This window comes from Schistocerca gregaria, chromosome 6 (assembly GCF_023897955.1).
Source record: "Schistocerca gregaria isolate iqSchGreg1 chromosome 6, iqSchGreg1.2, whole genome shotgun sequence".
Classification (NCBI taxonomy): domain Eukaryota; kingdom Metazoa; phylum Arthropoda; class Insecta; order Orthoptera; family Acrididae; genus Schistocerca; species Schistocerca gregaria.
Window position 1 is genome coordinate 533,939,976 of NC_064925.1, and position 144,179 is coordinate 534,084,154.

General features: G+C 41.4%; 3 protein-coding genes across 3 annotated transcripts; 1 reads left to right on the forward strand and 2 right to left on the reverse strand.

Moving 5' to 3' along the window:
• Positions 1–4,007: 4,007 nt before the first annotated feature.
• LOC126278492 (uncharacterized) lies at positions 4,008–36,517 on the reverse strand. Its single transcript, XM_049978652.1, has 6 exons — positions 36,415–36,517; positions 22,100–22,368; positions 9,259–9,324; positions 9,084–9,176; positions 4,394–4,473; positions 4,008–4,236 (listed from the first exon to the last, which is right to left on the reverse strand). Exons 2-5 carry the CDS (start codon positions 22,355–22,357, stop codon positions 4,459–4,461), a joined length of 432 nt encoding a protein of 143 aa, XP_049834609.1. The 5' UTR covers positions 22,358–22,368; positions 36,415–36,517; the 3' UTR covers positions 4,008–4,236; positions 4,394–4,458.
• A 35,066-nt stretch (positions 36,518–71,583) lies between these two features.
• LOC126278583 (uncharacterized) lies at positions 71,584–85,037 on the reverse strand. Its single transcript, XM_049978794.1, has 5 exons — positions 84,861–85,037; positions 80,997–81,250; positions 72,637–72,702; positions 72,448–72,540; positions 71,584–71,788 (listed from the first exon to the last, which is right to left on the reverse strand). Exons 2-5 carry the CDS (start codon positions 81,234–81,236, stop codon positions 71,774–71,776), a joined length of 414 nt encoding a protein of 137 aa, XP_049834751.1. The 5' UTR covers positions 81,237–81,250; positions 84,861–85,037; the 3' UTR covers positions 71,584–71,773.
• A 14,213-nt stretch (positions 85,038–99,250) lies between these two features.
• On the forward strand, positions 99,251–107,077 carry LOC126278366 (uncharacterized). Its single transcript, XM_049978434.1, has 5 exons — positions 99,251–99,332; positions 100,903–101,301; positions 104,772–104,837; positions 104,926–105,018; positions 106,947–107,077. Exons 2-5 carry the CDS (start codon positions 100,912–100,914, stop codon positions 106,959–106,961), a joined length of 564 nt encoding a protein of 187 aa, XP_049834391.1. The 5' UTR covers positions 99,251–99,332; positions 100,903–100,911; the 3' UTR covers positions 106,962–107,077.
• Positions 107,078–144,179: the final 37,102 nt, after the last annotated feature.

Consider the following 144,179-nt stretch of genomic DNA (forward strand, 5'->3'; position numbering starts at 1 on the left):
GGAGAGGCGTGGAATCGAGAATGACTGCGCCATAGCTGACCGTTTAGGCGGCGGGTGTGAAGATCCGCCTACGGTCGCCGGCGGCGGCTGCAGGCGATGATTGCTGAGGGGTTTCCCGTGACTCTGGGAGTCCGTTTTAATGACGGGGTGGCGGCAGCGGTGGCCCCAGCTCAGGCGAGGTGAGGCGAGGGGCGCCGCGACTTGGCAAATATGACTTCTGCGTAATGAATTCAATTACCGACCCGGCCACCCTGTTTAGCAAAACTGCAGCGCGCCCACTCAGTACTTCCTCTCTCTCCACTCCCCCACCACCCTCAATGGACGTGCGTCCCTCTCTCGATTTGCCTCTCTCTCTACAATGGCAGCAGGAGTGATCGCGCCCTCTGCTCTAACTTACCACCTCACCTTTTCAACTGATTATGAACCATTTGTGAACTGAAACACAGTAATTTCCGATGGGTTATACCACAGTCACGAGATGTTTTGTAGAATTTTTCTCATATTAATCGTTGCCCTGTGCCTGGTTTTTGCCGAAATTGCACCGAGCGAGATGGCTCTGCGCACTGTGGGACCTATCGTGTGAGGTTATCAGTCCCCTAGAACGTAGAACTACTTAAACCTAACTAACCTAAGGACATCACACACATCCATGCCCCGAGGCAGGATTCGAACCTGCGACCGTAGCGGTGGCGTGGTTCCGAACTGAAGCGCCTAGAACTACTCGGTCACAGCGGCCGGCAGTGGTTAGCACACTGGACTCGACTTCTGGAGCACATCGGTCAGTCCCGCGTCCGGCCTTCCTGATTTAGGTTTTCAGTGATTTCCCTAAACCGCCTCAGGCAAATGGGGATGGTTCCTTTGAAAGGGCACAGCCGACTTCCTTCCCTAAGCCGATGAGGCCGATGACCTCGCAGATTGGTCTCCTCCGGCAAAACAACCTACAAATCAATCTGCCGGCCTGCCTAAATCTTGGGAACAGGAAAATATTCTTCAGCCAAGATCGCTTACCGTTTTTGTCTCATATCACAATGAACGGTTTCGAAAGTCTTGCTATCACCATCGTATCTACGATGCACCAAAGTAAAGCCATTAGAAAGAGAATTTATCACTATGTACAACCGCCCACATCAGTGATAAGCAATGCATCAACATTAATTTACATACCTACAGAAAATTCTTATTAACGTGTATACATACCACAAATACAATTAAAACACATTCCTCTCATAGAAATGACCACCACATAGCTTTGTCAATCACGTAAACATTAACGTGTGAAATATTAATTGAACCATTTACGTGCCCAGGAGCTGAGGTGAACAAAATATGAAGTGCAGTCGCGGCTCATGCACATTTAAGGAAACACTTACCTTACTTGGGAAACATGGAACGGTGTTGTAGTGCGGGCCGACCTCTGGTCTGTGAGGACATATACTGCGTTTGCGTCATACACGCTACGGTGTACAGACCATGGTATACTGTATTATGCTTATGTGGGTTGTACCAGTTCACAATAGAGCTAGCAGTATCTGGGTAAGTTACTATCTATGTGGGCGTCAAATACTCGGTGCTTCATGTGCCACATTTGGATCCCACGTTGAAATGATTCTCCAGTGCAGTTTTTGAAGATTGTCAGTTAATCATTCTCCATCGTATCTCTGCAGCCGCGCGGGATTAGCCGTGCGGTCTCGGGCCCTGCAGTCATTGAACGTGCGGCTGGTCCCGGCGGAGGTTCGAGTCCTCCCTCGGGCATGGGTGTGTGTGTTTGTCCTTAGGATAATTTAGGTTAAGTAGTGTGTAAGCTTAGGGACTGATGACTTTAGCAGTTAAGTCCCATAAGATTTCAGACACATTTGAACATTTTTGTATTTCTGTAAGAATGTCAAGTAGCGATGTGCACGCATACGAAAAATGCTGACCGTTCAAGTAACGGGCACACGTCTGGTGCAATGAATACATTATATGCTCTTGTTTATGTGCTTGACAAGCCAACGTGGTGTCGTCTCCTATGACAGGAGGGTGTCCCCATTTTATTGGTGGCGTACATGCTTATTAATTTTCCGAACGTATATACACTTTACTTATTTGCTGCATATCACTAATATGTGAGTTTGTGCACAGTGATATAGTCTCTTTGTAATGCCTTTACTTTTGGTACATTGTAGCTACGGTGATGAAGGCAAGAATCTGTTGAATTCAGTCATCGTGAAATAAATTAAAAGTACTAACCAATTTAGGCTAATCTGTTTAAGAAGGGATCATAGCCCTAAAGTTATGGATTGCGCTCAGGTACCGGAAATTTACGATTGTGGGTAAATTGAATGTAGCCCTTCCTGGATATTCCTTCATATGCTGCTCTAGATTTATTTACACTTTTCAGTAAAAGCTGGTTCATTCACGACAATCTATCTATCACAAAGAGAGTAAGTAATGGTTTTTATGTGCATTCGCGTAAAATCAGCAAACGTACCACGTCATCTTAGCAAATTTAGTGAAGGTACAGACCGCATTATAAGCCTGCACCCATATACATTGCCGGGTAGAAAAGACTTGTATCCAAATATCTTTTGACATCGAAAATCATGATCAACAAAAGCGAACAAATTAATCAGGGTCACGTGTAGGTAGCCAGAAGTAACCAATTAACAATTCCTTCCTTCATTCAAGTACGAAGATCAAAATTAGACATTTAGAGGCAAACTAGGAGGCGAATCTAAATGGACAGTTGATATATTTCATTGTTTCTATTGCCACACATGTCTTTATAAAAATTAACAATAATTCATTGTACATCGTAGCAAGTGGTACGTTAAAAGACACAATTTTTAGTAACCAGTAATACACTAATCAACGCTTGAGTTAACAGAAACCATATTTTGCAAAGGCTACAATTCTACAATTATGTGTATACGCATGAATTTAGCATGTGCGGTGTCAATGAAATTTTTTTACTGAAGCAAAATAAGCTCTGAGAGATCACTGATAAGGGCAAAAAAAGTCTGATACAGTTACGGTATATACGTAGATCTAAGAAACATTAGCACAAGATGGGAAGTGGAAGAGGAGACTATTAAGCGCAGAAAATGAGTTATAGCTAATGCTTAATGCTAGTCCTTGTATTACATGTCGAGGTGATAGTGAGAAATTAAGAACTGAAAGAAGAAACACGCTGAGGGATCCTATATCACAAAAAATATTCTCAGCAGTCCTAGAGGAAGTTTTCAGATCTCTGAAGTGGAAAATAGGTGAGGAATGCATGTTAATGGGAATCGTAGGAATATGGAGCTTTTTGATGAAAAGCAAAACATCTGTTCTTAGGGCTCACGTCTAGTGTAACAATACTAAGGGTATATCGTTGCAAAGGAAGTTATTTTAAGCCAGTTTAGCTTATTAAATTGCCACGAATAAACTTTACTCCAAATTTCAACTATTTAAATTACAACATTCATTATTTTTACTTAATTGTTGAAAAGATAATTTATGTAAGACAATGTATGAAGTAAGTTACTCTTGGTTCTGATATACGAACAACGAATTAGTGTTTGCGCACCTTAATTACAGGGAAAATAAGGAATATGCGTTCTCATATCGCATCTTTCGCTGTAGTGCTAGAGGTACATGACATATCGAAACTTGTTATGCAAATAACTTAATTTTCTTATGAATTAGAGTAAAGTACTCTAAAAAATTTTAATTTTGCTGCCGACGTTTGGACAGATCTCCGCAGAATGCTTTTTGGTTTCCCTCCTGCTTTACAGATATGTCTAAACCATCGGAAACATTCAATCATAAATTATTTAAACTACTAATCTCTTCTCTGCGTATTCCATCGTTCATTCTGTTGCAAGCTATCATGTTTTCTTAAAATTCTTCAACACAGTGAGCTATCAAGAATTCTGGTACAGTTCAGAGTTTGCTGAAAGACTTGTAACTAGCAAAACGTTACTGAGAGAAGACTGTTTGGAAACGCATTTATCACTGGAATCCTAATTTGATGAAGAACAGTGTTAAATCTAAAGAAATTTGATTTATTTTGTTTTGTCTTATTACCAAGGCTTAAATTCATGCTTCATACATTTCATAAATACTTGCCGCCACTGTACCGATATATTATGGTGTTTGATTTATAACAACTTTTATTTCTGTTCATGGTAATCTGTAGGACCTCTCATTTTTTTCATAACGTCATGTATAAAAATCACTTGTAAAATTCGTAAATGTCCGTCCTATAAGTACCTGAAAATAATGACCAAACATTTACAAAAAGACGTCAACAAAATAAAGGCTCGTGCAGAGGATCCAAGATCCTATTTATGTCTACTTTATAGGCAAATAGTTGAACAATGTAAATACTATATCAATTACAGCTGTATGGTATCTTAAGCCGACTTACGCTCGATAAATTCTGCAGTAAGTATATCCTGTTAGTTTCGCTTCCATACCATACCGTCAGAACCGCTACCAGATCAAAGCCTGTAAGAAATAAGATTGAAAATATAAGGCTGTAGAAAAATCATCAGTGGTATTGACAGTTTGGTTATTTTTAATAGTTTCAGTTACCTAATGGCAAAGAATTGTCTAGTTTGATGCTTCAAGAATTTGCTGTAAATGAAAGTAACTATACTCTTTTACCTCAAAAGAGCTGTACTTTGTCCGACTATGTCTGCCAAATTTAGAATCCATTTCCTACATAAGCGTTTCAAAGAGATCTAAAGCAATTTTGATTTATGAACAAAATACCACTGTAAATATCAGTAACTCAAATTTTCTCTTCGTTTTGATACCCCTCTAGTGTGTCATAATAAATACCGAAGCGTGTGCAGCGTCCATAGGCCTGGACAGTAAATGTTAAGTGGTTTTCTTAAAATTGCAAGGGATATATATAGTCATCCGTAAGTTATAAAACGATTTCTCCTAAATATTTAAACATCAGACCGGTTGGAAGGAATGGAGTATGTACACAGCACAAAACAGATCTTAACGATAGAACAAAGCGGAAAATGGCGAATAGTAAAAAAGACGAATAACTTGTTGTTTACATATGAAAACTGGGAAGTACCTAAGAGTAGAAGTAAAAGAATTATCCTATCTAGGAGGTAGGGTTACACAGGACTGCAAAATCAAGCAAGATACCAAGGCTCGCTCGGAAAGATGAAGAAAGCTTTCTTCAGTAAAAAGAGCTCCACTGGTGTCAAGTGCATATGCGTACTAGAAAGAAGTTTCTGATAGTGTAGGTATTGATCAAAGCATTTTATGGAAGCGGAATGAAACCGATCGGAAATTAGGAGGAGAGTAAAATAGAAGCATTTGAAATATACTGCTGTCTAAATGTGGTCTAAATTAAGAGGATGTACAAAAAATTTGATTTATTTATCTCATTAGTCCAAAAAGTTTCGAAATAGGACTGATAAAAAGTAGAGAAAGTTTAAGATGGTGTTTTTTATGCTTCAGCTATTCTACGTAGTTTCACTCCAGTTGACAACAACGCGCAGAACGTTCATAAAATCATGGGGAACTACCAGAAAGGTTCTTGTTTAGGGTGTTGTTCAACACGCTCGTCACTGTGTCTTGAGTGCAGTGAAAGCTTCCACCCTTCGTGTTAACCTCTGCACTTTCTTCTTTTGTGGTAGGTTTCGTATTTGTAACAGAAGTCCCGTCACCCGTGATGATTTTTCCCAGAAGAGCACTGACCACGTTGACTTCCGCTTATTTTTTATTCGATGACTTGTACTATGAACAGAGGGATGGAGTAGCGACGTGCAGTCCGTTGTGACCTCTATTGCCAATTCTCTTTATGGCAGATTTCGAGGAAGGAGATTCAAATGGTTCAAGTGGCTCTGAGCACTATGGGACTTAACATCTCAGGTCATCAGTTCCCTAGAACGTAGAACTACTGAAACCAAACTAACCTAAGGACAGCACACACATCCATACCCGAGGCAGGATTCGAACCAGCGACCGTAGCAGTCGCGCGGTTCCTGACGGAAGTGCCTAGAACCGCTCGGTCATCGCGGCCGGCTGAGGAAGAAGGCTTGGAGTCAGTGGCATTGATGAGTGTCTATTTTTTACAGATATGTATACGCCACTTTTGTTCTTTCAGCTCGTGGCACTCAGAGTCAGACGGCTTTATAGAGCATGTATGCTTACTCTATCTGAATATCTATGTCAGTATGGATGTGGGAAAGGATGACTGTCTTCCCTTCCGTAATGTGTTGGTAAGGACAGAGGCTGATGTACGTTGGGTCATGCCGTGTATGGGAAGCTGTCTCACACCGATTAGTTTCTTCAGGCTGATATACAGGGTGAGTCACTAAATGTTGCCACCTTGAATACCTCCGAACGTATGATGGTAGCTGGAAAGTTTGTGGACAAAAGTTGCATGGGACAACGGAGGCCATAATACAATATTGGTGTTTTGTTACTAGGTGGTTTCGCTTCAAAGATATGAAACTCAATCCATGATAAGAAAATTTCCGCGCTGCATTGATACCAATGGTCATCGCTTCCAACACTCTCTGTAAATTGCCATTCAAGCCACCTTATTGGCCTTCGTTGACCATCAAAGACCTTACTGTTACGCATCAATGGATTCGTCTCGATAACCGCTATCAGAGAATAATTACCAAACTGTAGCATCCCATAAAAAAGTTGACCTTCATATCTCTGACGCGACCCGACCTAGCAACAAAAAACTAAGGTCATCTTATGGCCCCCGTTGTCCCATGCAACATTTGTGCCACAAACTTCTCAACTACTGTCATACTTTCGGATTTATTCTAGGTGTCAACAGTTAGTGACTCACCCTGTATATTCTAAGAGTCGTCAGGCGTTTTTCGTCGTGTATTTCCTTGTGGATGGACTGGTCTCAAACAAATAATGCTTGTTCGTCTCATGTTTCAGGCGACTCCTACTGTTAACAAACGTTCAAATGTGTGTGAAATCTTATGGGACTTAACTGCTAAGGTCATCAGTCCCTAAGCTTAAACATGACTTAACCTAAATTATCCTAAGGGCAAACACACAAACCCATGCCCGTGGGAGGACTCGAACCTCCGCCAGGACAAGCCCCTACTGTCAACAGAAAGTGTCGGTTCGTTCCTCTTTACAATCAAAATGACTTTTAAACCGAGCTTCTACATTCACATTAGATAAACCGAGCCATTATTACTCTAAGGCGTTATTAGTTTTATCTGTGTGTAAAACATGTAGAGCAACCACTACTCCACCAGCGACTGAGTAGCGCTGATGCTTGGAGGTAGCGGGCAGCGTTGGGCAATGCAGTCGCTCCTTGAGTACTGGTTACACACGCTGGTTTACTGCCCCTGTTGATACATATCGATAAACCACATGTCACACTAGGCTAATTTGGGACCATTCTGTCAAGCGGGGAAGTAAATTTCCCCTTTAACCTACACATAGCCACAGGTTCGATAACGTGCATTGTAAAAAGACAAAAAAAGATTGAGAAAAACATCTGTTAAAACGTAACGTACATTTAGATGACAAATACATTTCAGAAATTCATGAATAAAGCTTTTTTCTTTTATGTTTCTTATCCACTTAATTTCCTTATTTTATAGTAGTGTTTAGTAATAAAGATTCATTGTCATATTCCTGGTGATAAACATTGATTAGACTAAAATACGATTTGCTTTGATTATTCCTGTTCCATAATGTTGTGACGCCATTTCCGGCCGACTGAAAAATACCTCTTTCAGTACTCACAAAAACAAGTTGCTGTTACAGCTGTTTTCTGCTGTCGCTTATATCTGACGTATGTGAAAAACTTAAAATACTGTGTTAAAAAAATTCTGGACGTTTATGTGCTAAAAAGATCACTTAGTTGGTAGTGGGAAGCATACCGCCGTTTTCTGCTGACTCTGGAGTCGGCATGAAACGTGTGGCATGCGGTATTTGCTTGGTCCAACTCCAACTACACACTCCAAAAATGAAACTCTAAATTTCTGTCGAAACACCAAAGGAAATGGGCAAAACAACTCGTAGGAGAGACACCATGTATACAAGGAGTTTCTCTTATCCTGAGGCAACTAAATATCTCTAAAACGACTCATCGTACGAAAAAATTGTTCAACGGAGAAAGTTATACTAGTAAAAGGGACATCTGTCTGCGTTGCTACTGGCTGTATTGCAACCATCCCTCCTTCATGGGAGAATGACAATTTCGTATAATCAGATGGGAACCCCCACTTCTATTGCATATTCGCTTACCACGCCAAAAAATGCGTACTTATTAGTCCAACCAATGTTTTCCATTTGTGGTACATGACGCTGTAATCGAAAAGGATCAAGTTTGCCGGTTTTTGCAATCAAGAACTGACGCAGTTGACTGTCCATTTACTTTACGATATACAGTACATTTTTTTATATTAATTTTGAGTGAAATACACACAACACAAGTGTAGTACTGTAGAATATTACACCACTGTTTTGTGATTTTCATTCATAATCTATAAAATATTCTACCAAGAACTGAAGGAATAGTCAATCAATGCTGTTAATATTAATGTTCAAACGTTAGTTGAGCGTTGCAAATTTGATAATATATGTTCTTCAAGTAATACACATATCAAACGTTAAAGGACACACAGAAGGAATTTTTAAAAAAAGTTAAAATTTTGGAGGAAGAAACTAATCTTTTAAAGAAGACCTTAATTTTGCCACAAACATTGAAGGATTTGTAGGATCAGTTGAACGGAATGAATTAGATAAGGAAATAAGACACCATAAGCAGTAGATGAGTTTTGTTATGTAGACTGTCAAATGACTGCCGATGGCAACCTTAAATAGAATATACATGTAAACTTGGGGATAGTAGATCATGCACCTCTAAAGCCTGCACGTCAATGCCAAGGTTTGGTTATGGTAAGCAGGTGATGCCCAGATGAGGAAATTTAGACAAAATAGACAGGCAATGTCAGGTACATCAAACATTCCTTTAGACAGAACACAACAACAACAAGAAAAAGTTTGATGTACTAAAGAAATTAAAAAAAATAATGAACGGAATGTAAGACACAAACTAGCTCCTTACTAGAGTTGTTCTAAGTAACACAGTCACTTACGTTCTCCAGCGAAGATAGGACGCAGCTGAATACGCCTGTGAGTAAAAGCCCCGTTAATTCCAGAATGCGATTGTACTGGGGTTCGTTTGAGACCTGAAGAACAATCAATAATTGAAATAATCTAAATCTGTAATTCAATGTTTTCAGTAATACTTTAAATGATCTACCCACTTACCTTCTCCAGCAGAACTACGAGTCCAGAAATAATCTCTTCCAGATTCACCTCCAGCACGTTTTGAAGCTGCAGACAAGATAATGACTCAACGTTATACAATATTTTAAGCACCAATCAGCTGTGAAACATGAGGCCTTTGTAATATTATCTCATCAAGTCACTTTATTACTTACTTGCATTAAGAGAATATGTTTAAAGATGTTTCTTTCGTCTTTTGTGTGGGAATAGACATGTTGCAAGTTATAAACATTGAAAAAATTGACGTATACGATCCTACAGACCTACGAAACAGATGCATGTGTAAGGATTAAAATTAAGCAGATGTATGTCCAAAGTAAACCAGGTGGCGCTTCTGTTAGTCGGCAGGCTCATTTTCCCCATTGTTTAAGCAAATATTTTTCCATTTCGTTTTAGCAATGTGCACAGGAAGACCGCCCACTACATACTGTTCATCACATGTTAAATGCGACGCCCAGAGTGTGTTGCAAGTGTTTATTTACTTATAATTACAAACAAAGTAATCTTTAATTTAGATTTTTACGCACAGACCGGTATAACTGTCAATATACACTTTAAACATGAATTTTAGTTAATTCCCGAAAAATCGTAAGAAATGTTGTGACACTTAGTAGAGACTTTCATGTCTAATAAGTTGCTTCCTTACATACAAATTGCGTTAACTTTAAAAAAATTAATACCTTTGTTCGAAATCAAACTTTTTAGTCAGAGCTGAAACCAATCTGCGGTAACGGAACAAAATGTGTAGCTTCACAGGTTACATAGTATAGTTATCCATAGAAGTTAGTTCGATTTGTAATTTAATATCCTATTATTTTACTATCATCTGTTTCCCTTGTTATAAAAAGAGGTACAACGAGGTTGGAACTTTTTCTGATACCATTTGTGTAATCTGAGCCTCAAAAGTTAAATAAAATTTTCGATTCGGGCACTATTTTCAATACTTCCGCTGAGCTAATATGATCATTCTAGGAAAGATAATGGTTGCAGTGTAGATATGAATCAAAATCTCTCTACTGTACTTTTAAACCATTTTATAATTTTCTTGACAATAATTATGCTCTTTTAGGTAATGTGATTGTATCATCAATAATATCCCTGTGACTTAAGCTGTCATTAGCAAGAGTAACTGAAAACGTAAATAGAATACCTCTTACATATTCTGAGACTATATACAATTTATGGACATAATTCTAATTGATTCCCAAATCAGATATTCGATTTTATTGCCAACTCATGTGCAGATATGAAATCAGATCAAAAATTTAATAATGATGAAGAAAGGACTAAAGTTCAAGAGAATCGTCGGAAGGAATCAGTGTGGAGGGAAGTGGGATGCTGAAGCACTGAGTGATGATGAGAAGCGCTCGAGGTTCTCGATGTAGGATATAGAGCTGCGATAACGAATACTAGAGTAAGGAGTTCAGTCGAAGAGGAGTGGACATCTCTAAGAAATGCAATCACAGATGTTGAACAGAGAAACATACGTACAATGAAGGTAACTGCAAAGAAACCTTCGATAACAGTTGAAATGCTTCAAAACATCGACGGCAGATGGAAGTACATACATTTTCGTGGAGTGACAGGAACGTAGTAATTTAAATCCGTTAGGAATAAAGTAAAGAGCCTGTGCAGGGTAGCCAAGGCGAAATGGCAACAGGAAAAATGTGAAGAAATCGCAAAAAAATAAAAAAAATCGTCGGAGGGTGGGGGGGGGGGGGGGGCTGATGCTGCCTACAGAACAGTCAAAGCATTCTTCGGTGAAGTTGAAAGCGAAGGTGGTAACATTAGGACCTCAGTGGAAAATCCGCTGTTAATCGCAGGAGAAAGAGCGGATAGATGGAAAGACTACACTCAAGGTCTCTATGATGACTATACATCTAAGAAGAAACTGGAGTGTGGATGAATAGTTGATCCAGTATTACAGAACAGAATTTAAAAGAGCACGGCTCGAGATAAAATAAGGCAGAAGGAATAGATAACATTCTCTCAGAATTTTTAGAATAATTTGGGGAAGTGGCAACGAGACGACTATTCAAGCTGGTGTGTAGAATCAATGAGGTCGGCGCGGTACTATAAGACTTCGGAAAAATATCATCCACACATTAGCGAATGTAGCAATGGTAGGTATAGGGGAAAACTATCACATAATCAGCTTATCAGCTAATGCATCAAGGAATAATATCCAGAAGAATGGAAAAGAAAACTGAAGATCTGTTAGATCACTTTAAAAAAGGTAAAGTAACCAGAAAGAGAGCTTTCTCTCGATAACTGGAAAATCAAGACACGCTCGTAGAATTCGTCGACGCAGATAAGGCGTTGAACAATGTACAATGTTGCAAATTGTTCGAAATTCCTAAAAATAGTAGTAAGCTACAGGGAAAGGATGGTAAAAAACAGTATGTAAGGAAACCGCGACTAGAAGACAATGAATTAAATGCTGGGATTAAGAGGGTTATAAGACAGGGATGCAACGTTTCGCCTCTACTAGTCAATCTATGCATCGAAGAACCAAAGACAGAGATAAAAGAAATGTTCAAGTGTGGAATGAAACCTCAGGGTAAGATTCGCTAATGGCATTGCTATTCTGACCGAAAATAAAAATTTACAGAGTTTGTAGAAAGGAGCGAACAGTCTAACTGGTACAGAATACGGATTGGCAGTAAATCGGGAAAGTAGAAGGGTAATGAGAAGTAGCAGATGTGGGAATAGCGAGGAAATTAACATCAAAAGTTGATCACGAAGAAGAAGAAGTTACGGAATTCTGCTGACTTGGAAGCAAAATTACCAATAGCGGACGAAGAGGGCATTCCTGGCCAAGAGAAATCTACTAGTATGAAACATAGGTTTCAACTTGAGGAAGAAACTTCTGAGAGTGTCAGTATGGATCACAGTATTGTATTGTAGTGAAGCATGGACGGTAGGAAAACTGGACCTGAAGAGAATCTAAGCGATTGACATTCGGTGCTAAAGAAAAATGATGAAAATTAGGTGGACTGATAACATAAAAAGTGAGGAGATTCTCATCAGAATCGGTGAAAACAGGAAAATTTGGAAAAAAACAATGTCTGCCAGTATTGAAACGGGAAGTGGAAGAAGGAAAAGAATAAGAAGTAGAAGAATTTACTGTGACATCCGTTGGTGAGTAAATTTTAATGTAATTATATGAGTCAACTGCAGACTAGACTCATGAAATTGAAGTGTGACATTTTGCTCGGCAAATAAGCTATTAATTATTTTTTGCATGGATTTTCGTTAAGATTTCTATGCGTTCCAGAAACGAGAGTGAGATAGGATGACAGCATTTGTGTTACGACATCAGGGTGCTAGTGGGAACCGTAGAGGGTAAAATAGAGGAAGGCTGGGATTTGAATACATGCAACATGTAGTAGAGGGCATAAGATGCAAGTGCTGCTGTGGGATGAAGAGGTTAACGCAGGAGAGGAATCGACGACAGGCCGCATCAATCCAGTGAAAAGTCTGATACTCAAAGCAGATATGATAGCACAACATGCAGGCGTGTTACCTACCCACTAGGCTACGGCAAAACTACATACAGGGTGTTTCAAAAATGACCGGTATATTTGAAACGGCAATAAAAACTAAACGAGCAGCGATAGAAATACACCGTTTGTTGCAATATGCTTGGGACAACAGTACATTTTCAGGCGGACAAACTTTCGAAATTACAGTAGTTAAAATTTTCAACAACAGCTGGCGCTGCAAGTGATGTGAAAGATATAGAAGACAACGCAGTCTGTGGGTGCGCCATTCTGTACGTCGTCTTTCTGCTGTAAGCGTGTGCTGTTCACAACGTGCAAGTGTGCTGTGGACAACATGGTTTATTCCTTAGAACAGAGGCTTTTTCTGGTGTTGGAATTCCACCGCCTAGAACACAGTGTTGTTGCAACAAGACGACATTTTCAACGGAGTTTTAATGTAACCAAAGGACCGAAAAGCGATACAATAAAGGATCTGTTTGAAAAATTTCAACGGACTGGGAACGTGACGGATGAACGTGCTGGAAAGGTAGGGCGACCGCGTACGGCAACCACAGAGGGCAATGCGCAGCTAGTGCAGCAGGTGATCCGACAGCGGCCTCGGGTTTCCGTTCGCCGTGTTGCAGCTGCGGTCCAAATGACGCCAACTTCCATGCATAGTCTTAAGCGCCAGAGTTTACACCTCTATCCATACAAAATTCAAACGTGGCAACCCCTCAGCACCGCTACCATTGCTGCACGAGAGACATTCGCTAACGATATAGTGCACAGGATTGATGACGGCGATATGCATGTGGGCAGCATTTGGTTTACTGACGAAGCTTATTTTCACCTGGACGGCTTCGTCAATAAAACAGAACTGGCGCATATGGGGAATCGAAAAGCCCCATGTTGCAGTCCCATCGGCCCTGCATCCTCAGAAACTACTGGTCTGGGCCGCCATTTCTTCCATAGGAATCATTGGCCAATTTTTCAGATCCGAAACGATTACTGCATCACGCTATCTGGACATTCTTCGTGAATTTGTGGCGGTACAAACTGCCTTATACGACACTGCGAACACCTCGTGCTTTATGCAAGATGGTGCCCGGCCACATCGCACGCATGACGTCTTTAATTTCCTGAATGAATATTTCGATGATCGTGTGATTGCTTTGGGCTATCCGAAACATACAGGAGGCGGCGTGGATTGGCGTCCCTATTCGCCAGACATGAACCCCTGTGACTTCTTTCTGTGGGGACACTTGAAAGACCAGGTGTACCGCCAGAATCCAGAAACAATTGAACAGCTGAAGCAGTACATCTCATCTGCATGTGAAGCCATTCCGCCAGACACGTTGTCAAAGGTTTCGGGTAATTTCATTCAGAGACTACGCCATATTATTGCTACGCATGGTGGATACGTGGAAAATATCGTACTATAGAGTTTCCCAGACCGCAGCGCCATCTGTTGTTGACAATTGTAACTACTGTAATTTCGAAAGTTTGTCTGCCTGAAAATGTACTGTTGTCCCAAGCATATTGCAACAAACGGTGTATTTCTATCGCTGCTCGTTTAGTTTTTGTTGCCGTTTCAAATATACCGGCCATTTTTGAAACACCCTGTATGCAGCTGCTCATTACGGATCAGCGGGTCGTCCATCGACCTCGTAAATTATGTTTATAATTTAGGTCACAGTAAAGGTAAATATCATGCTCTGTAACAAGGACACTCGTTATTCGTCTCAGTACGTGACCTCTCTGTTCAGTAGTTTCGCCAACGTTGGTACCTATTAAGATGTCCAGTAAGCCCAATGGTGACTACTTCTGAAAACTGATAAAACTGAAGTGATCCTACAACGCTTTGCTTATGAAGTATGGTGCTCGGGAAGAACACAGTATACTGAAGTGGTTGGTATCTCTTTCTACGTGATCCTAAACGTATAGTCCTACTAAAATCTCTTTTACAAGTGAGTTCTCAGGGAGTTCCACCGATTTGTCACATCATCACTACCAAGCTGGTCCTAACCGCCAGCTGCCTCACAGTAAACAGCTGGTCGTTGTGACCGAGCGGTTCTAGGCGCTTCAGTCTGGAACCGCGCTGCTGCTATGGTCGCAGGTTCGACTCCTGCCTCGGGCATGGATGTGTGTGGTGTCCTTAGGTTAGCTACGTTTAAGTAGTTCTAAGTCTAGGGGACTCATGACGTCAGATGCTAAGTCCTATATGGCTTAGAGTCATTTGTACCATTTTAACCATCACAGCAAACATACCCGTGCACTGACATGATGATTGCCTTGGATTTGGAGGGGTTGATATGAAGGAACCAATGGTTACACGAAGTGGTGAACTGGACAGGGTGCTTTTGGAAGGTACATTGGGACCAATGAATTGTAAGATAGAGATCCAGGAATGTGGTGTCATCAGCAAGAGGGGGACAGGTGGGGGTGGCTTGGGCAAATTTATATTGTACAGGAGAAAGGCAATCATCATAGGCCACACCACCCACTTCTTCAGTCTACATGAGTTCAGCCATTTTTGGTCATCCCTTACAGCTCACCCCTACTCTGAGATACTTTGGCCTCACACTTGACTATCACCTTGTGTGGACCCCTCGTCTCTTCACCATCCAGCAGAAAGACCATTCCCGCCTCTGCCTCCGAAACTCCTGTCTAGCCGAACATGGAGATTGCATCCTTCCACCATCCTCCACACCTACAAATTGCTCATCCATCCTATCCTCTATTATACCACCGTTGTCTGGATCTCTGCCCCCCTGCTTTTATAGGGCCATCCAAATCCTAGAACGCCATTTGCTCCACCTTGCCTTCCATATCCGCCTTCTTTCCCCCACACCTATATTTCATCCACTTCACCCACGTCCTCCTTTTCCTCCAACATATCCACATCTTTTTCGTTGTGCACAGGCTTGATCCCCCCCACTACCTGGTTTGCTTCTTCCTCTCCACCACCCGTTCATTGCCATGCCCCATATCGCTGTCCCCTCCATCTCTCCAACTCCACATCTTCCATCTCCTTCATCATGGAAATTTCAAGCACCTACCCCTCCTGGATGATAAACTTCGCTGTGACATTTACCCTTCTTGCGAACTGCAGCCTGGCCTTGTTCCCCTATTTTCCTCTACCCTCCTTCTCCCAGAGCGGATATTCCTCCTTCACCCCTCAGTTTCTGCACTCCCTCCTCGAAAGTTTCCCTCCCATGTTCCTTCCTCCCCAGCCCTCTTTTGCGCGCCCCCCACTCATCCCCACATCTCACCCCCCTTTCTTTCCTTCTGCCTCGTCTCAATCCCCTGGCAGACCCTCTCAGTGTGTTCATTGACATCGGTGTGCTACATGAGTGTTATGTTTGGTGCTGTCTCCTGTGACGTCAAAAGCTGTGATTTTAATTGTGTGCTGGACTCGTACGTAGTTTTACTATTAGTGATAGTTATTTGCTACGCCGCCCATTGCTACTTTTATGCTCCAGCGATACTTTCTTTTAATAGTCACAGTCTAGGGTTTTTTGTGTGTAGTTTTTAGCTTTTCATCACCATTTTAAACCCCCCCCCCCTTCTTTACCTTACGTTCCATTATTTTTCCTCTTTTATATGTCTGTTGAGCCTTATTTCCTCCTTTCGTTTATTTTTAAAATGTCTCCGTGTCCTATACTTATTGTCTTTCTTTCGGCTGAAGAGCAGCGCCTATGCTGCTGCCAGCGCGCCTCTATGGGACATTGAAATACAACAAAGAAAAAAAATCATTAAGGCAATTACAACGTAGCCAGACAAGAGAGGAAGTCTGCTCCGGCTGTAGCGTAAAGGTATCTCGTAACCTGCTCAAGGGCCTGTTGTTATTCTGTCGGGCTCACTTGACGAGATTGTACAAAACTGTGATGTCATACAGACCGTAACTTTAGAGTTAATCTGTTCCAATGTTTTCCATTTAAGGAGAGCGAGGACTTAGTCAACTAGCAGAGAACGTGCTTAATCTTCTCTTCAATTGAGTGAACCAGTTCATTAGTAACCACAGACGGTCGTCCACTTCGTTCTTCATCGTGCACTTGATCACATCCTTCATTGCACAGTTTGACCCATCTTCTAACCACTGAATAAATCATAGTATTTTGTCCGCAAACCTCGCAGATTTTCCGATGAATTTCCTTCGGTTTAACTTTCTTAGCATTTTGAAAACGAATCCCAGATCAGATTTCACACACGGTGGCATTGTCAAGTACGCCTGACATTATATAGAAGCACTACAAAGGACACGCCGGGGGCAGCGATCTGAAAATGGCGTAGATGTCTTTCCTTGACTCAGAGTAACTGCCGCCCTTGCTCGGAACTGCAATCGTAGCGCTGCCGCGGCTAGAAATAGAAACGGAACTTACTTGTGGACGACCCTCTTAACATTGTGCTTATTAGACGCCCAGTTTCACTACCATACACCAGTCCACATTTGCACCCGATTGTATAAACTCTGGTGGCATGAAACTTGTCATTGTATCTCTCGTACGGCCAAAAACGTCTTTTATATTGTTGTTGCTACGAAAAACCAGCTTAATACCTCCCTGGTGGAGAATTTTGACCACACGTTCAGTAATCCCTCTTACGTATAGTAGCAGGACCGTGTTCTGTGCTTCGTTCTGCATTTCGTTATCGCCCTCCTTTGGCGCCATAGTTTTATGTATCATCATGAAGGTAGGAGACGAGATCCTGCCCTAAGTACAGCTGTGAGACCGGGGGTGAATAGTGCTTCGGTAGCTCAGATGGTAGAGCACTTGCCCACGAAATGCAAAGGTCCCGAGTTGGAGTCTCGGTCGGGCACACCGTTTTAATCTGCCCGGAAGTTTCATATCAGCGCATACTCCGCGGCAAAGTGAAAATCTCATTCTGGACGCTGAAGCATATTTACAGTAAAAGAACTCTGTGATATGAAAAGAAGCAGAAAGATGGTTTGGAGAATATAGAATGGCTATGAATGAGGAGGAAACATTGAGTAAGAGTTAACTATAGAAACATAAGAAAAAAGTCATAAGCTAATTACATTGAATTATAGTGGGTTACAGTGTCTGACAATCAGCTTGCACAGATTTCGATGTGTTTTGTTGCTTAATTTAAGCAGGATAAATCTTGTTGAACCACAGTAAAAAAGTCTGCACAAACACAGTTATGTGTTACGAATGCCTAGGTATTGATATAACATTCATATAATAGGATTAATCTGTACTGAAAAGCTGATAATACGCGAGGATCAAGAGTGTTGTTGTTGTTGTTGTGGTCTTCAGTCCTGAGACTGGTTTGATGCAGCTCTCAATGCTACTCTATCCTGTGCAAGATTCTTCATGTCCCAGTACCTACTGCAATCTACATCCTTCTGAATCTGCTTAGTGTATTCATCTCTTGGTCTACCTCACGATTTTTACCCTCCACGCTGCCCTCCAATGCTAAATTTGTGATCCCTAGATGCCTCAGGACATGTCCTTCCAACCGATCCCTCCTTCTAATCAAGTTGTGCCACAAACTTCTCCCCAATCCTATTCAGTACCTCCTCATTAGTTACGTGATCTACCCATCTAATCTTCAACATTCTTCTGTAGTACCACATTTCGAAAGCTTTTATTCTCTTCTTGTCCAAACTATTTATTGTCCATGTTTCACTTCCATATATGGCTACACTCCATACAAATACTTTGAGAAACGACTTCCTAATACTTAAAACTATACTCGATGTTAACAAATTTCTCTTCTTCAGAAACGTTTTCCTTGCCATTGCCAGTCTACATTTTATGTCCTCTCTACTTCGACTATCATCAGTTATTTTGCTCCCCAAATAGCATAACTCCTTTACTACTTTAAGTGTCTCATTTCCTAATCTAATTCCCTCGGCATCACCCGACTTAATTCGGCTACATTCCATTATCCTTGTTTTGCTTTTGTTGGTGTTCATCTTATATCCTCCTTTCAAGACACTGTCCATTGCGTTCAAGTGCTCTTCCAAGTCCTTTGCTGTCTCTGGCAGAATTACAATGTCATCGGCGAACCTCAAAATTTTTATATCTTCTCCCTGGATTTTAATACCTACTCCAAATTTTTCTTTTGTTTCCTTTAGTGCTTGCTCAATATACGGATTGAATAACACCGGGGAGAGGCTACAACCCTGTCTCACTCCCTTCCCAACCACTGCTTCCCTTTCGTGCCCCTCGACTCTTATAACTGCTACCTGGTTTCTGTACAAATTATAAATAGCCTTTCGCTCCCTGTATTTTACCCCTGCCACCTTCAGAATTTGGAAGAGAGTATTCCAGTCAACATTTTCAAAAGCTTTCTCTATGTCTACAAATGCTAGTAACGTAGGTTTGCCTTTCCTTACTCTAGCTTCTAAGATAAGTCGTAAGGTCAGTATTGCCTCACGTGTTCCAACATTTTTATGGAATCTAAAATGATCTTCCACGAGGTCGGCTTCTACCAGTTTTTCCATTCGTCTGTAAATAATTCGCGTTAGTATTTTGCAGCCGTGACTTATTAAACTGATTTTTCGGTAATTTTCACATCTGTCAACACCTGCTTTCTTTGGGATTGGAATTATTATATTCTTCTTGAAGTCTAAGGGTATTTCGCCTGTTTCGTAGATCTTGCTCACCCGAGGCTATCAGTAGTTCTAATGGAATGTTGTCTACACCCGGAGCCTTCTTTCGACTCAGGTCTTTCAGTGCTCTGTCAAACTCTTCACGCAGTATAGTATCTCCCATTTCATCTTCATCTACATCCTCTTCCATTTCCATAATATTGTCCTCAAGTTCATCGCCCTTGTATAGACCCTCTAAATACTCCTTCCACCTTTCTGCTTTCCCCTCTTTGCTTAGAACTGGTTTTCCATATGAGCTGTTGATATTCAAGGGGGAACAATAGAATTAGGAGACTAAGAGAGAAGCGCTCGGATTAAAAAGAGTGTAAGACAGAATTGCAATCTTTCGCCCCTATTGTTTAGTCGATAAATCGAAGAAGCAACGACGGAAATGAAAGAATCAAGAGTGCAATAAAAATTCAGGGTTGATGAATTACAGACTTTGTTGAATGAAATAAACAGTCCAATGAGTATAAGAATATGGGTTGAGAGTAAACCGAAAAAGCCAAAACATTGAGATGTAGCAGAAATGATGGAGGGCATAAAAAGGAGACTAGCGCATCCAAAGAGCGCATTCCTCGTCAGCAGAAGTGTACTGGTATCAAATATAGGAGTTTATTTGAGGAACAAATTTATGAGAATGCATTGTATGGTAGTGATTCTTGAACTGTAGGAAAATCGTAAAAGCAGAGAATGAAGATGTTGTGTTGTGGTGCTGTAAAAGAATGTTGAAAAACAGGTGGACTGATATGCACTGAGGAATTTCTCCTTAGAATCAGCGAAGGAAGGAACCTACAGAAAACTCTTACAACATGAAGGCACAGGACGATAGGACACACGTTATGGTGGTTAGGGGCTAGAGGGAACCATAGAGGGTAAATAAACTCATGAAGCAGACAGGAATTTGAATATATTCAATAACTAACTGAGGAGCCTGTGTGCAACTGTAATTCGGGGATTCAGAGATTAGAAAACGAGTGGAATTCGTTCCATCAACCCAGTCAAAATACGGGTGACCCGCCCGACCCCTCCTTACCTAAAGAAAAACAGAAAAAGAGAAACGTTACCTGTATCAACAGATTAATGTGTCGTAGACAGTAGTTTTCTTCAGGCTTCCGTCACTGGTAAAATAATTTAAAAAATAATGCAACTGACGACTGAAGTTTAGTTTGATGAAGATAGTCACGTTGCTGCCCTGGCTATCAAACTGTCCTGTTTTAAAGTCTTGGAACGCATATGGGACGGTAACATGCGTCACCTCTTCCTACACTAACTAACGGCACGTAATTTTTTGAATCTGTGTGATTTGTGTGTCCACGTCACATGCAACATACCTCTTGAAACCTACCAATGATTTGTCGACTCCATGCGACACTAAATCGATATTTTGAAGCGATCCAAAGATAGGAAAACGCAGTATTTAGCAGGTGGTCATAATGTTTTGCCTCACTGGTCCAGTATTGTAAGTTGCGTATTTCAATGAACAAAAGGATCAAAATATGAATTATTGTTATTTGTAGAATGCAAACTTGTCAGTTGTGTGATTTACCTGCGGCAGTAGATAAAATTCCCTGTCTGTCACAATTTTCTCTAATCGTAATGACGACATTTCCTATCGTTAATCCCACAATGTTAGCCATTTTGATGTGCACAACTACTATGACAGAGAATAATGTACCACTCCCATTTCACTTATATCTCGCCACATGGCTCTTACTGTCCGCGTTAAAATGACTGAAGATGTAGGAGCATTATTAATAAACGAAATTATGGTTTTAATATGTTTTTGTAACGAAATGTTGAAGTTCTGTACAGCTTACAGGCCCAAAAGGTAAACTATTATGTACGACTTTCTTGCCCATGTTTCACAACATCTCCCTTAATCCTACGTGTTTAGTTCCCGCACCATTTTGTAGTGTTGTGTATCCAATACATTATGCTTTGATGCAAAACGAAGTGTCTGCAACTACCAAAGATGTTAAGTGCCGCTTGAAAATGTGTACAGAGAATGTAATACACAAAAAGAAGCTAAGTGATTATATGGAATATTAACGGTGTAGTGTCTCTCTTTTGTTATGGATTAAATACTTTGCTTCTCAACACCCCACTTTCATAAAGGGGTTCTCTATATTATGCAGAGGATTTTCCAGTTGTTACAGATAATTTCTGAGCTTTTTTGAACGGAGATTTATTTACCTTCACTGGATAAAATGTGTGACTATTAGGTTTTCGATTAACTACTCCGGTAGTACCCATGGATGGTGGCAAAGCAAAAAACTACTGATCTTTCAGTAGTGGCTGTTCAGCATCAGATTGTGGTGATGGTTGCTTGATTACGGACATTTCATCGTCTTTATCCTGAGAAAAACTTTTACACATCTACGTCATATTCGTGTTTGTTTTCTTACCTGCTCTCCGAAAAGTGGAATCTTCTTTCTCTAATTTCAAGCATTTATGATGTTCCGTGTGTCTGGAGCATACAGATCTGGTATGTGGGACAGGATCCAGAAATTTAGGTGGAGACCGCTAGACACTATGAACTATGAACCCGCAGTGAACTGTCCGATCAACAAATACGCCAGGCGAAACTGCAGAATCATTTAGGGGAAGTATATGTTCTTACGTAACTATTTCATTATTTCTCTATGAACTATAGTCAAGTCGAGGAAAAAATAATTCCTAAGTCAGCTAACTATAGCTGTAAAACTAATTTTCCACTTACTATGATGATGGAGATGTAGAAAATGTGCAGCGTAAGACAGAGGGCAACTTCCAGGTTTCCGATCAAGTCTTCCAGCAGGAGGAACATGGCTAGCAAGATGGGGTTGATCAGTGCGCTGTGCGGCCCACAGGAGACGCACTGCAGGTGTTTGCTGTAGTCTTGTGCAGCAGCTGCAGCAGTTGGTGGGCCCACTAGGGTCAGGGCGGCAACCACGAGCAAACAGGCAGAGGCAGAGAGGGTCAACATGCTGGCGGCCATGGTCTCAGTGCCTAGAGGCAAACAAGTACATACTCCAGAGAGAAGCGTCGCAGCAGTAACCAAAGTTACAGGGCTACAAATATCATCGTCAGCGAATTGGACATCAAGTGCTGCATAAAGGTTTTCTCCAGATTTTCCCACGCTTGACGGTTAAGCTGTACACATTCACGTTGCTCTTGCATGTTTGCTAAACCATCACTCTCCCTGTTTTTAGATCGTCCTCTCTATCATTCTTTTAATCCGAAATTTAACCTCCTTAGTAAATCTACAATCCATTCATATGTGTCGACGACAATCACTTCGTCATTAATACGGTCGTACTTACTTTTTTCAACTCATCCTAATCAATTTCTTTGATTTCCTGACTTTCCCAGTAATTTCCCCCACTTAAGTAATGGCTCCACACCCTGCCCCCTCCTTCTTTCGAACAAGCACCCTATCGTGTACTACCACTAAATTGCAGCATTCACCTTTATAATAGACAAACATTGGAGCTAATTTGTAAAACCAATACCTTATGTCATTGATGGTGTGACAATAACTTGCTCGATCTAAGTAAATACTGATGTATTATTTTTCTCGTATGTTTTCAAATGTATGTATTTCTTTACTGAAGGTAATAAAGTGTTGCATTTTTTTATAGTTGAAACAAGTCTTTCTCCTGCGGCATTGTTCAGCTTTGCATTCGATACATGTATTGCACAGATCTCCTCCTACCCCCCCCCCCCCCCCCATACGTGAGTCGACTTCCTCCTCCCCCAGTCTGTGTGTCCATCTCACCTTCCCACCCATTTGTTTCCTCCACCTCGTCCCTGCTCTTTCCGTCTCCTTCTTGCCGCCCCCCTCTTTTTTAATTTTCTCCACTTGTTCCCTTGACTATATCTTCCTCTCCTTCCATCTTCAATATTTATTTTCCACCTGCTCTCTACGAGCATCTCTACTTTCCCACGACCCTTTTACACCATCCGCCTACCTCCTGAATCAATGTCTCCTACATCTCTCATTATACATATGTCTCCACCCCTCCATGAACATCTATTCCTCCCCCTCTCTCTATCTGTCCCCTCTTTGCCCCACTCTGTGTCCATCCACAACTTCCCCTCTCTTTGTCCCTTGCCACCTCTCGCTACACACCTCGTCCTCCTCTCAACTTCTCCTGCTGCCCTCTACTATCAATCATCACCTTCCCCTACCCTCACACATCTCCTCCTCTCACTTGCACTGTCCCTCCCTTCATCCCCCCTCATTCATTGCCAATTCCCTCCTGACCCCTCTTTCCCTAAACGTCCCCTCCTTCTCTGTATGTAGCTCCTTCTCCCCTTAGCTCTGCTCATTTCCACCATCTATGTCAATCTCCTTCCCTACTATATTACCATCCCCTCAATCTACAACCTTCCTCTATACATAACGTTCTCATGTCTCTGTGTCCACTTCCTCCTCAACATATGTCCACCTACTCGTCACCAGTTGCTCCCCATCTCTAACGCCTCCTGCAGACATGTCAAACACTTGCTAGCCATGCCCATCTGCATATGGATACTACACATAACAGGACAATGAAGAACACTGAAATTACTTCCACAACTGGAAAATTGGTTTTCACCCCTGACACGTAGGCTGCCCCACAAAGGCAGAAAGATAAGGAAGGTCGCTACTGCTTCAACACAACACAGCTGATGTGGTGAGCAGCCTTCATGCCTGGGGCTGGAAAACTGTTTATTGGCCCTGACATATAGGATATAAAAAAAATTAAAAACTTTAAAAAATGGTTCTAATGGCTCTGAGCACTATGGGACTTAACATGTATGATCATCAGTCCCCTAGAACTTAGAACTACTTAAACCTAACTAACCTAAGGACATCACACAATACCCAGCCATCACGAGGCAGAGAAAATCCCTGACCCCGCCGGGAATCGAACCCGGTTACCCGGGCGTGGGAAGCGAGAGTCTATTTGAACCAAAGAAGAGCAACGTTCAGTGATCCGTTTTTCAACGGAGTGTCTATGAATGGACTGAAAAATTCCGAAATGGTCGCACAAGTATTACGCACGATAAAGGAGCCGGACGAACGTTTACCTAAACAAATGAAGAAACCATTGAGCGTTCACGTGAAATGGTTCTCTTAGACAGACGATTAACTATCGACGACGTCGCACATCGTTTGCAAATTAGTCACGGTTGTGCCTACGAAATCATCCGCAACGGCCTTGGTTTCTTAATGTTTGTACAAGATGGGTCCCAAAACAACTCGCACAGTTGCATAAACGAACGCGCTAGAACGCCTGCAAAAAACATTTAGATCGCTATGGTAACAAAGGGGAATACTTCTTAGACAGGATCATTACTGGTGACGAAACATGGATCCATCATTACGAGCCAGAGAGTAAACGACAGAGTATTGAATGGAAACATCTAAATTTGCTGTGCATGAAAACGTTCAAGACCCAACCGTCAACAGGAAAACTGATGTATGGTTTTTTGGCACGCACAAGGTCCAGTAATGGAACGTTATGGGGAAAGGGGCACAACAATGAACATTGCACGTTACAGTGAGATGCTTACTAAAGCCTGCAGTTTGAAGCAAATTCCGAGGAATGCCATCAAAAGGTGTTGTGTTGTTGCACGAGAATGCCCGTCCGCATACCGCTGCCGACACTGCTGAAACTATCCAGAAACTCAAATTTGAAGTACTGGATCGTACTGAACACAGTCCCGATCCTGCCCCTACTAACTATCACTTATTTGGTCCACTCAAACAGGCATTAAGGGGCCGTCGATTTGCCTCGGACGAAGCACTGAAAGAAGCAGTGCATTTCTGGCTCGCAGCACAACTGAGAAACTTCTTATATGAGGGCATTAGTACGCTTGTACATCGATGGACCAAGTGCGATGAAACGCAAGGAGACCATGTCGAAAATTATGTTCTTGTAAATTTCCTATTTGATTACAATAAAATTTTATAACTATATATATAAATAATTTCACTGATTCTTGAGTAGGGAATTGAAAGTTAAAACTGTGGCACTTAAGAAACAAGAGCTGAAGGGAAATCACTCTATGTATGGGAGATGATGTTGCACGAAAGGGATAGGTCTGAGGGCACTAAATTAGCATGCCACGAGAACTTAAAAGAGTCATTAACTAGCTATTGAAGTGTGAACGTCCTGTAGCGGAAAGAGAAGCAACCTCTAAAAGGATGTTTGATGGAAGTACTTCTGGATATTGGAACATATCGTAATATGGAATGCTCTGAGATTTTAATAAATTCCTATGGAGAGCGAGGAGCATGTAATATTTCGTAGGACTATCATCACAGCATATCATCAATTCAACACTTCCAGGCTGTATACAGATTACTAAGAATTATTAAGACTTGTGTCAGTGCTGGAATCAGTCACTTCATTGCAGTGCGAAAATACGTTTGTAAAATTCAGGTGTTATGTATTATAAGAACATCACTTGCCTAAGCCACATAACCTGTGGTAAGGTCCGATTCCTGACACTTAGAATTTCTGACTACCCGAAAATGAGCTGTTATTTGGGTTTTTGGTAATATGAATAATTTAAATGTTCATGGACATGTGTGAAGTCATTAAATCAGTGTACACGATACTGTAGTTCGTAAACTATTCAACATGATCTATAAAATTGCTGAAGATAGTAGGTTTAAATCCTCACACTGGCCAGAAATTGCTTTTCTTTAAATTAATAATACAAAATTTAAGATACGTGTTACGCATTTATATGTATGAAATCTGCTACTAAAAGGGCCGGCCGAAGTGGCCGTGCGGTTCTAGGCACTTCAGTCCGGAACCGCGTGACCGCTACGGTCGCAGGTTCCAATCCTGCCTCGGGCATGGGTGTGTGTGATGTCCTTAGGTTAGTTAGGTTTAAGTAGTTCTAAGTTCTAGGGGACTTATGACCATAGCAGTTGAGTCCCATAGTGCTCAGAGCCATTTTTTTTTTTTTTTTGCTACTAAAAGTGTCATTGAATGGTACTATAGTCCTAGTGAACCGATATTTTAGAATAGTTTCGATCAATGACTGATTAATTTTCATAAACGAGGTATTTCATTTATTAAACTGGTCAGTTACTAAACGTTACGGTATGCAACGTTTTATTACTTTGTTCATGCTTAACAGTAGGGAACTTTATAGAGGTTCGGATTGATGATGCTAGCATCTTCTCACCTAATTCGAACATAAGAGATTATTATTTATTTCTGATGTCTTTGACTGGTGTTTCTAACATCTTCTCGCCTAATTCTAGTATAAGAAACTATTTTATATTTCTGAATTCTGAACAAAAAAAGTCATTGGCAATTACTCTGAAATTATTTGTCTGATCTCGGCAGGTGATCGCAGTTCGTTTATCCAGTTACGTACTATACCTATTGCTCAACGAACTATGGTTCGAATCTCATTTACAAATTGATTCTCCCCTTTTAATACAATGCTGTGTTTGGAAACCAAGTCAACAGTCCAATTTTTTTTAATGCTTTATATGCACGAGCACGATCGGCTAACCCTTGGAAGAGAGGTGACACTTATTCATTTGCATTAAGTAAAAGAGGTTTTGTAAGTTCCCACATCTGCCTGTAGCGTAGCATATGTGAACTCTTTCGAAGATTTCTGCATGAGCAGAACAATCTTGCTAATCGCCTTCTAGGGACCTCCGAAATATGCCTCACAACACAAACTTTGACAAGTAGGGTACAAAACTTGCCTCCTGCATCTGACGGGCTGCCGTCCGACTTGCCGACTTTGTCATTTCACAGCGAATCCGTCAAATTAATCAGCATTTAAATTTTTAAGTCGATCATTTCATACAGGTGAATTGAGGCATTTTCATTGACTTCGTCGTGCTAAAGCTTATTGCACATTCTGTAAAGTGTGCTTCCTGCCCCTTGGGAAACAACCGCTGGAAAAATTGCACGTACGTGAGCTACTACAGCAGGCTTCCACCGCAGCACATCTAGCATCATGAAATTGTATCCACAAATTTCGAAATTAAATTGATTTCACCTGACTTATTAATTTGTGCAGTACCAGGACTCGAAACCGGATGTCATGCTTAACATCCGCAGTCGAATAGTAACTTCGCTTTTCGAGCACGCTTTCAGGACCGACGCGAACTTCCGTACGTCACACTTGTCCATGTCCCCTAATGCCGGCACATACATTATGTGACTCTCGCCAGAGACGGATATTCGATGTGATCGTCGTTTTAATCCTTCGAGGCATGAAGTTCTTATTCCCTCATTGTACAATTTCGATATTAACAACCCACGTTACACTATATTCCTTCAGACATGCATTGCATTTAGGAGGATTAGGTACAGACTGGTCCCGCATCTTCATGCTGGGGAAAGTCTCCTTCCTACAGACACCGGAAACTGGCTGGAGCATGCACAGTAGCTGCAGAACGAACACTCACGAAAAAGTAAGCTATATGTATTAGAGTTAACAAAAGTGTTAATATTATCAAGGAAGAAAGATACATCACAGAATGAAGAAGGTTTCCCCAGACACATAGTAGCCCTTCGAAGTCGATAATGATTCTTAAGAAAAAACAGTTACGTGAAATCTTCCAAGGTTCTTAACACAGCCTTAAACATTACCTAGTACTGAAACTTAAAGCCTTCTGGGTGTCGTACCATGTCATTGCACAATGTACTTGAAATGTAAACAACAAAATCGACGTTTCGACCGGTTTTTGAAGGGTTTTTCAGGGCAAGACTGCTTTTTGCAGGAGGGAACGTACCTATAACTATGTCAGGCAGTCAGTGTCAATACACAATGTATTTGAAACGCTATTGGACCTACAATGTAACGAAAATGAAAGCTAAGGGAGGAGGCGATTCATGGACTAACTGGGTTGTCATAGACTGGCGACAAACTAAAGTCAGCGCTTTGCTTCTGATGGACATGTTTCCTTCCTCTTGTGATCAGAAAATGCACTGACAGTTCCTCTACAGCCGTTTAGGCTGAAGCATCCAGTGCGCGGTGAGAGTTTTGCCCCTCAATCGCTCATGACCCGTTGGACTAGGACACAGAGCACCCAGGATGCCGAAGGTTTGTAACCATTATCGCTGTTGATGTTGCCAGACCGATTCGTATTTTGAGTCCGCTCGTCCACTACTGTTTCGCCAGAAACGGGCCTCCTCGCAGTAGGTTGTCCATAGTCACGATGAGATTCCGCTATCGTTAGTTCATTGTGCTGTGCTAATCGCAAATAGCATTAACGCTCTGCTGTTCATTTGCTGGACGTCCTCCCTCTCTCGTCTATGTTGTTGTGTACGACTTCGTACACAACTCTAAATAGAGGTGAGCTGCAGAGTGTTGCAGCAGCTGTCTTCATAGGAAAGCTGGTCAGCAGATAACAACGTATGAAGACTCATTACAAATACTGCAGCAAGAATTATAGTTAAGCTCATACAATGGCAACCAGGATGACACTAGCTGTGCTGAGCACGAACGATGGTGTCATAGCGATGAGGCTCCAAGTGAAAGTAAGTTGAGAGGCTGCCATCTGTTGTCCTATACGTTGGCGGCAGTGGGCCGCAGCAGGCAAGCATCAATGGGGCCGCCAGATCCAACGTGACTGCTGTCGACGTCTAAAGGAAACTTGTAATTTCGTTACCAACTGTAGAACACCAGTGAGGTGATATCAATACGTTATCCCACATACACAAGCAGCTCCACACTCTAATCGTAGTTCATATTTCCCTGCCATATTGAATTTGTTCACTTGATGGAACCGATCATGTTGTGGGTCCTGTCACTACTGTGGAAAATCGGTTTGAGACCACGCCAGCGGTGAAGGTTGCCTAGCCATTTATATATGGTATGCGAACTAGGAGAAGCTTATCTTCCTTGCTTTTTCCTCTTCCTTTATTCCGGTTGTCTTCGTCTTCCTGTCTTACAATGTTCTTGTTATAATCATTGGCTCCCTCAGTTGTCCTTTGATGTTATTAGTAAGCTTATCCGGTTAGTAAGAGCTGCGAGTGGTACAGAACAGTATACTTCCGAGCTCTGCGTGCAGGTACCAATTAGTGTGGATTGGTTTTCAGTACACTTTCTGTCCCAGTCTACCGCCGGCTGATCTATATACATGACCCAACAAAAATGGTAAAATACTATTGCTTTTGGTTTAGTTCGTGAACTGAATATTCTCATGAAGGCTCTTTAAGTGCTGAACAACGTTTCCCATCTCCGCTTCCCCGTGTGCTCAAATGACGAATGTGTCGTTTATATAGGAGGAAGCGGAGTGGGGAAATCTCCAAGAGCATTTAAACAGCCTGCATGAGAATATACGGTTCACGCACAGAAACAATTAGATGCAGACAGGAAATGGATTGACACATTATTCAAAACGTAATGACATTCAAATATCTTGATACTGAACTGTCCAGAAGTGTAAATCTCAAGACGGATGGTAGAAAGCAAGCAGCAAAAGCAAATGAAGTGGCCGAGCATTTAAGTGGTAGCACTTGGACAAAGAAAACTCATAGGAAATGATGCAAAGTCAAAAATATATAAAAGAATACGGTGACCAGTTACGGCATACACAGCTCTGATAAAACATAAAAATCAGAAACTGGAAGACTTTTTGAAACCACAGATATGGATATTCTATAAAGTATTGGAGGGGAGACACGAAGAGACAGAAAAATGAAAGTTTAGTTAAGAATGTAAAGTGGAATACACTAATGAGTGGATAGATACGAGAAGCAGGATGGGAGATTTCAAAAAGGGCTACAAATAAATCACCAGCTGGTAAAATAAATGTTCGATGTCCAAGGAAAAGATGGAGTGGCAGTATCAAGGTATACTGAGGGGCACTGAAGGAAAGAAGGTTTAGCCTAGGCAAAAATAATAATAAGAAAAAGAAGAAAATGAATAAAGGCGCTAGATGCTTTGACAAATTTGGACATGGAGATTTATAGAACCACCGACGGTAGTCTTGGACACAAAATCTTATGAAAGACAACCCACACGAATCAGTACCAGCACGTAGAGAGCCACCATCACCCAGCTCAGGAAAAGTCTGTTCCCCATACACTCACTGCCCTGGCCTACCGGCTATGTGATACTAATATCGTCAAAGAAGACCTGAGGGAACTACACCTGACATTTAGCGCTAAAGGTAAGGATAACAACGTTATAACACAGGCAGCCAAGGACAAACGAAATAGTGGCAGAGCGGTTCTAGGCGCTACACTGTCGAACAGCGCTACCGCTACGGTCGCATGTTCGAATCCTGCCTCGGACATGGATGTGTGTGCTGTCCTTAGGTTAGTTAGGTTTAAGTAGTTCTAAGTTCTAGGGTACTGATGACCTCAGAAGTCCCATAGGGCCTGGAGCCATTTTTGAACAAACGAAATAAGAGCAAAAGGCCAGGAAGAAACAGATTATGCTAGTGCACTTCCTGTACGTAAAGGGCGTCAGGGAACGGCTAGGCAACGTCCTCCGCGGGGTGGAGGGGGGGGGGGGGGGTGGAGGGGGGGTGGAGGGGGGGGGGGTTAAACCGATTTTCCACAGCAGCCACACAATCCACGACATGGTGGGTTCCACCAAGGCCGCAGTGAACAAATTTACCTCTGCACGAGTATCTGAACTACGATGTGAGTTTGTTCCAGGTAGCCCGTGTGCTAGCGAAAGAGTCGTGGACGCGGTAACGCAAAATTTGAGAGGCGATTGAAATTATTAAGCAGCCTAACAACATCAAAAAAGAGGGTAGCTACAAATTTCCGACGTTCTGGCTGTTGGCTATCTCTGTCCATCAGACCGCGACCGGTCGAGGGGCAATCTAATCAAACAACTATAGAGGAAGTGCACACCGTAGAGGAAATGTGCCGGCCAGAAGCCAAGTGCAGATTTTTTGACTCTCGCCAGTCGTTAACAAGCTGGACAGTCCTTCTTACTCTCCCCATTTCGTTATGACTAGCCTATTATAATTTAAAGGCAGTGAAGTTTCACAAATATGACGCAGTCACACCGATTATCTGCAGTAAAGAGAGGTACTTTTCCTACTGTGAAAACCAGTCTTCCCCTGATGAGCGCCATAGTAATACGGTCGAAAGTTCTGTTTTATAATTTATAATTAAAGTACGTTAAACAGTAACGGGGTACAATACCCAGAAGAATTTTAATCATAGTGACACGGGCCGCTGAAACCTACCTAGTTACGACTTTACCTAGTAATTAAGGTTAGCATCGCTCGTGAAAAACACAGAATCCCCTTTTGTCGCAGAATAATCTGGGAACAGTGGATGAAGGGCAATAGGAAGATTCCACATTCCTGGATTGCCGGAAAGCGCAGTTGACGCAGTTTCCCAATGCGCACTGTTAACGAAGGTCCGAGTGTAGGGAATAGGTTTCCTGACATGTGAGTGTCTCGAAGACTTCTTAAGTAACGCAACGGCGTCGTCCTCGACGGCGAGTCTTCATTAGAGACAAGAATATCTTCAGGAGCGAGCCGTTCCTCAAATAAATGTGGTGGCACCACTCTTTTTCTCTACATATATAACTTATCTGACGGATAAGAGGAGCAACAATCCAGGACGGCTTTCTGATGAGGCTGTAGTATATGCAAAAGTGTCGTCGATGAGTGACTGTTGAGGGACACAGGATGACTAAAGACTTCTGTCTGATGTGATGACTGGTCGCTTGATCTAATCTACGCTTAACGTTGTAAAGCAATATGAAAAATAAGATCACGTAATTTCGGTAGTAGTGAAGGCGAATGGTTGACTGTTGTTTATTGGGGGAATTCTTTGCAAACGTGTAGGTCATCTATAAACGAAATGACCTATAGATTCTTCAGTACTGCTCGAGTTGGTGACATTCCCACCAACTCGGATTAAGAAAAGAGATCGAAGATATTCACCAATATGATGCTAGATTTGTTGCCGCTTAATCGGATAAACACCTCAGTATTACAGACATGTTTCGTGAACTCTGTTGGGACTATCTGAAGAAACGACGGCGTTCTTATCGCGAAACCGAGCTAACAAAACGTAGAGAACCTACAACCGCAGGTGGATGCAGAATGACTGTACTGCCGCCAACGTAGATCTTGCGTACAGGATGCGAAGAAAAGATAGGGGAATTTAGGGTTCGTAAGGAGGGATAAAGACAGGCGTTTCTCCTCTCTCCACTGGCGAATGTAAACGAAAGGGAAAGACTTAATAGTCGTACAAGCACCTTAGTCCGTGCACCGTATGGTGGCTTGTGGAGTAGATGCTTCATAATGTAGATGCTCAATAATGTAGATGCTTCATAAAGTGAAACACTCTGTTAAGTAATTGTATGACGCAGTGCCGGAGTCAAGAATAACTGGCTGACTTTCTGACATGTCACTGCCTAAAGTAGTTCCCCGGCGGGGCACCAGACACAACCACCCCGTCAACCTCCCTCTGTTGCAGAACTGAGCCGCATCGTTTGTTATACAGATTCCTGTACCGCCCACATACGTATTAACTTGGAGCAAAGCTGTTGGCTGACCTTATGACTGGTCATTACAGAGCATTACAGACCTTCTAATTCTAGCATACTTGGAGGTCCTCAGATTCATTATTGTTCATTGTGGCGAGATGTGACATATCGAGTGTGGTCGAGTGGTTGTAACCACTTATTAGTGGCTCTTCAAACTGCGGGCCTCTTCTGTGTGTGTGATAGGGCCGATGGAAATTCGAGAGTCAGCGGGATGCTTCAGGAAGGTATAGGTGAAGAAGAAATGGTTCAAATGGCTCTGAGCACTATGGGACTTAACATCTGTGGTCATCAGTCCCCTCCAACGTACAACTACTTAAACCTAACTAACCTAAGGACATCACACACATCCATGCCCGAGGCAGGATTCGAACCTACGACCGTAGCAGTCGCGCGGTTCCCGACTGAGCGTCCAGAACCGCTAGACCACCACGGCCGGCTTATAGGTGAGGAGGTGGCCTTGTGGCGAACATGGAATTTCCTAGGAACAACGCTAGGAACAAGATTTTTGGTCAGGGGGATACAGGGTCATAAATAAAAAGTCAAATAGGGGTAATGCAGGAGTAGGTTTAATAATGAATAAAAAAAGAGGATTGCGGGTAAGCAACTACAAACAGCATAGTGAACGCGTTATTGTGGCCAAGACAGACACGACGCCGACGCCTACTACAGTAATATAAGTTTATATGGCAACTAGCTCTGCAGATGACGAAGAAATTGAAGAAATGTATGACGAAATAAAAGAAATTATTCAGATAGTGTTGGGAGAAGAAAATTTAATAGTCATGGGTAACTAGAATTCGGTAGTAGGTGAAGGAAGAGAAGGAAACGTAGTAGGTGAATATGGATTGGGGCTACGAAATGAAAGAGAAAGCCACCTGCTAGTATTTTGTACTGAGCATAACTTAATCATAGCTAACACTTGGTTCAAGAATCACAAAAGAAGGTTGTATACATGGAAGCACCCTATAGATACTAATAGGTATCAGATAGATTATATAAGGGTAAGGCAGAGATTTGGGAACCAGGTATTAAATTGTAAGACATTTCCAGGGGCAGATGTGGACTCTGACCACAATCTATTGGTTATGAACTGTAGATTAAAACTGAAGAAACTGCGTAAAGGTGGGAATTTAAGGAGATGGGATCTGGATAAATTGACTAAACCAGAGGTTGTACAGAGTTTCAGGGAGAGTGTAAGGGAACAAATGGCAGGAACGAGGGAAAGAAATACAGTAGAAGAAGAATGAGTAGCTTTGAGGGATGAAGTAGTGAAGGAAGCAGAAGATCAAGTAGGTAAAAAGACGAGGGCTAGTAAATATCCTTGGGTAACAGAATAAATATTGAATTTAATTGATTGAAGAAGAAAATATAAAAATACAGTAAATGAAGCAGGCAAAAGGGAATACAAACGTCTCCAAAAATTAGATCGAAAAGCAGTTCAAAATGACTAAGCAGGGATGGCTAGAGCATAAATGTAAGGATTTAGAGGCTAATCTCACTAGGGGTAAGAGGGATACTGCCTACACGAAAATTAAAGAGACCTTTGACGAAAAGAGAACCACTTGTATGAATATTAAGAGCTCAAACTGAAACCCAGTTCTAAGCAAAGAAAGGGAAGCACTAAGGTGGAAGGAGTATATAGAGGGTCTATACAAAGGCGATGTACTTGAGGACAATATTATGGGAATGGAAGAGGATGTAGATGAAGATGAAATGGGAGATATGATACTGCGTGAAGAGTTTGACAGAGCACTGAAAGACCTGAGTCCAAATAAGGCCCCCAGAGTAGACAACATTCCATTAGAACTACTGACAGCCTTGGGAGAGCCAGTCCTGACAAAACTCTACCATCTGGTAAGCAAGATGTACGAGACAGGCGAAATACCCTCAGACTTCAAGAAGACTATAACAATTTCAATCCCATAGAAAGCAGATGTTGACACACGTGAAAATTACCGAACTATCAGTTTAATCAATCACAGCTGCAAATTACTAAAGCGAATTCTTTACAGACGAATGGAAAAACTGGTAGAAGCCGACCTCGGGGAAGATCAGTTTGGATTCCGTAGAAATGTTGGGACACGTGAGGCAATACTGACCCTACGTCGTATCTTAGAAGTTAGATTAAGGAAAGGCAAACCTACGTTTCTAGCATTTGTAGACTCAGAGAAAGCTTTTGACAATGTTGACTGGAATACGCTCTTTCAAATTCTAAAGGTGGCAGGGGTAAAATACAGGGAGCGAAAGGCTATTTACAATTTGTACAGAAACCAGATGGCAGTTATATGAGTCGAGGGATATGAAAGTGAAGCAGTGGTTGGGAAGGGAGTGAGACAGGGTTGTAGCCTCTCCCCTATGTTATTCAATCTGTATATTAAGCAAGCAGTGAAGGAAACAAAAGAAAAGTTCGGAGTAGGTATTAAAATCCATGGAGATAACATAAAATCTTTGAGGTTCACCGATGACATTGTAATTCTGTCAGAGACAGCAAAGGACTTGGAAGAGCAGTTAAATGGAATGGATAGAGTCTTGAAAGAAGGGTATAAGAAGAACATCAACAAAAGCAAAACGAGGTAATGGAATGTAGTCGAATTAAGTCGGGTGATGCCGAGGGAATTAGATTAGGAAATGAGACACTTAAAGTAATAAAGGAGTTTTGCTATTTGAGGAGCAAAATAACTTATGATAGTCGAAGTAGAGAGGATATAAAATGTAGACTGGCAATGGCAAGGGAAGCGTTTCTGAAGAAGAGAAATTTGTTAACATCGAGTATAGATTTAAGTGTCAGAAAGTGGTTTCTGAAAGTATTTGTACGGAGTGTAGCCATGTATGGAAGTGAAACATGGACGATAAATAGTTTAGACAAGAAGAGAATACAAGCATTAGAAATGTGGTGCTACAGTAGAATGCTGCAGATTAGATGGGTAGATCACTTAACTAATGAGGAGGTGTTGAATAGGATTGGGGAGAAGAGAAGTTTGTGGCACAACTTGCCTAGAAGAAGGGATCGGTTGGTAGGACATGTTCTGAGGCATCAAGGGATCATCAATTTAGTATTGGAGGGCAGTGTGGAGGGTAAAAATCATAGAGGGAGACCAAGAGATGAATACAGTAAGCAGATTCAGAAGGATGTAGGTTGCAGTAGGTAGTGGGAGATGAAGAAGCCTGCACAGGATAGAGTAGCGTGGAGAGCTGCATCAAACCAGTCTCAGGACTGAAGACCACAACAACAACAACATTTTGTTGTGCAGTGATACGGTACAACATATAATCATCCCGTCACCGCCCGCGGACGCCTCGCAGTTAAAAAATTTTCAAAGACATTCAACACAAAATTTACTATCTAACTTCCGATGTCCGTCTACTTCGTGAGTACCAGCCTTCTCTCTAAAACACTATTGACATGCTATTGACTTAGATGACAATTTTTTAAGTGTTGAGTTAACAGCTTTAGTTTACGAGATAGGTGGAACACTTAAAAGACTGACTACAAACAAAATGTTTTACGTAGATTTCAAGCTTCCCGATACTGAGGTGGTAACAATGGGTACTTACTGCTGATTCTCTCACTCGCTCATCGCCCTTCTCTGGACTCAGGTCGTGGGTCCCTAAAAAATGTATCTTCCAGTTCAGCAGGCCACGCTGTGTACCTGAAAGTACGTGACGGTATCGTAGGGCCCTCTCTCCTCCACTGGTTTACTTTGTTGTCACGTTCAAGATTATTTCTCGTTCCTTAGTCACGTATAAGTTAGAAGCGTAATCTCACTACTCCGTGGAGCAAATCTTTTAAAAGTAGATACAGTGCAAAATGTCACAGGCAGACTGACTGCTCGTATTATGTAAGTCTATGTCTTGCCACTAATGTTAAACATTTTGATACAGTAATGCAGTTTATTAAAATTAACGAAAATTTGTACAAAACTTTCACTGGCTGGATCACAAATTACGCTAGACAAATAGACAAATGAAACTTGATGACTAGTATCGGTTGTGTATACTAATCTTCTTCATATAGTTCAAATAGTAAGTGTAGTTGAATCTGCATTAAACATTATCAAGAGCGAATATTGTGAAAAAACATGCATTCGTATTAAAAATACAACCAGAGTAATGCAATGTAATGAACCAAGTTCTCGAGACGTAGTAACAGAGAGTGGGGCGGGGAAGTTGAATAAGTATTACTGCATGACTTATCCCTTATGTGCATCTGTTAAACAGGTAATACAGTGAGAAATATTTATCCAACACTAACAAGAATTTAAAGCTGTTCCGTTGCATAAATCTTTCTCACTATATCACCTGTTTTACAGATGCAACTTCTCCTTTGTTTTCTTTTTTTTAGTCATCGGTCTTCTGACTGAATTGATACGGCCCGCCTGTGCCAGCCTCTTCATGTAGGTCCTCAATTGTTTGCTGGATGTATCCCAGTCTCTGTCTTCCTCTACAGTTTTAACCTCTATAGCTCCCTCTAGTGGCATGTAAGTACGAAAGTTATTCCCTGATGTCGTAACAGATATCATGATGTCTCTTCTCTCTGTCAGTGTCTTCCACATACTTCACCGAGGAGGTGGCGCAGTGGTGAATAAAATGTGTGAATCGGGCTTCTCGTCGGGCAAACCGTTCGCCGTGTGTAAGTCTTTCGATATGACGCCACTTCGGCGACTTGGGCATCGTTGTGGATGAAATGATGATGATTAGGTCAACACAACACCCAGTCCCTGAGCGGAGAAAGTCTCTGACCCAGCCAGGAATTGAACCCGGGCCCTTCAGATTGACGCTCTGACCACTCAGCTACTGGGGACGGACGGTTAACACACGGGACTCGCATTCTGAAGGACGACAGTTCAAACCCGCATCCGGCCACCTGATGTAGGTTTTCCGTGATTTCCCTAAGTCGCTTCAGGCAAATACCGCAATGATTCCATTGAAAGGGCACGCCTGATTTCCTTCCCCGCCCTACCTTAATCCGACGGGACCGATAACTTCCATTTTTTGTCCCCTCCCCCAAATCAACCAATCAATCACATATGTCTTTCCTCTCCCATTCTTCGCAGAACCTGTTCATTCCTTGCCAGATCAATCCACCTAATTTTCAACACTCGTCTCTAGCATCTCAAATGCTTCTATTCTCTTCCATTCCGGTTTCCCACATATTTCACTACCATACAATGCTGTGCTCCAAACCTATGTTCTCAGAAATTTCTTTCTCAAATTAGGGTTCAAATGGTACAAATGGCTCTGAGCACTATGGGACTTAACATCTGAGGTCATCAGTCCCCTTAGACTTAGAACTACTTAAACCTAACTAACCTAAGGACACCACACACATACATGCCCGAGACAGGATTCGAACCTGCGACCGTAGCAGCACCAAGGTTACGGACTGAAGAGCCTAGAACCACTCGGCCACAACGGCCGGCAATTAAGGCCTATGTTTGATATTAGTAGACTTCTCTAGGCCAGAAACGCAGCTTTTTGCCAGTGCTAGTCAGATTCTTATGTCCTCCATGCTCCGTCATTGGCTATTTTGCTGCCTAGGTAGCAGAATCCCTTAACTTCATCTACTTCGTCACCATCAGTCCTGATACCGACTTTCCTGCTGTTCTCGTTTCTGCTACTTTTAATTACTTCCATCTTTCTTCGGTTTACTTTGAATCCATATTCTGTATTCGTTAGACTGCTCACTCCACTCAGCAGGTCATGTAGTTCCTCTTCACTCTCATTCAGGACAACAATGTCAACATCAAATCGTATCACTGATATCCTTTCACCTTTCTTTTTATATCCATCATTGGTTCTTAGATGTACAGACTGAACAGTAGCGGAGGAAGATTACATACATGTCTTACACCCTTTGTAATCCGAGAACTTCATTCTTGGTCGTCTGCTCTTATTATTCCCTCTTGACTCTTGTACATCTTGTATATTACCCGTCTCTCCCTATAGCTGACCTCTACTTTTCTCAGAATTTAGAACATCTTGCGCCTCTTTACTTTGTCGAATGCATTGTGAAGTCGACACATCCCATTAACGTGTCTTAATTTTTCTTTAGTCTTGCTTCCGTTATCAACCGCAACGTCAGAATTTTCTTTGTGGTGACCCTACCTTTCCTAAAGCCAAACTGATAGTCTTTTCCAACATTCTGTGTTTTATTCTCGTCATAGACTTGGATGCATGGGCTGTTAAATTGATTGTGTGATAGCTCTCGCACTTATCAGCTCTTGTAGTCTTCAGAATTGTGTGGACGATATTTTTCGTAAAGTCACATCCTGTGTCGCCAGACTCATACATTCTACACACCAACGTGTATAGTCTTTTTTTGCCATGTCCCTCTATAATTTTAGAAATGCTGATGGAATGTTATTTATCGTTTTTACCTTATTTGATTTTATCTTCCCCAATGATCTCTTAAATTCTGATTCTAATACTGGATCCCCTACTTCTTCTAAATCGACTGCTGTTTCTTCTTCTGTCACATCAGACAAATCTTCCCCTACATAGAGGCCTACAAGGTACTCTTTCAACTTATCCGCTCTTTCCTCTGCATTTAACAGTGGAATTCCCGCAGCAAATCGTTCAAATTGCTCTAAGCACTATAAGACTTAACACCTGAGGTTATCAGTCCCCTAAGCGTAGAACTACTTAAACCTAACTAACCTAAGGACATCACACACATCCATGCCCGAGGCAGGATTCGAATCTGCGACCGTTGCAGCAGCGCGGTTCCGGACTGAAGCGCCTAGAACCGCTCGACCACAACGGCCGGCTTCCCGTAGCACTCTTAATGTTACCATCGTTGCTTTTAATTTCACTGACTTTCCTAGATGCTGAGTCAGTCATTCCGACAGTCATTTCTTCCTCGATTTCTTCATATTTTACATGCAATCATTTCGTATTGGCTTCCCCGCACTTCCTCGGCAACTTGTATTTCTGAATTCCTGAAATTCCGTGAACAGTTTATATTTCCTTCTTTCATTGATCAGCTGAAGTATTTCTTCTGTTACCACAAGTTTGTTTGCGTAACCATCATCCGCAGCAAGCGCAGAGATACTTGTTTTGTAAATAAAACCGACTTTTCTTGCTACACCGTAATTTACTTTTCGCAGAAGCGTTTCGCCTTTTGCTTGTGCTAAAGCATCTTCCGTGGAATCTATTTCGATACAGTTTTGTTACTTCCCGGTTATCAAACATTTCACATAGTTTCTTTTTGTGTAAATAACTAATTTCTTACACTTTTCTGTGATTTGCGTTTCCTCTCATCACAGAAAACTTATTTACATAAAAAACATTATGTGAATTGTTTAATAACCGGGATGTAACAAAACTGTATCGAAATAGCTTCCAAGGAAGATGCCTTAGCACAAGAAAAAGGCTAAACGCGTCTGGGAAAAGTAAATTAAGTTGCTGCAAGAAAATGCCGTTTTATTTGCAAGACAATTATTTCTTCGGTTATCCAAGCTCTTTTCGCAGTTACCTTTTTTGTACCAATATTTTCTTTCCAGCTTCTGTGATTTCCCTTTGTAGATGTGTCCATTCCTCTTGAACTGCACTGCCTAATGAACTATTACTTATTGCTGTATCTGTAGCCCAAGAGAACATCAAGCGTATCTCGTCATTCCTTAGTTTTGCTGTATCCCCCTTCTTTGCGTACTGCTCTTCCTGACTATTCTCATAAAGTTAAGTCTGCTTTTCAACACTAGTACATTGCGATCTGGGTCTATATCTGATCCTTGGTACACCTTACAATTTAGTATCTGATTTTACAATCCACTATCTGATTTCGGAATCTGCGTCTGACGGTGACGTATCACCACCAAGTGTACCTCCTCCTCTTGTAGTTCTTTACAAATGCATGTAATAGATTACCTAAAATTGCGTGAATTATACATTATCCACCACCCCCCCCCCCCCTCTGGTTTTTACCTTCGTGATTATGGATTGCGATCAGACTCGCCACTTATGATGCTTTCAACGTCAGTATTTTTTTTGGTTGTTTTCTAATCCGAATGCATGTTTTTTTAACGATGTTCCACTATTCATAATGGTGGGCTTCACAATAACACGACCGAAGGAAATAATTATTGAAATTAAAGCAAAACTGACCACTTCAATATTTGCATCAGCCTACGTGTGGTTATTACGGTAATTTCTCTTACCACTCTTTGTAACTGTGCTTCGTGGAAATCCTAATATGACTTGATGGTCTTGTAGTCTAAATATTTACGCATCCTGTAAATTATGTGGAAAAAGCAGTTGCTGTTGGAGAATTAACTACATGAGATCGAGGATTATGCTTTCAACAGTTCCAGCACTTCGATCTCATGTTCCAGGATCATGCTCTGCTCATCTCAGTAATCACTCATCCATTTCCTGAGTGTGAACAATGCGAGGTCCTTGTTTAGAATGTCAGAAAATCGCTGGAGCAAACTGTTGACATTTATTCTGATAAAACGCTACGTTGTAGGTGTCATCTCTATTGATACACCGACGTAAACGTCGAAATGGCTACTACCTGCTGTAATTAGGAAATTGTGGCTCCTGCATTAATGAATTGAAAATTGTTCCCTGTGTATGAAATTTGACACGTGAATGAACAAGGTGATCTGACTGCAGTTGATGAAATATGAGATGGAAAGCACACTTACCTGAGTGGAAAAAGTTAAGGGACATTTAATATAAATTAAAAGAAGGTAATTATCAAGCAAGAGCTTCAACCGTCTTAAAACGACCTATCAATCTAAATGCGTGTCTCCACGTATGAATGACTCGTCCTCTGCAGATATAATTGCACTTTGCACGTCATAATATGTATAGAAAAGAAATAACTGAAACGTAAAGACTCAACGTATTCATTGCTGAAGTAGGTCCCCTGAAGTCATTTACAATTAGCATTTGCTTTATTTGGTTGAAAACCTGTACTACTATTTCTGTATAAAGTTAAGATGATGCTTAACGTTGTTTCCAAAACCTCAGTTGTTTCTGACCGATTTATCTGAATTTTGTACACGATGCTGTAAGTAAAATTTGGGCGGACAAATGTTATACACATTTTCAGTACCTACAATATATAAATATGTTCACCTACATCTACATCTACATCCATACTCCGCAAGATACCTGACGGTGTGTGGCGGAGGGTAACTTGAGTACCTCTATCGGTTCTCCATTCTGTTCCAGTCATAGATTGTTCGTGGAAAGAAGGATTGTCGTTATGCCTCTGTGTTGCCTCTAATCTCTCTGATTTTATCCTCATGGCCTCTTCGCGAGATATACGTAGGAGGGAGCAATATACTGCTTGACTCATCGGTAAAGGTATGTTCTCGAAACTTTAACAAAAGCCTGTACCGAGCTACTGAGCGTCTCTCATGCAGAGTCTTCCACTGGAGTTTATCTATGACCTCCGTAACGGTTTCGCGATAATTAAAAGATCCTGAAACGAAGTCTGCTGCTCTCCGTTGGATCTTCTCTATCTCTTCTATCAACTCTATCTGGTACGGATCCCACACTGCTGAGCAGTATTCAAGCAGTGGTCGAACAAGCGTACTGTAACCTACTTCCTTTGTTTTCGGATTGCATTTTCTTAGGATTCTTCTTATGAATCTCAGTCTGGCATCTGCTTTACCGACGATCAACTTTATACCATCATTCCATTTTAAGTCACTCCTAAATCGTACTCTCAGATAATTTATGGAATTAACTGCTTCCAGTTGCTGACCTAATATATTGTAGCTAAATGATAAAGGCTCTTTCTTTCGCTGCACATTACACTTGTCTACATTGAGATTCAATTGCCATTCCCTGCACCATGCGTCAATTCCAAGCAGATCCTCCTGCATTTCAGTACAATTTTCCATTGTTACAACCTCTCGATATACCACAGCATCATCCGCAAAAAACCTCAGTGAATTTCCGTTGTCATCCACAAGGTCATTTATGTATATTGTGAATAGCAACGGTCCTACGAGACTCCCATGCGGCACACCTAAAATCACTCTTACTTTGGAAGACTTCTTTCCATGCTGCGCTCTGTTATCTAGGACCTCTTCAATCCCATCACACAATTTGTCTGATAGTCCATATGCTCTTACTTTGTTCATTAAACGACTGGTTTTGCTTAAGTCAAGTCAAGTCTAATAGGGAAATGGTTTTAGCAAACAGCGCGAAAAGTTCTTGACCGATTACTTCAAATATGTAGACACTACTCTAACAAACGTTCAGACCGAAACATTGTAGCAGAAATCTCGAGAAGTCTTTCAGCTATTTACTACGAGTTTTTACACGGTACTGTAGCGACCCTTCAGACCGATACGGTTACGTAATTTCTTTAAACGTCGCTGTGAAGGTTTTCCATTAAATTCAACTTTGAGGAGGATAATGATGTGCTGTTCTCTATAAGTGTGCGATATTACTGCCTTTCTCACATCAATTTTAACTACGAAACCATTAGAGAAATTGTTTCTGCCTCATACGTTATTTCCTTTTCTTCTCTTTCAATTTTCGGTTTAGTTTTATCGATCCTACTTATTGTGTCATCTACCAAAGCTTAAAATTTTTCTTGAAGATCTGGTTTCTGGTCTACTCACAACGTGACGAAAAAAAGATATATTTTTTCCATATATTATCTGCAATGAGTTCCAGTTCGCTGTATACAATTTCATTTGGTACTACTTGTCATTGCTCATTATTTTGTATTTCTTCTTTACATATTCCATCTGTTCTTCTCCCTACTTTTGGGATTTCTTGTTTCTGTTTGTCTGGGTGATTTCGAAAAGTGTTTCATAACCGTATGTCACTTACGGTTGAACCTTCGTTAACTACTGTTTTAATTTAGTTTTGCTCGATAGACATTTTTATTGTATGTATACCATATTCATTTTTGAGTTTTTCTCATTTTGTTAGTTGGTTCTTGCCACCCAGGTTTCTTGTCCTTGTTGTATGCTATAATTACTCACAATTATTTAAATTGTTTCATCATTTTTAGTTGACTGTTATTTATTGTTACGAGATTGAGTACAAGTGGATCTGTAACCATTATCCTAGCCTTTCCTACTGATACAGGAGTCCTGTTTTTGTGCCATACTTTGTGGGCTTGTTATTTGATTTCTGGCTTTCTGAAACGTATTAGATAGTATCGCTAAGTCATTTGTGAATCCCAAGCAATTTAAAATTAATTGATCTTTCTTCGTTCCAGTTCTTATGTTTTTAGGCTTTTCCTCATACCATTCACCCACCGTGTCTCTATAAAACAGTTGAAAAGGATGTGTCTTAAACAAGTTTTGATCGTAAATGGCTAAGATATTTAACCTCTGAACTTTAGTTTTGGTGTCTGTTACAGTTAAGTGTAACATTTTTATTAATTTTGGATGGAGACCGAAAGTCCTAAGAATCTTGACCATTGAAGACCTGTGGATGCAATCATAAGATTTTTTAAAGTCTATGAAAGTTATGACTTGTTATTTTATTCCTTATGACAAACAGTCTTAAACAAAAATTGTATATACAACACTCCGCTGTTTGGTTTTCTTCCTCGCTGTCGGTTTTAATAGAAAACAGAAAAGATGTATTTGTGGCTTATCAGCTTATGATTGGACTACCACTACGGAATCTCAAGTGTCTAAAACTCGGTAATCCTACCAAATCGTAGATTAGCGAAAATCCTGCCAGTCAAGCTACAATCCTTACAAATATAGTAGGGGAGGTTCCTCTAAAATCCTGTACACCGGTGATCCTAACAAGTTTACAGTTTCTTTTGAGAGATTTCAGTTGCGAATTAAGGTTTTGTATCCAGTAATAATAAACAAGGCTCAAGGTCAGAAGAAGGGTGGAAGATGAAACTGGCAAATGTGGGGTGGGAACTGAGGACCAAGGAATTGGGGAGAGAGAGAGTACATCAGGACAAAAGAGAGACAAGATGGAGGAGGAGATGGAGCAACAGGGGAGGCAGGAGATGGAAAGAGAGAGGTGGGAGGAGGAGAAAGGTAAATAGGAGGAGATGGAGAAAGAGGGGAGATAGGGGGAGATGAGCAGAAATATTCAGAGGAAGGAGATTAGGACGTAAACTCTGTTCGCATACTTATTTCGCTATTTTGAAGCGTTGCCGAATTCACTAGTTGCTTATAAAAGAAAAGAATGCAATGTCTCCTGAAGGCAGTTTATTTTATGAACAAAGCATAAATGAGCACATGTCTCAATGAGCTTGAGAATTCTTAGGATTTAAAAATAACTCAATGAAAAAATAACTCGTGAGAGATTTGAAATTAACTTTAGTTGTTCAAATGGTTCAAATGTCTCTGAGCACTATGCGATTTAACTTCTGAGAACATCAGTCGCCTAGAACATAGAACTAATTAAACCTGACTAACCTAAGGACATTACACACATCCATGCCCGAAGCAGGATTCGAAACTGCGACCGTAGCGGTCATTCGGTTCCAGACTGTAGCGCCTAGAACCCCACGTCCACTCCGGCCTGCCTTCAGTTGTTATTTAGAAAACAGGCACGAAAATTGTGAACAGCAGGTGCATTTCTCCTGTAATGGACCATATGGATCTACAACTCCACACATTCACAAAAAGCAGAAAAAGTATCCCTTACACTTCAGCATTCTCAAAATACCATTTGTAGAGTGGAAAATAACGTGAAAAACGGCGTATATCCTGGGATGACTACCTGAAAAAGCGATTTGATCCTTTCAGTGGTTTGTCAAACTCTTCACGTAGTACCGCATCTGCCTTCTCATCTTCACCTACGTCCTCTTCCATTTCCATAATATTGCCCTCAAGTCTCTCTCCCTCGTATATACCCTCTATATACTCCTTCTACCTTTCTGCTTTCCATTCTTTGCTTAGGACTGATTTTCCATCTGTGCTCTTGATACTCATAGAGATGGTTCTCTTTTCCCCAAAGGTTTCTCCAGTTTTCCTGTAGGCAGCATCTTTTCTGCCCCTAGTGATATGTGCTTCTACATCCTGACATTCGTCCTCTAGCAATATCTGCTTAGCCATTTTGCACTTTCTGTCGATGTCATTTTAAATTTCTGTATTCGCTTTCACCTGCTTCATTGACTGTATTTTCATAATTTCTCCTTTAGTCAATTAAATTCAATATCTCTTGTGTTACCCAAGGATTTCTACTAGCCCTCGTATTTTTACCTACTTCATCCTCTGCTGCCTTCACTATTTCATCTCTCTATGCTACCCGTTCTTCCTCTACTGAATTCCTTTCCCTTGTTCTCGTCAATTGTTCCCTAATGCTTCCTCAGCAACTCTCTACAACCTCTGGTCCTTTCAGTCTATCCAGGGACCATCTCATTTAAATTCCTGATTTAATCTGCAGTTCATAACCAATCACTTACAATTAAAATCTGGTTCCTAAACCTATGTCCTACCATTATATTATCAACCTGAAAACTTGCGGTGCCTCCAGGTCTCCTATAAGTATGCTACCTTCTTTCATGGTCCTTACACCAAGTGTTAGCGATGTTTAAGTAATGCTCTGCGCACAATTCTACCAGGCGGCTTCCTCTGTCATTCCTTTCCAGTCCATATTCACCTCCTATCTTACCTCCTCTTTCGTACTACAGAATTCCAGTCCCCCCATGATTATTAAACTTTCGTCCGCCTTACATATCTGAATAATTTCTTGTACCTCATCATGCATTTCGTCAGATTCCTCGTCATTGGCGGAACTAGTTGGCTCAAAAATGGTTCAAATGGCTCTAAGGACTGTGGGACTTAACATCGGAGGTCATGAGTCCCATAGACCTAGAACTACTCTAACTAACCTAAGGACATCACACATCCATGCCCGAGGTAGGATTCCAACCTGCGGCAGTAGCAGCTGCGCGTTCCCGGACTGAAGCGCCTAGAACCGCTTGCCTACAGCGGCCGACAACTAGTTGGCATACAAACTTGTACTGCTGTGGAGGGTGTGTACTTCGTGTCTGTCTCGGCTACAATAATACGTTCACTATGCTATTCATAGTAGTTTATCCGCGTTCCTATTTTTTATTTATTATGAAATCTACACCTGCATTGCCCCTACTTGATTTTGTACTTATAACCCTGTATTCACCGGACCGGAAGTCCTGTATCTCCTGCCACCGAACGTCACTAAATTCCACTATATCTAACCTTAACCTATTCATTTCCCTTTTTAAATTTTCTGACCTACATCCCCGATTATGTGATCTGCCATTCCACGCTGCGATCCATAGAAGGCCAGTTTTCTTTCTACTGATAACGACGTCCTGCTGAGTATTCCTGGCCCGTAGATCCAAATGAGGGCTACTTTACCTCCGGAATATTTTACTCAGATTTAACCACACAGTAGAGCAGCATGCCTTCAGGGAAAATTACGACTGTAGTTTCCACTTGGTTTCAGCCGTTCGCAGTATCAGCACAGCAAGGATATTTTCGTTGATGTTCCAAGGGGAGATCAGTCAATCATCCAGACTCTTGTCCCTGGAAGTATTGCAGAGGCTCCTACCTGTTTTCAGAAAGCACACGATTGTTGCCCTCTCAACAAATACCCCTCCGTTGTGGTTGCAACTACTGTGCGTCTGTCTGTATCATTGTAGCGCACAAGCCTCCCCACCAACGGCAAGGTCAATGGTTCATGTCTTCTGTTTGCTGAAAACTCTTCAATCAAATGACATTGCTGGTCTGAGACTCCGTACCCTTTTATTTTGTACAGGGGTGTCAGTACAGAAGAGTACCGAATACCTTGCTAAAGGCGAAGTACGCGCCTTCTACATTGTTGTCGGTAACTACTGCTTTCCCGGTCTCGTGGATGAACAGGGCGAACTCAGTTTCACACGATCCTTGTTTCCGGACCCAGTATTGTTCCCTAAAAAGGAGGTTTTCAGTCACCAGAAATATCATAACGCTAATGACGTGTGGTGTTTTACGATCACTTGGAACGCTTCTCTACGTCAGTGACGTACGGTACAAATACTCGATGTAGAATCGTGTTGGTATCACATCAGGTCCAGTGACCTTTCCTCTGCCGAGTGATTTCAGTGCTTCCTCACCACGTGGTCATTTATTTCGAGAAATCTTATTTTATTATTCGTGCGACGACTTAGAGGAGGAAACCCTGTACTATCGTCCTCAGTGAAACAGTTTTGAAAGAAGTAATTTAGTATTTCCACATTCTGTCTTTCGTACTCCTTTTCGAGGTCACTATTGTCACAAAGGGTCTGGGTACATGACTTCTACTCATAAACTGGTTTACCGTTAGACCGAAACTTCTTAGGAATTTCTGTCAAGTCAGCAGATAGAACTTTCGAACTCGAACTAATTTTGACATCGTTCCTGCTGTTTTTGGCTGTGAGGCTATGTCTGCGTTTAAATTGGCAAACGAAGTTCTCTCTGCTTTCTTCGGTTTCTAACTCGTTTCTCGAAGCATGGTGATTCTTTCCTACTCCTCAAAACTTCGCTCGCCACATATCTGTCTAATGCGTATTGTACTATTCTGTTTTCCCCAATGAACGTGAATTTTTCAGGGTGAGCACTAAGGTAAAATGAAATCTGTTTTCTGTTCTCTTCCAACACACAGAATCTTCCTAACCTTCTTTACCTTTATATTTACAGACGTATTCAGTGGAGCTGTAAAGACCTTACGAGCACTGGTACCATGTTCCACGCTGCGTCAAGAAGTTCGGACCTTTTGATCACTTGTAGACCTAATATGTACACTCAGGAATCGCTTCTCTGTTTAGCCGCTGAAAGAAATTTTCAGGTAAGAATTCTGAAAAATATCCCACGATTCTCTGTCTCTACTACTGGCCTTAGTGAATTGAGTCTTACCACTCAGTTGGTTAGCTGAGATCTCCACCCAAACCTATGGCGTAAACAGAAATTTTCGCATTGGAAGTTCTTATGTCGCTGCTACAGTCGTAAATCGATACCTCGCACCGATTATAAGCTTTCTGTTTCAGAAACAGAGGAAACATAACGTGACTATAACGTTTAGTCTACCGAAAGAAGTCCAGTCTTCTTCACTGTCTCAAATGTAAATTCCCTTCAACTATATCTATCACTTCGCTGTTCATGTGTGTTTTTCACTGTGTTACTACTGAGACCAATGTCCGATTTCAGACTTGTTCTATCGAGTTCTTGAATTCGTTGCCAAGTCCACCTCCACAAGAGATGTCGGCAGCAAACAGAGGGTGCTTCAGATATGTTCCATGATAACACTTTCCATCTCAATTCAAGAATCTTAAAAACTTTTCTATGATTACTGAGTACGATATTTGCTATACGAAACCTCCGTGTATGACACTTGTTTCACTTAGGATTTTATCGCTGTCATCATATGATGTAAATGAACTGTAGCATTGAATTATGTATCCTTCAAAATACTAACACAGATTGCACCAACGTCTGGTCTCTCATGTCACCTCTGATCTTGCTGCAAAGGAGTCGAAAGCTTTCCAAAGGTGCAGTACTACCTGACACGGTTGTTACTCATGCTCACTGTTCCGTTTTGTCTTTTAGTTCTCTATTAGGAAATTATACATTGTGCTTCATCCACTTCTACAGGCAGATATAGTCTTGGCTGCATTAAAATATGCTTCTTTTTTTTCTGCGTAGTTATTTAGGATTGTAGCACGCACTTACAAATTTATTCTGCAAAATTAACTTCAATTTTCCCAGGAAGGGAAAAGGGTATAGTAACCTGGTACGAGGGCAAACAGTGTGAAGGATTCGGATTCCTTACACAAGCATAAGCAATTAGCACATGAAGGCGAAATCGTTAAAATGGAGATAAATAGCGTTTATGCCGAATTCCCTGCGTTTTAAAGCAAGAATTGAGAGTCACCAACCTGATAGAAATTCGGACCGTTGACTGTTGATGCTCCCGTTAAGAAGCTCCTATTTAGACTTAAACCCCAATGGCTGAAGATATTAGTCTTGCTTGTGAGTAATATGTTAAATCAAGGAGTAATTCTTCCTTCCTAATCATTTCACTTTGCACTGATTTTTATAATTCTGAAAACTAGTGACTAGTATCAGGCGATTGTGGACTATGGGGAACTGAACGAGAAGATAACCATAAGATACGTTCTGCTGCTAAATTTGAACTCATTTTTTTGGGTGGTGTAAGTGAGACCGTTTCTTTACTACCTTTATCTTTTATTAAGTAAATAATGAGATACTGTTGGGGAAAGGTTTCGAAGATTGTTACAGCATTTGTAACAGATGGGAACGCTTTTGAATTCAACTACATCCCCTTCCTTTTCGGCCATCCGTACAGCTATGCTCCCTCAGTTAATGGATACTGTCTTTCCCAAATTACATTTCTGCACGTCTGTTACTATCTTCACGACTTGTGATATGTAGTAGTGCCACTGAAGAACTTGTAAAATATATCCAGGAGGACTTTAGGCGGTTACGCAATGCAGATGTGATGATTAAGCTGTACAAAGTAGTTCCTGTCTATTCATCCATGGAGTTTTAACGTATATAGTAAAATGGGTAGGAATTCTAATTGATCCAGAAAGAATGAGAATGTTTAGTCAATTTTGTACCGTACAAAATGTTCAACAAGTCATCAGATTTGTGGATTTGGCCACGTTCTTTAGAAAACTCATTATCAGTTTTGCTGAGAAGGAGGCACTGCATGATGAACTGCGTAAGAAATATTGAAAATTTCTTTGGGATCCCTGGCAAGGAGCCTCATTCCTGGCACAGGAGAAAATTCCTGAAATCAGCTCACGTGTCAACCCAATCGAACTTCAGTGCCGAACTATGGCTCGGACTGAGGCACCGACATGAAGAAATTCTGTTAGGTTGTAACTCAGTTCAGTCAGTGGGTTGCAGCCTCCCACCTACCGGAGTCAAAGATATTCACCAATTTGCTCAGTGGTCAGGAGTTCGCTGTTAGCCGAGTTTCTGAGTTGTTGTTGACTGAAGAAATGTAGAAAGTGTCGTTCGTTGGTGTTGAGTATGCTTTAGAGCCGAGGACTTCTGATATATTGGGCTTGGTACTTTGTTGGGTGAGTTGCGGCTAAATCTGTCAGCGTGTGCTCTGAATGATATTGCTTCGATCAGGTACTGTAAGGTGACGTTTTGGTAATTCTGAAGTCGTTTAGCCACAGTAAAAGGACTGGTTTAGTTCGCCGGAGACTGTTGTATCTTGGCTGCAGTGAACTACTTGTTTCAGATAAATTGATTAGGATGATATGTTGTTGTATCTTGTGCGTACAGCGTACTGGTTCGGATGTGAAAGCTACTGTTTTAGAGGCACGCGCCAACATTCATGCCACAGCTTTCGTCGCTGCAGACCTGCACCTTCATGTAAGCTGTCCGTTAGTGTGACACCATGGTTACGGTAATAAGTTCAGTGTGGTACTAAAAAGACACCGAGGTGACAAAAGTCATGAGAGGCCTCCCAATATTGCGTCGGACCTCCTTTTTCACGGCGTAGCGCCGCAGCTCGACATGACATCGACTCAGCAAATCGTTGGAAGTCCCTTACGGAAATATTGAGCCATGCTCCCTCTATACTCATCCAGAATTTCGAAAGTGTTGGCGTGCAGGATTGTTTGCACTAACTGAACTCTCGATTATATGCAAAAATGTGCGCTGGGATTCATGTCGGGGGATCGAAATGTCCAAAATGTCCTTCAAACCAGTCGCGAACAATTGTGGCGTGTTGACACGGCGTATTGTTGTCCACAAAAATTCAATAGTTGCATGGGAACATGAAGTAGATGAATGACTACAGATGTTCTCCAAGTAGCCGAAAATACCCATTTCCAGTCAATAATCGGTTCAGTCCTATGTAAACACGGCCCACACCATTGCAGAGACACCAACAGCCTGCACAGTGCCTTTTTCACAACTTGTGTTCATGGCACCATGGGGTCTGCGCCACTCTCGAACCCTGCCATCACTTCCTACCAAGTGAAATGGAGAGTCATCTTACCAAGTCACGGTTTTCCAGTTCTAGAGTCCAACCGATATGGTCACAGTACCAGGAGAGGCGCTGCTACTGATACCGTGCTGTTAGCAAACTCACTCGCTTCGATCGTCTGCAGCAAAGCCCATTAATACCATATTTCACCGCTCTGTCCTAACGGATACGTTCGTAGTACGTTCCCCAATGATTTCTGCGGTTATTTCATGCAGTGTCGCTTGTGTATTAGCCCTGACGATTCTTCGCATGCACTGCTGCTGTTGGTCATCAAGTGAAAGCCGTCGGTCAATGCGTTGTTTGTGGTGAGAGGTAATGTCTGAAACTTGGTATTCTCGGCACACTCTTGACACTGTGGATTTTTCGGAACATTCAATTCATTAACGCGTTACCAAATGGAATGCCCCATGCGTCCCGCGTTCAAAGTCGTTTAATTCCCGTCGTACGGCCATAATCAAATAAGAAACCTTTCCACGTGAAGGATCTGACTACAAATGACAGCCATGCCAATGCACTGCCCTTTTGTACCTTGTGTGCGAGGTACTACCGCCATTAGTATTTGGACATATCGCTATCCAGTGACTTACCGTCACCTCAGTGTATATACCGTGTGCCAGGTAGAACTTTTCTGTGCTACTCTGATGTGTAGTTTCCTTCCAACTATCATGAGGATATTGATGTATCAATAGTTTTAACGTCTTGCCTATCCTCATTCTTAGAAGGAGAGTAACTACATCCTGTTTCCTGATGGGAGGCATTGCCTTCTTTCGCCAATAACTGTGCTACGATCGTGGTTACATGTTTACCGATTCTGTGATTCGTCGCATGTGTATATGCAACGGATGTTATTTGTTTATCGTATTTATGGCTTTGTCCACTTCAAAACATATAAGTATACATGACGTCAGAAGCAATGTCGTCTTTCAAGAAATTTTTGAGCATATTTTGTAGGCTTTTCTCTAAAAACATTTCCTCTGCTTTACTGCTTTCTGCTGAAACACCACACACTCGCAGTTTCATCCCTTTCTTGAATGTAGGATGCGTTTCTACAACATTTTTAGAGTTACTCCCCGAATTTTATTTTTTAATATTATGTGTACGCCTTTCTGATTCAAAATTTCGAGTACATAAACATAAAATTTTGGAATGATGATACAATGTTCTCTCTCTCTTGTTAGTTACTGCGCTGTTTGCCATTTAAGACAAGACATTTGTTTCTTACCATCCATTATTTCTCGTCTGATTCCTATTTGTGTTGATTTCGGTTTTTTCTAATATCACACTGTCACTGGCTGTTCCCATAACCTCTTGCAAACATTTTTGAAAAGTTTTAATTCCTTGAATAAATTCTGTATTTATTTTGTAACAACTCCCTCATTTCAATGGAGGCTTTCGTTTTGCATTCTCAATGTAATACTCCTACCTGAAATACTTTTCCAAGCAAATGCAACATATTAAATTGTTACCTGCGCTCATCAACACTCTCCTTCCGTGATACGCCCAAAAATCTTGCAAATTTTGGAAACATGCGGAAACTTACCTCACTGTACCCTCATTTGCTTGCAGTACACACAAATTATAAAAGCATGAATACGCAGATACATCTGTAGAAAAACATGGATGGTTGATTTTGGCAGAACTACATCTCACTATAGAGACCGACTTACTAAGTTACTCTGCGATTACATGTAGCTTGAACATTGATGACAGACGCTTCAGGATCCATGCTTATCCAGTTAGAGACACCCCATTAACAATCAGCTACTACGAAGAAGATTTTCCATATCGAGCGCGATTTCTACTAATTTTAACTGGGGTGTTTTTGTTGTTTCTCAGCTGTCAGTGTTTACACGATACATATTTTTACCATTAACCGTTCACTAAGGAAGAACTTCATTAAAAGATCAAAATCGGTACACTTTATGAACTGTGTACGATCTGGGCCTTCCGAGACCTTTTAAGACGGAGTTCCGCTTAGAAACTTTAACGATATGTGTGGTGAAAACAAAAAGGCTGAATTACACAATGCAAACATTCACGTCTACATGTGACACCCCTATAATAATTTTCCGGCTTTAATACAGGAATCGAATAAACTTCATTCAATAGCAGTTCGACCATCCAACAGTAGTTCGGAATATTTTAATGAGTGTGGGAATGTCGTATGTCCGCGGAAATGCGCGTATTTAGCTCATAAAATGATTATACACTTTCGATTATGTTAATCGTCTGTACTATGCAAAACCTTAATTAGTGATATTTCAGAGAAAAATGGAACTAACGGCCGTTACATTTGAAGCTGACACAAACAACAGTAAACAGAAGGCTCCTATTCACAGATTATCAGTTTTCGGGATGTCATATTCAGAGGTTGTAATTGCTATCTTTTTTATTTATTATTGTGTACCGCAGACAGTTAGAAATTGGAAAATACCAAAGCAAAGTTCATGGTTGTTGTTGTTGCCTTCAGTCCTGAGACTGGTTTGATGCAGCTCTCCATGCTACTCTATCCTGTGCAAGCTTCTTCATCTCCCAGTACCTACTGCAACCTACATCCTTCTGAATCTGCTTAGTGTATTCATCTCTTGGTCTCCCTCTACGATTTTTACCCTCCACGCTGCCCTCCAATACTAAATTGGTGACCCTTGATGCCTCAGAACATGTCCTACCAAGCGATCCCATCTTCTGGTCAAGTTGTGCCGCAAACTTGTCTTCTCCCAAATCCTATTCAATAATTCCTCATTAGTTATGTGATCTACCCATCTAATCTTCAGCATTCTTCTGTAGCACCACATTTCGAAAGCTTCTATTCTCTTTTGGTGCAAACTATTTATCGTCCATGTTTCACTTCCATACATGGCTACACTCCATACAAATACTTTCGGAAACGACTTCCTGACACTTAAATCTATACTCGATGTTAACAAATTTCTCTTCTTCAGAAACGCTTTACTTGCCATTGCAGGCTCCAGTTTATATCCTCTCTACTTCGACCATCATCAGTTATTTTGCTCCCCAAATAGCAAAACTCCTTTACTACTATAAGTGTCTCATTTCCTAATCTAATTTCCTCAGCATCACCCGACTTAATTCGACTACATTCTATTATCCTCGTTTTGCTTTTGTTGATGTTCATCTTATATCCTCTTTTCAAGACACTATCCATTCCGTTAAACTGCTTTTCCAAGTCCTCAAAGTTTTTATTTATTCTCCATGGATTTTAATACCTACTCCGAATTTTTCTTTTGTTTCCTTTACTGCTTGTTCAATATACAGACTGAATATCATCGGGGAGGGGCTGCAACCCTGTCTTACTCCCTTCCCAACAACTGCTTCCCTCCCATGTCCCTCGACTCTTATAACTGCCATCTGGTTTCTGTACAAATTGTAAATAGCCTTTCGCTCCCTGTATTTTACCCCTGCCACCTTTAGAATTTGAACGAGAGTATTCCAGTCAACATTGTCAAACGCTTTCTCTAAGTCTACAAACGCTAGAAACGTAGGTTTGCCTTTCCTTAATCTTTCTTCTATGATAAGTCGTAAGGTCAGTGTTGCCTCACGTGTTCCAGTATTTCTACGGAATCCAAACTGATCATCCCCGAGGTCGGCTTCTACTAGTTGTTCCATTCGTCTGTAAAGAATTCGAGTTAGTATTTTGCAGCTGTGGCTTATTAAACTGATTGTTCGGTAATTTTCACATCTGTCAACACCTGCTTTCTTTGGGATTGAAATTACTATATTCTTCTTGCAGTCTGAGTGTATTTCGCCTGATTCATACATCTTGCTCACCAGATGGTACAGGTTTGTCAGGTCTGGCTCTCCCAAGGCTGTCAGTAATTACAATGGAATGTTGTCTACTCCGGGGGCCTTGCTTCGACTCAGGTCTTTCAGTGCTCTGTCAAACTCTTCACACAGTATCGTATCTCCCATTTCATCTTCATCTACATCCTCTTACATTTCCATAATATTGTCCTGAAGTATATCGTCCTTGTATAGACCCTCTATATACTCCATCCACCTTTCTGCTTTCCCTTCTTTGCTTAGAACTGGGTTTCCATCTGAGCTCTTGATATTCATACAAGTGGTTCTCTTTTCTCCAAAGGTCTCTTTAATATTCCTGTAGGCAGTATCTATCTTACCCCTAGTGAGATAAGCCTCTACATCCTTACATTTGTCTTCTAGCCATGCCTGCTTAGCCATTTTGCACTTACTGTCGATCTCATTTTTGAGACGTTTGTATACCTTTTTGCCTGCTTTATTTACTGCATTTTTATATTTTCTCCTTTCATCAATTAAATTCAATATTTCTTCTGTTGCCCAAGGATTTCTACTAGCCCTCGTCTTTTTACCTACTTGATCCTCTGCTGCCTTCATCCCTCAAAGCTACCCATTCTTCTTCTACTGTGCTTCTTTCCCCTATTTCTGTCAATTGTTCCCTTATGCTCTCCCTGAAACTCTGTACAACCTCTGGTTCTTTCAGTTTATCCACGTCCCATCTCCTTAAATTCCCATGGTACTAAAGTCATTTTATCCGACAATTTCGACTCATGAATCACACTGTTGTAGAATGAAAGATCTCTGAAGAATGCGACGAACAGAGATGTGTTTCTTACGAGATATCCTTGATATTACAAGAAGGGATACGATAAGGAATGAAGCAATACGAAGCAGTCTGCACATCAAATCTCTAAACGAAACTATGGAGAGAAACAGGTTTAAATCGTTAGTCACATTAACATAAGAAGATCCCCAGAATGGAGGAAATCAGGACGATAACCAATTGAAAGACCAAGCCAAAATGGAGAGGCTAGGTGAAGGATGATGTGAAGCTAAGACGACTGCAATAAGATGACATGCAGAATGATAAACTGTTGGACGAAAGAGAAACTTCGAAAGACTCTGTTAACGATATCCATAAGCAGAAATGTAACGTAGAAGTAGAAGAAGAATATATTTCTCTTAAAGATAATCGGAGTGAAAACTGCTGCAGAATTAGCAGATTACACGTACAACATGTGGAAACCTATGTGAAAACAATTTCTCTTCGAATAGATAAAATTATGTTGTAGACATTGGACATTTCATTTTACGCTGTTTCCAGCGCCAGACCTAGAGCAACGTGGGTGTCAACAGCCGCTTTAGCAGCTTTTAGCAAGCACACATTCTGCATACCTCATTTACTTTAGTGAACAAGTAGTGCTCCTTATTTCTGTTGCGAGTGTTTTTGTAATCGTCGATCGTGCGAATAAAGTGAGTTAACTTTGTGCATTTTCCGCTGTATTAGCCGCCAATGTCCTTTTACTTATATTATTCCGCGATCTTTGTGATGAATAATTATTCAGCATAGTGCACCGGCCCAAAACAATATCGTAGATCAACGGCAGCAGCAGCAGCAGCAGCAGCAGCAGCCGTCACTTTGTACACAGATTGTATACGTCATTTAGTTCAGTTGTATTCTTACTTGTTTCTGAGCGGAAGCGAACGGCACTTTTTAACAACAGTATTTATTTTGTTGCAAGAGTTGACGTATTTTATGATCATTTGTGTTGAGTGAATGAACTTAGTTTTCCGCAGCATTAGCCGCTAGTGTCATTCAGCGATCAGTTCGCTTTTGCTTGTTTGCTAGCATGCAGTGGACTGGTCTCAGCGAATGGCTCAGTATTTTCGAACAGCCTGCGCTTGTGTTTTCAACCACGTTCATAGTGCAAATGCTTCTCTAAAAGACCAAAGGGCTTATATTTATTTATTTGTTTATTTATTGTAGCTATTGCTTTCGTTTGAGTTTTGGTAGTCGGATGAGTAAGGGTTTTGCAGCTATTGTATATAAGCACGAGGAGCTGGCTGCAGTTTTCCAATGGATAAAACCACTGTTGTTCACTGTCACGTGGGACATCTCAGGCGTGGTTTGTTTCCCCACAGACATTGGTGTCGAGGTACGTTGCACGTGCCCAACGTGGGAAAGCAGCTTTCACTGTAGTGTGAGTGGTGGTTCAGTAGCTCGAGGTGGTGTGTCAAGGGCGGGACTGGCCGTCTGGAGTCCCTCACTCACCTTGTGAGAGGACCAATCGCCGCTCTTTCCAGCAGGTACACGGCGGTACGGGTGGTAGGAGGGGCAGGGGGTGTAACCTAACATTCGGGAGCTCCTGTATTCGGCGCGTTACGGAACCCCAAATGAAATAAGAAAAAATAACATAGAAACTAAATGTGCTATCATGCAGGACCGTGAGCTGTTGAAGAGAGTCGAAATTAGTAATATAATGGCATCCGTCCATCCTTGAGGGATGATGGTGTAACATTCTTGGTTCAGAGTCTGCAGCGTCTAATGTCCCGCTCGAGAGTGGCAGTCCGTACTACAGTTGGGACATGTGACATTTGAAGGACTTCGAACAGAAGCCGCTCTGTCTCTTCGGTTTTTAATCTTCCTGATTTGTTCCCGTGTGCGTTCGTCCTCTGAGAGCTTGACGCCGTTGCGCGCAGTTACTCGCCACTTGACACGGTCATCTGTAATACTTTCCCAGCAACTTGGATTAATTCTGGACCGGCCGGAATGGTCGTGCGGTCTGGGCGCTACAGTCTGGAGCCGAGCGACTGCTACGGTCGCAGGTTCGAATCCTGCCTCGGGCATGGATGTGTGTAATGTCCTTAGGTTAGTTCGGTTTAATTAGTTCGAAGTTCTAGGCGACTGATGATCTCAGAAGTGGCATAGTGCTCAGAGCCATTTGAACCATTTCATTGATTCTGGTCTTGGTGAGGTCTCTCTTGCAGACATCCTTGAAACGAAGATGCGGTGTAGCAGTTGTTTCGGTATCCGTTCAGGATCCATGTGCCTGACATGTCCCAACCATCGAAGACGTCGATGACTGGAAAAACATCAGTAGTGATGTTCTCTCGTGTGACGTGAGAGCAGCGTGGTACAAGGTAGTCAATTACATCATCAGCACAAATGAGTGTCCCTTTTCCATCGGTTTGAGTGGCGCTAACCTCTGCAGCAAATGCAACCTCGTTGATAATACGCCTCATCGTTACACATGTGGAGATTGGATTATCAACTGGATATGGACCAGGGAGAAAATTGCTCAGATAGCAGTAACTTCAGCAAACAATGAACCGACTAACATTTTCTTCAGACCAGAAGAAAGAGACTACCTTTAGGCAAAAAATAACGCAGTGATTTGGTTAATGGGCAAATATACAACTTACGTTCTTAACAATATTGGGAGCGATGAATATATTGAATACAAGGTGTATATGTAAAATGAATTTGAAAAAAAAACACGTATCAGAATCACAATAAGAAATGTGGTAAATGCTCCGAATTGTCTTCATCAGAATGGATATAGGTTAGGAACTGGATTCCTCCTAGAAAGGGAATGGGTTGGATCACGTTATCGAACCTAACCTCACCTGCAAATCACTCATAAGAAATAAATCAGTAGCACAACAGATAAAAGACTGTGACGGCAAACATCTGGTGTCTGATGTATAGGAAGATCTTGAGCTCTCTAAGGAAACGTTTAGAGGGCTAGAACTGACAAGAATAACAAGACAGTAGAGAATTTTGCGATGTCGCTGTTCGGGACTGCTCTTCTGTCCACATAATTTACCCTGGAAGGAACACAAATCAAGGATTAACTGAATGGTTAATTTGGGTCTGGGAAATGATGATGTGCTGCTGAACTGCCACCAGTTGAAGGTGACAGTGAAGCTGCTAAGTGTGTGCTACTGCTAAAGACTGAATATGATTCATCATTCCTTGAATGCTGTAATTTATGACTTCAATTTCTGTCACCTTATTTATGTCATTTCATTGTAGCCATTTTCCTTCCTTTTCTGCGGAATAAGAAAAAGAAAGATCACAGGAAGAAAAATTAAAATGGTGTCCAGGGCTGGGAAGAAGCTCACTGTGCATTCGGTATGCCTTATTCAAGATGTGGATGAGGCAGTGCGTGTAGCTATCGACATTACAAGGAGCATTCCTCTTCAAGTTGAGGCTCATGTTGGCAGAAATGACGCCTGTCACTTAGGTGCTGAAGTCATCCATAATTTGTATGGGCGGCTGGCCGAAATGGTAAAGACTGCTTGTCTCCCACACAAGGTGAAAGCAGAGCGCACAGTGTGCTGTATCGTACCCAGAATTGACCAGAGTGTGGATGAGGCAGTGCGTGTAGCTATCGACATTACAAGGAGCATTCCTCTTCAAGTTGAGGCGCATGTTGGTAGCAATGACACCTGTCACTTAGGTGCTGATGTCATCCATAATTTGTATGGGCGGCTGGCCGAAATGGTGAAGACTGCTTGTCTCCCACACAAGGTGAAAGCAGAGCGCACAGTGTGCTGTATCGTACCCAGAATTGACCAGAGTCCTTCGGTTTGGAGCTTTGCGGAGGGTTTAAACTAGAGGCGTTCTTTGACGATCTTGGCTGCAGATTTCTAGACCCGCCTTATTACACGGTGAATATTAGAGTTCTGTTAGACAGGTCTGGGGTTTACTACAGACAATAAGCAGCTGCTCAGCAGAGCATTTTTGTAGTTCACTTGTCCCTTTTTTTTAGGCTCAGCGGTAGTATGAAGCCCTCCGACGAACTCTGAGCATCAGTACAAAGAGAGGGAAATAAGATCGCTTACAAAGTAAAGACACATTGAATATGACAATGTTAACAGTATATTGCGGAAGCCTTCTTACCGAAGTCCCTGAATTTACCGCCCTCCAGTAAAACTGCTGCCCTCAAATAACACAAGGAATCTAGAGCTGGATAAAACGTAAAGTAGGAAGCTCCAAAATATGTAACGAATCAAGCAATATATATATATATGAACGCCATAGGAGTTGGTGTATCCACTGCACTCGACAGAAATATTGTGTCTATCGACGTCAAAGTGAGTCTAACTGTGAAGGTATCTTGGTGAATGTAAGCAGCGTAGGTGAACTCAAGTAAATCATCGCTTGTCTTTACCGGCCATCCGATTCCCCTGTAAGCATTACGTATGAAGCTTGCCCAGAAAGTATTGCACCGCATTTTTATTCTTCAACAACTCTTTAGTGAACGCAATGAGAACTACAAACACGAAAGGATGTTTAATCCGCGCGTCCTATTTTTCCAGGTAAACTCCATTCCGTTCTATGGCCTTCCTTCAGCTCGGAGCAAGGGCTGTACGCCCTGCCGGTACCAATCCTTGTCCTGGTGGCAGAGTCAGTGCTTTACTATGTGAAAAACCTCCTCATCGTCCTCAAAATCTCTTCCACAAATGGCACCCTCTAAGGGCCCAAGTAAGTGGAAGTCCGAGGGGGCTAGGTCAGGGCTGTATGGAGGATGAGGTAACACTGTCCAACGCTGTTTTGCCATGTGTTCAGCAGTTCTCAGACTATGGGTCCGACCGTTATCCTGTTGCAGAAAAGCATCTCCTGGGTTGTTGTGGTGCCGAAGTCGCTGGAATTGAGTCTTGTTAATGTGTTGGCATTTGCTTCTGAATTAATGGTACCGCCTCTTGGCATCACATCAATGAGAATAGCACCTTCCCAATCGCGCATCAGTGTAATGCTGGAAGAAGCAGTTACTTTGAATTTTTTCTTCTGCGGTGAGCGGAAATGGCGCCATTCCATCGACTGTCGTTTTGCTAGGGCCTCAAAATGATGAACTCAGGTTTCATAACCTGTCACAATCCGGGACAAGAAGACCTTCCTCTCAGCTTCAAAACGTGGCCACAAATCAAGAGAAAGGTTTTTGTCTGTGCGATTTGCGATCCTCTGTTAGACACCGTGGGACCTATCTTGTACAAACGTTTGAACATCCAACAGCGTGGACAGCTGTATGCACACTTCATTTGCTGAATGACAGATACAGCGCCATCTGCCGAGTCGCAATGCATCTGTCCTTGAGAATGACATCATCAGCTCCCCTCAACAGGTCAGGTGTGACAGCCGTGGATGGTCTCTCGGACCGCTGCAAATAGTGGAGCTAAGCCGAACCGCCTTCTGATGACCTCACCATAGTCCCCAGCGACTAACTGTGCTTCTGTCGACAGCACGTGCTCCATCCATTTTGCACAAGCGTTTCTGAATATTCCCCACAGTTTCTTTCTCTGCAGTGAGAAATTCAACGACGGCACGTTGCTTGTAACAAACATCACCCACAGACGCAATTTTGAAACTGTTCTGTACCTACGCTTTCTGTCGGAATTGACGAAAACTTGGTGTGCTTGGCCAGGAGTCTTCAAATAATACATACGTAACCTTTCGCATTCGTAACATTTTTTTCGGCTGCGAAAAATAATCGGTGCATTACTTTCTGGGCAATCCTTGTCTAATCGTTCGAAGGAACTCTGGCTCTCGACAGTTCTCAAGTATCGCAATCATGAAATACACTCCTGGAAATGGAAAAAAGAACACATTGACACCGGTGTTTCAGACCCACCATACTTGCTCCGGACACTGCGAGAGGGCTGTACAAGCAATGATCACACGCACGGCACAGTGGACACACCAGGAACCGCGGTGTTGGCCGTCGAATGGCGCTAGCTGCGCAGCATTTGGGCACCGCCGCCGTCAGTGTCAGCCAGTTTGCCGTGGCATACGGAGCTCCATCGCAGTCTTTAACACTGGTAGCATGCCGCGACAGCGTGGACGTGAACCGTATGTGCAGTTGACGGACTTTGAGCGAGGGCGTATAGTGGGCATGCGGTAGGCCGGGTGGACGTACCGCCGAATGGCTCAACACGTGGGGCGTGAGGTCTCCACAGTACATCGATGTTGTCGCCAGTGGTCGGCGGAAGGTGCACGAGCCCGTCGACCTGGGACCGGACCGCAGCGACGCACGGATGCACGCCAAGACCGTAGGATCCTACGCAGTGCCGTAGGGGACCGCACCGCCACTTCCCAACAAATTAGGGACACTGTTGCTCCTGGGGTATCGGCGAGGACCATTCGCAACCTTCTCCATGAAGATGGGCTACGGTCCCGCACACTGTTAGGCCGTCTTCCGCTGACGCCCCAACATCGTGCAGCCCGCCTCCAGTGGTGTCTCGACAGGCGTGAATCGAGGGACGAATGGAGACGTGTCGTCTTCAGCGATGAGAGTCGCTTCTGCCTTGGTGCCAATGGCGGTCGTATGCGTGTTTGGCGCCGTGCAGGTGAGCGCCACAATCAGGACTGCATACGACCGAGGCACACAGGGCCAACACCCGGCATCATGGTGTGGGGAGCGATCTACTACACTGGCCGTACACCTCTGGTGATCGTCGAGGGGACACTGAATAGTGCACGGTATATCCAAACCGTCATCGAACCCATCGTTCTACCATTCCTAGACCGGCAAGGGAACTTGCTGTTCCAACAGGACAATGCACGTCCGCATGTATCCCGTGCCATCCAACGTGCTCTAGAAGGTGTAAGTCAACTACCCTGGCCAGCAAGATCTCCGGATCTGTCCCCCATTGAGCATGTTTTGGACTGGATGAAGCGTCGTCTCACGCGGTCTGCACGTCCAGCACGAACGCTGGTCCAACTGAGGCGCCAGGTGGAAATGGCATGGCAAGCCGTTCCACAGGACTACATCCTGCATCTCTACGATCGTCTCCATGGGAGAATAGCAGCTTGCATTGCTGCGAAAGGTGGATATACACTGTACTAGTGCCGACATTGTGCATGCTCTGTTGCCTGTGTCTATGTGCCTGTGGTTCTGTCAGTGTGATCATGTGATGTATCTGACCCCAGGAATGTGTCAATAAAGTTTCCCCTTCCTGGGACAATGAATTCACGGTGTTCTTTATTTCAATTTCCAGGAGTGTATTAGCTAGTGGTTAATATAGCTTAAGGAGAACAGACGAGTACGTCCATCGATGCACTGCACGTGGTATGCACAGACTGTCTCATGAAGTAGTGCTGAACACATTTTCCAAAAACTATCCTCAGCAGCTATTTCAGTAAACCCACATCCACTGGAAGAATTCAGAGTTTGAAGCTAACAAACAGGTTTACCTTATCGATAGTTTCAATGTAGAGAAAGGAATTAGTGATCATAGTGTCATCAAGACTATGATGCTGACCGGCGTTAGTAAATACGCCAATAAGGCTAGGAGAATTATGCCCTGGAAAGAGTAGATAAACAGTTGATACTATTCTGTTTAGGCAATGAATTGGCATCATTTAGACCCACTATGCTGGACGTAGAGGCATTATGTTAACGTTTAAAATGATTATAAATCACATTCTGGGAAAGTATGCTCCGAGTAAGTAGACTAGGGATGGAAAAGATCCATAGTGGTTTAATAACAAAATTTGTAAATTGCTGAGGAAACAGAGATTGGTACATTCTCGGTTCAAAAACTAAAGCGGAAATGTCGACAGGCTGAAGCTAGTAGATATTAGTGCGTCTACGAAAAGGTTTCTGCATGAAGCATACAGCAACATCCACCGTCATACCACCATGTGACTTTGTGAGGCTTTGTATTTAGTTGTATTTAGAAAATCATAGCCAGTGTTCTGTTTAACAGAAAGATCGCGGATACGAAAAAGTCCATGCTACATGGCAATATATACAGAATATCCTGTTACCAATATTTAGACGTTTTTAGTAGTTAATGAAGGTGGGCTACTGGGTCGCTTTTAACCACAACGAAAGATTTTGTCGAAAAACCGAGATGATTTTTGCCTCATGTAAAACCACTAAGCAGTAACCGTCTAGATGGTCACTCGTCTAGCAGTCTCATTTGGCAATGGAAGACAGCAAAAATATATCTCTTTTAAATAATCGCTTACGAAGGAGGAATGTACAGACATACCATCAGGAGACCGACGCCAAGACTCCTATGTGAAGGACATAGAAATAGGTATCACTGGTGCTGAGATAGCACTGAAATAACTGAAAACAAATAAGTCCCCAAGTCGGGATGAAATTCTAATTAGATTCTTTACACAAGAACGGTAAACGATCGGACCCCAAACAAATAGGCCCCGTGTTCCTAGTTCGAGTATAATAACTGTCCTCGAGACGTTACTTCCGTCCACGTATGGATTTAGAAAGTATCGCTTTGTGAAGCTCTTCTTGACCTTCTGTCGCACTATATTCTGGGAAACGTTCTTAGGTATACGGAAAGAATTTTTCACTATGCCTCACTACGAACTATGTGGCACTACAGATAATTTAGGACAATCTGAACATACGGAATAGGTTTCCAGATGTGGGAGTGGTTCGAATACTTGTTAACAGGCTCGAGTACCTTGTCCTGGATGGCCAGTGACACCAGAGACAAGTGTATCGTCAGGAGTACCCCTGAGGTGTGATAGGACTGCTGTTGTTGTCTATACACATTGAGATGACGGTCACGTATTGCCGAGCGATAAGTAATTACACTGGGCAACAATGAAAATGTTCCAGGCTTAAAAATAGTAAATTTACATGCATTCCCATCTGTTGAATTCAAAAATCACCATAAAAAGGACAGATTAGCTCTTGTTTTAAAGATAAAGCGACATTTCAATTATTACAGTGAAGATTTTAAATTTGGGGGAATTTTTTTTATTTTTGGGGGAGTTCTTACAACTGTCAAATAACAAAACACAAATTCCCTTCAGCTATTTGAAGTGACTATGAATTATACGTTGTTTCTACTCAAATTAATGTAAAATTTCTAGTTCGCGAGTGCTTTTTTAGTGTAAAATTTGTAAAAATGCCAGGAAAATGTGTAAATATGGTGAATAACTTTTGTTACATTTGTGGTGAAATAACATTTTCCTTACAGAAACGCAATCTGACACCTCTTGTAAAGGCTCCCTATCAGTATCATTTCCAGCAATTTAGAACTCTTAGCGTGTAATTACCAGTTAAAAAAGTTAATTGCACTTTCATCGTTGTTAGAATGTATGTAATTAAAATGCATCCTTTTCTCTCAATCCGTTAATATGTTACTTCCACCTAGTGTACATCATAGAAACTAGAGCTAACAAAATGTTATCATTGTCATAGTGTCATATTCTAACCAAAATTAATAGGAATTGCCTCATGAAGTGCTCGAAACATTCAAAAATCATTTTTTGGTTGCCCAGTGTTATTTTTCTGCTCCTTTATTGGCTGTTTGTGAAGAGAGTACAAGGCTTACTAACTCAGGAGGAAGGCTTCAAATAATGTTGTTAAACTAGCTGACGCAGCTATTTGCCCCGTGGAACATGGCCTATGAGAGGAACATGACTAGTAGCCGAGTCCAAAATTTTGCATGTTATGATGTATTTTGTAAGCCAAGAACGGGAAATTTCTACAGGGTTCCCGTGTTCTTAAGTAGATAAAGCAAAATTCTCTCTGGACAATGTGACAACGGTTGGGTGTTCTCCCCTCCACGCAAAATTTTTCAAAAAGTGCGGAGCTAGGTTTGGAGGAGAGTAATTTTGGCCACTTGCTCCGGGAAAGCCACCAGGGGCACTCGTGGTCCAGATGTCATGGGGGCCGTACTGATTCTGTGGCGACTGGAGCAATCTAGTGCTCGTTAGCTGTCCTCGGAATGTCACTGTATCACTTCCCGAGCAGCTTACGATTTGAGCGATTGCTACGCAACTTGAGTTGTATGAATAATTGTATTATTTCGTATGTGTTGGCATCGTTTGATTTGCATTTGCGAGCTGCACGGCTTAGGAAAAGTTTGAAGCGATTCCCACGCAGGCGTCCCAGCAGGTGAAATACGTCTCCTAGTGTTAGCGGGAAGTTGTTCTTGTGGTCTTCAGTCCTGAGACTGGTTTGATGCAGCTCTCAATGCTACTTTATCCTATGCAAGTTTCTTCATTTCCCAGTACCTACTTCAACCTACATGATTCTGAATCTGCTTAGTGTATTCATCTCTTGGTCTCCCTCTACGATTTTTACCCTCCACGCTGCCCTCCAATACTAAATTGGTGATCCCTTGATGTCCCATAACATGCCCTACCAACCGAACACTTCTTCTAGTCAATTTGTGCCCCAAACGTCGCTTCTCCCCAATCCTATTCAATACCTTCTCATTAGTTATATAATCTATCTGAAACCTTTCAGTTAGCGGAATATTCACGATTAAATTAGCTTCTGGAGAACTTCGGATTTCACTATTTTAAGTGTTTATTTTAAGTGACCTTGTGATCTTTGTTTTGGATCAGTTTCTTAGCCAACTTAAAGTGACTTCATGTTCATCTATTAATGTGGCTTACGTCGAGATTTTGAGCAAATAAATGACCTGTTGAATTCACACTTAATTTGAGTGCCACTAGCAAACACGAACTATTGTCCTGTAACTCATCTTAGGTATGCGATCCTCTAAAAACTCATGTAGTCCTTGCATTTCTAGGTTGTTTTCCTCAGTGTGACTGTGCCACATTGCAAAGAACGTGCCAAATCTTTTGCTTAAATAGTAAATGTGAGAACACTTTGGTGTGTGATTATGGTACATGATTGAAAAGCATTGCACTAAGCTCGTCTTAGATGTGCTAAAGACACATTCTAAAGGCAAGAAAGCAAAGACAGGAAGCAGAGGTATTATTCGTGTCCTCATAGATCGGTGGCCAGAAAGGATCTGCGACTGCGTGAATGACACTGCAGTGAATAGAAAAGTGTCGTCATTGAGAGACTGTAGGAGGATAGAGGGTGATTTATACAGAATTTCTATTTGTTTTGGTGAATGGCAGCTTGCTCCAAAAATATAAGTAATTTCAAATGAAATCGGAGAAAACACAGTCTGGATCGCTGAGCAGATTCAGCGACTGAGGTCAACTGACTGTTCTACGAAAAGTCAGCTGATGGTGCTGTCTGAAGATGGCCTAAGCGTAGGCCGAAACCGGTCATTTTAACAAAAAGCACCTCGCGCTCTACATTATTTTTTCACTGATTTTCTATAGAATACAAGACCGCTGTTCCCAGAAATGTTACCAAAAATTTGAAATTGCAAATGAGTTGGAGAAACAACACTGTAACATTTAAATGCAGTGTTAGTGGCGTCCTGCTTTACACAGAGACGTCGGTTAAATATGTTGCCGTAACGCTACAAAGCGATACGAAATGGAACGAACACTTAAGGACAGTAGTAGCGAAGGCGAACGGACATCACTTTATTGGAAGAATTTGAGAAATGTGTTCCTCATCTATAAAGGAGACTGCTTATATGCACTATGTGATCAAAAGTACCCAGACACCTCCAAAACCATACGTTTTCCATATAAGGTGCATTGCGTTGCTACCTAGTGCCAGGTCCTCCATATCAGTACTCCATGTCAGTAGACATTGAGAGAGAGAGGAATGGGGCTCTCCGCGGTACCAACGGGGTTCGAACGTAGTCAAGTGACTGAGTGTCACTTGTGTCACATGTATGTGAGATTTACACACTTTTAAACATCCTTAGGTCCACTGTTTCTGATCTGATAGTGGAGTGGAAACGTGAAGGGACAGGTACATTACAAAAGCGTGCAGGCCGACCTCGTCTGTTGACTGACAGACACCGTCGACAGTTGAAGCGGGTCGTAACGAGTAATAGGCTGACATTTATCCAGAGCATCAGACAGGAATTACAAACTACATCACACGAATTCCAAACTGCATCAGGATCACTGCATGTATTATGACAGGCGGGAGGTGAGAAAAGTTCGATTTCATGGAAGGAGAGTAAATATTGAACGATTGAGCAGTAGAAAAACGTTGTGTGGAGTGACGAATCACGGTACACAATGTGGCGAACCGATGACAAGATGTGGGTATGGCAAATTCCCGGTGATCGTCATCTGCCAACATATGTAGTGCCAACAGTAAAATTCGGAGGCGGTGGTGTTATGGTGTGGTCGTGTTTTTTATGGAGGTAGCTTGCACACCTTGTGGTTTTGCGTGCCACAATCACAACACAGATCTACATTGATGCGTTAAGCACCTTGTTGCTTCCCACAGTGGGATGGTGATGGCATTCTTCAACACGATCATAATGCACGGTCTGTGGCGGAGTGGTTGCAAGACAATAACGTCCCTGTAATGGACTGCCCAGCACGGGGTACTCACCTGAATCCTACAGAACACCTTTGGGATTTTTTGAAACGGTGACTTAGTGCCAGGCCTCACAGACCGACATCGATACGTCTCCTCTGTGCAGCACCTCCTGAAGAATGGGCTGCCATCCCCCAAGAAACATTCCAGCATGTGTGCATTTTTAACTTCCCGCGCCGTAATGAATAGTCCATTAAATTTCGGGCATGCAGCCACGCAAATATAATTTCCTCCAGTGAAAGGATTTTTTCCGCAACAAATCCGTAGGGCATTCAATGCAAAACCTAGAATGTAGGTATCTGATGGGGAATAAGATAGTAATTCCTTCAGATCTAGTGCGATTTTGCCCTACGTGGGTGCTCTTTCCTCAAAGATAGGCCGTATTCTTGAGAAACACCGTGTTCAGGTGATCTTCCGGCCCCCCACGGAACTGCAGCTTCGCTCGGCTCTGTGAAAGACGATTTACAGCTTCGTAAAGCGGGTGTGTATCAGATTGCTTGCGGAAATTGTGAAAAGTCGTACACGGGTCAAACAACACGCACCGTTCATGAGATGTGTGTGGAGCATCGAAGATACACACGCCAGACAAGTCAGCTGTGGCCGAACATTGTATTGATACAGGGCATTCCATGAATTACAGTCATCTGTTAGATTTTAACATCCACCTCTTCCTTTTGAGAATCTGTCTTCAAGGAAGCTATAGACACTAGATTAGCTAATAATTTAATAAATAGAGATAATGGTTTTAATTTGGACAAAGCATGGCATCCGACTTTTGGGATGATTGAACTGCAGAGAAGCCGTCATGGTGTCACCGCCGCCGATCTTACATCGATAAGTGAATCGAGTGTTTGAACGCCTTCGCCACTGGCGGCGCATGTGTAAGCGTATTTCTTTGCCGCCGACCAGCATCTGTGACCCACATGAGCTGTACCGCCACGGTGGAACATATAAGGCCGCGCTTGGCATCTTGTCGTCAGTCGTGTGACTCACTCTGAGGATGGTGGACGATACGCAGCCGAAATATCAATGGTAGAGCATTTATTTGCGCGGCTCCATGCCCGAAATTTAATGTACTTGTAGCACGTGATTGAACGTATGCCTGCGAGAGTGGAAACTGTCATCAAGGCTAACATACTGAATTCCAGCATTACCTATGGAGGGCGTTACGAACTCGTAAGTCATTTTCAGCTCGGTGTCCGGATACTTTTGATCACATAGTGTAGCGGTAGTGCTACCCTTTCTTGAGTACCGCTCAAGTGTTTGGGCTCCCCACCGGGTTGGATGAAAGGAAGCAGTTCAGAGACGTGCTGCTAGATTTGTTAGCGGTAGGTTCGATCAACACACGAGTATTGCGGAGATGCTTCGTGAACTGAGATAGAGGGACCTTGGTTTTTTTTTTTTTTCGAGAAACAGTGTCTAGAAAATTTAGTGAACTCGAGTTTTTGGCTGACTGCAGAACGATTCTTTTGACGGTATCTGTTTTACAAAAGATTCTAGGCAGTACATTTTATTCTTTTCCACCATCAACGTAACAGTAGCGATTAAGGCCAGGAAATGCCTTGGTCCACAAATAGCATAGTGTCCGATAATAATAGTGAAAAGATGATCGAATGCGATGTGAAATTATTGGACTAATTACCCCCTTAAATCGATATAAAATATTTTCCGCTATTAATGTTTTGTAATTATTTTGATTTTTGGAATGCTTAAAGAATCCAAAGAATCCAAGCCAATTCAACTGTTACTAAGCTCCAGAAATATCCTCCTTGTGACGAGAATGAAGATGGCACTTCCTTTCACTTCTCCAGTGTCGTGAAAGTGAAGGAACCATCAAAGCAAAAAGTCGCTTTCCCTAATCCTGGGTCCGATCCCGTGGTCGTGCGGTAGCGTTCTCGCTTCCCGCGCCCGGGTTCTCCGGTTCGATTCCCGGGGGGGAGGGGGGGGGGGTCAGGGATTTTCTCTGCTTCGTGATGACTGGGTGTTGTGTGATGTCCTTAGGTTAGTTAGGTTCAAGTAGTTCTAAGTTCTAGGGGACTGATGACCATAGATGTTAAGTCCCATGGTGCTCAGAGCCATTTGAACCATTTGAACCTAATCCTGGTCAACGGCAACGTAAATACCAGTCTCTGTGTTACATCACTTGATTAACTCTTTATCATGAACATTCTCACGTAGGCCCTCTCACGCCCGTATGCCTTGCAGATCAGTCGGTGAAAGTAAAATTTCACATTTCTCAAAGAAGTACTGGAACTTCAGACGTGGCCGCTGTTTCGTTACTGTCAAATTTAAAGCACATTTGTGAAACTCCCACACACAATCCGAAAATCCAGTATCAAATACTTACACAAAAAAGAAACATGTAGGTGTCGCACACTTGCTGCATGGTTGTTTTGATGAGTACTCGTCAAAAGAGTCGATTTTTCGAAAGACCTAAGACGTCTCTGTGTACGTGAAGTGCGGTAAACACAGGTGACCAGAGCGGCATTTACAAGTTCCTCGTCTCCTGCAGTAGTGTCCCTGGCGTCATGCTCCTCTCTTACAATTATAAACAAAAAGTGGTTTAACACCATTACCGGGTTATAAATGTACTATTGAGAGCATCATAGTTTGACTTTTGACCTCAGTTAAGTCATCCATATTTGAATATGTGTGAGATCTTTTCGTGCTGTATAGATTCTCACAGGCGAGCGTCATGGCCCAGAGTTGTCAGAGCTCTACAATTGAGAATAAGAGTTCTTTTGTTCTTTCCACTGGTCCGGAAATTGTCACGTCACCTAGATGGAGACACGGATGTATAATGCAGAAATATTATTAAAGCAGGTAACTTGCTCAGTATAGTTCTTTATTGTGAGGATACACGACTGTGCTTCAAAGATAAAGAAAAATAATGTAAGGGTGCGGAGTATGCTGGAATCAAATTTTAATTTATTGAATTGACATGTTTCGTATATTTGGACATGGTGTTCATGGTTCTACTTTCCTTTTTCTTCAGAGAGAAGCAGACGTGTGGATTACCAGTTCAGCGCCTGAAAAAGTGGAAAAAATAAGTAATTATTATGCATGCTAAGCCAAATCACAAAGACTTTCATATTATTTATCGTTACTACTTAGTACGAGGAACACATATTCGCGCATCTGGGACTGGTACAAAATATGTTAATGACTATCCTCATGTTGAGGCCTGCCATGCATGGACTTACATAAATGTATTGAAACTGTTACTACACGTCAATCTTGAACTAATGCAGAGAAAGTCATAATTTTTTCTTTATGTTTCTACAAGCATTCATTTATGCACGGTAAAAACGTCGGTGATGGAAACAATCAATGAACAACTGTCACCTGGCTAATCGTCTTTGATTACATGAATTACGCTAATGGACAACATAGCAAAGCTATCTCAGAATGCCAATACACAAGCTCCATTCCGCATTTAGACGTGAAGAAAATAACATTCTCCGCTCAGTATCTGCTAACAAACCTTTTCTGCTTACAACGTTACGAGATGTGTGGAAATATACCCGCTATAAAAAAAATGCTCAAGCTTTTTTTTGCAATCCTGGGAAGATAACTTCAAGAAACTATTACCGCCACAACTCCAGTCTGCGCACAGTTATAATTTCATGTTTCAATACTGTTAATTATGGCATATTTCGAGAGTCTTGACTGAGGGTCGAGTACTTACGATATGCATCTTCGACAGAACGCACTCAATGACGGTGATCAGTTTCAAGCCGACCTCTTTCAGGACACCTCTCAGGTACTCGTCGGCTATCACCTAAAACAAAACAAAAAAGTGGGTAATATTTGTATGTTAGGTAATGTATTCAAATTTCGAAAAGTGTCGGTGTTAAGAAAGGACGGTAGCTCTCACCTCCTTTATCATGTTGCTGATGCCGGTCCAGAGCAAACGGATGTCAGCCTTCAAGAGATGATTGAGCTGAAAATAAAAAAAAGGGACGAAAATTACTCGGATTCTAGTCACTGAGAAACAGAGAAGAGGGAGCCAATATTTTTTATAATAATTAAATGAATAATATCAACCTAATGCTCCGCTGCAAATTATTTACTTCACTTTAAAGTACGGTATATGTTTCGCAACTTGGGTCATTTTCAACTGTCTTATGGTAACTGTAGGTACACCTCCTGAAATTAGGAAAAAGAGAAACATGCAATTCGACAAACGTGTTCGCACCGATTCCGGTTAATTTCGTGTACATAAAGTGAAGTGACATTACATGTATCAGCTTCAAAATGTTTCTCACTCTCTTACTACGTGCTACTGTACACGTCATTCTACGACTCTAAACATGGCGGGATCACATTGGTATGTTCTCCAGGTATATCCCAAAATACATACTTCCGACAAAAAAGTTACGCAGCCAGAAGATATGGTCGAATGTCATTCTTATTTCATTGAAGCATTCTATACACCATCAACGGGAAAGTAAAAGAGTAGAGACGCTCTCCTGTGTGACAGCTAGAATGGCCACCAGAGTGCACTAGTATCCTCCGTGTTTAGTGTTGTTACGAGGCCTGCTAGTGTATACAGTATAATGGACGTGAACTGCTTCAGGTGTTGAGCGATTATTGCTCGCTTCTGACTCTGGTGTGTTTCTCCTGCAGTGTTAGTTGAACGTGAACAGCGATACACACTAGTGTGGATAGCTTTATTGACGAAGACTGGCCAATGTGCGCGTCGAGTGAGGGTTCGCCGAGTTCGACGGAAGAGCGAATCAACGATGCTATGACGAGCTGTCCCCCGGCGATGGCATCTAAGTAGCATTTAAAGGATGTTGCGTTACTCCGTATTTTCTGTTGCATGTTTTGCTGTCGTGGATGCTTGTTCACAACTTCTTCCAAGTTGTAAAAATTATATTCCACTACCTAATTGGGCAGCATCAGTCAAACGCAACCTCGCCTACGCCGCCGATAAGGCCCGAACACGTATCACTACTTGTACCTGTGACACTGTAGCACGACCTTCCGTTCTTCCCAAGTTTTATCGCTCCCTCAAAATCCTGTGACAAAATGACTAAGCCCTGCTCGACTATCTTCTCCCACCCTGTACCAGCTTATTACACCTAAAACACTTTTTTTAATGATGCTGCCGCTTTTTAACTGTCGTAATTTTTATTTTTTTGTTGTATGATCCAGATTTCGGCCATTTCCATGTACAAAAATTTGGTTAAATGTCAAAAGACAAGTCCTTCCTTCTTACCAGTCTGATAGATTTTGACACATAAATACGTTTTTGTACTTGAATATACCCTAATTCCGATATCTGGATCGTATAACAATAAAATAAAAATCATACAAACAAATGGCTGCAGCATCATTCAACAAATTTACAATGACTACGCCTCAAAACTAAATAAAAAGTACCTAGAACACTTTACCCTATCCTACACCATCTATGAACTTGAATCCCAACACCGTGTACTGTCTCCCGCGCCAGGAAACTCCGCCGAACTACAGCGGTTCCATCAACACATCACAATTTCCGCCTTACTAGAAACTCTCCACGTCCTTTCTCAATGTAATGTAAAGATCATTCCACTTCAAGGCCGCTAGCACATCCTTAAAATCTACCCTTCCTTAAAACCATACTTCATCCTACCCTGCCCACCCTATTCCAAATGATAGTTGCAGCTTTACAGCTCCTTACTCAGCTGCGATTTCACTCATGTCCTAATGCTTGTATCCCAATTATCAGCTCCTTCTCTCACAGACATTCCCAATCTTCTTCCATGTAACAGTCTCCACAGTAATACCCACATTCATCATCCAGAGTTATCAGATGCCGCCATGTCGCTCAGAATAAAGATAATGTACAAAACATCACGACAATTTTGTCTTAGAGATCATTGTTTCCAATTTTTTTTACTGAAAGTAGAATGTGACTTGTAAGTACTGCATCTCTTTCCAGTCAGTACACACTTTAGTTAATTAATGTCTTATATACGTATTATGTTTTAGAACAGTTAGTTTAATTCTGAAGACGATGCTAATAGTAGCGTCGAAACCTGGTCATTTTTGACTTAATATTTGTGACGGAGGGCTTATTTGTTCTAATATAATTCTGACACGGTCACTGAACCTTAGCAGCTATGTTCAAAGTTGTACTGAAAGTGTAAATTTTCTAATTTAATTACTGAAGCATGGCAATTTGGCTGGTGTCAGCCAAGCCCCACTTGGGAAATAGAAAGAAGCGACTGAGAACGACGGTTGTTGGAATGCGTCCGTCTGTAGTTTCTACAGGTCGAGCAACCTGAATCCTTAGGGAGATTTTGGACCTGGCGAGCTGATACAACAGCCAACTGCGAGAGGCTGTACAGTACGACTCTTGCACTTCTAGTGACAAATGTATTGACAGCACCCGACAACAGTTTGATAGTCAGAATCCGTTCTACGCCGCCGCACCCTTCGCCACTGCTCTTCACCCTCGGGAAGCAGATGCGGCCCATTCCAGCCGTCGATGTCGTAAACAATAACCGATGACCTGATCAGGAGTGACTGCCTACCCTGACAGCGTCTACAGCAATCTGATCGCTTTTGATGTGGAACCTGGGGTAAAATAAGCGAAATGTTAACCCAGAACTTTGGCCAGGAAACCACAAAAGGGACAACGAAAATTAAAGTGTAATATCCCGCTGACGACGACTTCATTCGAAATGGAGTACAAACCATTACCAGACAGGGATGTGGACGGAAATCGTCCGTGGCCATTCAAAGGAACCATCCCTATACTTACCGTACACGATGCAGGGAAATTACGGGAAACCTAACTCTGGAGAGGGGTCGAAAACGAGACCGGTGTATTATCATTGCGCCAACCCCGCAAAGAGATACAAGACCTGCACTTTGAAACAGAGATTATTAATAAGAAATGGAAGCCGTTTACTTACTTGGGAAACATATAGATATTGCAATGTTTAAAGTAAAGGAACCAAGACTACAATATCGTGTAGGACATATGAATTGTACGTCTCATGACGTGTTGTGGCGTGGAAAATGTACAAGATTTAGTGAAAAAGATCAAGCGTTTGATCTAGGAGACTGCTGTAGTGTGTGTTGCGCCCAGTTCTGTACACTGTACCGCCTTTGTGGAAAAGTGACTAGTGGTCCAGTATCATTTCCACCTTTCCTATGCCGTTTGCCATTGAAACACATGAAAAAAACAACAGCATGCTAGAGTGATCCATTAACTATAATTTTTTTAGTCATACTCATTTCTTGATGTGCATACTCGTGGAAGAAGGATGCTCCTTAACTCATTATGTAGGGAGGGCTTTCGGGCTTCCGTCAGGCACTCCGAGATGTGTAACGTCTCTCTTGCAACATCTGCCTCTGAAGCTCATTGTGCAGTTCTGCCACGCTATCACGCTAACTAAACAAACGAATCGTGCAGCTCTCGTTTGATTTTCTAATTCTCTCGTTGAAGAGACCGAGCGAGTTGGCGCAGTGGTTAGCACATTGGACTCGCATTCGGGAGGACGACGGTTCAATCCCGTCTCCGACCATCCTGATTTAGGTTTTCCTTGATTTCCCTAAATCGTTTCAGGCAAATGCCGGGATGGTTCCTTTGAAAGGGCACGGCCGATTTCCTCCCCAATCCTTCCCTAACCCGAGCTTGCGCTCCGTCTCTAATGACCTCGTTGTCGACGGGAGGTTAAACACTAACCACCACCACCACCACCATCTCTCGTTGAAGAAATTGGTAAAGACGCTACAGCGAGGAAGAAGTGTTCAACTGAACATTTTCTAAGCCACCTCTTTTGTGTGAGAACAACATTTTCTTGGGTTCGTATAGCAAATTTCTGTCTGGTCTCCATTCTTATTCGTTAGATACTGCTACATGCCTGAAGGTTTTAGCAGTGACTGATCACCGACAGCGTACTCAAACACCGAACGAGGTGGCGCAGTGATTGGCACACTGGACTCGCATTTGGAAGGACCGGCATCCTGCCATCCTGATTTAGGTTTCCCGTGATTTCCATAAATCGCTTTCAGCAAATGCCGGGATAGTTCCTCTGAAAGGACACAGCTGACATTTTCCTTATCCTTCCCCAGTCCGGTGGGAACCTATGAGCTCGCTGTTTGGTTCCCTCCCCCCCAAACCGACCAACAAACCGCACTCAAATGTTGTCGATTTTTACCGTGCATCAGCGATCATTACATAAAAGTCTGTTCAGAGTGAGATATTGTTCTTTACACCAGGCTCTCATCATCTGCAAGCCTCTCAGGTTCTCATAAGACGTTCCTTACGATGAAACCTCGCTGTATAGGAAAGCATCGTCTGCGAACACTCTACAAGGACTCCAGACGCTATCTGTCTGATTACTCATGTATATCGCGAACAACGTCCCTGCCTCACTACGTTGGCATAGGCAGGATGTAATATTGCTTCTGGTAATGTCTCCATATTATTAACGACGTACTGATTATCGAGTTGAGTGACACTGCGGTCGGGTCGTCACAGTGATGGAGGTCCGGTGGTGGAGTCTTCTGAACATTGGAATTTACCTTTCCGTAACCTCTCTAAATCGCTTAAGGCAGATGCTAGAATAGTTCCAATGTGAAGTACATGGCTGATTTCCTTTCAATTCCTTTCCCAGTCCTATCTTGTGCTGCATTTGTAAACGCCCTGTAGTCTTCGAGCCTGTATATCTGAAACTTTCTTCCCTCTTATACTGCGCTGAAATTTAGAGCGTCACTAGAACAGATTTGTCTACCGTGGAAGAGGCAACCGAAGGCGTTACTCACATGGAAAACGACGTTCTTTGAAGAAAGTAAGGCACGGGGAACAATTAGCTGCGTTCGATGGCTTTTGTCGTCACCTATCCAGCCGTGGCGTTATCTCGTACCTTTTGATCCGACTGGTGGACATCACGCTGTCGCGCCTCTACCTAGCACTGTGTCCACAGCTTCCTACTCTAGCGAGAAAGTCCTCCAGCTTGTGATGCCTGTGGTATACGATTCAACATGAGCCTATGTTTATTGGAGACACTCTATGTACAGACCAAAGGCCAGCGTCTAATATAAGTAGCTAACGATGAAGCTGAAGATACACAGCTTTTAAATACTCGTGCATTGTCCACAGTGCATGCTCAGATATTATTTTGAGGTTCCAACGTGTGGCAGTCTGGTTCGATCGTCAACCAACAATACATATCTGCTGCAGTCTTTTAATCACCTTTTGAATGGATTAGAATTTTCAGTTGATCTTTTAAAATCTGAGACAGGATGAAGTGTTACTGTGTGTGTGTGTGTGTGAGAAAGAGAGAGAGAGAAATTTTACGCAAAATAGCTTTAAAAAGCATTACTGAAATTAAAAATAAAATTTTGCTTCTAACTTAAAGCCATTTTTATCATTTCGGTAAATCATTCCAACCGGTGCCATATTGCCGACTCGTAGCGAAGGTACTATCATACGAAGTAGGATCCCAGATTCGTCACTGGCTCGAAGGCTTCTTAAATAACAGAACCCAGCATGTTGTCCACAATAGCAAGTATTCGACAGAAATAACGGTATTGTTAGGATATATGGTAGGACCGTTGTTATTTTGTATATAGATAAATGATTTGCCGGACAGGGTGAGCAGCAGTATGCGGCTATTTGCTGATGATGCTGTGGTGTATGGTGAGGTGTCGTCATTGAGTGCCTGTAGCAGATTACAAGATGACATAGAAAATACTTCTAGGTGGTGTGATGAATGGTAACTAGATCTAAATGCAGAAAGAAACGTGTCAATGCAGATGAGTACGGAAAAACACCGCCATGTTCGAGTACAGCGTCAGTAGTGTGCTGGTTTCCACAGTCAGTCGAATAAAAATCTAGGCTTGTCTTTGCAAACCACTATGAAATGGAATGAGCGTTTAAGAATTGTAGTAGGGAGGGGGAATCGTTAACTTGTGTTTATTGCAGATATGTTAGGGAAGTGTGGTTCACCTGTAATGGAGAACGCATGTAAGACCCCTTCTTCATTTATGTTCGATTGTTTGAGGTCTGCACCGGGCTTGATTAAAGCAAGATATCGAAGCAATTCAGGGGCAGGTTGCGGGACCTGTTACCTGTAACTTCGTATAACTTGCATGTATTACGGAGATGCTTTGGGAACTCAAATCGGTATCTCTGGAGGGAAGGTAACTTTATTTCCCAGAAGCGCAATTGAGAAAATGTAGAGAACCGGCATTTCAGGCTGTGAAGAAAGATTCTACTGCAGCAAACGTAATTTTCGTGTAAGGACCACGAAGAGTATTACGAAAAACAAACCCATAATTTTCGAGTCCAGCTATAGTAAATGATGCTTGACGCAGACATTTCGACTGAGTATCTAGGCACATCATAGAAACTTAATATCAATTGGAATTAGTGTACGAAAATTGTAGTAAGGGAGGCAAATGGTCGGCTTTGGTTTTTTGCGTGAATGTTGGGACAGGTATATGGACAGTCGATTTTCTCTCGCTCTCTTTGGGAGTAGAACTGGAAAAGAAATGAATGGTAATGGTACAGAGTCTCCTCCATCACGCAGCGTAAGGTGTATATATGTAGATATACAAGGTATTACAAAAAGATACGGCCAAACTTTCAGGAAACTTTCCTCACGCGCAAAGAAAGAAAATATGTTATGTGGAGATGTGTCCGGAAACGCTTACTTTCTATGTTGGAGCTCATTTTATTACTTCTCTTCAAATCACATTAATCATGGAATGGAAACATCCGGCAACAGAACGTACCAGCGTGACTTCAAACACTACGTTACAGGAAATGTTCAAAATGTCCTCCATTAGCGAGGATACATGCATCCACCCTCCATCGCATGGAATCCCTGATGCGCTGAAGCAGCCATGGAGAATGGCGTATTGTATCACAGCCGTCTCTATATTTGGTACAGGGGCTGCGTCGACAAGAGCTTTCAAATGCCCCCATAAATGAAAGTCAAGAGGGTTGAGGTCAGGAGAGCGTGGTGACCATGGAATTGGCCGCCTCTACAAATCCATCGGTCACCGAATCTGTTGTTGAGAAGCGTACGAACACTTGGACTGAAATGTGCAGGAGCTCCATCGTGCATGAACCACATGTTGTGTCGTACTTGTAAAGGCACACGTTCTAGGAGCACAGGTAGAGTGTCTGGTATGAAATCATGATAACGTGCTCCACTGAGCGTAGGTGGAAGAACATGGGGCCCAATCAAGACATCACCAATAATGCCTGCCCGAACTTTCACAGAAAATCTGTGTTGATGACGTGATTGCACAATTGCGTGCGGATTCTCGTCAGCCCACACATGTAGATTGTGAAAATGTACAATTTGATCACGTTGGAATGAAGCCTCATCCGTAAAGACAACATTTGCACTGAAATGAGGATTGACACATTGTTGGATGAACCATTCGCAGAAGTGTAGCCGGGAGGCCAATCAGCTGCTGATAGTGCCTGCACACGCTGTACATGGTACGGAAAGAACTGGTTCTCCCGTAGCACTCTCCATACAGTGACGTGGTCAACTTTACCTTGTACAGCAGGAACTTCTCTGACGCTGACATTAGTGTTATCGTCAACTGCACGAAGAATTCCCTCGTCCATTGCACGTGTTCTCGTCGTTCTAGGTCTTCCCCAGTCGCGAGCCATAGGCTGGAATTATTCCGTGCTCCCTAAGACGCCGATTAATTGCTTCGAATGTCTTCCTGTCGGGACACCTTCGTTCTGGAAATCTGTCTCAATACAAACGTACCGCACCACGACTATTGCCCCGTGCTAAACCATACACCAAATGGGCATCTGCCAACTCCCCATTTGTAAACATTGCACTGACTGCAAAACCACGTTCGTAATGAACACTAACCTGTTGATGCTACGTACTGATGTGCTTGATGCTAGTGCTGTAGAGCACTGAGTCGCATGTTAACACAAGCACCGAAGTCATCATTACCTTCCTTCAATTGGGCCAACTGGCGGTGAATCGAGGGAGTACAGTACATACTGACGATACTAAAATGAGCTCTAACATGGAAATTAAGCGTTTCTGTACGCATGTCCACATAACATCTTTTCTTTATTTGTGTGTGAGGAATGTTTCCTGAAAATTTGGCCTTTCCTTTTTGTAACACCCTGTAGAGGTATATTTACTCATTCCTTATCTTATTTTAGTCCTGGATAAAAGATTTCGACCCATCGTACGCCCGACAATCTCACCGTCATCGTCATTAAAGAAAAAGTTTGCTTCTTACCACAGCGACCAGGAAGAAGGCGAGGTGCAGGGAGTAGCAGAGCGCGTGAGGCACCTTCACGCCCACGCCGACGAGCAGGTTGTACATGGAGAAGACCCAGCCGTCCATGATGAGGGCGTACTTGTCGCACGTCTTACAGTGCATGTACTTGTCCACCTTCTCCATGTGGGGGTTCGCCAAGCTGACAGAGCAGCAAGCCGCCAGCACGGCGAGCAGGATAACCAGCTTTCCGGAGTACATGGTGTCTGCCGTTCCTGAAACAGGACAGTGCACAAGGGTTCATTCAGACGTTGACCCAACACTGTTTGAAAATTTTATCTGCGTTACTAACAGGGACACTTGTGAGACAGTTGCTACCGTTATGGAGCATTGATATTATTGTGTATCCTTGTTACTTTGCTTCTTGTATTTATTTTTTTGTTACGCCTTCAGTATTTAGAATAGTTCGATGTAATCCTTCGTCCTTTTCCATTGGGCACTTATCGTTTCATCTCCATGTAACTGCTATACTGAACATTCAACAATCTCATTTTGCGTTTGCTGGTCTTAGCCTGTTACTACCATTTTCCCTCTCAACTGTCGCTGGACGCTACCAATAACCTGTTCCCTCTAGTAAGAGTCTTCGATAGCCCCCTTTCCTTGTCCTCTTTTCTCACACATTCATTTCGTTATTTATATGTTCACTTTATCTACGTGAAAACTAGGTTTCGACGACATTCCGTCAGAAATACTGATATCAATGGGGAGAGTTAGCCTCGACAAGTCGTATATCCTGGTGACCTACATATATGTGACAGGCCAAATACACTCAGACTGGAAGAACTGTATAATAACTCCTTTTCAAAAAGAAAGAAAAAGAGCAATTGCTGACAAGTGTGAATACTAACGAAATAAGTCTTCCTTGCAAAAGAATAGAAAAAAAAACACTGTTCGAATGTGACCTCTGGGAAGATCAGTATGAGATCCGGAGAAACGTAGGAACATGCGTGGCAATCCTGGCCCTATGAACTGTCTTAGAAAATAGGATGAAGAAAGACAAACACAGATTTATAGCTTTTCGAGATTTAGAAAAATCTTTTAATAGTGATGACTGCAATATATTCAGTAACAGGGATATTATATAGAGAGTGGTAGGTCATTTACTACAGACTAGCTGTAAGAGTCAAGGATTTGAAGTGGAAGCCGTGGTATAGAAGGGAGTGAGATAGGGTTGAACCCCATCCCAAATATTATGGAACTTGTACACTCAGCAAGTAGTGAAACAAATATAATAGGTATTTGGGAAGGCAGTTAAAGTTCAGGGACAGAAAACTGAGGCTTTCCGATGATATTGTAATTTGATCAGAGATGGCAAATGACCTGGAAGGGAATCTGAATGGAATAGATACTGTCTTAGATTTTAAGGTGAGCATCAACAAAAGTAAAATAAAAGTAATGTAGTGTAGTCGCTTTTCATCTGGTGGCACTTAGTAAATTACATTAAGAAATGAGACACTAAAAGTAATAGATAGGTTACGACATTTGGGAAGCAGAACAGTAGATGATAGCTGAATTAGGGAGGACATAAAGTGAAGACTAGCAATAGCAAGAAAATATTTCTGAAAAAGAGGAATTGGCAGCATAAAATATAAATTTAAATGTTATAAAATCCTTTTTCTGGAGATATTTTCCTTGAATGTAGCCTTGTATGGACGTGAAACGTATACGATAGGCAGTCGAGGCAAGAAGACAATAGGAGCTTATAAATTATGGTGCTTAAGTAGAATGTCGAAGATTAGATGTGGAAATGGAATAACAAATTAGTAGGTACTGAATGGAAAGAAGGGGATGCTTGATAGGGCACTTCTCGAGGCACCAAGGAGTAGTAAGTTTGATACTGGAGAGGGAAGAGTGCTCTATACCTCGACTTGATGACAGTATACAACTTAAAGAGGACATACTAGTAGGTAGTAGTAGTCACGCAGAGAAGATGAGGCATGCTTAGGTTTGTATAGCGTAAAGAGACTTTTGACTGAAGGCCACAACAACAACATGACTGGCAATGACAAAAGAAACTGCATCCTGTTCAAGAAGGTGGTAGTAAAAATGTGGGAGGGAAAGGGACACAAAAAGTAAGCGGAAGTTTTGATACATAGATCAAAGGAGGAATTCTATGAGAGTAAAGAAACGGTTTGCCGGAGTATTGGAAAAAAGGGAGTTCCAATGTACAACTTGAGAAAAGACTACAACGTGTTGACGAAAAAGACACGAAATGAAACTTGATAAACGTATGGAACATACGAATGTAATATGAATAAGAGAATAAAATGGAGTAAAATAAAACGGTGTCAGATCATAGGTGGACATACTGCAGGGTAAAAAATTAAAGGCAATGAACCAAAGAGGACCAGAATAAGCTAAAGAATGAGTAGGTATTCTGAAAGAAAAGGAGGCATCTTGACTAGATAATCAGTGATCCTTAAGGCTTGTGACAGGCCAAATAAAGTAATATGTAATATTAGAATTCTTCCAGGTGGCTACATCAGTAACACCTAAATCTCTTTGAGAATAAACTGGACAAGATAACACAACGGTTTTCTGTCCATACGTCAGTCTAGTAACTGATTTTAGAATGGCATGAATAAATGCTCACTAGAGAGTGCCAGAAGCAGTTTATGCTTTCTCGACAGGTTTCGTTGTTGTTAGACGTGATGTTAAAAATCTGCAACAAATTTCGTTTTGTACACATTTAAATGCCGTATAATATAGTAAAGCTATTTGGAATACATAGTTTTTTTAATAGAGGATGCTATGGTGAGTAAAATGCTACATGTTTTAGAACTAATCACGTAACAAGTGGATAGTTAAATCTTCAAATGTGTGTGCAATCTTATGGGACTTAACTGCTAAGGTCATCAGTCCCTGAGCTTACACACTGCTTAACCTAAAGTATCCTAAGAACAAGCAGACACACCCATGCCCGAGGGAGGACTCGAACCCTCGACGGGACCAGCCGCACAGTCCATGACTGTAGCGCCTTAGACCGCTCGGCTAAACCCGCGCGGCTATGTATAGTTAATCCAGTTAAGAGTCGTTTTGTCCGTCCCCGGTACCTAAGTGGTCAGAGCAACAGAATGTAAATCCTAAGGGTACGGGTTCGATTCCCGGCTGGGTCTGAGATTTTCTCCTCTCTGGGACTGGGTGTTGAGTTGTCCTAATCATCCCCATCGACGCTGTCGCCGAAGTGGCATCAACTCGAAAGGCCTGCACCCCGCGAAAGGTCTACCCGACGGGAGGTCCTAACCACATGACATTTACATTTTAGTACCATCTTGTACCGTGAAAGAGGAAAAAGGTCATTTTGCGTGCAACATGCGTTACTTGCATATGAATTGAATTTCTTTATATCTCAACAATTTTGCCTGTCTTTAAACTGTAATTTTGTGTTAGTTCTAAATAGTTTCCATTTAAAAATTTATTTAATTTGTACGTGGTTTTCAATAATACTCCTGGTTAATGTGGTTCCACTTCCTGATTATCGGTGTGTAGTGTTGTAACGTAACAGGTAGGCTTTTAAGTATAGTATTGACAAGATTTTCTTGAGTGCAACGTTTTTTAAACTACAGTCGAATATTTGTTTCTAGGTACATGATCAGGTTGTACCTAGGAACATGCCTTCACTTTTAGTAAGACTTTAATTTTGCGCTGTTATTGTTGCAAATTCAGAAAAGGACTGCAGCACGTAAGAAGCAGACGCCATAATTTGAAAATGGAAAAGAGAATGTATTGAACTTCTATCACAGGGCTTGCTACAGAATAATGTCTGAAAAGTGGACAAACTCTCTCCCCTGCTGAAGCGAAATATTCCAGTCCACCTTTGCTCACCTAGATCGACGAGACGTAATACCGGAGCAGTCAGAACCGGATGAGGACTGAGGTGGACTCCGGGCCAGAGCTTCTTAAAATACTGCCGCCGGGGATGTTATCTCACAGGATTCCGTAAACTGAAATTAACTGGCCTGCAGACGTGTCTTGGCCAATAACAAGTAGGTGCCTGCAGACGAGTCAGAGATAGTGCAGTTCGTCACCTCCCATTACACACGGAACACTGATAGCGCCCTCTGAACGTCGCCTGCGTTCAGTGTCCAGTACTCGTTTGTTGCTCTTAGTACGTAACCGAAGAAGTTGTTAACATAACATGAGTTCACAAGTTTAAACAAAGCTGCACCTTGTGCCGTAACAGTGCGCAGGAGGGATTTGTCACTTCCGTTAATTTATAAAAATTTCGAATCTGGTAGTGCTTCTCCACTGAACCTTTATCCAACAACTGACCGTCTTTGAATTACAATGTTAACAACGTTTTAATACACTGGGAATGTTTATGTTTTGCAGATTTCAACATTTTTCTGGAAAATCTTAAAAGTTTATGGCTTTTGCATTGAACACATGGTTCATATTCAACAGACACAAACCGAAGATTGATGTTAGAGAAATAATGATGTTTTCATAATGAGTCTTCATTTGATTGGCTACAATTACCACCAATGTCCCACACAGTACATTAATGACGCCTTCCATCTTACAGTGACAAAGCGAAAATATTCTCATTTGTGATAATGGTGCCACTATAATGAAGCTGACAATATATTTAAGAACAGAAGAACATTAAAATACTCAGAGAGTTATTTCACTGATTCTCAGTTAAAAACTTACATTATAACTTGCAAGAAATACAGTTCCTTTTATTCTAGACAAGTTAAGATGTATCATCTTTAACAACCGAATTCGACTATAATGAAATGTGAATTATTAAAATAGCAGGGAATGCATGTAGAAGACAACCTGAAGTGGAAATAATTTTATAGATTTTCTCCAACTCCTCAAATTAGTAGCATCTCCTGTAGTTGTAAATACTGTTCTTAGTGACACATCTCCTCTAGTTGTAAATACTTATTTTGGCGACGAAAGGGGCCGAAACTTTGCTCATCCTACATTATTCCATTTATTAATTTCGTGAGGGATAATTTCGTGGGACGATTCCGCACTTATACATTAAGTATGTCTTGCACAACAAAAAGCTATGGGATAATGTTTAGGGACCACTATCGAACGATTTCTTGTGTCTTACGAGTTACACTTTCCAGATAATAGTACGATCTACATATATAACTCTATCAACAAAAATACCTTCTCTGCCCTAAACTTACTTCTGTATACAGCGGAACAAACTACGCAACCATACAAGTATTTGATCATATCTGTTGTATATTCGTGCTATTGACACATAATAATGTTCCTTTAAAACCAAATGGACAACATTTTTGATTTTTAACTCCTTGTACTCAATTTACTGAATCAACTTCTAATTGAGTGACATGCATTAAATTTTATCGTAGATTTAGATTATGTTAGAAACCTCGTTATACAAATACCAAGCAAGTATCCGTATAATGGAAGAAAAACATTTCGTTTGTAAACCCAGTATACTGTCTAAATTGCAGTGAATTGCCCCAAAAATTTAAAAAACTGAGTATTCACCAGAAGCTACCCCTTTAGTTGGAATGAGAATTACTAATTCCCTTTCTACAAATGAAATTGTTTGGCGTATTGTGTCAATTCCTTATTTTTTTCAAAATTTTATGTTTTGATTGGCATTCCAAAGGTTCAGGTGGTTTAATAATGCATTTATACAACAGTTTTCGACAATTTTATTATAGGTGCGAAGAATGGTTACAAGGCATCATCACTGCTAGTGACGTCACTGTTCTTCACCAATGCTTACTTAAAGATGATAGTAACGGTTGCATACGACTGAAGCGGGGATATACCGTAAATTGAACTACATTTAGTGATCCTCACCAAAAGGGATAAATAACGATGGAAAAAATTCTGAGACCACATACAATGATGACCAGGAAATTAGCTTAGAAATATTGAACCTGCTCTGGAGTGAGCATACAGAGACGAATTAAAATTTCTATCACACCCGAATCCGGATTCAAAAATTTTCCAAATGCCTCAGAGCACTATGGGACTTGACTTCTGAGGTCATCAGTCCCCTAGAACATTGAACTACTTAAACCTAACTAACCTAAGGACATCATACACACCCATGCCCGAGGCAGGATTTGAACCTGCGAACGAAGCGGTCGTGCGGATCCAGACTGAAGCGTCTAGAACCGCTCGGCCACTCCTGCTGGCAATTCGGATTCAGAAGCCTTGATTACTGCAAGATATCTCCAACAGTTGGCTCATGCGATCGACTCTCCACCATTCATCCAAACATTCAACGTATTTTGCTAACATCCTGTGATGTCGCACTTTATTGGGTTGATGTCCATCCATTCCATTCCTGTCACCTCAGTTACTTAAAGGTTTTTAAAAGCAACGGTTATCAATTTTTTCTTGATTTTGATGTTTTGTGTCGGAAACGATTCTCATTCATCAAAAACTGATATCGTAACTGCATTCCTTAGTTTCTCATCAAAAGCTGGTATAGTAATTTCATTCTTTAGTTTCTGCTGCCCAAAAGCTAATTGCACCTTTAAACAAAAAATCCATTTTTAAAAAGTTTCTCAAAACTAGTCGCTGTCATTTGACGAGGTCTACTTTTGCGAAAAGCTAGTGACGATGCCACCTTAAATTTACTTAGCGCCTTCCTAATAAATGTTCTTCTCCCGTGATCGAGTTGTAACCTGCGTTATGTCGGTGGTTGTGACTTGGTAATGAGATAGAGAGACGGTGTTTAACGCTCGCTGAAAAAAAATTGCTCTACATAAATAATCAAATTTTCCGTTTCATATGACAAATCTAAGCAAGCGCTTAAGTTAGCGATCTATAATTACAAAAATAATTGTGTAGTTCTTTTCTTTTGTGCTGTCTGAGACATTACAGATGTAATAAGTGCTTCATTGGTTCACGCGGCCCGCGTCGTATAACGTTGTGAAAGCTGCACAAAGGTAAAGTGATTTCTAGCAATAAGGGAATCTTGCTTTGAATACCGGCCGGACTATATTTTTGGAAGAAGTGGATATCCACTGAAAACAAGATATGTAAAGACAAAGAACACGGTCGATGGCTGACATCAGCGGACTGAGTCAGTCCGACAGTTATTTACTACTAGCTGAGTGACCCGCATTGCCCAGGTATGTATTCCAACCCTGTTAGACCATTTTCTCCTTCCCCTCTGTCCATCTCCTCATCTACCCTCTCTCCGTCCAACTAACGATCCTTCGTTTCTCTGTCCATTTTACCTCCCCCTCTCCCTGTACACCTTCTCCATCCCCTATATGGGCATCGCCTCTGGATACTGTCTGCGAAACTTGTTGTGATTAGTGTCAATAGTAAAGACGTAATAAATTGAAACATCATGCATAATGCGGAATCTTTGCACGGCTGGCTCTGAGCACTATGGGACTTAACTTTCTAGGTCATCAGTCCCCTAGAACGTAAAACTACTTAAACCAAACTAACCTAAGGACATCACACACATCCATGCCCGAGGCAGAATTCGAACCTGCGACAGTAGTGGTCGCGGGGTCTAGACTGTAGCGCCTAGAACCGCTCGGCGACCACGGCCGGTTCTTTTAACGTGTTTCAGTGTTTATGACATCGTATCGCTTAAACTACATGTCGTAAAATAACATATTTGTGCAGGTAAATTCAGCGGCATACACGCGTTACGAATCGAGTTAGTAGCAAATAAATAATAAATTAGACGTCATGTATGATGCGGACGCATCTCATAGTTTATGACGTAATTTCTCCTGAACTATGAGTGGTACTATGGTATAGTGTCGACGGTGCAGTTGGTGGCATATGGGGATACTCTCTGCGAAATTTGTTGCGAAGAGGATTAGTAGCACAGAATAAGTACATTTGAAAGTCATGTACTATGAGGCAGTATTTCATGCGTCTTCTCACTATTCATGGCATCCTATCTTTTGAACTATACTAGATAGGTGCTTGGTACCTCCACAGCGATTATTGCCTCACAACAAGGATATAAATGTTTAGTTGAAAACTTTCCAACGGTTTATGAGGACAAGTGGAACATACACAAATTTAAAAGCATACTCTTCGAACGTATTTTTATACTATGTATGGATGTCCACGTAGTGTTACAGCACCTTGATTAAGTCCGTGAGCTGAGTTTTCCATAAATTGTAATTGCGACATCCTCTACGATGACGATGTGAAACACGTATTTAATAATTATAATTTATTACACGAATGACAAAAAATGTTCGATATGTTTACCGTTAACATGATTTTCTTTTCCGTTAGTCTCTAGCTACATTTAATACTCTTTTATACGTACCGTGATCAATATTTAACAGTCTTTTGTGGTGCCACGCAGTAGACAAATAAATAAATTCTATTTTCGGCTATTTTGAGATAAATAGATAATAAGACGACAGATTTCTGTTGATTTTGAAGTTAGCTTGAGTGAGGTATACATGGTGTTACAAAAAGGTACGGCCAAACATTCAGGAAACATTCCTCACACTCAAATAAAGAAAAGATGTTAAGTCAACATGTGTCCAGAAACGCTTAATTTCCATGTTAGAGCTCATTTTAGTTTCGTCAGTATGTACTGTACTTCCTCAATTCACCGCCAAATGGCCCAATTGAACGAAGGTAGTGTTGACTTCGGTGCTTGTGTTGACATGCGACTCATTGCTCTACAGTTCTAGCATCAAGCACATCAGTACGTAGCATCAACAGGTTAGTGTTCATCAGGAAAGTGGTTTTGCAGTCAGTGCAATGTTTACAAATGCGGAGTTGGCAGATGCCCATTTGATGTATGGATGACCACGGGGCAACAGCCGTGGCGCGGAAAGTTTGTATCGAGACAGATTTCCTGAACTAAGGTGTCCCGACAGGAAGACGTTCGAAGCAATTGATCGGCGTCTTAGGGAGCACGGAAGATTCCAGCCTATTACTCGCGATTGGGGAAGACCTAGAACGACGAGGACACCTGCAATGGACGAGGCAATTCTTCGTGCAGTTGACGATAACACTAATGTCAGCGTCAGAGAAGTTGCTGCTGTACAAGGTAACGTTTACCACGTCACTGTACGGAGAGTGCTACGGGAGAACCAATTCTTTCCGTACCGTGTACAGCGTGTGCAGGCACTATCAGCAGCTGATTCATCACCACGGGTACACTTCTGCGAATGGTTCATCCAACAATGTGTCAATCCTCATTTCAGTGCAAATGTTCTCTTTACGGATGAGGCTTCATTCCAACGTGATCAAATTGTACATTTTCACAATCTACATGTGTGGGCTGACGAGAATCCGCACGCAATTGTGCAATCACGTCATCAACACAGATTTTCTGTGAACGTTTGGTGAGGTATTGTTGGTGATGTCTTGATTGGGCCCCATGTTCTTCCACCTACGCTCATTGGAGCACGTTATCATGATTTCATACCGGATACTCTACCTGTGCTGCTAGGACATGTGGATTTAGAAGTACGACACAACATGTGGTTCATGCACGATGGAGCTCCTGCACATTTCAGTCGAAGTGTTCGTACGCTTCTCAACAACAGATTCGGTGACCGATGGATTGGTAGAGGCAGACCAATTCCGTGGCCTCCACTCTCTCCTGACCTCAACCCTCTTGACTTTCATTTATGGGGGCATTTGAAAGCTCTTGTCTAGGCAACCCCGGTACCAAATGTAGAGCCTCTTCGTGCTCGTATTGTGGACGGCTGTGATACAATACGCCATTCGCCAGGGCTGCATCAGCGCATCAGGGATTCCATGCGACGGAGGGTGGATGCACGTATCCTCGCTAACGATGGACATTTTGAACATTTCCTTTAACAAAGTGTTTGATGTCACGCTAATACGTTCTATTGCTGTGTGTTTCCATTCCACAATTAATTGCGATTTGAAGAGAAGTAATAAAATGACCTCTAACATGGTAAGCAAGCGTTTCCGAACACATGTCCACATAACATATTTTCTTTCTTTGTGTGTGAGGAATGTTTCCTGAAAGTTTGGCCGTATCTTTTTGTAACACCCTGTATATGCACACTTCACAGATTTTTGCTGTCTTAACCAACAAAACTCTGTACATTTTCAGAAAACATGCCTCTTTAAATGAAATATTTCTCGTCAGATCAGAGCACGTCAGCAACCTCGGGCGTGGCCAGGATGAGATGGGTAACCATCACAGTACACCACGTGCTGTTGACCGAAATTGGGACGACGGTGAAAAGATGGTGATCGACACTTCAACAATGTGGATTAACTTTCAAACCTTTTCGCAATATCTCATGAAGTGGGGGCAACTGACAATGTGGATGATAATCCGTCTGTCGGATGGTGCGTGTTAAGCTCGGTGGCGTGGGCAATGTACTAGCACCGGGTTCCACCCGCTCTCTCCTCTCGTCATCATCCAACACAAACACGATACCATTCTACACACACGCATTACAGTCACCTACAATTATGATATACACTTCAACACTTAACTCTCATACTTGATATAGGAAAGGTGCCAATGTGTGCGAAGGACAAGAAAATCTTTCGAATTAACGGGTGGATCTGCCCTTCTGCATCTTCAGTCAATAATGCCTTACGGCTTTTTTACTCACAAAGCAGACGTGAATAAACATAATCTGAGATTATGGATTGGACATTACTCATGTGAGAATCACGAACATTTTTTATTTAATACAAAAGATCTGTACTGATGGCGAGGTGAGAGAAGCCGAAGTGGGCAAGCTGACATAGTGAGAAGTATCAAAATCATGCATAATAGGTCTTTTTGCAATTGAAAATGGTGTTTCCATAAACTTTAGGGAAGATATAGTTTAGAGATTGTCATATTGCTTAGTTGTTTGTCGGAAACCCAGTTTTGGGGACATATTCTTTCATCAAGAGGATTCAAAATGCAGTACAAGTTTTGAAACTTGGAAATTATTGGAACATACATTTTGTAGTCATGTGATTTCACGATAGATGACCTCCTCGATCCCAGACGTAACTGCTCCAGAGGACTGTGACGTTACCTTGAGATAATAGAAGGTTTCAGATAGATTATATAATGGTAAAACAAAGATTTAGGAACCAGATTTTAAATTGTTAGACATTTCCAGGGGCAGATTTGGAATCGGACCACAATCTACTGGTTATGATCTGTAGATTAGAACTGAAGGAACTGCAAAAATGTGAGAATTTAAGGAGATGGGACCTGGATGAGCTGAAAGAACCAGAGGTTATACAGAGTTTAAGGGAGATCATAATTGAACAACTGACAGGAATGGGAGAGAGAAATAGAGTAGAAGAGGAATGGGTAGCTTTGAGGAATGGAGTAGTGAAGGCAGCAGAGGATCAAGTAAGTAAAAAGACGAGGGCTAGCAGAAATCCTTGGGTAACAGAAGAGATACTGAACTTAACTGATGAAAGGAGAAAATATAAAAATGCAGTAAGTGAAGCAGGAAAAAAGAAATACAAACGTCTCAAAAATGAGATCGACAGGAAGTGCAAAATGGCTAAGCAGGAATGGCTAGAGGACAAATGTGAGGATGTAGAGATATATCTCGCGAGGGGTAAGATAGATACTGCCTACAGAAAAATTACAGAAACCTTTGGAGAAAAGAGAACCACTTTTATGATAATCAAGAGCTCAGATGGAAACCCAGTTCGAAGCCAAGAAGGGAAAGCACAAAGGTGGAAGGAGTATATAGAGGGTCTATAAAGGGGTGATGTTCTTGACGACAATTTATGGAAATGGAAGAGGAGGTAGATGAAGATGAAATGGGAGATATGATACTGCGCGAAGAGTTTGATAGAGAACTGAAAGACCTAAGTCAAAACAAAGCCCGGGAGTAAACAACATTCCATTGGAACTACTGACAACCTTGGGAGAGCCAGTCCTGACAAAACCATCTGCTGAGCAAGATGTATGAGACAGGCGAAATGCCCTCAGACTTCAAGAAGAATGTAATAATTCCAATCCCAAGGAAAGCAGGTGTTGACAGATGTGAAAATTACCGAACTATCAGTTTAATAAGTCACGGCTGCAAAATACTAACGCGAATTCTTTGCAGACGAATGGAAAAATTGGTAGAAGCCGACCTCGGGGAAGATCAGTTTGGATTCCGTAGAAATGTTGGAACACGTGAGGCAATACTGACCTTACGATTTATCTTAGAAGCTAGATTAAGGAAAGGCAAACCTACGTTACCAGCATTTGTAGACATAGAGAAAGCTTTTGAAAATGTTGACTGGAATACTCTCTTTCAAATTCTGAAGGTGGCAGGGGTAAAATACAGGGAGCGAAAGGCTATTTATAATTTGTACAGAAACCAGGTGGCAGTTATAAGAGTCGAGGGGCACGAAAGGGAAGCAGTGGTTGGGAAGGGAGTGAGACAGGGTTGTAGCCTCTCCCCGACGCTATTCAATCTATATATTGAGCAAGCAGTAATGGAAACAAAACAAAAAGTTCGGAGTAAGTGTTAAAATCCATGGAGAATAAATAAGAACTTTGAGGTTCGACGATAACATTGTAATTCTGTCAGAGACAGCAAAGGACTTGGAAGAGCAGTTGAACAGGGAGAAAAATAACTAATGATAGCCGAAGTAGAGAGGATATAAAATGTAGACTGGCAATGGCAATGAAAGCGTTTCTGAAGAAGAGAAATTTGTTAACATCGAGTATTGATTTAAGTGTAGGGTAGTCGTTTCTGAAAGTATTTTTATGGAGTGTAGCCATGTATGGAAGTGAAACATGGACGATAACTAGTTTAGACAGGAAGAGAATAGAAGCTTTAGAATTGTGGTGCTACAAAAGAATGCTGAAGATTCGATGGGTAGATCACATAACTAATGAGCAGGTATTGAATAGAATTGGGGACAAGAGAAGTTTGTGGCCCACTTGACTAAAAGAAGGGATCGGCTGGTAGGACACTTTCTGACGTTCTGAGGCATCAATAGATCACCAATGTAGTGTTGGAGGGTAAAAATCGTAGAGGAAGAGATATGAAATGTCATGTGACGAGGGCCTCCCGTATGGTAGACCGTTCACCTGGTGCAAGTCTTGCGATTTGACGCCTCTTCGGCGACTTGCGCGTCGATGGGGATGAAATGATGAGGATTAGTACAACACAACACCCATTCCATGATTGGAGAAAATCTGCCACCCAGCCGGGAATCGAACCCGGGCCCTTTGGATTGATGGTCTGTCGCGCTGACCAGTCAGCTACCGGGGCGGACAATCGTAGAGGAAGACCAATAGATGAATACAGTAAGCAGATTCAGAAGGATGTAGGCTGCAGCAGGCACTGGGACATGCAGAAGCTTGCACAGGATAGAGTAGCATGGAGAGCTGCATCAAACCAGTCTCAGGACTGAAGACAACAAGAACAACAAAATCTAGTCTCAAGTTCATGTTAAAGAACGAGACAATTCAAAGAGTCTGTTAGCAGCCATAATAACTAAAATTCAGTTGATATCAAATGTAATGCTTTCAACAGCTAAGGATGAAGTATTAGTTCATATTCAGGAATGCTTACGATTCTATGGAAAATATCTTAAGTTAGTAATTTTCCAAAATTAGTGATTTTTTGCTTTTTCCCTTTATTTTCATGTATCACTTACTAACATAGATACTACTTCAACTGAGGTGCTGAAAGTTTAACACAAATAAAATTAGTCTAAATTTAAATGTGGTCATTAATAAACTGTCACCCTGTAACTAACCTATTCAGAAATTGTTTAGCGTGTGCATGTGCATTAATAAGGAAACCTACCAATCGAAAGGCAGTCTACGCAAATCTGTGAAATAAGCTCCTGAGCAAGTATTCTTACTTACTTGGATCGTCCCAGACTGTAACCCTGGTGGATGAGACGTTTCCTCTCTAACTTGTGATATTCCTCAGGAGTGTCTGTCATGACGTCATCTAGTATGTGAGGATAATTTCTCCAACGTCGCGCAGCAAGTTTCATCTAGTCCCAATCATTTTCAGTAGGAGCCATGCCAACACACTCCGCCAGCTGTCTGATGTAGGTGATTACTGTTTCCTTGAGGAAATCTTTCACGGCGTGATTGCGCTGTGATAATGCTTTACAGTCTCGAGAGTCGTTTACTACATTAACTGCATTTAATTTTGAAATCAGGGAGTCCTTTTCAGGACACCCTGTAAATACGATTAGCTAAGGCATATAAGAGAAATGGTTAGTTACGGCAAAGATGACGAAGGGTTGGGTAAGACAATAGCGCTAAATACTATGAAATTATAAGAACTTATAAATTATATGACAGAAAGAAACAGTGAGGTAAAATAGACAGTTTTATTTTTGGAAGTTTGACGAAATTGTTGGTAAAATGATAAAGAGGTGCACAAACCAAAGGACGAAGTATAACTAGATATCATGCTAATTACTGATCATGTTAATTATAATAATTGACTGAAGTTTGACTGAATGCTTATTCTATGATATGAACCCACGTTTTTCCTAATTATACAGGACGATTTTTTCCACCGTGTACAAACTCCAGGGATTGATCGATGAAGGGATACGGAACAAAAAGGTCTAATGAACTTACGTCCGGAAATTTATGGTTTCCATGTTAGAAGTCATTTATTCAGTCATACTTTCTTAGAGACTGCGGTCTAATACACGCTCTATGATGCAACCATAGTTACAGTACTCGTAGTTTCCTCCTAGATGTTGGTACTGCTCCTCATACGTCATACGGTTGCGCCCTCTCCTACCGTAGTAATTGGTAATGTTGTGTCCGATTCACTCCTCTTGCTGAGTCACGTTATAGTTGATATGATAAAGTGCTGTAGACAATGATTCGGTATTTGGATCGAGAGCTTGTCGACATGGTATCTACTTGCGGGAAGGCAAATGGAAATGGGCGGCGCGCAGCAAGGTTTGTATCAGGAGACCTATTCTCACCGCAACAACCACAGCAATCAATGTTTGCAACAGTGTTTCGCCATTTGTCTAAGACAGGGTAGTTTCAGGAAGCAGGAAATCACGAAGGACGTACGCGCTTTATTCGGACAATAGACTTGGAGGAGTTGGCCCACCAGCACGCTGTTTGTCAGAGGACTATTTGCAACATTCTATAAGACAATTGATACTACCCTTACTACTTACAGCGTGTGCACGGCTTACTAGCGACTGACTTTCCACAACGGGAGAAGTTTTGTCCCTGGTTTCTTCACCAGGCAACCACAATTTCGGGATTTGTGTCATCCATCCAATTTACACATGGGGCCACCTTTAGACGGAGTGGTATCTTCGACCTTCATGAAAGCCATCTGTGGGATAGTATGGAGAATCCTCATGGTACGGTGAGAGCGAATCATCAGCATCGATGCAGCCGAAATGTGTGGGCCTGGATAGTTGTCGACCATACTTTGGGACCAGTCTTCCTTCCACGAGATCTAACAGGCTGGAACTATCGGTGTTTCTTGCGGGTGACTTAGCTTCTCCTGCTGAAAGAAGTCCCATTGATGATTCTAAGGACTAATCATGTCTTCCCTGGTCGATGGATCAGAAGAAGGAGTCCACGTGCATGACGTGCTCGTTCACTGGATCTCAAGTCGGGCGATTTCTGGTTATGGTATCGTGTATGCAGAGCCCAATCCAGATGCGCACACATTGGAGCAGCGTGCTCATGCTGCCTTTGACCGTGATCGGATGCAGCCTGGCCGATGTGGACGTGTGAAACACAACATGCTACGGCACGTACACGCATGTATTGAGGTACATGGAAATTATTTTCAACATAGACTGTAAATGTGACTGCATGATACAGCGCGTATTAGGCCGCATTCTCTGTAACAGTGTGTGACTGAATCAACGGTCTCTGGGATGGAAACCGTGCGTTACCGGACATAAATTCATTACACCTTTTTTTCTTATCCTTTCATCGATCAGTTCCTAGAGTTTGTATACTATGGGAAAAGACACCCTGTGTATGTGTAGTCTCCTTATCAGTGTGTGTGGCCACTGTCCTCGTGCGTTTATTCATTGTGTTTCATCACTATCCTTATGTGTCTCATTCTACGTTACTCCACCTACTTTTGTGTATTTTATTGATGAACGTGCATCAATATTTCTTTGAATAGATTTAAAATTTTCTGTAGTTTATTCTGCACCCATATAATAATTGTTTCTTATCATACCTCTTACTGTACACTGTTTCACATGATTTACTTCTCTGACGCCTCTGTAATTCATTACTGTAAAAACGTGATTCCATTTTCTTCTTGCTTTTTTTTTATACAGATAGAAATCTGTTGTTACCATTACACTACATCTGCACTCCATATGTATAACTATATAAAATCTAACTACTTCTGTCTTCATACAGGAAATCACGTACTGTAAGTGTAACAAGTTGTAATTGTTTGACCATTCACCTCAAATGTTTGAGTCATGCTAGGGCAGTAGAAATATGTCTACTGATTACTTATTCTCCGCCAAATGTTGGCATAGTTCACCAATAGAAGCTGTAATTGGGTTTTTCAACTATGCTTAGTCTCACTGAGTCTGCTTGTGCATAGTTTCCCACAAGAGCGACGTCACTGAAACGCACTAGAGAAAATTCGATCGTTTACAACAAGTACACTCTTCTACCTACTTTCATTGTACAAATTGCTATTGTCATCTGAAAATTGTAATTTTGTATTTGATGACCAGTATTGACAAATGTAAGCTGCGTTGATGTGTCTTATGTAAATACGAGAATACATAACAATTTTGCATAATATACGGCAATGACAACTTAAATGCGCTGTAACCGCTCATAAAAAGTAAAGTTATAATTAACGACGACAACTTTTGAAATTGTTTTTTCAAGTATACCACCATCTGATATCTGTAAAATTCAGTACGGCTACGGGAACTTCGTAAATGTATGTGGAAACAGATGTTTCTAGTTCATTATTACAAGCATCTAGGTGTACTGAACATTTACACGTTTTTTGACAAGTTACTTATTACCTTCTTTAATGAAAATATGTTTAAGACTTATTTTCTTATACCACATGCATAAGGAGTTTTGGATATGTGAAAGAATAATTACTCTATTTGTTTTTCTCTTTTATTGTGTTTCCTGGATTTTCTGACATATTCTACATCCCAGGGGATATCCTAACTAAGGATCCATTCACACAAAAAGTACATCTAATCTCTTATAAACTAGAGAGAAATTCCATTCACGGGTATTTCTGATCTCTTTCAACACAAGGTTCAACCTTACAATGAAGCTTCCTGTATGTAAAAACAATATTAACAACTAATTCGTCACTCTCAGAACTGCAGTGAAAAGCGATCTCTGTTGTCAAATCTACACTGAAAAAATCTGAGATATTTTTTTTTAAATTACACGCTAAATAACCTTGAAGATAAAGTACTGAAATGATTAAACTGGGTAATAGGTAGGGGTACATGGTAATGTAAAATGAGCGTACCACCATCGTCTTGCTGATTACGCTATACTGTTTCCAGCGCCGATAACCATGTGAACACCTACTGGAAGAACGGGTCTGAACGACTTTGAATATAAGCCAAAAATACCATTAAAATGACTGAACTAATTAACCAATATGAAAATAGTAGAAACTTGTTACAAAATAGTAGACTAAGTTATGAGTTTCTGTTCTTTAGAATAGATGGGAAAAGTGACCTAATAGACAAATATAATTTCTAATAAACAGTAAAATTATGGAAGTGCTTTTAGCTGAGGGAATATGTTTTCGAAATTGTAAATTAGGCACGTGACAAAATGGAATTTTACGGTCAGCGTGTATCACGAGTATTGAATTACATGTGTTTCATTTACTTTTGATGCGAAAATCATCCAAAGACTGATCGAGATCAGAGAAAGGCGGACGTACATATGTATGATATTACTGGTATAGACAGAAAAAGAAATAGACGCTTTAACCGTCTGAAGTAGGAACGCTAGTGAAAAGTGGCATCTCCGCTGTTCAGGCAAAGGTAACAACGTATTTTATGCGTATCTTTTTATTTATCGGTGATTCAAATTAAGATGGTAAACTGTCAGTCAATTTATGTACTTCTGCGTAAAATTTTTCTTCCCTGTTCCTCCGTGACGATAAGAAAATAAATTATCTAAGCGCAAAGACAGTACAGAAGAATTATGTGGTGCTCAAGAAAGCACAGAACGTCACGTACTGTACCGAGTTGCTAAAAAACGCACGTACCGTTGCACTTGCAGTAAAGAAACAGCCATAAGATGCGCCTGAGGTAATAGATAAGCTGAGGATGGCGTATATATAACCAGTATGTGGCTTCCCATCTGTCACATAGTTGTACCTCCTCCGAAACATTCGCTTCGAGTGTTCTACAGTAAGTAAGCTATTTTACTGTACTGCTTTCTGAGGAACTGAGGTTTGTATCGTTCTCTGAACAAAGGGTTTCTTAAGCTAAATGTTAGTGTCGATCAATGGTTCGACAACGTTTGCAGAACGGAGCTGGTACGCTAAGTATCAAGTATCAGTCATTTCTTGACAAGATCACACTAGCGGACGTCAAACTTTGAGAGTCGAAGTCGTGAGTCATATTTGGATAGCTCAGTCGTTAAAGCACCTCAAGACGATAAGCAAAGGCCCCCGTTCATTTGTCGTTGCGGCACACCATTGTACTGTGGGAAAAGGTTTCAAATCCGCCCACACTCCATTCCAAAGTGAAAATTCAATTTGGATTTCATAAAGTTTTAGTGTGGCAAGATCTTTAAAATCCGCGCACACACCAGTTCCAAATGAAAATTCAATTTGGATTTCTTTTATGTCTTGTAAAGCTTAGCCCAGTTTTGCCTTCTTTTCCCAAAAAGCTACAGAGGCTTCGAGGCTCTCATCTTTCTCTAATGCGTTCGATCTTAGAATCTCTTTACGTCATCGACGATATTCCTACATTCTGTTCTGCAAATCCTCCTTCAGTTTCCTCAGCAAGTTAATTTGGTTCTTGCAGCTTTTCGCGTACTCCAGGGTTCTCTTAACCGTTCTCTATGGTAACATTTTTTTGACACGGGGGCTATGTCACCTCTTGTTAAAGAATATAGACAACTTTTTCAGTTTAATGATGTCATCTCTTATTTGGACCTTATTTGCATTTTAAAAAAATGGTTCAAATGGCTCTGAGCACTATGGGACTCAACATCTGTTGTCATAAGTCCCCTAGAACTTAGAACTACTTAAACCTAACTAACCTAAGGACATCACACACAACCATGCCCGAGGCAGGATTCGAACCTGCGACCGTAGCAGTCGCGCGGTTCCGGACTGAGCGCCTAGAACCGCATGGCCACCGCGACCGACATTTGCATTTTTATCCGTCACTTTTAGACCCAAAGTTTCTGAATTTATCCACCATTTGGATGGTAGGAGACGAGGTACGGGCAGAAGTAAAGCTGTGAGGACGGGGCGTGAGTCGTGGTTGGATAGCTCAGATGGTAGAGCACTGGCAAAGGTCCCGAGTTGGAGTCTCAGTCCGGCTCACAGTTTTAATCTGCCAGGAAGTTTCATTTTAGCACTATATTAATTATTCTTGAAGATTCTATGCATACTTCGTTGCAAAACAATTGTACTGCTCTAGTGACTTAACGTTTCTACTAACGTTATTTTTCACTGTACTTGCTTGGTGGTAAAGTACTGTACTTTTGTGCACAAAGCTGACTGAAGATAACATATGTCTTTTCCAATAGTGTAATAACTGCTTTATGATAACAGGTGACCATTGTTGGCAATGGTACCATATTTTAGACCTGAAGATGGCCAAATTCCCATAAATCTGTGAAACGGAAAAGAAAGGACTGTGATCCAAACTGTGGCTCCCACACGAAATTATAAAAGAAGGTCACTGTGTCCTCCGGCCGACACGGCGCCGCCCTTTCATGCTGAAACTCTTGTGTTTTCCGCAGGCATCCGCTATGTCACGGGGGAAGCTCGCCACCATCTTGGCCGTCGCCGCGCTTGCGTGCCTGTTGGCGCCCGCTCTGGCGGACTACGGCAACAGCGACTGGAAAGACGAGAAGCACGGCTGGAAGGATGACAAGCACGACTGGGATGACAAACACGAATGGAAGGACGGCAAACACGAGTGGAAGGATGGCAAGCACGAGTGGAAGGACGGCAAGAAGGAAGGGTGGGTGAGCGACGTCAAGCACACCGAGTTCCTGGTGTGCAAGCACTGCGGCGACTACAGCGTGCTGACGGACTCGTTGCTGCTCAACACGTTCAACATGATCAAGGTGTACAACGTCGACCTAGACACGGCGCTCTGCTTCACGCTGCACCTCGTCTACCTCTTCGTCCTCATTGTGAGTACAGTCTCTAGGAGATGGTGGAAAGCGACTCTATACGTAGTCTACTTGATATTAAGTAATTAGGGATGTATCTCCCTTCAGGAGAGCCACTTCTGTTATTTATTTGGTATGAACACCTCATTATCTCTCCTGTCGTTTTTACCTAAACGCTTCATCTCTACATAACTACGATACCACACATCTTTTGTACTTTGTTAAGCACCAGTCTTTGTCTGCCACAAGTATTCTACGCAAAAGTCACTTAACAAATCCAAGATCCCGTGGCTGACATTCAAATTACTTCTACCTTCTTCAGCTATGGCTCTTCCACAGACATTTTTTCCGCATCTATTTTTTAGTAATTCTTCGTTTCAGTCATCATATGTTCACTTTGTTTTTAACAATCTTCGATAGCACCACCTTTCAGGTGCTATTAGTTTTTTTCCTTCCCAAACGTGTCCTCCACACAATGATGTCCTCCAGACGAACACCTTCAGGAACTTCTTCACTTACGATACAGATAGAGAAATTTTACTGAAGAAAGCTTTCCTCGCTTTTGCCAGCCTACCTTTGAAATCTTCTATACTCTAGCCATTCTGCGCAGTCTTACAGTCTGGGTAAGAGTACTCTTTCGTTTCACCTTCTTCTGACTAGTACCGCTTTAGATCTGACTACATCCGTTGCTCCTCATCGCACATCATACTTTATAATAGTACGAATGGGGATGTCTTGCATACGCTCCCTGTTGTGATATGACATCACTATGTGGTGACAGATGAGAGATGTCTATACACGGGAGAGGGGAAGACACCTCGAATCTAGTGCACCATAGAAACGAATAGCGTTAGACTATATTTCGGATTTCGACTAATCAAGGTCTTCAAGCAGACTCTACGTAAGTGGGACATACTTATGAGCTGAATATAGACAGTAACGAGGACAGAAAGCAGGCCAGAAACTGTCGTGATATCACCCGTATTTTTTAGGAGATCTAGATTTCAGCTAACAGTGCAGCTATCGTCAGTGCGTTATACTTAGTCATGTAGACTCAGCATAATTTTAATAACACGTATTACAACAAAGCTTCGACATTTGCAAGCATCATTTCGTATGGAATCAAACTTGACTGAAACAGGAACTTTTAAGCTTGACTCATGTGTCCCTTATAAACCTACTTAGATATTCTGTATCCCACCATACAGTCCATGGCGTATTAACTTCTCTTTACTTTCTCATCTGTCTTCCGACTGGTTCGATGGGGTTAACCAATGACTTCTTCTCTTGTTCTACGCTCTTCACTCTATGGCCTCAACAGTTTGTTGGATATACTCCAACACCTATCTGCCTACACTGTTTTTGCTACCTATGACTTCCTTCAGTACCATGTACACTATTTACTGAGGTCTTAACACATTTTATGATATTTTCCCCTTTCTTAATAATTTTTTGCCATGTATTCTGTTCTTCACCTATTCTACGGAGTACCTCCTCTTTCCTTATCGGTCCAACCAGTTCTCAACGTCCCTCTATGGCTTCTTCTGATTTTTCACCAGTCTTTGACTGACTTCCTTATTAAGATACCGTGTATAAAAAGTACAAAATTCAGGAAGTCCTCCTCGAGGTCTATATCGAACTAGTAGAAATGTTTTAGAGAAAAAAGTCTCTCTTGTATGTATTGCTACTAATTTTAGCGATTACCAATTCAGTTTAGATGCAAAGTGAAGGAGGAATTATTGTCTATGAGCGGCGGTAAACGCCATATTGACTTATGCTCGACGTCCATATGCGAGATAATAGTTGTACGTGGGACAAATGTCATACCCGCGGACGAACTTCATCGCTAAAGTAGGGAATGCAGCGTTCCGAACAACCATGTTCTTGCAGATTGTCCATCAAAAACGTTTTCCCCGTAGAAGCTATCATTGACTTTAACAGTATTATACAACCACGATAATCAAGGCAACGCCAGCAAGCACATGTTGCCCGTGATGGTACATGGAAACATTATACGGAAGGCAGAAGTCGGGGGCAGAGTTAGAACCGCAGCAGACTTGTTACTCCAATGCAATTACAGAAACAGTCGTAGTAGCGTGAAAAAAGCAAGAAGCAGATGGGAAGGACTGCTTGTAAAGATAAAACGAGTACGTTGATTTAAGAAACAGATTACAGCCCTTTTTCCAGCTGAAATGTCATTTTCCACAACTCCCATTACTTACATTACTGGTAACGGAGATAAAAATAAAACCGCAATCACAGAGCAGTTCAGCAAACGCACCGTGTTCCCAACGGCGAACGCAACAGTGAAATCTGTCTACACGTTTCATCTTCCAACATGATTCTATGGATCATCTGAAGCTTGGGCCGCACACATTGTTACATTAAGCCAATAAATTTGCCCAGTAGGAGGAATTGACCACCATAAGGCCGGACGCCGCACCGACATAATTCGAATTTTTAGCCGCTGTCTTGAGGTACAAAATGCTGATGATCTGCTTCATCTAGTTGTCAACAATCCAGCTTATATCTGCAACAGGTTACGAATGTAGAAATCCCAAGGCGGGTGGACGTCTCAGAGACGTACTTTCAGGGGCTCAACAGGAAGCTGCGTCAGTAATCTTCAGGGTCAGTATAGTGTACGGATTTCGTGCCCTTCGTCGACGTCGAGGGTAATTTCGGTACTGTGAAGTGTCTAGACTGGATCTGCAATCCTATTATCAAGCTCACCATCACTGGTGGGCTTCATCTTTGGTTTCATGTTTGAAGACACTAATATACAAGCGCACTTCTTCCCTGGGTTCATCTTTGAAGAAGCTAATCTACAAGCGCACCACCCCTACATAGTGAGCACCATCCTCTCACGTCAGAATGAGGAGGTTCTCTCCTCATGCTTAGGATAACCTCAGCAGCATCGTCACCAAAGAGTGGCTGAGACCTCAACAGTAATACCTCGACCACGCGGTGAACACCATGCCAAGTATGATCGTAGTGCGTTACAGTGCACGTGATAGAGCAATTCGATATTGAATGTCAGCCAGCAAGAAATTTAATTTTACCAGTAAGCATTTAGGTGCATTTTTTTAAAAAAAAGTGCACTACCTTCGGCTCTCATTTTGGTCACAGTGAAGTAAATTTTTAGGTTCATCAAGCTTATTCCTTCACCCCTGCTGAGATGAGCAGGAGACGAATAAACCCGTTAGACCATACAGTCAACACCAACTGGGTACTTCATTACTGCGGGAGAATCTGTGGCTCCAGAATAGGACTATTTGGCCAACAAAGAATCCACAGATAGCGATACCAAAAGACCTTTCATACTCGTCAACGAGTAAACGGCTATGATGATGAACCTAAGCCAGCACTCCTCCTGTGGTACGCGGGTTATGCGAAACTACTTTTCAGCAAATGACATTTCTGTGTTTCCTGATGATAAAGGTACTTCTGTATCGAGTAAAATCTTATTAATGGTCACTTGTTGTTTTTTACAGTTAGACAAAGTGCTGGAGCAAAACCTTCACGCCTTGGTCGACGGCCTCACTCGATTGCTGAAGAGGGTAAGTAGTGGTCGCAGCGCCCGCCATGTACCTTCACTAATACGTTGTCAGGAATGTGAACTCGTCTTTTATATGTTGCTTTCTGCAGGTTGCTGCCAATCCTAAACTCGCACCCACTCTCCAGGAGACTGGACTGAAGGCTACAGCCCTCTTCAGATGTGCGCTGACACACCTCCATAAGGTGAGTCTTCAAATGCACCACATGTGTCTTGATGAAATCTCTTAAAAATTAAAATCATGCGTCCACACCATCGATAAATCGATGATACATTTTTTCCAAAATGCCGTGGTATCCATGAAGAGAAATTTGACTTTATTTTCTACCTACATTTTAGCCCTGTATTGCCTTAAATATTATTGACGAGCGTGTCAAGTAGAGCATTGGTCACAATACAGTTCACTTCGTACGTACAATTACCACACCGACACCAAAAATACGTGCAGAGATACTTGAAGTAGGATTATAAGAATACTTAAAATCTCTCGATCGAGGGAAAAATCGCAAGCCATGATGGGGCACCGCATCTATTCTTGTATTTTGCCATATATTTACAATTTAGTGTCTGTGATGTGTAAATTAGCTGACCCCAAATAATTACTTCTCTTTACATCCTTCACGGAATGCCAGATATCAAGGGGAAATTTGGATCTGTTAGTGGTTACAGACATAGCGTTTCGAAAATGGAATTTTCTGCATACTTCGAGTGAGCGGTCCCAGATTATAGAGGGCTCAAAAATTGAGTGTCCAAGTCTAAACTAACATACGAAAATAGAAAGAAGTCGGTTTTTCGAAGTACTCAGAAGCAGAAGATGGAAGTGAATAATTTTTTTTCTCTTATAAAACTTTTACATAATTTTTCTAGTTGTGGGCAAGGATACAATTCTAAATTGCGCCGTAACAAATGCAAAGGAACGGCACCCCTCTTGTATCAGGACAATACAGGAAATGGTCATATTTGGGTTCTAATGCGGTTGCTGCGGAATACAAGACCAATCATTCAAACTCAGCACCCACATCTCGGCGGCACCGACGGCAAGTTTAGATATTTTTTTCAGGACCATAAGAACGAAGTAAAAACTTTGAGGTTTGCCGATGACATTGTAATTCTGTCAGAGACGGCAAAGGACTTGGAAGAGCAGTTGAACGGAATGGACAGGGTCTTGAAAGGAGGATATAAGATGAAAATTAACAAAAGCAAAACGAGGATAATGGAATGTAGTCAAATTAAATTGGGTGATGCTGAGGGAATTAGATTAGGAAATGAGACACTTAAAGTAGTAAAGGAGTTTTGCTATTTAGGAAGTATAATAACTCATGATGGTCGCAGTAGAGAGAATATAAAATTTAGACTGGCAATGGCAAGGAAAGCGTTTCTGAAGAAGAGAAATTTGTTAACATCGAATATAGATTTATGTATCAGGAAGTCGTTTCTGAAAGTATTTGTTTGGAGTGTAGCCATGTATGGAAGTGAAACATGGACGATAACTAGTTTGGACAAGAAGAGAATAGAAGCTTTCGAAATGTGGTGCTACAGAAGAATACTGAAGATAAGGTGGATAGATCACGTAACTAATGAGGAGGTATTGAATAGGATTGGGGAGAAGAGAAGTTTGTGGCACAACTTGACTAGAAGAAGGGATCAGTTGGTAGGACATGTTTTGAGGCATCAAGGGATCACAAATTTAGCATTGGAGGGCAGCGTGGAGGGTGAAAATCGTAGAGGGAGACCGAGAGATGAGTACACTAAGCAGATTCAGAAGGATGTAGGTTGCAGTAGGTACTGGGAGATGAAGCAGCTTGCACAGGATAGAGTAGCATGGAGAGCTGCATCAAACCAGTCTCAGGACTGAAGACAACAACAACAACAACAAGAACGATCGCCTAAAAACAAAGGCTGGGACACCTTCGTAGAAATTTTAAGTTTTGAACCGATTGTTCGGCGTATCCAAATTTTACTTAGTGTGTGGCACCAGATTAATCTAAATGTAGTACGCCCAACATATTGCATAACGATTTGTTTCATTGTACCCTGTTGACGTATTCTACTGATAGTTGCTGTTCTGCGGTTCACAGAAACGTCTCACGCACTTTTTGTTTTTATTTTTCAGACTTTCATCTTCTAGCGTGCCATCGTCCACAGCAAGATAAACATGAAAGCTGCACGACCTACCGAACAGAATGCACTATGTAATTCCCTGTAATTGATTAAAATAAATATTATCAAGCAGAGAAAAGACTTTAATTCCTTCACTTTTATATTAAATAACTTTGAAGAACTCTGTGATCATCATATGACACAGGAACCACTGAAGAGTAAGAAATCTAGAACTACAAGAGCCTTCAGGATTATATGAATCTTCAGTATTGCGCTTAACTACACAACAGACACTTAATATGTCAGAACACACACACATACTCATATTTTTTCAAATGATAATGTATTAAATGTAAAGTCGTCGTTTAGGTATTCTACACGTTACTTGTTGAGGATACATAACATTTTTTTTAAAAAAAAATAGTATTTCGTTCAGTATGTCACACAGTATTAGGTATTTCATGAAAATCTCAGTAATTTCACAAGTGCTAAGCAAATAGTCTCCCATGAGCATTACATTCTTGATGCTTCAGTTGAAGTGGTTCGCCAACTACGTATAGCTATTTGATCAGAAATATGCATGGAAAGAAAAGAAAAACTGATATTAATTGATGCACCTTCGAATCAGATCATATGCAGCAAAAATTGGAGTAATGCATATCACACAATTGATGTGCTCCCAGAGACATGAAAATCAAGGTGCGTTAAATTAGGAGAACACATTAGCTGAAACAACAGTTTTCCCAATAGTAGAAAACAGTAACTGTGGAATATCACTTGCGGGCTTTCAAAAAATTATTAATGGTGGCCTTCAACTTTGTACCCTCAGACTCAGAGTTGAAATATTAAAAGTTTTGGTTGGTTTCGTTGTCAAGGGGCTGGAATACGCATTTGCCCCATATCATCATATGCCAGACACAGCTGAGTCTACGGAATACAATATGAGTATCGAATGGTTGAAGGTTCCTATCACTCGCCAATAGCGAATTTTGAATGCAACGTAGAAATTTATAAACGAAAGATTGCAGTTAAATAACGATATTTTAACGACTTTAAATGATGAGTACGGTAGCAGAAGTACCACCAATAATGCCTTTTATTACTGTAAAACACTTATTGGTGTCGATGGTCGATCAATTAAACAAATTATAAGCTGAATAAGAGGGAGACAATAGATTCCGACTTCACGTAATTAGTTATGAGCAACAACATAGCTCGCGAGATATTCACTTCTAAACGCATAGTATGTCTTCACTGCAGAAGGCACGGTAATTTCACAAGTGCACAAGCTGGCACTACGAAATATTTCTATTTCCTGCGACCACACGCAAAGTGCTCAACACTCCCCAAGTCTTTTCTGTGACCATCCGTAGCGCCTTTCCTTCCAGCGCTCCTGTGTCCCATGCTCCTCCCTCACTTTCATCCAGTCTCTCCGTTGACTTCCGTGGTCGCCTATCGTAGTAACGAGCGCTGTGATTGGCTAGAGCGCTCCCACTATGTCTCCAAGCCCACGCACACTCACAGACATATTGAAACTCATGCGAAATACTGGATTTACATTTAAATAACTTGAAATTACATAAACATTCCTACGGCTGGACCATAAACACGCTCTAACACACATTATTAAATACATAAACAAATCAAATAACCACATATCAAAGGAACAGAAACAGAAGTAGGCCAGTAGCCTAACGTCTCTCTGCTTTCTAACACACAGTAAATATTTGACCAATTGCTTCATGAATAGTATATATCGGATATAAACAAAGATGTAGACGAATAAATACATTTATAAGCATGCTGCTACCGTTTTTTCGTGTAACTGTGGAGTACTTATAGCCTGACGCGATCAACAGTAATCGGCCACTTTGACCTGCAATAAGTCATGTACTATTCAAGATACTTGCCTGTAATTCATACCAATTTAGGTTTACACTAATAGCTTTCTAAAGACACGTGGATCGACAAAATCGGATAAATGTTTAGATTATGGAAATTCGTTGCTGGGTGTTACTTGTATAATTTACACTCGGATACTAAACTTTAATAAAGATATTTAAAATCTGATTACACCATCGGAATCGTCATGCAAATAATGGTAATGTACATGTTTCTTTCTGGGGTATCATGATTCCTCTGGCTATTATTAATTTCTACATGAACTTTAAAATGTCTGCCATTATGGTTTCACAAGGTCCGCCATCTTTGGCACTCCCGGCATGCAAATCTCCTTCATCGACACAAAGCACAGTCTTCGACACAGTGTCGACCTGGAATTCCCAGCCACACGGTAGGCCTGGACCATACGCTGGGGCTACCCCTCTTGCTCCAGCTAATGTACGCTACCACACTGTTGCTTACCAGCCCCAGAGGCTCGTGCGGTTAGCCAACTCCGAACTTAAAATATTTCTAGGGCACCACAACTCACCCGTTACCTCATACACTCAAATATCCTGGTCTTTTTTTCATACAGTATCTAGCTGTTTTCGAGGTGTATACTCCTCTGTTTTTAATTTCTACATTCTCAAACTGGATCGCTAATTTCAGAATGTCTGCTTCTTCTTTGACTGATAAAATGTACTTGAAGGTCTGTGACTGAAGTCTGTGTTGAGCAGACGGGCAGTAACTTATTGTTATTTGCCCTGATCCTATGAAGACGAGGAGAAGTAATTAAGTATGTCTCGTTTATGTCTACTGTTTATTCAGAGCTATCTGATGAGAACAATGAATGAAAAGAAAAACTGATATTAACTTACGCTAGGGAATGCTTTTAATAATTTTCTCTGAGTGGTGCGTCTGTTACAAACTCCGTTAACTCTCGTATTGAACCGAAACATCTTCATCATTATCTTCTGAGTGGAAAAAAGTATTAAGGAAGTGGTAATGTGCAATGGGGTGGAATAATCGTAAAACAATATTGACTGATACAAATTATTGTGGTGGGTAATGCCACACATTAAAGTACATGAACTAGTACTGCAACAGCGAAATGAAATTACAGTTAATGACGATCATGTCTGACTTATTAATATCAAGAAAGAAAATCAAAGTAAGGAATTTTATGATGGGGATACGAAGATATAGAAAAGAAGGAAATTCTGCATTAATCACATAACAAACCCGTGCGTAACACTATGAAACGGGGTAAACTTTATTAGGTCACCATTGAAACTACATCGGTGAGCTATAAGAATCACAGAGAGCTTCAGAGGCTTTCTACTGAAAGTTATTAGAACTTTAGAAATAATCTAAATCAAGTTGTAGCTTCTATGAGTTTAAGGGATGAATTATTATTAAAAGAACCACGAGACTTTATTACCCAAACTGAGTCGAATGATGGTGGTGGCACATGGTCACCCTCAGCATTAACGAATCGAAACCACCAATTTAAGCAATAAAAGAGATAATTACGTAAAAAATCAACCAAGACAAAACAAAGAGCTCTCCTGAATCGCTGCAAATTGAATAAAATTATTCTCTCATAACGAACAAGAAACAGTCTGTACTAACCAAAAGAAAATTATACAGAAGTATATTCCAAGAAACATTGAAACGTCCTCTTAGAAAAATTTATGATCGACTGTGCTGATAAACCTCTTACATTATTTCCTTTTCAAACAGCTGAGCAAATCTGAACGTACTCAGACATTACTCCCTTTACTTATTCTGCTCAACACTATACTGACACACAATACTTTTGGCGGAATCTGACTTTTAATAATACCTACAAATGAATGGCCCTGACTAACAATAACTTATACCTTCCATGAATCACGTACCTCACAAAAATCTTCGTTACTCAAACTACTGAAACAAGAACACCGTGAATGCATTGTCCCAGGAAGGGGAAACTTTATTGACACATTCCTGGGGTCAGATACATCACATGATCACACTGACAGAACCACAGGCACATAGACACAGGCAACAGAGCATGCACAATGTCGGCACTAGTACAGTGTATATCCACCTTTCGCAGCAATGCAGGCTGCTATTCTCCCATGGAGACGATCGTAGAGATGCTGGATGAAGTCCTGTAGAACGGCTTGCCATGCCATTTCCACCTGGCGCCACAATTGGACCAGCGTTCGTGCTGGACGTGCAGACCGCGTGAGACGACGCTTCATCCTGTCCCAAACATGCTCAATGTGGGACAGATACGGAGATCTTGCTGGCCAGGGTAGTTGACTTACACCTTCTAGAGCACGTTGGGTGGCACGGGATACATGCGGACGTGCATTGTCCTGCTGGAACAGCAAGTTCCCTTGCCGGTCTAGGAATGGTAGAACGATGGGTTCGATGACGGTTTGGATGTACCATGCACTATTCAGTGTCCCCTCGACGATCACCAGAGGTGTACGGCCAGTGTAGGAGATCGCTCCCCACAACATGATGCCGGGTGTTAGCCCTGTGTGCCTTGGTCGTATGCACTCCTGATTGTGGCGCTCACCTGCACGGCACCAAACACGCATACGACCATCATTGGCATCAAGGCAGAAGCGACTCTCATCGCTGAAGACGACACGTCTCCATTCGTCCCTCCATTCACGCCTGTCGCGACACCACTGGAGGCGGGCTGCACGATGTTGGGGCGTGAGCGGAAGACGGCCTAACGGTGTGCGGGACCGTATCCCAGCTTCATGGAGACGGTTGCGAATGGTTCTCGCCGATACTCCAGGAGCAACAGTGTCCCTAATTTGCTGGGAAGTGGCGGTGCGGTCCCCTACGGCACTGCGTAGGATCCTACGATCTTGGCGTGCATCCGTGCGTCGCTGTGGTCCGGTCCCAGGTCGACGGGCACGTGCACCTTCCGCCGACCACTGGCGACAACATCGATGTACTGTGGGGACCTTACGCCCCACGAGTTGAGCAATTCGGCGGTACGTCCACCCGGCCTCCCGCATGCCCACTATACGCCCTCGCTCAAAGTCCGTCAACTGCACATACGGTTCACGTCCACGCTGTCGCGGCATGCTACCAGTGTTAAAGACTGCGATGGAGCTCCGTATGCCACGGCAAACTGGCTGACACTGACGGCGGCGGTGCACAAATGCTGCGCAGCTAGCGCCATTCGACGGCCAACACCGCGGTTCCTGGTGTGTCCGCTGTGCCGTGCGTGTGATCATAGCTTGTACAGGCCTCTCGCAGTGTCCGGAGCAAGAATGGTGGGTCTGACACACTTTTGTCAATGTGTTCTTTTTTGCATTTCCAGGAGTATATATATATATATATATATATATATATATATGACATCCAGTCTTACAAATTTTCTGTCTATGATGGACACACGTCCAGATCATCCGTTCTCAAAACTCCGCCATCTTTCTCCCCACATCCACCCATGCTGGCGGATCACCTCCAACTTCGCAACCCTACGCGCTGTTCACATCCAACTGCCCAACACTACAGCAGCGAATATTACAACAATGCTAACCAGCCACAGACTGCACACAGCACAGCCAGCGCTACGTGGTGTTATTAGTATAAAAACCTAAACAGCCTACTTACAACATAACATCTTACCACGGAAGCAGAAGCATGATTTCACTTCAAAATAGTGAATGGATACAGCTGGCTACAAAACCCGCGTTTTTAATGTGGTCAAAGATGGACATCAAGCTTTAGGGCCGCCCAGTACCGGGATGGAAACTTCGATTTATTTTTTATTTTTGGGGATAAGCGGTCTGAGGACCAGTGGGGCACCGTTAGATACCAATAAAACAAGATTAATTATTACACAATTTTTATCATAGCTGTAGCCCCAGCGATGACAAGTTGCTTCATAGGCAGTAGTGGAATTTGCTGTCTTCAGTGGCAGATTGGCTGCGTCGTCTGACTGGTGGTCTGGAAGGTTGTCCAAAGGCCGATCCACAGGCGCTTCCTGAGTGGCAGATCGCTACGAAGACTGCGTGACCGTGGCGCCTAGGTAATTGATTCGAATACCACCTTGAGAGTACAGGGTCTCTCTTTTCTCACTTCTTATATCGTCCCACCCGATGAATCGTGATGTCTGATTCTGCGAAGTATTATGTCATGATGTACGCTAATCCTGTTGCTGCCTATCAAGTGCATCTCACTTAATGTTATGAGGACTAGGAGGGCAGTTAGGTGAACACTTGTTTTGTATTTTTCCTCTGAGGCCATTGGCTTTCACACACAGAAGTGTCGGTGTTATACTCTTAGTGACCAACTATCTGTGTCAGACTGTTTACAACTTCCGTCTCATTTGTGTTGAGAGATTCGTGTGCTGAAGATGTACTAGGCTGTGAGATTTAAGAATTTTTTTCTCTCCTAAACCCGTACTACCTCGGATAGTGCTCTGGAGAAAAGATGGGATTCAGATAGAGTCATAATCTCAAAAGCGCAAAAAAAAAAAAAAAAAAAAAAACGCTAGCCAAGGGGAGATTGACCAGTTCACATTTTCCTAAGGTGCTGGTATTGCTTCTCATTACCAGTGGTTTGGAGAGAAATGTGAACTTAATGGCTCAGCTTGTGAACACCATACACATTGTCACTGTAATAGCTGGAATGCTGAAATAGCATCCTTCAGGTTTCCACATCATAGGCACGTCGTCAGATGTCGGCATGGGCAGCTTTAGAAAGCTTGAGATGCCTCTGACAGATCTATTACTCAGGTGACATCCAAAGAAGAGGCGACATTTGAGGTCACTGACCTCTCCTAAACGACCTATTATGCTGTTACTGCTTCATTACTTAAAGCACAGTAACCCCCTCTCCCCTACCCCCACCCTGCACACTCGTTTTATACCACGGGATAGTCTCTCGTGACATCTAGTGATCAATTCAGCATTGTATTGGAACAGATAGGGTAAAAAGATGTCAAGAGTTTCAAGAAGCTTGAAGGGCAGCCTATGTGACGCTTGAAAGCTGGCGTTGGCTGATCTTTCTGACTATCCTTTCCTGTGCTACCAGTGTAAATAGGACGTTTAGGTTTTCTTATTGGTAGCGCCACTCAGCACTCCGTATGAAGGTCACTGGCTGTGCTGTGTGCAGTCAGTGGCTGGTTGGCATTGTTGTAATACTCGCCATTGTAGCGTTGGGCAGTGGGCTGTTAACAGCGTGTAGCATTGCGCAGTTGGAGGTGAGCCGCCAGCAGTGGTGGACATGGGGAGAGAGATGATGGAGTTTTGAAATTTGTAAGACTGGATGTCATGAACTGCTATATATATTATGGCTATTAAGGTAAATACATTGTTTGTTCTCTATTAAAATCTTTCATTCGCTTACTATGCCTATCAGTAGTTAGTGCCTTCTGCAGTTTGAATCTTTTATTTAGCTGGCAGTAGTAGCGCTCGCTGCATTGCAGTAGTTCGAGTAACGAAGATTTTTGGTGAGGTAAGTGATTTGTGAAAGGTTTAGGTTAATGTTAGTCAGGGCCATTCTTTTGTAGGGACTTTTGAAAGTCAGATTGCGTTGCGCTAAAAACATTGTGTGTCAGTTTAAGCACAGTCTTGTATAATTTTTCTAAGGGGACCTTTCATATGTCGACCCATTGCCGAGGATACCTCACTGGAATCTTCTGATTTTTTTCTTGTAGTTTGTGTAATTAGTGTAGCTTTTGTTTATTTCTAGTGCGTAATCATAGAGATAATTTCCTTTGTAGTTGCAGTCTTTCATTGTTGCACAGTAAAATAGTTGTGGAATGCATGTAGTTTCGCACGAAGTATTTCGCAGCTGCACTTGCAATTAACTAGATATTATTTTCAGTGCTATGTTAATGTGTTCTCTTATTTTTGCTCTTCAAATTGTGCTTTTTTGTGTTATCGTGTGAAATATTGTGGCAATAATGGCGTGTGAAAAACGTAATACTAGGCTCCAAAGTAAACTGAGAAATGACAGTGAAGACGAAAGCAGTGTGTTAGCGCCACCATGTAATGAATTAACTAATGTTGAAAGTAGCAATTTGGTAATTGTGCATAGGGAAATGGAGCGGGTTACAAATAATGGTGTAGGCAGTGAAACAATTAGTGAACAGGGAAGCATTATTGATCGATCGGTCAGCAACAGCTCGCCTCAGGATTCCGAAATGACAGGACACAATCGTGCAAATACTGTAGATTCAGGTTTTGCGTACTCACCGTTTTCTCAAATGAGTCAAGACACATTTTCTGTTTTTCAAACTGCGAATATTGCCGGTTCAAATGCATTGTCGAATAGAACTAAGGAACACGTTTCAGACACCAGTGCATTGTTATTACAATTAATGCAACAAATGGGACAAAAGCTTCAAAAGTTAGACACAATGGAACAAAATCTTCAAAAGTTAGACGCAATGGAACAAAAGCTTCAAACGTTAGACTCAGTGGAACATACGCTTGAACAAACACGTGAAGATTTACCTACTGAATTACATAAAATCGAATCGAAATGCCAAAAAGTCTGTAATGACGTAAAAACACAAATTTATGAGCATTTCCAACCTATTTTTTTGTGGCATGAAAATGCATTACAGAATCACAAAGTAGCCATAAAAGAACTGCAAACTATTGTTCATGAACATCATGAGACCTTGCAAGCTAAAATTGACTCAGTTGCATCTACCGATTCGGTTATGCAACTTGCAAAAACTCAAGAGAACTTAAAGGACACAGTAGATACTCTGAAAATTGGTTCAGAAAGACACATGGAGGAAATTAGTTCACTATCTGATAAAGTAGCCGAACTTTCAGATCAGTTCACTAACTTATCTACAAAGGTAGATGATGATCTGAATGACACAAAACCTGTAGCCTTCACTGACACTGAAGAGTATGAACAAATTAGAAAATTCAAACAGAATCAAAATCAAATCAACACACAGTACAAAAGAGAAATACGCGAAGTACAATATCAGTTGGTTTAAGTAATACAAGAATTACATATTTCCCCAGTACGGGAAGAGGGACATAGAAATACAGAACAACCACAAAATAATGACACACGACATTTCGGAAATCATGAAACAAATTGGCTAGGTACACCGAATTTTGAGATGGAATCGCCGAAACGTCGTAACAATGACCGACATGCGACTCGCCGACATGATGATTTTGACTACAAGCTGTTCATTACTACATTTAAATTCAATACACTTAAAAATTCTGGCAACGACATTCATCCACAAGCGTGGCTTCATCAATTCTCTCATTGTTTCCCCCCCCCCCCCCCCAACTGGTCATTAGAGCACAGATTAGAATTTATGTGTGGCTACTTAGAGAATGAACCAGCTGTAAGAATGCGATCGGTCATTCCCGATTGCCAGAGTGAAGGAGAATTTTACCATGACTTCCTCTCGGCATACTGGTCTCAAGCCACACAAGACCGAGTAAAACATGGCATCATAATGATGAAACATTTCGAAAAATCTGGATTTTCCAGTCTTGTGAAATATTTTGAACACATGTTATATAAGAATCAGTATCTTTCAAACCCATACAGTCCGTCAGAACTCATCCGCATTTGCTTAATCAAATTGCCTGAACATTTACAGCATATTATTTTGGCAGGCCGTTGCAAAGACGACATTGAAGCTTTTCAGGACTCCTACCAGAATTAGAAATTGACACAGACAGTCGCGGGATGCGAAAACAGGAAAACAATCACTACAGGTCACATCCGTCACAATTCCGTGACAAAAGAAACAATAACTGGACACGACAAGGCTATTCTCACAACACAAATCGTGACCAAAACAGACACCACCCATATGACAACCACTGGCGGAGTAATAATAGTTACAGAGAAAGATCGCATTTCCGTAGTAATGAATATGACAGAGACAATCATATAAACAGACAATATAGCAACCAGAACTGTTATTATCAAGGGAGACAGAATAACTTCAAACGCAACGGTCCAGCGCGCAGTTACGATTCAGGCAGAAATTCTTCACCACTTATCCGACAAGAAAGAAACTACAGGAACTACCGACATGACGACAGACGATATAATAATAACGACAGACTGGAATTTCATCAGAACTTGGGGGATTCAAACAGAGCTGGACCCTCTCGGCAAAGTGAATTTGTAGAAGTTAGGGTCTCCTAATCCCAATCACAGCGCGCTCCAACAAAGAGACAGACAATGACTCTCAACGCAGGCCGCCGCGTGCGCCGGCTGGCTCAGAGAAAAATATTTAGACGCCAACCTTGACAAAAATTCCAGTATTCTTTACCGACGTATGCCGCATGATAATTGCGTTCAAGTTAACTCTGAGCACTAGGAAGAGTAAAGGATTGTACTACATTTCACATGTAAAACCGTTTATTGAAAGATAATCTGATTTTTAACTTTGTATTTGCCATTTAACTTTTCACTTCTCATTACTAGTATGCTTTGTCACACTGAGCAACTGTTAACATGCAACAATGTTTTAAAGTTAACTATCCAGTCTAGAACCTCGGGAACATTTTTGAACAGAAACTACGAATGCATTGTTATAGTGCACAGACGACACAGTGTTGTTATTTGTACATTGTTGCTTGTTAGTTGCACGATTACGTAACGACTATAAGGGTTACATACTTAGAACATATACCGTTAATGATGTTTTAATGCAACATTTTGGTTTAGTTGAAAAGACATTCTTTATTTGAAGTACTTATTGTGAGATTAAAGATGACTTAGGATTTGGTTTCTTTGATAGCTACACGATTATATCACGACGCTGCAATTTACATTGTGCTTTTGCAGTGTATCTGTTTTATATCTGCACAGTTTTTCTGAATTCTTCTGGAAAGGAAAACATGTTTTAGTAGTAACTTTGTGGTATAGCTACAATGAGACAGCCTTTTCTGTAGCACAACAATACGTTACAGTACAGTACTTACTTCATCACAGCAATAAGTGTAGTAACTACGATATCTATGCGCAAAGCATTTCACTTTTGTTTATCATGTGGTAAGTACATTGACTTCTGCAGAACTTAGCTTTCGGAGGACGATAACTACGACACTTCCACAGAGATTATCTTACAACAAGACGCACAGTTTAACGCTACAGCAATTGTGTGATTAATTTTGTACTTAAAACATTTATTTTTAAAGATATTTGAAGTACAATGATACAAAGGTTTTCTGTGATACATTTCATTCCATTGCTGTAATCTGTAGCACCTGAGGATATAATTACATTAATCCTCAGGGGGGTACACGCTTACTTTGTGTACCATGTGTGTGGCAAGCACAAGGAGCCCTAGCTAATATGGTATTTGCTTTTACAACTTTACACATTGGTACCATATTTCTCTAACACAGAATTACACAGCTATATGATCATTTAACTGAGAGAGACAAATATTTATTTTACTACATCAGTGACAGTTTTTTATGTAATTACACCATTGGATAACTTCACACTTATGAAATTGTATTTCGTCTGTACTTTGTGAAATGTTCATATTTTTTCGGAACCGTTGTGATAATATGAGAGCTTTGAATGATGTATTTGGTGTGGGATCATGATTTTTAAGGAACCTTTGAGGCAGATGACACTTTTGACATGAGCAGAAAATTTTTTTAGGTTTTGAAAGTATTGGAGGAAGCTACAACGATTTTGAGATTTGGCTGAGGTTTTGTGATGTTATGATGACGATTTGTATTACGCTGTTGCGGTATGTTTATGATCAATAAGCTGTCGCTATATGAGGAATTTGATTATGCTACGTATTTATTATGATGAAATATTGAAGAAGTGTCTATGAATATGTATATGTGTAATAAAGCAAGGAATAATGAGTAGTGGTTAGGGATTCTGGTTTGTGAAAAAGGTTGTTATAAACCTAGAATCGTACTTTAAGAGTTATGAAATGTATGTAAATGCGTGAATGTATTACAATGCCGACGAAAATTTTTTCGGCACTGTTATATCAATAGGATTTTGTTTCTACAGATGAATAACGCAAATTCTTCTTGACCTGTGAAATTTTTATATGAGACTGCCACTGTAGCGGAAACTGGTGTCGTAAATATTTCGGTAAGAAAGTTAAGTGACCACCTGCAAGTAATGCGTCGTGGGCACCCAGCTGCGCGACAGCCACCTGGAAACAAGCCATTAGTATGTGCCTTTCAGAGGCACAGGTGAAAAAAAAAGAGGCCATTATCCTCGCTATTGACATTCCTTTGTAGAAAGCATCGCAAAAACGACACGCTCATTACTTGGAAAGATACTTTCTTACATTTGCACACCTGATAATGACAAGCGTCTCTCTCTACGAGTGTTGAGAGAATTTGTACTAACTTATGAAATGTCACATGACTATTGAATGATATTTTTAAACTTTGCCCTTCATAGTAGCTTATTTCATTTGATATCTGGTTTTGTGCTGTGTTGCAGCATTGGTTTTATAAAGTAAAATTAAATGCATTTGCTAATGTGAACACTTTCTGTCAACAGATCTATTAAATAATAATTTTATGATCCACGTGCTTCGAAAAAGGAGCACTTGGAAAGGAAAGAACACTAAGAAGGGATTAATAACAGTAACTGCATACTTAATTTTCTTTTCAACTACTTGGTAATACGTTTTGTAGAATTAGTTTGTGGTGCACCACTTTAATGACATACATATTAATATGTGAATAGACATTTCCCTTTTCTGTATTGTTGTCTTTACTGTAATATTTTTTCTGCTTGACCTTTGTCATGTTTAGTTATAAGTTATTGCATTTGCTGCCGCTGTGTGCCAGGCATAGTGCTACTGAATTTCACTTTGTATTACTCTGTTAAGCCAGTTTTACTACGGATTTATTTTTCTTGTTTGCTGCACAGCGCCTTATATTAGTTGTAATATTGCAATTGCTTTACCAGTTTCCATTTTTTTTGGGTCATTGCTGTTTGTGTTAATTTGTTTTGTGCTCCTGCATTGCCTCGTCCCTTAGTTTAGCATCTGAGCTCAGTAGATTTAAGTTAGCTTAAGAGGGGGTAGCCTATATAAAAGAATGAGCTGCGATGAATTGGAAGAAATGCACTGAGAGGTTATACAAAAAAGGTACAGAAAGCAGGTATAGGTAGCTTTTTCTTGGAAATAAATGATGACGTAAGATACTGGAAAATAAATAATGAGGTAAGAAATATGTGAACATATAAATACAAAAAGCATGCTTTGATAGGATTTTTTTGGTGGAAACAAATGTTGAAATAAGACGAAAGATCTATGTAATGAAGTTTTGGGTTGGACTGCAGAACCAAATGTTACCCTGAAAACAAACCCTGTCCTTTCGTTTTGTGTTATCCCACTATGTGTTTGTGTACCCTTGTGTATTTATATTCTTCCTGTCTCTGTGTACTGTTTCATAGAATTTTTTCTCTTCTAATACCAAGCTACATTTTCTATGATGAGGAATACTGTTATCCTCAAATATAATTTGCATTAATAACATGTTATTTACTTCGTAAAGATGTTTACACATTATTTAATCTGCTTTGTTCTAATGCTCATGTGTGAAGTTGATGTTTCAAAAGTTATTCTGATCTTTTATGTATGTACTTATGTCATAATTTCTGTAACACTGATGTATTTGTTATTTCGATTCTTTTGTAAAGCCTGTATTACAGCAAATGTTGTCTGTATATTATGTTCTTTAATGATATATTTTGTGCCTTTGTAATTGTATTCTTATGTTGTAAATTTATAACTGTATAGACACCAGTTCTTCAAATTAAGTTTCATTTCACTGCACACATTTCTGTTGGTCATAGTATGTGGACAATATGTGAGAAGTAGGGACTGATAGTGTTTGCACGTGTGTTAATAATTCAGCAAGGGACTGGATAACAGCATTGCTGGTTCTAAGAACATTTCAAACAAATTCTTTGTGAGTGAACAAGTGGTGGTTTATGGACTTGCTATATTGTCCACAAGACTCTTCGATGGTGATTGTGCACCTGCACAGTCGCAACAGTTGGCTGATAGCCATCTCTACAAGGACTACAATGGGTCTACACCTTTGATGACTCACCAATACCATTATTTCTACAAGGTCTGCAGTGGCTCTGCACCTCTGGTGGCCCACCAATACCATACTCTCTACCAAGACTACAGTGGGTCTACTCTGTGGCGACCTACCTACCAATATTCTTCAAAACTTCAACTGACTCTGCTGTGGGTTTGCTCTGTTGTGGCCCATTACCTGTCAGCATGTCAAGAGTCAGCACTGTTTTTCCGTTGGAAGGACAATACTACTTCTTCAAGACTGCATGGAAATCCACTACTTCCATGTATATTTTCTTTTACTGCTCAGACATTGAGCAAAAGCACTGCTATTTTACTGTGATAAACGATCAGGATTGTCTTTATGGACTGTGAAAAAAGCTTTTGACCAACATTGTATCAATAAGTGTGTGCATTTCGTCTCTTTGTTACGGTAATTATGAATTTTTTTTTCAAATCTGTATTGGCCAGTGCCCAAAACAATTTGTAAAATTTTTTGTGGGGAGCATGGGGGCTATGTAAGTAGGGCGTTTAGGTTTCCTTATTGGTAGCTAAACGTAGCACTCCGTATGTAGGTCACTGGTTGTGATGTGTGCAGTCAGTGGCTGGTTGGCATTGTTATAATACTCGCCATTGTAGCGTTGGGCAGTGGGGTCTTAACAGCACGTAGCGTTGCGCAGTTGGAGGTGAGCCGCCAGCAGTGGTGGATGTGGGGAGAGAGATGGCGGAGTTTTGAAATTTGTAAGACTGGATGTCATGAACTGCTATATATATTATGACTATTAAGGTAAATACATTGTTTGTTCTCTATTAAAATCTTTCGTTCGCTTGCTATGCCTATCAGTAGTTAGTGCCTTCTGTATTCTGAATCTTTTATTTAGCTGGCAGTAGTGGCGCTCACTATATTGCAGTAGTTCGAGTAACGAAGATTTTTGGTGAGGTAAGTGATTTGTGAAAGGTTTAGGTTAATGTTAGTCAGGGCCATTCTTTCGTAGGGATTTTTGGAAGTCATATTGCGTAGCCCTAAAAATGTTGTGTGTCAGTTTAAGCACAATCATGCACAATTTTTCTAAGGAGACGTTTCACCAGTTTTTTTAAGGACAAATAGAGTAACCCCAAAATGTGATGCAGTGCAGTTAAAACATGTCAAGTATACGAGCTATCAGCTTTAACTGTCTGTGACGTTGGAAGTTGTTCTCACACTAAAGATATCAGCATTTACTTTCTACATAAGATCATGGATGTGCTATTTCCAAGAAATCTTTTAATCTAATTTCACTCCTAAGAAATAAAAAGTTCAACTCCAACGATTATTTGAGCAACTACAGACAGTAAAATTTTGTTTCTGTAACGGCTACGTATCAGTGTCAGCATGCACTGTGTTTTGTTTCAGTTGAGTGTCAGTCCCTTTTGTACATCATGAACCAATGCCACTTTTATCCGATATTATTTACTTCATTTACATTACGTTTTTGGTCACTCTGAATTATAGTCCTGTTATTTAATAGTAGAGAAACTGTCGAATTTTCTGCCATGTTTAGCAATAGATCATTGAGTTATGTAAACAAAAAACCAAAGAACTCGAGAAGAACCTTATTGTACCTCAATATTTCATCACTTCAGTCAGAATCAAATCCACCTTCTATTTATTGACACTGGAGGACTACTTTTGATTCCTATTTTCCGGCCATGAACTTCCTTTTTCTTTTTCCACAATTGCCTTCGACAGACCTAAAGTTACAGCGCATCGTACACAATCAAATGATTTAATCAAATGAATTTTAATTGTGATGCCCTCCACTTACCCACCGTTCCTGGCCAAAAATTCAATAGGAAACCTTTAATAGTTAGATGTAATGTATTAGCTGTTACACGTGGGTGAACAATGTGTGTGTGGAAGTGTCGTTGGCGTTCTGGAGCCTAATGCCTTTACTGGTATGAGAAATGAAATAAGATGGCCTTAGCGCACCAACCTTCTCAGGTTGTACGCTGATATTCTATAATATTAAATTCAAAATGTTCAAATGTGTGTGAAATCTTTTAGGACTCAACTGCTAAGGTCATCAGTCCTTAAGCTTTCACACTACTTAACTTAAATTACTCTAAGGAGAAACACACACAGCCATACACGAGGGAGGACTCGAACCTCCGGCGGGACCAGCCGTAATATTAAGTTTCACAAGTCACGTAACCTTGTGACACGGAAGCACATCACGTACAATGGCACACATTTTAAATCACAAGGGGAAGGCTTCAGACACGGCCAACCGATTCGGCTCAAGTTTCGCAGGTGGCTTGTGTACAACCTAAAACGAAGGACTCTAAGATATTATGGGTCAACACCCCCGCGTTTTTGAGAAAATCACCCTTAAAGATTATGAAGAGCAATCGACTCATAATTGGAGGGATCGATAGATAATTGTAAATAGAGCATTTTTCATCATGAGGTATGGGGTCCGCAAACGCAAATTTTTCCAGAAATCGAGGAAAGAAACTTTTACAACTGCCACTTCTGCATACACATGGTAATTGCATTTCGCCGACTTTTCGGAAGGAACAGTGTAGCTGTCGAAAGATTGCATTCATTAAATGTTCTTGGCGGCGTGAGTATATTTGTTTCGAATATTTATATGACAAGTACCATCAATCTAGTTGTTCGAAGAAAAGTGAGGACACGTAAGAATGACTGGAAGAGCCATTGTTAAGTGAGCTGGAGTGACGTTTTAGTTGTTGACCATCTCAAGAGGACTGAGAAATTGATTTGCCTGCCTTATTGTTGTCATTCCTTATTGAATTACTTAGCTTATTAACCCTCCTATCCCTAACAATTGAGATATGAAAATTACAAACGAAAAGAAGAACATCTGCCAGGTTTCTTCGAGATTCGAGAGCACGTTCTCCTATTCCCAGCCACTTACCGTTTTTTTTTTTTTTTTTTTTTTTTTTTTTTTAGATCAGAGGGCAGCTAAACCTCTGACCGAACACGCTGAGCTACCATGGCGGCAATATCGGTGCTATTGGCAAGAAGCGTTTACCATATGGTTACAGAGCGGCAGTTATAAAAGTTTCTTACCTCGATTTCTCGAAAAGTATGCGTTTTTGGACCCCATATGTGGTGATGAAAAACACTCTAGTTACAATTACCCATCGATCCCGCCAATTTTGGTTCGATTGCTCGCCATACATTTTAGGGGCGATTTTCTCAAAATTGCGGGGGTATTGACCCTAAATACCTTAGGATCCTTCCTTCTTCGGTTGTACACAAGCCACCTGAGAAATTTGAGGCGAATCGGTTGTCCGTGTCTGAGGCATTCCCTTTGTCAGGAACATAACTGTCAGTGCGTATTCGAAATTCGATGTTCTCACATTACCACACACATGTTCAAAAGTATAACTTCCATTTCTCTCGTCGCTTAAGTGCAGCGAAGATACCGTGTGTGGTTGTCTTTTGGGAGAAAGTTGAAACTCGTAGATGAACCGAGCTCTCTGCTATTACTCCTTACCTCACCATAGCACAGAATCATGCCAGAGACCTCTACTGAATTAAATAGCCTCACTTGAGGACAAAAGCTGGTGCCTTCAGTGAAGATATAAAATCAGAGAAACAACGAATTACCAGTTGACTATAGTTGTGTTTAACTTCTTCCTTTGATAAAAGAACGTATAGTTGAATTCTCCTTCCCAGCTTCTGTTCCTTAGTAGTAGTTTAACTTTTCCCGATTTTCACTCCTTGGGTATACTCCCCATCACGGGACTATAATTTAAACTATTGAAAGAGGGCACTATGTTCTAATTTCATCATGTTGGTGTGAAATTAATGCCACTATTTGTGGCCAGCATTTAACTGATTTTAAAATTTTGTATCGCTGCCACTTGATCACACAGCCAATGGTAAAGGAAAATTCTAAATTGTACTCTAAGTTGTTCACATAGTGCAGTCCATCTTCCTTCATAGCGTTCCATTCTGTATGAGAGCGAATTTAATAATCAAGTAAGCAATTATTTTTCAGATACGCTCCACTTGGGCCAGAGAACAGCGTAGCACCTGAGGATTGGGATACCATCATAACTTCATTTAGTCTTAACGGAGGTTCAGAGTTGTTGCTTCGAGACAGAGAACGGTCCCCTACTCCTGTGGAAAGCACAGGTAGTGGTAGGCGCTAATTTCCCTCCCAATCCCCAATTCATTGTGGGTGCGCTTTGAGACAGCGGAAACGGCACTGGTGCCATGGACACGCTTTTGGTATGTCTCACTATGTGTTGTCGACAAGAGCTTTTGAAATCAGGAATCGGTTCCATTTTCTTACGTACCTGCATTCGATTGTTCCCGGATGAAGTGTAGATGTGCTGAATCAATGTATTTTATCGATCTTGTAAATTTCGCGTGAGAGTACCATTCTAAACTTGGCTTTCTTCACTCTGTTGCAGTTACAATGCCTGGCACTGTACTATTTCGAGTGAGCCCGTGAAAAGTATTTTTGTTGCTAACTTCACTCTGTTTATCAGGTGACTGAAGCAACCAAATCGTCCGTTTATTTAATACAGATTTTTATGAGGTTCCTTCGTGATACCGATGGGCTCTACGTGGTCATATGATCTTCGTTAAATCATTTTAACTGAGGTCTGGAAAGAGTTGCTTGCTCACTAAGCTCACTTCCTTAAGGTGAACGATCTGAACCAGAAAATTCTGTGAAGTTAATGCTCGTTCGCAACTCGATCAGTAGGTGGCATCAGACTGCCACATGGCTATGAATTTAACACGTGCCCATTTTAACCAAGGTAAGTACGGGTACTTTATCACCCAAATTACAGTGATACTGCACGAGAATATGTTGGTCACATACTTAGTCGCAAGAGATTTTTGGCGTACGTCCGCCATATGGTCCATAGTGTGCATGCGCCAGTATCAGCAATATGATCGAGGTATACGTAAGGGTTGTTGGTAACTGGGGTGACGGCAAAATAATAACATTCTTTAGTGTAAAACCTTAAACAATGGCAAAATATACTCCAAACGTATATGATGCCCCCCTTCTCTTGTGTATAGTGATGGAAAATTGGTACAGCTACCTGGTTATCCGCATAGCGCAGAGTAATAGACTCTGAATCTCTTCATGGCACAGTTCATATCAACAAATCAAACAACAGTTGAGTAGTCTCATGCTTTTTTGTATCGTTTGCGAATAGAGTTGAATACTGCGGCCTCCTTTCCCAACCTACCCCTCACACCTGCCCCCTCCAATGTGACTGCTTTAGACAAGATAACTATTACATTTTTCTTCGATAGTGTTGAGTATAATATTAATTAGATACGTTTGATATGGGATTTGTCTCGTGTTAAGAAAATCAGAAGGATCATCCAGAAACTATAATAAAACAGAAATACAGATGTAGAGTTTTACAGTAGTTCACATATCCATCAATTCCACGGGCTGTTCCCATTCCTCGCCATGTATAACGTATCTGAAATTTTTTTAATTATAAGTATTTTGTGTTAGAATAGTTACTTAAATAGTCTAGCTAATTCCAAAACTATTTTTACAAAGCACATCACGCTAGACTGGAGGTTTAATCGCATGACGAGTATATCACTTACTTGTATTCAAAGTACGTTGTCCATTGCTCTACATCTATTTTACTGGTTATTTCTCGGGACATCACTGGCTGACCTGTGTATGAAAAACCGAACGACTTGTGATCACACATAGTTGTACATGAAAAATCGAATCCCTCTTCGTCTTGTCTCTGAATGAAAACCAGTAGAGGCAGTAGGTTTCAAAAGTCCATTTTATAATGTGTTAGGCTAATTTCGTACAGCAACAGAGGACGCAGAAGCAGAGTAAAGGAGCTCGTCCCTAAAACCATTGGCTCAAGCTCCCACATTCTCCTACTCACATCATTACTTCATCCAGGCCGGAGTACCGACGTGTCAGAGATGGGTCGCGGGCAACACTATCCTTTATCCACTAGCTTATCATGACCCTAACAGTTTGACAAGACACGTGGACAGTGATATAACTGGGGTATAGCCACGTTCAATCCCTATTGGGTTATATTTTCAAACAACAGGAGCATATGAATCGGAATCGTCGAGCCATGAAGTTTTCCATTGGTGGCAAACTAGTAATAATGATAACGATTGTACAAGAGGAATAAAAATAACACGAAAAATGCCCTAATCCTAAACGATTCTATTATCGCTACAACATAATTTTTAGGTCTGTGTCCATCACCGACAGTCAAAAATGCACTATGAAAGGATACGGGTAAGGGAGAAAACGAATATCCGACAGCACCTGTTGGAACAGTATAAACCCGGTAACCTCCCGTCCCCGATTCTTCATAGAATCGAACTGCCATGGTTCAAATGGCTCTGAGCACTATGGGACTTAACATATGACACCACACACATCCGTGCCCCAGGCAGGATTCGAACCTGCGACCTTAGCAGTCGCTCAGTTCCGGACTGAAGCGCCTAGAACCGCTCGGCCACCGTGACCAGCCGAACTGCCATGTATAAAACTCTTTCTACAGCTCCTTCTTAAGAGAAGCTAGTTTATCTCGCGTCTCATTGTATATGATGCCATATCTCCTGAACAGAGTGTATCGTACAGTGACATAATTCTGTACTTGCATTCAGAGGTATCTCTACATTCTGTCTGCAAATCATGTTTCGAATAGAGTTAACCGTAAAGAATACACAAAGTACGAAGCCACGTATAAATCTCTTTCTGCAGCTCCTTCTTAAGAGAAGATAGTTTGTCTCGCATCTTATTGTATATGATGCCACATCTCCTGAACAGTGTGTCGTACAGTGACATAATTCTGTACTTGCATTTATTGGTATGTGTACATTCTGTTTTCAAGACATGTTTCGAATAGTTAACTGTTAAGAATACACAAAGTAAGATGTCATGCCAATGGTGACGTTTTAGTGCATGAGCAGGATAAATGTAATAAGCTATAAACCATTTTTGTTTCATCAATTTGTAAGCATGTGTGCGAGAACTTTTGAAAAGTTTTAAAATGAAGTGAAAAGTTTGTTGAGAGTCGTCGAGCTCTCACATACTGGATTAATATAATCTGGATAATATGAACCACCTAAGCTACGCTGGCTCAACGCATTTACACTAGCACAAAGTGCACCGAATTAAAAGTTTAGTAATGAAGATGGCTACCTGTCCACTCAGGTAGCTCGAAAATGTACAGACAAGTGAAATGAAGGATACGTATCCGGAAAAAGTGTGGGCTTGGGGTGACATCGGCTAGAACCACGCGATATCTTACAGTGCACTGATTTCTGTAAGCCCTTAGTTTTCTTGATTGAAAATAACAGGTGGGAACAAAGGTTTAGCGACCTGTTTTAAGAGTCATGATGTATTGTCTTGGTCAACTTGTAACCTGCGCAACTGAAATTACTAGAAATTCTTCAGATGAGCACTTCTCCTCTTTCAACTTCAAGTGCCTTTCATAGGATGACTGCAAATATTCCTGGGGTATTCTCTACCATGTATCCTTTTCCTTAATCTGATTCTTACTTCATAAACAGCAAAGGTAATTCTTTTCCCGAACCTAATAACGACATATATATCAAGAAGAATAACGCCAAAGCAGAGAAATTTTAATGTATTTTTCAGCTGATACACCTTCTACGGTAAATTTTACATAAATATATTATTGTAATATAACGATGTATAACGAACCTGAAGAACATTTTTTGATCTATTTATAAATCGCCTGTAATGCTATGTCGTAGGTCTCAAATCTCACAAGATTATTTAGAAATCGTTTGAAAACTCACCACGTAGGTCTCCAAGCTTACAGGAGCAAGCAGTAGTAATGTACTATACTATGAATTTTGCATCCTAGAATGTAATTTGGAAGAACTGTGGTGTGAAGGAAATGGAGAAGTTATCAGGCGAAGTGTATTAACGAGATGACGATTTTTTTTCCTCCATAAGAAGCTGCTGAAGTGAGTTTATGTCGTTTCTCAAATAACAGAAGTACTACAGAACGTTAGAATAAAGCGTATAGAAATACACCAGGTAGCAGTGAATGAATCATACGCTTAACAGCAAATTTTCGAAACTTACTAGCACAGATGACTACGAAACACCACTAAAGGGCCTAGAATCGTTAGGAATAAGCAAATGCGCTGTTCCAATCTTACCTGCAGAGTAGTGTACCTGTATCAGATACATCACAGGCCTCCTCTCCGAAACTTACTTTTTCTTGGCCTGCAAGTACTCACAATTAAATGAGCCCATCTCGAATCATTGATATAAACTCAGTGGTCTCCACAAGGTCTCCGCAAGATGTTATATTTTGTATAGAGGTGGTTGTTCCAGGAAATGTGAATTGTGATGCCAATTACTGTTCATAAGTACTACTGAATACTTTTCGTCCTTGACTTAGAGTTACAGCAAGTTATTACCGCATACTAAACTTGTTTTACTGTGACGTAGTCCGTTAAAAGAGTTTAACTGCTCATTTACTCTTCTCCGTTTTGCATTATCTGGTCATTAGGTGGTTGACGATGAATAGTTTTTGGTGACCGACACCAAATGTATCTTTTCTTTCCTTTCTCAGTCATTATTATTTGCATTGGCTCGATGGCTGTAAAATTTAATGCAACGTAGCCTAATCATACAGACAATGATATCCTAAAGCAAAAGTTGAAATGTTATGGAGTAGTGGCGACAGATGATTCTGGGGTTTTATCTTGTATGGATGGCAGAAAACAGAGGGTGATAGTTCCTTGTCAATCCCATATCAGTAGGCACTCACAATTTGAAGTAATCATATATGGTGTACGAAATAGTCAATTTTGGATCCTCCTTTATTTTTTGTATGCGTAAATGATCTTCCAGTTACGATTTAAGAATATACTATTTTATTTCCTTTTGCAGATGATACAACTTCCCTTACTGAAAAAGCAGCTATGAAATCATCAGCATTACAAACAGGTCGTTCAGGGCATTGAATTTTTATGAGACTGAGCGCATACATTTCATCAGTTCTCAGAGAACTCAACAACCTACAAATAAAATTTCTCAGGGAATAAAATTCAAGAAACAATAAGTGATAATTTTTTTCGGATTATAGATGGAGCACTGCCTAGAGGTAAGGAAGCGTGGTAGTTTATGTTCATAGTAAGCATGATTACTGATATACATGATTTAAAAATGAAGAAACTAGTTTATTAGTATATTACTGAGTTATCGAACCATTTTCTGGAGAAACGCAACTTAAACGGACACGATTTTCAGAGTACAGAGGTGTATTATAATAACTGCTTCTGGTTGAACTTCTAGAACATGTTCCAGAAACACCTTCAGAAAACTGGGTATGTTCACCATTACTTTACAGTAAGTATAGCCTATTTCTTACTCTGCTTTGTCATTAACATACATGTTTCCCTTTTTGTGAAAAGTAGGGAAATGTATGGGTGTTACCACTAAGATTAACTACCTGCACAAAAAGTGCAATGAGTTAACGTGAGTGTATAAAGTTATGAGATACATAGCCACATCCGTATTCAACAACCTACTGGAGGACATTAAATGTAATGTAGATAGTGTCGTGGAGTTTAAAACTGACTCAGTAAACTCTCTGTTGGGCAACTGCTGCACTGAGGAGTATCTTAACACACATTCATTAATTCAATGTTTCAGTTTATTTTATCATGAGAATTAACACTGATATACAGTATTGTAAAGTCATATCACCGTATTGATATTAAATTAAAATGTATACTTTTTCCTTATTTTCCACATGTCTGATCCATTCTCCATGGGACTCAGCTAATAAAACTAATGTAATTTATTGTAGCGTAATGAAATATAAATTGAACTGCCATCATGCAGCTTAAATGATGGTCACATTTAACCTTTCAGTGCGAGACATTTGGCATCAGTAGAATACACGAACGAAAAGAAATATTTACTATCCCATTTCTTTTTATTTTTGGTATAACTTGTTTCCTATCGAATCAATTAGTATAGACCTATTTCTGGCTTGAGCATTGTTATTTCTTCCAATGTGTCCAGAGTAGTTTCCCTGAGACGCAAAGTATCTGAAATAAAAAACTGGGAGTCGATACTTCACCACATCAGCGTCTGTAACAGAAAACAAATCACACTATTACGTTAGTCTGAAATTTGAAAAGAGTCCATAGAAACTGCAGTGGACGTACTTCTAATGTTGGATGTTGTACCTTATGATTAAAGTGTTGTTTGATTATAGGGATGTTATGGATTTATCTTGATATCCTTGCTCTCTGAAGATAACAATTTGAGTGTACTATGTTTGGAAAATATGAGATGGCTTTCCACGCAAACTTATACACATTAAACTTCATTGTTTCGAAATGCTGAAATTAGTGGTAATGATATTTTACTGTTGGAAATTGTTAATATATCACTTTATCTTTTTTATTTAGTTCAACAAAAATGTGTATTACCTGTTAGTATAGAAAAGATGTAACTATTTTTCAGTACCACTGTGCTTATTTTGACATACTGCAGTTGTGAATGTGTGGAAATCAAAGCCTGAATCACAGTATTATTGTCAATTGAGAACGTGTCTTAAATTAAATTATAGGCTTTATGTCTGATGTCTTCAGTTTTAACACCAGGAATATTCACAATAGTTTAGCTGGAAGGTTGGAATGAGTACATCTGCTAAACACACGGCCAAGAACTGCTTTAGATTACCTGATCCAAGTACATCTACCTTGAGTATCAGACAGAGGAAAATATTTTGTAGTTGATGCTCAGTTTTGCTCATGGAAACACGAGATTCGCAGAAATTTTGTCTATCAGTCTCCACTCATTCTCTTCTGTAATGAGTACGTAGCAGTTTCTGTTTTCCTAATTAAACAATAATTATCTTTTAATGTGGAGGATAGAAGTATTGCAATACGTGAAAATGAGACCTGAGTGTACATTTTTCCTTCTGGTGAAAATATTATTTCATAAAAATTGGTAACCGGACTGGACAATTTCCAAACGGACTTCATTTGTCGTGCTGATTTTCAATCGTGCGATTAAAGCGAACATGCCCTGAAAGTGGAAGACATCTCAAACGACGGAAATGAGGGTCCAATTTTACATGTAAAGTTGAGAAACTTAGTGGGTTGGTGTAGAAATGAAATGATCGTATGGCATTGTTGGCCGGGAGGCCCCATGCGGGGAAGTTCGGCCACCGTATTACAAGTCCTTTTTAGTTGACGCCACTTCGGCGACTTGCGAGTCAATGATGAAATGATGATGATCACACAACACCCAGTAATCACGAGGCAGAGAAAATCTCTGACCCCGCAGGGAATCGAACCAGGGAACACGTGCGCGGGAAGCGAGAACGCTACCGCAGGACCACAAGCTGCGGACGTTGCTTTAGAATTTGTGGTTAAAAACCCCAAAAAATAGCAGACTTCATCTTGTGAAAATAAAGTAAAAATTCACCAAAGAAAATAATATCCCTATTCTCACACAACGAAGAAATGATTTATGAGCTCACTGCAGAATAAATATATTTCAGATTCCGATTTGTCGGAGACTGAGGAGAGTTGTAAAAGTTGTAAGTAGCCAAGCGTATGAATCTACATCTACACTCGGTATGGTGTACGATGGAGGACACATGGTGTACCAGAAGCACTTCCTCTGTCTTGATCCACTCGTAGAAGATGAACGGGAAAATAGTTTCCAGTATTGCCAAAAAACATTACGATAAATCAATAACCGCTTCTCTGCCTTGCCATCCATATCCACCAGTTTCCTTTCGATGTACTCTTCTTATGTTGTTCGTATTACTGTAAATTTAAAGCATTCTTTCAAGCTTGCTATTTTAACTCCTTCGAATCGTTTTGTTTCTCATCTACGAGAACTGATTAAGTATGTATAGAACATAACACAGGTAATTTTGAGTAGATACAAGGAATAATAAAAATCTAACACACACACACAAAACTGCATGTGTACAAACGCCCAGAAATACATAAACACACACACACACACACAAATGCGGAATACCGGGTGGATAAGAAAAAGCAGAATTGTTGGAAGATATGTGAGGAGAAGGGGGAGATGCAAAGGGAAGTAGTTCACTGCACTTCCCTACAGCACCCATATTCTTGGAGGTAATCATTCCACAAACGCTATATCACAAATTTCTTTAGGTATGTCAAGTGAAGCTACTCATTGATGATCATCTTCGGTTGAACCTCTTTTTTTCCGTGTTTCCTTTAACAGTACGTATGTTTTTGGATAGGGTCCGCCTTTAGCAATACACAATTTTGTTTTTTAACCCAAACATGTTTCAGTGTAGTTGCAGCATCTTCAGTGGTCTTTTATTATTCACCTGTTAAAGATAAAGAGTTTTCTTTGCTGTTTTTAGACATGTAGCTTTTAGTTTTTAAATCGTAATTATAGATATTGGAGAAAACACATAAATTACGAATTCATACCTTTTCACCACATGGTGTGGTTTTTTTGATGTGTTGTGTTTCTACAGTGACCGTTTTGTTCCACAGTTTGTCATTTGCCACCACTTATACCTCAAAGTAGATAAATTCTTTAAGCCAAAATAACGATTTGAGAACTTGTTATTTCTATGCCTGAAATTATTTTATTCTATGTGTGAGTATGTGTCTATTATTTACATAATGTTTCACTTACATTTTCTTATATTCATCTTCATCAATGTCAAACACAATATATTGAGTTGCCACTGTCACTTTTCCATTGTTTATCAGCTGTAAAAACCAACATGATGGGCAGTGGAACAAGATGGCTGATGTGTGTGTGAAAAGGGAGAGAGAGAGAGAGAGAGAGTGAGTGTGACAGTAGTTTTTAGGAATTTTGTGTGTGTGTGTGAAAAGGCAGATAGAGAGAGAGAGAGAGAGAGAGAGAGAGAGAGAGAGACAGAGATAGTGAGAGAAAGTGTGATGGTTTTAGGATTTGTGAGTGTGTGTGTGGGGGGGGGGCTGATGTGTGTGTGTGTTGTAGTGGGGGGAGGGCGGGGTGGGGGGTCAGGTGAGAGCTCTATAGGTTGGTCTTGTCTAATAATAATTCTTTGAGGGCAGAGAACAGAGTTCCAGTGCAGAGAGTTGAGTACTCATTTACCACTTGTTTGCTTCCACTATGGCTTTTTGTATCTCATCAACTTACAAACACACAGAACCCCCCCATGAGCACACATGAATACGAAACACCCACAATGACAAACAGATGGTTTACTCCCGCCTACAACAACAAAGCAGTTCACAGAATAGGCAACATTCTCAAAAAACAATGGCTAAAAATAGCCTACAGGACACACAACTCAACACAGAGAAAACTAAGGACAACCATCACAAGCACAGACAAACACAACACATCTGGTATTTACCAGCTAACATGCCAGGACCGCAAAGCAGTTTATGTAGGGCAGACAAACAGAAACCAGATACACAGAACATAGAAGAGCATTAAAAAGCAACAGCTGTCATTCCACATTTGCTGAACACCCCATGGACAAGAAACATTACCCAAAAAACATCAGTACAGATTTGAAAATTCTTAAATGGAGGTACAGGCCCCCACAAAAACTAATAATTGAAGAAAATTTACACCTTCAAAAAGCCATAGTTGAAGGCAAACAGTTGATAAATGTATACAAAACTCTATGCAATGGCACTCTGTTCTGTGCCCTCTTTATTAGGCAAGACCAACCTATAGAGCTCTCACCCCCCCCCCTTCATCACATCAGCCCCCTCCCCCACATACAAAAGATCCTAAAACCTACAGTCATCCTCTCTCTCTCTCTCTCTGTCTCTCTCCTTTTCACACACACACACACACACACACACACACACACACACACACACACACACGCATGCACGCAAAAATATCACAGACATCTCTGAAAGATTCAGAACAACAGCCTGGAACACCTTCAACTGTTCCGCTGTTATTCATCTTGTTTTTACACCTTCAACTGTTCCACTGCCCACCATGTTTGTTTTTACAGGGTGGTAAACAGTGAGACAGTGACAGTGACAGGTGCAACTCAATATGTTGTGTTTGACAGTGATGAAGGTGAAAAAAACAAAATGTAAGTGAAACATTATGGTATATAGACACATACTCACACAAAGATTTAATTAATTTCAGTCATATAAATAACAAGTTTTGAAATCGTAATTTTGGCTTAAAGAATTTGTCTTCTGTAAGGTTTAAGTGGTTGCAGATGACAAACTGTGGAACCAGATGGTCACTGTAGAAAGACAACACATCAGAAAAACCACACCATGTGGTAATTTATGTGTTTTTTCAAATATCTGTAATTACGACTTAAAAACTAATAGCTACATGTATACAAACAGCCAACAACACACTTTAACAGATTAAATAACAAAAGTCCACTGAAGATGCTGCAACTGCAATGAAACATATTTGGGTTACAAAACAAAATTGTGATTTGCTAAAGGCGGACCCTATCCAAAAACATACGTACTCATTGATGGTTAGGCCCCATGGAAGTAGCTCACTGAGGGGTTGTTGACTGCTATTTTTCACCTGCTGTTTCAAATAGTCCCAGACATTTCCCGTGTAATTAATATGAGGCGGTTTGGCTGGCCAGTCACGGTGCAACAGCGTTTCTTACAAGGGTACACATTGGCCAACAGATCTTTGTAATTTTTCGTATTTTTGGTACAGGAAGTTCAGAACTCAAAAGTCTGTACCACAAAGAAATCTTGCTGCTCTCGAAAGTTCTCGATAAAATTGACTTTCAAATTCTCCGAGACAGTTGAGTTCACCTAGGCAAAAAGAGTTCCGCAACAGGTCTCATAGTTCGATGGTAGAATATTTGCTTACTACATATAAAGCCTGGGTTCTATACCCAACTGGCGCAGATTTTTAACCAAAGGAGCATGCTTTACGTTTCTGAATAACATAAAATACAAGGGTGAAACAAAATCAATTTTCAATATTTTAATCAAATTATCTTTATAAAAGATCGGTAGCCAAGAATTTATATTTCCATTGAAATCTGAAATTACGTGTTTGATACGTAATCTAAAATCAGGGGACTTTCTCTTAAAAATAACAATGGCGTGTATGTTTATTAAAATAATTTGATGGCTGTATTAATCAAATGACGCAAGTAAAAAATGTCATTCTAGTCAGCATTCCAGTAACGCTCAGTCTCGATAGATAAGCAATCTTTTTCATCATTAGGTATCTAACGCTTCATGGTAATGCTCAGCAAAACGCACCTTTCTTTACAAATTTTCATGATGAAGGGGAGAAACCACAGCTTCCCATGATGGAGGTGAGCACTCTCCACAAACAAACGTGGCCCATTGAAAACTCATTCTGCCTTTAGTGACCTAAAGATGCTCGAAAAACTTCACAGCCGATTCTCTCTGAAATTTCTAAGAGCTGCATCGAATAGCTTTCGGTAACTGATATTTATGTTCCAAACTCCACGCAGAATGATTATAAAAATTTACATAAATCCGATTGGCTTGTGGTCTCGTTATTAGTGTTTCTCAAACCAGAACGCTGCTTTCGCTTCTTATGACGAGTGTCTGCACATAGTACTGAACATGAAGATGTACAGCAGAGGATAAGGTTTGGTCCCAGAGAATTCTGAAATATACAGGGTGTTTCAAAAATGACCGGTATATTTGAAACGGCAATACAAACTAAACGAGCAGCGATAGAAATACACCGTTTGTTGCAATATGCTTGGGACAAGAGTACATTTTCAGGCAGACAAACTTTCGAAATTACAGTAGTAACAATTGTCAACAACAGATGGCGCTGCGGTCTGGGAAACTCTATAGTACGATATTTTCCACATATCCACCATGGGTAGCAATAATATGGCGTAGTCTCTGAATGAAATTACCCGAAACCTTTGACAACGTGTCTGGCGGAATGGCTTCACATGCAGATGGGATGTACTGCTTCAGCTGTTCAATTGTTTCTGGATTCTGGCGGTACACTTGGTCTTTCAGGTGACCCCACAGAAAGAAGTCACAGGGGTTCATGTCTGGTGAATAGGGAGGCCAATCCACGTGGCCTCCTGTATGTTTCGGATAGCCCAAAGCAAACACATGATCATCGAAATATTCATTCAGGAAATTAATGACGTCGGCCGTGCGATGTGGCCGGGCACCATCTTGCATAAACCACGAGGTGTTCGCAGTGACGTCTAAGGCAATTTGTACCGCCACAAATTCACGAAGAATGCCCAGATAGCGTGATGCAGTAATCGTTTCGGATCTGAAAAATGGGCCAATGATTCCTTTGGAAGAAATGGCGGCCCAGACCAGTACTTTTTGAGGATGCAGGGACGATGGGGCTGCAACATGGGGCTTTTCGGTTCCCCATATGCGCCAGTTCTGTTTATTGACGAAGCCGTCCAGGTAAAAATAAGCTTCGTCAGTAAACCAAATGCTGCCCATATGCATATCGCCGTCATCAATCCTGTGCACTATATCGTTAGCGAATGTCTCTCGTGCAGCAATGGTAGCGGCGCTGAGGAGTTGCCGCGTTTGAATTTTGTATGGATAGAGGTGTAAACTCTGGCGCATGAGACGATACGTGGACGTTGGCGTCATTTGGACCGCAGCTGCAACATGGCGACCGGACACCCGAGGCTGCTGCAGGATCACCTGCTGCACTAGCTGCGCGTTGCCCTCTGTGGTTGCCGTACGCAGTCGCCCTACCTTTCCAGCATGTTCATCCGTCACGTTCCCAGTCCGTTGAAATTTTCAAACAGATCCTTTATTGTATCGCTTTTCGGTCCTTTGGTTACATTAAACCTCCGTTGAAAACTTAGTCTTGTTGCAACAACACTGTGTTCTAGGCGGTGGAATTCCAACACCAGAAAAATCCTCTGTTCTAAGGAATAAACCATGTTGTCCACAGCACACTTGCACGTTGTGAACAGCACACGCTTACAGCAGAAAGACGACGTACAGAATGGCGCACCTACAGACTGCGTTGTCTTCTATATCTTCCACATCTCTTGCAGCGCCATCTGTTGTTGAAAATTGTAAGTACTGTAATTTCGAAAGTTTGTCCGCCTGAAAATGTACTGTTGTCCCAAGCATATTGCAACAAACGGTGTTTTCCTATCGCTGCTCGTTTAGTTTCTATTGCCTTTTCAAATATACCGGTCATTTTTGAAACACCCTGTATATGCTACTTAGTGTTCACGGTAATCTTAATGACGCGGTACAATTCAGGGTACCGAAAACATTCTCAAAAGGTCATACAACCACCTCTGTTCGCAACCATACTATCGACACATTGCTGGTCAAACACATTACTGTGCTGTTGTTGTACTCGACGCCTCGCATAAATCAAAAGAACAGTCGCAACGTATCGGAGCACACTACACGCACCCAGTCAGCTGCTGAAAGGTTTATGTGTTGTTTTGCTTGTTGCAGAGGTGCAACTTTACTTGCCGCCATGAACCACGGTCTTCAGTGAGGTACCCGTCTACAGACGAATGTTCGCTGGGAAACTGGTCGATATGTCCCTGCATTCACTGACAGCAGCAATTTATCTCAGGTTTAAAACCGACGTTCATCGATTAGACGTGGCGTCTCCTGTCGCTATCGGTTAGGATCTTCCTGCTACCGTTTCATCTTCCACCTTATCACATTACTCTGAGTGGCACACGATTCTTTGCAGACATGCTGTGCTGTTGATTCACGAAGCATTACTCAGCTTCATTCGCCAGTGTGATCATGCACACGTAAAAACATGATATCCCTTTCTGCCATGCTATCATGTCTCCAGTCTACCATGGCTAGTGTTGCTACCTCTGGATCACGGGGTGCGGGTTCGATTCCCGGCCTGGTTGGGAATTTTCTCTGCCCGGGGACTGTGTTTTCCTTATCATTCCATCATCATTCATGGCTGTGACTGTGTACAAATTGGTAATGTGTAAGGGCGATGAAGACTGCCCCACAAACCAAACGACATCACCATCATCATCATCCACGTGGACCCCCGTAAATGCGCCGAATCCACCCAACCGACTGATACATACACACACTTCGTCATCACTGCAGGATTTCATGATTAATTTGTTCCAGTTCTACACGGTCTACAGCTCTCCAAATGAACCAGAGTCTTTTTTAAGTTTGCGACTAAAATGTTGCACGATGAGCTTACAATTTAACCATGTAGATAAAGACTTGCGCTTTCTTGAAGTCAATAAATTTTTGAACAAATAAGTTGACCTTCGTCTGCAGTAAAGAGAACGCAAGGAGAACTACATTTTAAAGCAAAAAAAATTCAAAATCGGATGGCCTTAGGGTCAGGGAACTGTTTATAACCCAGAAGTACGACGTAAAATATCCTTACGAAACCTACTACAAATATCATTAGGTGAATTTTGTGCCTGGAGAAGGCTCTTCAGACCTGAACTGGCGTTTTGTCAGCTCTGGTTAGACATAAATTCCAAAATTATACATTCAATTAACACCACATTCAGAATTTACCTTTTCTTGTCCAGAAATAACATGCGCACGCTAATGCACTCTGAGACAAAAAGTAACGATGCACCAGGAAGAAATTATACAAGTGAGGCGATAATCGGTAGATGTGATGTAATGTACAGACAAACAAACTTCTAAAATTGCATAAAAATTTGATGATTTAATCAAGTGAAAGATTTTAACAAACTGAGCAAGTTAATTGCGCGTTGATGATTTCTGTCCCATATGCTAGCAGTCATTCGCCTTGACTCTGATTGACAGAGTCGCTGGATGTTCTCCTAAGGATTATCGAGTCAAATTCTGTCTAACTGGCGCATTAGATTGTCAAAATCCCAATCTGGCTGGAGGGCTCGGCCCATAATGCTCCGAACGTTCTCTAGCGATCTTGTTGGCCAAGGTGTGGTTTGGCAAGCACGAAGACTAACAGTTAACACACACATGACGTGTGTAGGTGAGTATTATCTTTCTGAAATGCGAGCCCAGGATGGCTTATCACGAAGGGCAACAAGATGAGGCGTAAATATCATCGATGCATCATTGTGCTGAAAGAATGGCTCTGAGCGCTATGCGACTTAACTTCTGAGGTCATCAGTCGCCTATAACTTAGAACTAATTAAACCTAACTAACATAAGGACATCACACACATCCATGCCCGAGGCAGGATTCTAACCTGCAACCGTAGCGGTCGCTCGGCTCCAGACTGTAGCGCCTAGAATCGCACGGCCACTTAAGCCGGCGTGCTGCAAAAGTGTCGCGGATGATGCAAAATTAAAGTGCCCGTGACAGGAAAATGGATTGAAGCTTCCTACGCAATCATGCGAATTTACTTTTAAAACGATGGATACCCAATATGTAACCAATGGCTAAGTGAAGAACATATCAGAAAGTGCAAATGAAAAGTGACCTCGGAAGAACAAACACCGGTCAAAGTGAGCCGTAGTTGTGTGCGGCTCTCTGAAAAGCGCGCCAGGCGGAGAGCTTTCGCTTCGCGTCTAGTGTTTGCGGTGGCGCTTTCGGTTTGGCGCACTGTTTGGATCGCTGCCGCCCTCTGGTGGGAGGTGGAGCAAGTGTACGGTCGCGTGACGATCGAGGAGTGCGTACTGGGCGTTGACCGAGAGAGGTGGTGGCGCGAGCGGGGCCCTGCTGATTGGGGTCGGCAATTGCTCGCCACGTGCTTTGGCTGACCTCTTGGCTGTCAGGGACTGAGTCTTCCTTACCCGCATGTACGTGGCTTATGAAGCTTAGAAGCCGTGGTGCAGGAGATCAACTCGTGGTGCCGTATGTCTTCTTATCGACCGTTGAAAACCGCTGGCAGCGGTTGGCTCTGACGAGCATTTGGAAGTGCGACGTGTTGCCGGCACTCGGGTGGAGTGTGAGAAGTTGAGTACTTTTTTATGTAACAGATTTAGTTATATACATACATGTTTAAGAGAAGGTTTTTAAAAACGGTTTAAATGGCTCTGAGCACTATGGGACTTAACATCTGTGGTCATCAGTCCCCTAGAACTTAGAACTACTTAAAACTAACTAACCTGAGGTCATCACGCACACCCATGTCCGAGGCAGGATTCGAACCTGCGACCGTAGCGGTAGCGAGGTTCCACACTGAAGCGCCTAGAACCGCTCGGTCACACCGGCCGGCTAAGAGAAGGTTTTCAAGTGCTAGAGATGTGTATGAGTTTCTTCACCAGTGGTTTTGTTGGGGTCGTCCCACCGCAGTTTTCGTTTGCCTGTCCACGCAAATGTGGTAATTGCTTCTTGTTCAGGCTATTTTCATTCACCACTCGATCGGGTGATCTAGGGACGGTGTCGCGGTCTCTGTGGTTCGGAGTCTCTGCAGGCGCCGGCAGGTTTTGAGCAACTCGGGGAGGTGGCGGCTTGTAATGGAAGTTTTGGGGTTTACCTGCTGTGGCCCTGAGGTCACCAGAAAAGATTTGCGTCCCTTTACACGTGTGACTCCCTCCCTAGCTAAGGAGCAGCCTTTAATGCGAAGTTTTGTGTGCTGGCTTATTCACATTTATCGTGTAACAAATGTAAGTAATGGAACTGGCGAGAGACAACTTATTACAAGCTAGCTACTTAAAAGTTTTTGGTATTCTTCCCTTATTGACATAACAAATTTAAAATCTTCTTATTGTTAACGTCAAACCTTGCAATATCTTTTACATAGAGCTATTTTTAAAAGGTCTTTCTTTTACTGTTGTCTTACATATAAAGGGTGTTACCAAAAGGTACGGCCAAACTTTCAGGAAACATTCCTCCTACACAAAGAAAGAAAATATGTTAAGTGGACATGTGTCCGGAAACGCTTACTTTCCATGTTAGAGCTCATTTTATTACTTCTCTCCAAATCACATTCATCTTGGAATGGAAACACACAGCAACAGAACGTACCAGCGTGACTTCAAACACTTTGTTACAGGAAATGTTCAAAATATCCTCCGTTAGCGAGGATACATGCATCCACCCTCCGTCGCATGGAATCCCAGATGCCCTGATGCAGCCCTCAAGAATGGCGTAATGTATCACAGCCATCCACAATACGAGCACGAAGAGTCTCTGCAGTTGGTACCGGGGCTGCCTAGACAAGAGCTTTCAAATGCCCCCGTAAATGAAAGTCAAGAGGGTCGAGGTCAGGAGAGCGTGGAGGCCATGGAATTGGTCCGCCTCTACGAATCCATCGGTCACCGAATCTGTAGTTGAGAAGCGTAGGAACACTTCGACTGAAATGTGCAGGAGCTCCATCGTGCATGAACCACATGTTGTGTCGTACTTTTAAAGGCACATGTTCTTGCAGCACAGGGAGAGTATCCCGTATGAAATCATGATAACGTGCTCCATTGAACGTAGATGGAAGAACATGGGGCCCAATCAAGACATCACCAACAGTGCCTGCCCAAACGTTCACAGAAAATCTATGTTGATGACGTGATTGCACAATTGCTTGCAGATTCTCGTCAGCCCACACATGTAGATTGTGAAAATGTACAATTTGATCACGTTGGAATGAAGCCTCATCCGTAAAGAGAACATTTGCACTGAAATGAGGATTGACACATTGTTGGATGAACCATTCGCAGAAGTGTACCGGTGGAGGCCAATCAGCTGCTGATAGTGGCTGCACACGCTGTACTTGGTACGAAAACAACTAGTTCTCCCGTAGCACTCTCCATACAGTGACGTGGTCAACGTTACCTTGTACAGCAGCAACTTCTCTGACGCTGACATTAGGGTTATCGTCAACTGCACGAAGAATTGCCTCTTCCATTGCAGGTGTCCTCGTCGTTGTAGGTATTCCCCAGTCGCGAGTCATAGGCTGGAATGTTCCGTGTTCCCTAAGACGCCGATCAATTGCTCCGAACGCCTTCCTGTCGGGACACCTTCGTTCTGAAAATCTGTCTCGATACAAACGTACCGCGCCACGGCTATTGCCCCGTACTAATCCATACATCAAATGGGCATCAGCCAACTCCGCATTTGTATACATTGCACTGACTGCAAAACCACGTTCGTTATGAACACTAACCTGTTGATGCTACGTACTGATGTGCTTGATGCTTGTACTGTAGACAGCAGCAATGAGTCGCATGTCAACACAAGTACCGAAGTCAACATTACCTTCCTTCAATTGTTCCCAATGGCGGTGAATCGAAAAAGTACAGTACATACTGACGAGACTAAAATGTGCTCTAACATGGAAATTAAGCGTTTCCGAACACATGTCCACATAACATATTTTCTTTATTTTTGTGTGAGGAATGTTTCCTGAAAGTTTCGCCGTACCGTTTTGTAATACCCTGTATATATATGTCAAGTTAAAATACCATTATTGCCAATTTGTTAATGTCATACCTGGTAATCTCCTTTTCATAATGAAAATTATCAAGCTATTTGAAATTGTTTTGAAATTATTATTTTTTAAAGAAATGCCAGAGTTAAAATTTATTATTGAGAAAGTTTAAAATAAAATGATACCTTTAGCAGTGTGTGTTATCTCACCATCATCTCCTGGTCCCTAGTTCCACGATAACGTTTTGGAATAAGATGTGTACTTGAGTTGTTGTTTGTTAACCGCCCTAATTGATAGTTCACAGAGATGCAAAGTGGGTCTTTCAAGTCAGGCAACTAAGACAGGTCATAACATACCGAAACGAGTAATTTCGCGAAGTTAACTATTCCACGGAAAAGCATTACTGGCCAAATCTCGCCTAATAAACTTCCAGTACTGGGTTGCGTGCCGCGCCAGCTGTGAGCGGCAGTTAATAGGGTAATGGCCCCGTCTTTCGTGAGCAGCCATCGAGGATGGCAGCATGACCGCCGTTCATGCTAACAGAAGGCAGAGTGTCACAATATCAATTCTTGACTTCTTTCTCTACTTTTAAAAATGCTCCTAGTCATCCACCAATGACAGTAATATTCCGAACACTATAATCTCTAGGCAAGTTTTGTCAACTTGCGACCAACGCCCCAATGAGAGAGTGCCAGCAAGAGCTAGACCTCTCGTTTAGTTTGTGAACGGAGGCACGAGCAGAATCTAACAGACTTTCTAGCCACGTTTCATAGCAGCCGTTGCGATGCTGTGTTTTGAGGCTCCCACGGAAAACTTCCAACTGCCAATTTTCTTACGCAAAGGAGAGATTATTCCACGTAAGCATCGCGCCTTTGCACGGGGGCGTTTTCAAACTGCCCGGAGCGTTGTCTCCTGTCGTGTTAACATGGCCAGCCCTGAATGGGAAAAAGGGCAAGCGTGGAGGCAGCGTCGGTGCTGAAGGCCACCTGAAGCTATACGTTATGGCTGTGGCGAAGG

Bases quoted from the DNA above. Each gene is read 5' to 3' on its own strand.
- LOC126278492 (XM_049978652.1), bottom strand. From the start codon at position 22,357: ATGGCCGCCAGCATGTTGACCCTCTCTGCCTCTGCCTGTTTGCTCGTG. The intron at 9,325-22,099 runs GTAAGTGGAAAA...TCTTGTCTGCAG, and splicing joins TCTACATCTCCATCATCATA to CTTCAAAACGTGCTGGAGGT. The intron at 9,177-9,258 runs GTAAGTGGGTAG...ATTGTTCTTCAG, and splicing joins TCGTAGTTCTGCTGGAGAAG to GTCTCAAACGAACCCCAGTA.
- LOC126278583 (XM_049978794.1), bottom strand. From the start codon at position 81,236: ATGTACTCCGGAAAGCTGGTTATCCTGCTCGCCGTGCTGGCGGCTTGC. The intron at 72,703-80,996 runs GTAAGAAGCAAA...TTTTATTTTCAG, and splicing joins CCTTCTTCCTGGTCGCTGTG to CTCAATCATCTCTTGAAGGC. The intron at 72,541-72,636 runs GTGAGAGCTACC...GTTTTGTTTTAG, and splicing joins TCAGCAACATGATAAAGGAG to GTGATAGCCGACGAGTACCT.
- LOC126278366 (XM_049978434.1), top strand. From the start codon at position 100,912: ATGTCACGGGGGAAGCTCGCCACCATCTTGGCCGTCGCCGCGCTTGCG. The intron at 101,302-104,771 runs GTGAGTACAGTC...TGTTTTTTACAG, and splicing joins TCTACCTCTTCGTCCTCATT to TTAGACAAAGTGCTGGAGCA. The intron at 104,838-104,925 runs GTAAGTAGTGGT...TGCTTTCTGCAG, and splicing joins TCACTCGATTGCTGAAGAGG to GTTGCTGCCAATCCTAAACT.